The 144,179-nt window shown below is 37.1% G+C and overlaps 1 protein-coding gene and 2 long non-coding RNA genes across 5 annotated transcripts; 2 read left to right on the top strand and 1 right to left on the bottom strand.

Moving 5' to 3' along the window:
* Nucleotides 1-40,975: 40,975 nt before the first annotated feature.
* Nucleotides 40,976-114,256, bottom strand: LOC116280951 (uncharacterized). 3 transcript variants are annotated; one of them, XR_012073537.1, is made up of 5 exons: nucleotides 114,160-114,256; nucleotides 83,122-83,303; nucleotides 74,381-74,495; nucleotides 74,019-74,079; nucleotides 40,976-41,305 (listed from the first exon to the last, which is right to left on the bottom strand). It is a non-coding gene; the product is annotated as an uncharacterized lncRNA (long non-coding RNA). The 3 variants fall into 3 exon arrangements; XR_012073538.1 differs by lacking the exon at nucleotides 40,976-41,305 and adding an exon at nucleotides 58,721-58,838 and having other exon boundaries at nucleotides 82,744-83,303; XR_012073536.1 differs by lacking the exon at nucleotides 40,976-41,305 and adding an exon at nucleotides 58,721-58,838.
* Nucleotides 101,167-102,144, top strand: LOC140696897 (uncharacterized). The gene is made up of 2 exons (XR_012073539.1): nucleotides 101,167-101,230; nucleotides 101,660-102,144. It is a non-coding gene; the product is annotated as an uncharacterized lncRNA (long non-coding RNA).
* Nucleotides 114,257-114,311: 55 nt separating the features above from the next.
* Nucleotides 114,312-143,938, top strand: FBXO33 (F-box protein 33). The gene is made up of 4 exons (XM_006212771.4): nucleotides 114,312-115,260; nucleotides 139,023-139,133; nucleotides 139,617-140,302; nucleotides 141,892-143,938. Exons 1-4 carry the CDS (start codon nucleotides 114,647-114,649, stop codon nucleotides 142,161-142,163), a joined length of 1,683 nt encoding a protein of 560 aa, XP_006212833.2. The 5' UTR covers nucleotides 114,312-114,646; the 3' UTR covers nucleotides 142,164-143,938.
* Nucleotides 143,939-144,179: the final 241 nt, after the last annotated feature.

Raw genomic sequence — 144,179 nt, 5'->3', positions numbered from 1 at the left:
AAAGGGGACTCTATTAATAACTTAATAGGACAAAAGATTTATAACGACTACTGAAGACAAATCAGACCATGATCAAATTATATATATATCTTATCAGATTCCCAGAGAAAAAGAAAGAGGAGACGAAATATTTGAAGATATAATGGTCATGAATTTTCAAAAACTGACTGAAAGACATAAACGTATAGATAACAAGAATCATGAAGAAAAGCTCTTAAAAGGCAACCTGAGACAAGACACCTACAAAGAAACAACAAATAGAATTACGACAGTCTTCCCAACAGCAACAATAAAAACCAGAAGATAGTGCAATGATTTTTACAAAGTGCTGAGAGAAAATAATACAACCAAAGGACACTACTTTCTGAGTATGAGAAATTAAAAATATACATTTTCAGAAAAATTAAAACCAAGAGAGTTTACCCTTCAGACCTTCACTAAAGGAACTCTTAAAGGGAGAGGCTTCAGGAACAACAAAAATTCCTGAATGAGGGTTTGAGATATAAGAAGGGAAGATAAACTGGGAAATATTTGATAATTTATATACACTGTCTGCATAAAATAATTTTTAAAGGTACAAATTTAAATGCTGTACAAAATAGCATGTAATTTTTAAAAGAGTGATCAGAATTCTGTACAAGATTATAGTAATAATTTTCACATTAAAAGGACCAAACTAAAATACAGGACAACAATGGCATTCTTTGGAAGGTTAAAGTGATCAGAAAAATATTCTAAAGCTTTTGTATCATTTGTAAGAAAAGTTTAGATATTAACTCTAGATTAAGTGTGTATGGTAAAATTGCAAAGGTGGCCTTAAAATAATAGAAATGGAATATACAATCTTCACACTAATTGAGGGAGAAAACAAGAATCAAGAAAATAAATTTTAAAAAATTTAAATACATTCAACTCAAGAGAAAAAAGATGAAAGATAAACATTTGAAACTGAAAAAGAGAGGAAAAGTAGAATAAAAGTCACAAGTCCATATATAACAGAGTCACAAGCATGTAAGTAGTAAACTTGCCAACTAAAAAACAAAAAGGGATGGATTGAATTTTTAAAATTTAGCTACATGCCACAAATATTAACCAAAAGAAAAGCTGGAATGATGATTGACTTTCAGACAAAAGGTATTACAATCATTATATGAAGGTGAAGTTTTGATTAACTTATAAAATTTAAGAATTTCAAACTTATATATACCTAATTGCCTCAAAATGTATGAAGCAAAACTAATAGCGCTATAAAAATAAATGAACAAATCTCACATCAAGATGGAAGATTTCAAAATACCTCTCTCAATTATTGATAAGTCAAGCAGACTAAATACAAATAACTTAATTAAAAATGTTGACTATTTAACTCAATAAAATGTACTTATTTCCTCATTCATTCAGGAAAAATCAACTGTGGTATCCTTATGAGGATCACCTCCAGAAAATGATAAAAATTTGGATCTTTTACAGGAAAAATTAAGAGTTCTTTTGTTGCACTGACAAGAAGTGAAAATAATAATGTACTTCACTATTTTAAAACATCTCAACTGCATTGTATAACTCATTTATTTTAAATACAGCAAATACATGGTAGCTCAATAAAAGATACATTTGTTGAGCACTTCAAATGAGCTAGGTAGACATTTAGATGCTGAACAAAGTGATAAAAAATACAATTTCTATAGGAGTTTATAATCTATCAAGGAGAAAACACAGATTACAATGCAATGTGAAAAGTGTAGTAATAAAAGAATGCTCAAACTTTTGTAGAATTAAGAAATGGCATGACTTTGTCTAAATCAGAGATTTCCAATGATAATATCGTTGAGATAAAACCTTTCAAGGGGGGAGGGTATAGCTTAGTGGTAGAGCACATGCTTAGTATGCACAAGGTCCTGGGTTCAATCCCCAGAACTTCCATTAAAATAAACAAACAAACAAACCTAATTACCTCCCCCCAAAACAAACAAAAAACTAAACAAACAATAAATAATGGACTCCTCCTTCTTACAGTCCTATATTATTTTTTAACATTTTTTATTGATTTATAATCATTTTACAATGTTGTGTCAAATTCAAGTATAGAGCACAATTTTTCAGTTATACATGAACATATATATGTATATTCATTGTCACATTTTTTTCTCTGTGAGCTACCATAAGATCTTGTGTATATTTCCCTGTGCTATACAGTATAATCTTGCTCATCTATTCTACATTTTGAAATCAGTCTGTCCCTTCCCACCCCCTGCCCCCTTGGCAACCACAAGTTTATATTCTATGTCTATGAGTCTGTTTCTGTTTTGTATTTATGTTGGTTATTTTATTTTTTAGAGTCCACATATGAGCGATCTCATATGGTATTTTTCTTTTTTTTAACATTTTTTATTGATTTATAATCATTTTACAATGTTGTGTCAAATTCCAGCGTAGAGCACAGTTTTTCAGTTATACATGAACATATATATATTCATTGTCACATTTTTTCTCTGTGAGCTACCATAAGATCTTGTATATATTTCCCTGTGCTATACAGTATAATCTTGTTTATCTATTCTACATTTTGAAATCCCAATCTATCCCTTCCCACCCCCTGCCCCCTTGGCAACCACAAGTTTGTATTCTATGTCTATGAGTCTGTTTCTATTTTGTATTTGTTTTGTTGTTTTGTTTTTTTAGATTCCATAAATGAGCAGTCTCATATGGTATTCTTCTTTCTCTTTCTGGCTTACTTCACTTAGAATGACATTCTCCAGGAGCATCCATGTTGCTGCAAATGGAGTTATGTTGTCAATTTTTATGGCTGAATAGTATTCCATCGTATAAATATACCACCTCTTCTTTATCCAGTCATCTGTTGATGGACATTTAGGCTGTTTCCATGTCTTGGCTATTGTAAATAGAGCTGCTATGAACATTGGGGTGCAGATGTCATCCTGAAGTAGGGTTCCTTCTGGGTATATGCCCAGGAGCAGGATTCCTGGATCATATGGTAAGTCTATTTCTAGTTTTTTGAGGAATCTCTTTACTGTTTTCCACAGTGGCTGCACCAAACTGCATTCCCACCAGCAGTGTAGGAGGGCTCCCTTTTCTCCACAGCCTCTCTAGCATTTGTCATTTGTGGACTTTTGAATGATGGCCATTCTGACTGGTGTGAGGTGATACCTCATTGTAGTTTTGATTTGCATTTCTCTGGTAATTAGTGATATTGAACATTTTTTCATGTGTCTATTGATCATTTGTATTTTTTTCCTTGGAGAATTGCTTGTTTAGGTCTTTTGTCCATTTTTGGGTTGGGTTGTTTGTTTTTTTCTTATTAAGTCGTATGAGCTGCCTATATATTCTGGAGATCATGTTAGTTTTTCCATCAACCTAAATGCTCAAGCATGGGGAAGAGCAAAGGAAACTCTGATCTGGATCAGAAGTTCTCAAACCAGCATCCAACTATTTTTGTAATAATTTTTAAATTTTTGTTTGTATTTGGATGAAAATATCAAAGAATTAATATAAGCATATTTTCAAGTTATCTATGACCAACTTTTAATTTAGTACCCCTGAGTAAACTATTTCTTTCAAGAGAAGGCCAAATTCATTTACTGTGTTAACAAAACATTCACAATAGTTCAAATAAAGAAAAGCTGTAGAATAATTGAATTCTCACACCCCCCACAAGGCTATGATTACGCAGAACTCAAAAATGCACCTTACAGTAAATACCATGTTAATGTTTTAAGAAATGATTTAGATTTCATAAAGCAACATCATTGATTGTTAACATGAATGGTACTCATTTTGCAGTTCTGCTGTATTATAATTGTTGATTTATTCTGGTTTTATTGTTGCCTAGACCCTCTAAAAAAGGAGTGCAAGCCTAGTTTTGATATTAGTATATATTGTAGTCAGATTCTGAATAAAAATACTATTTCAACCATAGGGATGTTGTGAGTTTTTTTATATGTTCATACATTGCTTAAGTTTGAAAACAGAAAATATGTATGTGAGATGGAATATTGTACAACTTTTCTAAAGACAAGTTTGTGATTTATATCAGTTCACAGAAATGCATCTGTGAAATAATGTTAAGTGCAAATCATAGAATGCAAAATATGGTAAGAGATCTCATTACTTCTTTGTCTAAAAGGGCATGCATGACAAAGAGTTACCACTAACAGTAAGAGTTCTTATAAATAAACAAGAAAAAATGAGTATCAAAGAGAAAAAAAGTGCAAATGACATGAACAGACAATATATAAAAGAAATATTGATGATCAAAAACATACCACAAATCTCAACCTCCTTACTAATCAAAGAAATAAAAATTCAAATAACAGTAAGAAAACTAATTTCCGTCAAATACTGTATAAACAATTTTGGGTACTTTTTAATGGCAGTTTTGTTTTGTCAAGGTTTTATGGAAATGGACATTACTCTGAAGGGAAGGAAATGGTAGACTACAACTGCTCAAGCTTTAGGAAGGGTATTTTGACAACATGTGAAAAATCTTAAAGGACATATTCTCTGCCCTGTCGACTGAACTAAAATCACGTGAGAGTTGTGAGTTAAGTTTTATTTCAGGAAAAATGAGGACTGTAGCCCGGGAGACAACATCCCAGATAGCTCTGAGGAACTGCTCCGAAGAGGCAAGGGGGGAAGGTCAGTATTATATATGGATTTCAGTGAAGCGGGGTTACATGCAGTCAAGCACACATTTAGGCAGAGGTTTGCTGCTAGTCACAAACAGCAGATGTCACCGTTAATGATTTTAGTGCTTTTCTAGATATGAGGAGACACAAGATTTGGGCTCATAAAATCTTCTCCTGAAAATATCTATCTGAAGGCCTGTTCTGCCAGTGTTTCCCAGAGCACAGAGCATCTCCCTGAACTCCTTTCAGGGAGTGTTGGAGGTCAGCGGCTGCAGCAGCTCATGATTTAATCCAAGCAGAGTTAGATGGCAAGTGCCAATGTGACTCAGTCCTCGCAGAGGCAGATGGCAAGTGCCAATTTTTAGCTGGCAGCCCCAAGAAGTCTTTGTCTAGAGTCTGCTCTAAGGTGTAGCACAAATACACGAATGTTCATCATAGCACCAGAAACAATCTAATGTCCAATGACAAGGATTTAGTTATATACATTATGGAACAACTATGCAATAGGTGTTAGTTTTAATTTCATCTTTGGAAATCATGTGTAAATTTTGCTAAGTTTAAAAAAAGCAGGTTACAGACGTATGTGATCCTATTTGTAAATTAAGAAATAGGTCACACACATAAATAAATGAACATATATACAAACATACAAAAGAAAAAATGAACAGTGATCCTCTCTGGTTATTGGAATTATAAGCAATTTTTATTCTCTTTTTTAATGTATTTTCTAAATAATAAATTAATAAAAAATGAAGTCATTTTTAATTTAATAAAAATATATCTATAATTTACAAGTGACCCAAAATAAAATTCTGAGAGCCAGAAAAGGTTTTTGGTTTTCACCAGGTTTCATTTTTAAAGTAGGTTAAGTGCATAATAAAATCACACTTGAAGTCTTCCTTTCAAGTTATTTCAGGACTCAGTCTGCTTTGTTGAAATTTGCATTTATTTATGTTGGTATGTAAATGTGCCACTCAGTTGTTCCAAAGCATAATCTAAATCTAAAATTTCTCAAAGCCAACGGCTAGGGGGCAGATCTTTAATGTTTTCCTGCACAGCATTTTGAACACTGCAAGCACTCAGTGAATATACATCACATATACTGTATTGGTAAATCCAATCCCAAGTCACCATTGTCCTATAGTTCACTTAAAGAACGAACATATATTCTGTTGCTTGAGCCTTTTAAGCAACCTCTGTGAAATTCATAGAAATGCACCTGATTGTGTTCTGAGAAAAGCTGGCACATTAAGAATGGTGCTGCATAAATATTTTCCTATAGTGTTTTTGGTAGCACATGGCCCTACTCATCTGCCTTTGTGCATTCCTGAAAAATAAAACTTAATAGTTACCAACTTAAAATGTTGCATTCTTATCGTTTGATCATTAAAATGTTAAAAATGAAGAAATCTTAGAAGTTTTCTGCTTTTTAATATGTAAATTGAAGCTAACAGAAATCTTTTACAGGCAGCTGTTACCTTTAATATTTCAACTTCTTCATGCTGAAGTCTTTAAAACCCATCCCCTTTGCAGAACTGCTTTCTCATTAAAATTATCAACCTTACTATTAAGCAATGATAACTCATCTCCTCTACCTGGGAATTGTGGAGGTGGAGGAGAAACCTCAACTGATTTTCTACAATGAACTATTAAAATATTTTCTTGTCGTGAAATCTTTTTTGTTTAAAAGGACACATAGAAAGGTTAGAATAAATACATTTTCTGTTTTCTGTTGCTCAGCACACGTGTCATTTAGATGTTGTTTCACATCTTGATCCACAACCCACGGCGTCCACTATCTAGTCAGGGGAAGCTCTGTGGTTAGACTAGCTTCACAGGAGACAGAAAACGTTATGACCCTTTGATAAATTAAAGATAAAATACTTCACAATTCAAAAAATGTCATGAAAGAAATGGAAGATGGTAGTGATAAGATAGTTTTCTTTGTTGTGCTACCTTCTTACATTTGAATTAGAGGATAATGATGTTTCGTGACCTTGAGTATTAAATAATCCATATGGATCCTTCATGTTTATTTCTTCTTACCTTGTTGAGGTAATAGTAGCCTTATTTCAACCCTATGTGACTTCTTGCTAGCTATCCCTGGATTTTCATCACATAAAAAGAAAAAGGAGAACATAGCCAGTTTGGCAGCCATAACCTCCCCATCCTCAATATAACATCTTTCATCAATCAGATTCCTCCATCAGCCGAGGAAAAAAAAAAATTGACATCTGTATGTCATATGTTTTCTTTATTTATAAACTTATCATATACTCTGCCTAGCATGGTAACTACTTAGTAGAAGTTTATGGAGTGAAGGAATGACATCTAACATACAACATTGGTAGCTTCCCCTAATGTACCATTTCAGTCTGAGTGTGTAAGGTACATAGGACACTATTCCTGCTTTCTGCAGACTAGGGGGAGGAGCAGAAGTGGAGAGAGACAATTGAGACAAAGTGGGGGCCTAAGTGGATATAATCAACTCTCCTGAAGCTTTCACAGAGGAGATGGCACTTGGGCTATGACTTGAGAGATGAGAGAGAGTTCATCAAGCAAAGGGGTCAGAAGAACCTTCCAAGCAGAGAAAACAGCACATTTAAAAAGCATGGAGCCTGGAGGCACAACCATTTTGGCAAACTATTTGGGAGTTTCTTGTACAGTTAAGCATACACTCTGTCTACAACCCAGCAATTCTACCCATAGCTATTCACTCAAGAAAAATAAAAAGATAGGCCCACAAAAAATTATTGAATAAGAGTGTTTACGGCAGCTCTGTTTATAATAGACAAAAACTGGAAATAACCCAATGTCATCACATAAGAATAAGACAAAATTATTGAGCGATATTCACACAATGGAAACGACCACGCAAGAAAGAAGAATAAACTATTGATTCACTTGACAGCATACGTGAATTTCAAAAAACATTATGTTGAGCTAAAGAAGCCAGACACAAAAGGGCACAAACTGTAAGATTCCTCTTATATGAAGTTCAAGTACAGGCAACACAAATCAATTATGATAGAAATCAAAACAGTAGTTGCAATAAGGGGAGTGGGAAACTGACCAGAAGAGGGCACAAAGGGAACTTCCTGGTGTGATTTTAAATCTTGATTGGGGTGGTGTTGCACAGGTACTTACTTTTACCAAAACTTTTCAAATTGTAAACTTAAGATCAGTGTATTTCACTGTGTGTAAATTTTTCCTCAATAGAAATCATGAGTCGAAAAATTAAGGAGGCAATAATCGAAACAAATAAACAAAGGCCTGAGGGCTGAAAACAGCGTCATATAGAAAACTGGAACCAGTTCAGCAGTCATGGAGCGCGGTGTTTGAGCAAAGCAGCAACAGAGCATGAGCCGAGAAAGGTCAGCAGCGTGAAACTGGAGTGAAAATATTTTCATGTTTCTGACCAAACAAAATTGGAACCTGGGTTAAAAGATAATACTTGGAAGTTAAAGAGTGATTGAATAGCTAGAGAGAAACCCTGAGCCTTGAAGCCAGTCTTTTACATTACAAAAGACTGTAAAAAAAAAAAAAAAGAGAGAGAGAGAGAGAGTAAAGGTTTCTCTCCCTCTCTCCAGAGGTGATGGGGGCAGCATGTAGTCTGCATAAACTCCCAGATTCATCATTTCCAGGGTCCTCTCCCACAGTATAGACTCTCCCATCCCTCAACACACAGGAGGCCATATGGCTCTTATGGCATCACTTGTGAATTATTGGGTATGGGAAAATGAGGGCAGTCATTGCTGTAAGTAATAACTCTTATTTCTGTCCCCCAAAACCTCATGTTTGCTTTCAAGATATATATACATATAAAACTCGTCAAACAGGAACCAGATCATGAGAGCTTCCGATAATATGCAAAAAGTTTATTCTGTTGCCAGAGGGGAGGCAGATGGAAGGCAGATTTAGAAGGGTTTTAAAGACACAGAAAAGGTCAAGTTTGAGTATAGGAAGATCACTCTGGCAGCACTGTGGAGAACAGATCCAAGGTGGTAAAGGTTGAAGGCAGCAAGATGATTCAGAGGGCAAAGGCAACGGCCCTTGGGGAGAAGCGCAGATGAACACCAGTCAGGGGGAAAGAGCAGAGGGAATAGATATGAGCAATGTCATAAAGGCAGGATAGAAAGGATTTTAGACTCCCGTCAAATGTGGAAACAGAGAGGGGATTACCATGATTCTTCCACCGTGGCTGGTGGACGCCCCCAAAGAGATCTGTGCAAAACATCTGAGACCTCAACTTCCTGCATTTCCCTGAACTACACTATACCTCTGTACTTGCTGGTTGGTAATGCCCTTCTGACTCATCCATCTTGTATTAATCTTCCACTTCATCTTCTACTCAGAAGACTCCTGAAGCCCCTGACCCCGCAGAGTAAACTGGTGTCCTGATGTTGGGCACACCCACATCTGAGATTCTACAATATGCATCAGTGTCCCTACTGCAGTCCTCACATCTTTGGATTGTGACTGTGTTTTCATGCCTGGCTTCCTCACTAGGCTATGATCTCATGGACAGACCATATCTTGCTCACCACTGTATCTCCAGCACAGACCAGGGGCTGGCCCAAAGCAGGAACTCAATAAATATTTGTTACTGAATCAATAAACATTGCTCTAAGTCACATTTACACAAGATCAAGAACTAGACTATGTCACCTCACTTCCCAGACTTCCACAGGACTCCAAGGACATTTTGTCTTCCATAAATTCAAACAAATCATTTGCACTTCTCTCTTTCTCATTTTTAGTGTAATAAAATATAAACCTTATAAGACTTTAATAAAAATGAAATAAAGAATGAACCTTAAACATATGAGTTTTTCAAGATACGTGGCTAATCAATCTGTTGCTCTCTCAGAGTGACCTAAAGATACCTAATAGAGAAGTACCATCACCTTGATGCTACCATACAGGTGTTTCATTTTCATAGTGCATTGACTTTGGTGACATGGTGACATTAAATGAGATAATATAGGTAAAAGAACAACAGCACACACATACACAATACACGGATAGTAAGTGCAAGTCTCCATCCACATTCTTTATACTTTGTCTCTCTGCCCTAATTTTTATTTACAGGTGAATCTGTGCAAACTGATGAAATTTTCACAGCCTCACTGAACGTCACAAATGGTCTGTTTCCTCAAATTAATGGGCACAGAAATTCATGACACAATTAAAATGTGCTTATACTGCATAGAAAATAAAACGATGGCAGAAGGGAAAATATGTTTCTTCCTCTTCTCAGGAAAATAGAAACATATGAAATATATATTTGGTGTACATTTAGCCACTCTATCTAATGATTTCAGTAATTGAGGTAAAAAGTAAAAACTGTATGATGAGAATATACAAACTGAATAGTTCATTATTCTAAATAAGGGAATGAGATAGAAAACATGTAGACTTTACCACCTATATCTAATTCCAAAAGTTGAGAACATTTTATTATTTCCCATTGAGCATCTGCTATTAACACTTTAATAGAGATAGAAATACTGACCTTCACTCAGTAATGAAAAGCAGAGGCTAGAATTGGAGCTATTCAGAGAGTGGCACTGCATTCCAATGGTGTCAAGTGTTGTAACTTGAAACAAGCTTCAGGTCTAGAGCATAAATATGAGAGAAGCCGTTGATCGACACTTCTGCTTTCTTCAACTCCACAATAAGAATTTTATCAAAGCTCATATCCAACTAACAATGAGGCCAGCAAACCAGGACTTATAAGGTAAGACTAGACTACATACTGGAACTCCAGTTTCACATCATTCAGGATGGAGACTGTCTGGAGAAAATTTGTCCCTAGAATAGAAAAATGCCTGAGAAAAGGGACTGTGGCAACAGAGGCAAGAACATGCAATGGGAAGGTTAATGTCAAAAGATTGTACCATCTGCATATGATGTCCCGTGAGTTCATAACCTCCAACTCATAGAGGGAGACTCAGGTTGTAGGGCCCGACATTTACTGAGCACATACTCTGTGCCAGGATCTTTATTAGAAGATTCCACTCCTCTTAGTTCATTCAAATTTCTTGCCAAACCAAATATTCCTTATTATCTCCACGTTACAGATAAGGCAACTCAGGCCCAGGGAGTTAAAGGGACCCAAAGTCACATGGTGAGAAATACTAGAGCTAGGATTTCTCTCTAATCTTTCACCTCCGTGAGCAATGTTATATCCATATTAACTGCAGTAGCATCACTCCAAAAAGTCGGGAAATTCAAAGGACTTTGCCCTGGGGATGGGAGAGGAGTGGGGGGCAGTGGGAGAGGAGCAGTACCTGCAGTGACTGGAAAGGGGACTGGGGGGAGGGCAGGTGCTCCTGGGGTGCTAGTTCTATTTTCTGCCCAGACCTGTGTGCTGGTTACATGGGTGTGTTCACTTTGTAAAAATTCATCAGTGTGTCTTCTCATGGTATGCACACTCTTCTGTCTGTACTTTACACTTAAAGAAAAAGTTTTTAAAGGGGGGGAGGAGGAGGGGTGGCCTTACCAAGAGTCCCAGATTTGCTCCCTGCCCCAGACCAGCTCTCAAGTGTCCCTTTCCTCTTTCTCACAGGTGCAGGAGTGGAGCCTGCTTTCCTTTTCTCTTGAAGTCATATATAAAAAAGACTTATTTGCCAAATCCTTACTAACCATTATACAACTAAACTAACTTTTTCCTTGAAAAAAAGGCTTCAACATATTCATATGAAGATTGCACATGATGAAAGAATGATGAAAGCATGGTGGATGAGAATTAGGGGCTCTCACCTCACCTGCCTGGAGCCTCTGGGCCTCAGTTCATTTACGCATAAAGAAAGAGTTTTAATTAGAAAACCTCTAAAGTCCATTTCCCACACTTATGCTTCAGGATATGTGTACAATAATATTCACAGTAACATTGTTTATAACAGAAAAAGAAGGATGGTGAATGGCCAGTTATTTGGTCAAACACTAACTAGGTATTTCTGTGAAGATATTTTATAGATGTGATTAAAGTTCATAAGCAATTGATCTTAAGTATCTTAGAAAATCTGGGTGAGCCTGATTGAATCAGTTGAAAGGTCTTAAAAGTAGAGCTGAGGTCTCTTTTAAGAAGAATAAATTCTACTTATAAACAGCAGTTTCAGCCCCTGCCCTTCTTGACAGTCTGCCCTATGAATTTGAGACTTGGCTAGGTCAGCCCACACACTGCATAAACTAATGCCTTGTGATAAATCTCTTTAATATATATCTCCTACTGGTCTGCTGCTCTGGTTGAACCCTGACTGATACAGATTCATTTAAGATGCATTATCTTCAATTCCCATTGTAAAAGGTCCCGGGTCTAAACATACCCTTGGTTGTATGTTTCGTCAATAAATAAAAAATGGTTTAGAGGTGGGGAGATGGGAGGTCAGTTATATTTATTAAGAGTGTCTTAGGAGCCAGTATTTCCACATGCATTGTCTTTATTCACCCTCACCAAAACCCATGCAAGGTCATTTTGAGTACCTCCACTGTACTTACAAAAGAACTGAAACCCACAGAAATCCTGTAAATTGCTCAAGGTCACCCAATTAATAAGATTCAGAAATTCCCACCCTCTAAATGTCCACTGTTCTTGCTTTGCCAAATCCTATCTCTTATTAAACTCTATTTTTTTTTTCAGTCAAAGCAGGGTTGGTTGGAATGTGGATTCATTTAAGCCCAAAGGCAAAGCTGGCCATACTCCTTCCCCAAGACGATAAACATTTCATAATCTTGTCAGTTTATACTCCAAAGTTTGCAACTGAGATACTACTGTGGTACTGGAGAGTAAAGGGTAAATCAGTAAATAATTCAATTTAGTTAAAGGACTGGGAAATATCTAGAGGATAAACCAATTTTTCCTTAGGCTTTGACAGAAACATATAAAACTCAATTTTTATGACAGACTGTTGAATTTCTCAGAGGGATGCTGAAATAGATGCCTAAGTGACCCAGAGGGTTCATTTAAGTATCTCCATTACAGGATTTGGACTTCAATTTAAAGGGGGAAAAAAGTGATTCACATTAAACCAAACAAATCGGGGTCTGAAATGTAGCTCCCCTATGCCAATGTGCCACTTAATAGCTTCTCCAGAAACACTTGACAGTTACTTTTCTATCCTCAGCGTCTCCTCCTTTAAGAAATTCACCTTGATTATTCTGTGTCTTTAAAGTACTGAAATTGAACAGTCAAAGTCCCAGTTCCATTTAAAACTGCTTCCCTTGGAGCCCAGAGCAACCTGTTACTTAAATATAATGGATGAATTTCACTGTATATCAATGATTTGGGTGACATTTCCTTGACATTCACAATATGTCTATAAATTAGAAGTGCTATAGTTTTAACACAAAATGAATAAAATGATCAAAAGAATCCTCCAGTTACTGCCTATCCTGGAGGAGGGGAAGCCAGTCTGATTGCTATTCTCTGCAGAGAGCAAGCTGTACACCAAGGCATGGGGAAAGCACTAATAAACTGCCTTTTCTCATTATATTTTGGTTTACTATGATGTTTCGTAATTCATGTAATTACTCATTGTCTTCCATCGTAGCATATTATAGAAAGCCTTGATTAATCTATTGAAACCCTCAATTTACCATAATTTAGTAACCAGAAATTGTTTTCTAAATGTTAAGGCTACAGAAAGCAAATGACAACATAACAACCTATATCACCATTCTTTTTTGTTTTTTTCTTTTTCCTTCTCTTATTTATTTTTTTAAGCACACCATCTCTTACAATAGAACATATAAACCCAGTCTAAGAATATTCATACATAAAAGGCCAGACATCACCAAACTCAGGGGAGATGGCTCTTTCCCAGCTCAGGATTGAGGATTATGCTCTCCAGTGGAAATCTCCATCCTCTCTTGCTATGGTATGGACCCAAAATTCATGGTGAAACACTAACCCCCAAAGTGATGGTATTAGGAGATGGGGCCTTTGGGAAGGTAATAAGGTTTAGATGAGGTTATGAAGGTAGACCCCTCATGATGGGATTAGTGTCCTTATAAGAAGAGGAAGAGGCTACAGCCCTCTCTTTCTCCACCATGTGAAATACATCAAGAAGGCAGCAAACCAGGAAGAGAACCCTCACCCCACCCCAACCATGCTGGCACCCTGATCTTGGACTTCCAGCCTCCAGAACTGTGAAAATAAATTTCTATTGTTGAAGCCACCTGGTTTGTGGTACTCTGTTATAGCAGCCCAAACTGAGACATCTCTTGTGGCACAGGAGTTGGCGATGCACTCTGGGGCCTAACCATGAATGAAGACAGGGTGCTAACGACCACAGCTAGCGCATGCATGGAGTGTACTCTGCACTAGGCCCTGATCCAAGTGCTTTAGGGATACCAAGAGCAACCCCATGAGGTAAGTATTAATATTCTCTCTATTTTACAGGGGAGGAGTTTGAGATGCAAATACATTTAGTTCTTACTTGAGGTCACAGAGTTAGCCAGTAGCAGAGCCAGGATTCAATCCCATGCAGTTAGCTTTTCAGCAGTATATGTCTCTTCTCTTCTTGGATTATATACTACTTGCAAATTCCGTATTATTTTAGCAACTTCACTATCCAACCTATATCAAATAGTTGAGGATTAAAAAGATAGATTGAGAATAGAATAACATATAAACAGGCGGTAGATGGAGAATGCCAGAGAAAACACTGAACAGACTAACCCTAAGACCTAGCACAGGGAAAAGCAGCCATCAGCCACATTTACTTGTGCACAGATCCCAAGGGAAATATCAAGAAAACAGCTGCCTCCCCACCTTCAACAGGAATAGAGCCTACAGTCAAACTCAGCTTTTACACCAATAGGAAAATCACTAAAATAATAAAATACGGCAACACATTTCTAAACCTCTGTAGTAACAAAAAGGCAATTAAAAGGGGTGTGGTATTTAGCCATCTAATAGCTAGAGAATTCAGTTACCCAAAACACCTGATTCCATTATCCTTGAAGTGAATCAAGGTTCTGATTAAACCTACTTAGCTCTTGGAGGTTGGGTAGGACAGTAGCAGTGGTTTGCCTTGGGAGCTGACATGCAGGGGCATCTACAGATTCCTCATGCCTTTGTGAGTCAATGTCACCTGTCATTTTCACTTTTGGGTTTTTATCTACTACTTCCAGTTAAAGAGGAAAAGCCTGAAATGTGTGCTTCTAAAATATATCCAGGACAACACTTCTATTTTGGGACTCTTCACTGGGTAAATAAAAAACTCTCCAACAGATGCTAGATAGGAGAGGAATACCAGTCATTTCAGAAGCTGAGAAATATATGACGAGCTACTACTTCAGTTCTTGAAAAATAAGCCCACTGAAAGCTAGCTCGGGCTGTGATACTCTGAATGAAATGCTAAACTTAAGCTGCATTTCTTGCCGTTGGTAAGGACGAATGTGCAGAGTGCTTCAAAGGATGCAATTTTCCTTGAATGTTATGAAGCGCCTTCATTTTTGAGGGAAAGATTTCTTCTTGCTTATGTAATATCTGTAGTCTCATTTTGGTGCGATGCTTTCTCAAGTTCTCTGGAATGATTATAAAGTTATACCTCTACAAGCTCTTTTACACCACGTACATGCCAAAGAAACCAGATACACTGTTAAAATGCATCATGCACAACCTATGAAACAGGGGCTGTGCAATCTTATCTGCACGTGTTACAAGATACGTTTCTATTTTTTTCATGTCCCTCTGAATTTCTTTGACAGAATTTCAGAAGGGAAAATGTGTTTGCCGGAGGGCAGATTGTATTTGCTTCTTGGAATCAGCAAAGATGCTGAGAGCCTTTCAACTTTCTTTGCCATTATTTAAACCTCATCATCTCACACATCTAGCCACACTCTACACACAGTAGCGGTGGGGATTCTTTCCTAAATTGTCCTTTGTCTCAAGTGTTTCTCAAAGCACTTCTAGGCAGGTTTAGACATTTCAAAGACACAGCTAGCTTTAAAACACCCTTAAACCAACATTCAAAAAGGAAGGGAAAAAAAAATCTTTTTAACCTAGCTCAATAACCACCAGACCACATTCTTGAACTCTCCTAAATATCAAGTTTCTTCTATTACTTTTAAAAGCCTAATTTTGAGACTCTTCAACATCCTTGAGCTACAAATGTCTCGTTTCTTGCTTTCAAGGAAAAGTTAAAATCATAATGAGCATTTGATGACTTTATTTCCTTACATCCCATTCAATCCTCAATCCACTGTCATCTTATTCTGCTTTTACCATTCCAATAAACCTGTTGTGGCTCTTCTCCTGATACGTGATGACCTAATTCAGTGACATTTTCAAACTTGGTCAACAACAGCATTTGTTTTTGTCACCTAGTATGTCCTTCCTGGAATTATCCACTCCCCTTTTCCTCTGGGCACCTCTTCCTCCTGACTTTTCTTTTACTTCTCCCATAATTTCTTCTCTGCTCTGTCTACTGACTCCTCTCTTTACCACCTTAATTATTAGGATTGCCCAGGTTGACCTTTGCTCCTTTCCTCTGATTTGACATACACTCCCAGAGCAATCTTATTCACATTCATTGCTCCAAAAGCTTCTATACATTGATAACTCTAAAATTTATTATCTCCAAGCTGGATCTCTTCCTGTTGAACTTCAAACTTATTTTACCAACTGCGTTATGGTCATCTCCACTCAGATGTTCCACAGAAGCTCAAACTCAGGATGTCCAAAACTGGATCCATCTTCCCCTTCCCAAAAGCTGGCTTTTTCATTTTAACTAATGAAACAATGATTTATAAAGTCAGAAAGCTGAGAGGAATCCCACACTGTTCCTCTGTCCAGGCCCCATTCATCTCCCAGCAAAATGACCATGATATGTTTCTAATGGGTCATTCAGAATCTGGTATCACCCACCCCCTCTACGCTCCATTCTCCGTCCTTGTGAAATCAAACCTTCAAAGACTCCCAAAGTCTACAGGTTGAAGTCTAAACCCCAGAGTAGGGTATACAGGTTTTTTCGGGATTTCTGCTCCTACCTATCTTTAAAAATTCTATCTACACACACCCTGGTCTCTTGGCTGCTTCATACCTTTCTGCTTTTCTCATATGTTGTCTCTTCACCTGATAACACTCCTTATTACCCTGAAAACTAATTCATTCTTCAAGAATCTACTCAAATGCTATCCTCTTTGAAAAGCCTTTTCTAGCCTCTCCTAGAAAAGTTAAGTTCTTCCTCTCTTGTGCCATTTCCGCATCTTGTTTATTCCTCTATGATAGCATTAATCACTTTGTTGTAACTGTTCTTACAGTGGAGGGCTGGAATGATGGTTTATATATCTTTATATCTCCAATGCTCAGAACCATGTCTCACGTATAATAAGAGCTTAATAAATGCTTTGCGAATAGAATGATGCAAGGGTCCTATGTAATTCTCTGCTTTTTAGAAAATATGGTCATCTATGAATTTATGTGTGGTTTCCATTGGGAATCCCCATTTTAATCCTAAGTGGAGATAAAGCCTAGTGCTCCTGATTTTAATGATTTTCCTCACACTCATTGTCTGATTATTTCAGGCACATTTTGGAGGAATGAGAACTTCTAGACAATCCAGTATCACCTTCCTTTAGCTAATCAGAAATCATATGCTGGAGGACACTCTCAAAGTTGAATCTGACATATAGCAGGGAGACACTAACATTGAAAGCCTTTTCTTTCCCAGCCTGTTGAACAGATGCTATCATGAGGTTATGTCAGATTCTGTTGCTGTCAGAGCGTCTTCCAAAGAATTTCCCTGACAAAAGTCAAATCTCATGGAAACTCCCTTAGGGTATGGCATTTGTTTTTGAAGGTATGTAGCCCACACAGGGTTAACCTTCAGGAAGATCGCTAATGACTCTTTTTTTGTTTTTTATTGAAGTATAGTCATTTTACAATGTGTGCTAATGAGTCTTTCAATACATCAAATAAATTTCTTATACTCTCTTTACCTAATCAATTATCAAGAGGCTCTAATGGTCTCTCAATGGCATAATCATACCCTAAAGTATCCAGCCCATCACCCAGCGAATCAAACTCACCACTCTACGGAAGGATGAAGCTCCTTATCACCTTGAAGGGTATCATCAATCTGTATTAATACCATAAGAGTAGGAATCTTCACATATTTGCCTTTCCTCTTAAGGGTAGTGTAGTAACTGGCACAAGCAGCTTCTCATTATACATGTGGTTTGAATGGAATGAATCTTGAAGTTCCATTACATAGTATAGTGAGTGCATTTGTACCCATTCCCACCTACCTCCATCTGTAACGCCACCCCAAATTTATATACCCACTTTCTTTCTCACATGTATCCTTTTATATGGTTAGGTTGCTTGCTGTTCGGGGGGTCTAACTATCAGGCACAGTCAAGAGGGAAGACTAGGCTATTTGTTATTCCAGAAAGCAAGTCCAAACCATGTAGTTTAGAGTGGGCTGACCCTAGGGTTAAATCCAGAATTGACCCTGACACCCAACAATATAAAAGCTTTATCCGTCAAACTACTATGACATTTAAGTAAATTAAGTTGCTAGAAATGTCTCCAAAACCAAACAAACTCAGTAATTTTGTTGATGTCCTAAATTTCTGGCTTTTGGTTATGCTTGTTAGCAAAATATAATATTTGTTAATTGGTAGAAACACATTTTAGGTATAAATATTTTATGTTTGAGCTGTTTTTGCTTGATATCTATATATATTCTGTACTCTCTGAGAACTTGTCATACATTTAGAGTATGTTACTTAAGGAATAATTTATACTCTGCCTTGAGATTACACCTATTCAGTGATAATCCAAAAAGAAAAATACCAAAGGCCAGGATGTTAAAAACCTAGAAAAAGATCTGTGGTGCTAAAGCCAGAATTCATTCTAACTGAACAGAGAGAAACTTAATGCCCATTACTGACAGGAAGCAGGGAACAGGCTAATGAATGTGGTTGTACTTACAACAGACTTCACACTCTCTAATGAACAATTATCTCTTACAGCTAGCTAGACAAGATCTCCCTTTGCCTTCCAGTCTAACTCCTCCACAGAAGAGTACATTTGTTTTTCTGCCCTTAACCTTTCAAGCCAAATGAATATTAAAGCATTTTAATGCTTGCTCTGAAATCAGACACATTAATGTTGTAACAAAACATCTGGGCATTCGTCGTTGTCCTCAAAGTTTGTTCCAATTTTCCCTCTTTGCTTTATATCTATTACTCGCTAATGAGTGTGGGAAAGAATTCTCTCTTTAAAATGACATTTGGAGATTATACCTACTGACCAGTTAAACAGATAACAATAATGACTACAAACCTCAAGTCTTCACTAAGGGAGGAAAAAGAAGAGAAATAGGATCAGAGGTGCGGTTTTAGCGGTTTAAAAAAAAAAAGAATATTCAAAGGAAATATGTGAATTTTTAATTCTATTAAGTATAGTTGGGAATAGGTGGTTGCCTATTTATGTTCTGGGGTTTTTTTCTGTATGTTTGGAATAGTTCGTAAATTAAGATTGAAAAAAAATTATCTGTCTCCAGCTAGATAAGCCAAATTGCAATAGAAATAAGATTCAGAAACTCCCACCCTCTAAATGTCCACTGTTCTTGCTTTGCCAAACCCCATCTCTTATTAAACTCTACTTTTTTTTCTAGTCTTACTTCCAATACTGCTGCACAATACCTTGAAACTTTTAATTGGTCCCATTACAAATTTATTCCAACCAATCTAAGTTAGACACTCACTGTTACTTGGTAATTTGTTTCATCCCTCTACTTTAATCAACTATTATCATGTTACCCACTTGGACTATCCCCAACCCTTTCTACTGTGCTCAGCCCTCAATACCCTTATCTCATTTTCTGAAAGATCCTTACAAAATCTGCTGGCCTTTCCTAAGCTTCTTAGCTTCAAGGGAGCTTTTCAAGGTCAATGCCTTCAGTTCATAGTTTCTATTACTGATATTTTTCTAAGAATTTCAGATGTAGTACTATATTTTGATACCTTGCTCACAGAAATAACAAGATTAACATTTGGAAGAGTTCAGTATGTCCTATGGCAAACAGACCCTAACACAATCATTCTCATTTCTCCTCTGGGTCCAAATTCCTGACTGATGTATTATGAGATAATAAATGTGTATTGTTTAAGCTGTGTGTGTAATTTATTTTGCAATGAAAGAAAACTTACACTTAGAAAGAAAGAAAGAAAAAGGAAAGAAAAGGGGGGAAAAGAAAGAAGAAAAGGGAAGGGTAAAAAATGTGGAATTGTATCTTACTGGAGACACAGAAGCAGGAGAAATGTAAGATGCCCTATAAGAGAAATAATAAGTGGCACAAATATTAAACATCAGTAGTTGAGAAGGAATTCCCTCTGAGATGCTGCTCCTGGAAAAGGTGAGATTTAATGGAAGCATCAGGGAATTTTTTTCTACTTGATGGTGGAAAATAAATAACACATCCAGTTTAGGATTCAACCAGTAAACTCTAATGATAAAACCCTTACTATGTGCAGTGCTATGCTGAGCATTCTGCATGTATTATCTCATTTAGTCTTCACAACTACTTATGAGGCAGGTACCATCATGACTCCACTTCAGAGATGAGAAAATTAGGGCATATCAATGCCAAATGATTTGTCTAAGACCATGCAGCAAGTAACAGACAGTGCTAAAACTAAACCCCAGCCTGTCTCATTCCTAAGTCTTAGCTAGTAGCCATCATCACAGTGAGGATGATGCAGATCAGGACAGAGGATGCTGCACCGGAAAGATGAGCAAGGACCACAAGGATAGAGATAAACGGGATAATGCATAGGAAGACAGGGCAACCACAACCAGTCATTTCAGAGATAAGAAAGCAGGTAGCAACATTTTGCAGAACAAAATGAATTGAATATTTTTCACAGTATCAATAGAAATAAGTCATTCTAAAAATGACCTTTAAGTAAAGAAGTTATATCCTTGGGGAGAAGACAGTGTGCAAAAATAATGTGTAACATATAGAAGAGGATCAGAGAAGGATCAGCTAAACTTGGCCAATATAAGAAAATTTAAGCCAGACAAGAATAAAAACTATCTGGTAACGGATTTTTATCAAGAAACTGGAAAGTTATATTCAAAGCTCCTGTATAGTTTTATACATCCGGTCTCCTTCCAGTCTCCTTCCAGACTGGAGAATCAGACATTGTCCGCAAATTGTTTTGTTGCTTAATAAAGTTCTAAATTAGACAGCTCCTCATACTGTCATAGAAAGGCTACAGGACTGATAGAGCCTCAAGATATGTAGTCAACATGCTGGTGATTAGAGTGGGCAAAACCCTTTACTCAAGTCTGTAGTAACCAAGTGTATTTCTGCAAAGATATTTTTTGTAAGACACAGAATGATCCAAGAAGGTGAACTCAAGTCAGCTACCAGTATTTCATGGGAAAACATAATAAGCCTGGGTGGCAGAGGATCCAGGAATATAGCCAAGAGCAAAGCTGAAGATCAGTAACCAGAGAAAGTGGGTGAATAAGCAAGCAAGCAGGTAAGAAGTAGACTCAAATGTGAACCAAGTATGTAGTCAGTCTGCTTGCCTTTGCTCCACAGCTACTTTGACCAGGTTGAGCAAGTGATCAGAGAACAGCCTACCCAGCTAGACATCCACACACAGCAGCCTTGTCTGCTAAATTAGTTACCTCATCAATGCTATTGGATTAGGATCCCTCAAAATGTGGTCCATGACATTCTTGGCATGTCCACCCTGAAAACAAAGCAGGAGCTTCAAGCTTTCTTAGTGCATCCAGTGTGCAAGCATGTTTTTCTTTCACAAGAGACAAACATTGATGAGGCATTTAAGGACTTCCAGTGGCACTGGATCCATCATCCAAAGGATGCTTTCTAGATTATCAAGCACTTATTGATTCCTGGGTCTGTGGAGCATGTAATAAAGGACTCCTCTTCCCACAGACACTTCGCCTTATTATGTTAGAACAGTTCTGGCTATTTAATGCCAGATGAGTAGTTGCAAGCAACTGGTTAGGATTTCTGACTTACAGCCTGGATATGAAGTGGTTGGTCAGTAGAAAACATGTCTCAGAAATGTGGTGTCAGAAGTTGCACAATGGCTCTAAGGCAGCCTAACTAGAGCCATGCCAGCTAAAACCCTTCATATTCCAACAGAATCTTTGTGAGATTCTCATGTTTGTTCCCTCCCTGCTCCTGTCTGGGATCACTTGCTGTTCTTTTTGGCCCCCAGCCCAGTTTTGCCCACAGGACTTTTGATCTGTTCTCACTCTACTATTTCATTTTTTGCTCCTAACTCAGCAATTCCCCTTATAATTGGACATGATTCCATTCCAAACTAAGCTCTGCCTATATTGCTCTACTGACACTGCTCAAGTCAAAGGCCCCTGATTATACCTTTTTGCCAAATACAATAAAATTTTTTTCAGTAGTTCTTCAGTACACCTGTTTGAAGATTTAACACTAATGATAGTTCCTGCTTCTTCAAACTTTTTCTATTCCTGTTACATTGCTCCTCTGGTTTTTCTCCTACCTCTTACTTCTCCTGCTTATCGCTTTCCTTTACGTGTTCCTCTGATTACCAGTTAAATGTCTTCCCAAGGGCTCTGACTCAGCCCTCACCCCATCACCTAGGGGTTTGGCATTCACGTCTATAGCACCAGCTCATAGGGTAACTCTGTGGCCTATGTACCTCTTGCTCAAAATGTACGACTTATATGTGGAATTTAAAAAAACAAAACAAGTGAACGTAACAAAACAGAAGAAAAGTCATGGACACAGAGAACAAACAGTTGGTTGCCAGAGGCAAGGGTGGTGTGGGGAGGAGGGTGAGTGAAATAGGTGAGAGAAATTGAGAGGTACAAACTTCCAGTTACAAAATAAATGAGTCACGGGGTGGAATTTATTGCATGGAGAATATAGTCAATAATAATGTAATATCTTTGTATGGTGACAGATGGTAACTAGACTTATTGTGGTGATCATTTTGTAATGTATAGAAATACAAAATCACTATGTTGTGCACCAGGAACTAACATAGTATAGTAGGTCAATTAAACTTCAACAAACAAACAAACAAACTCATAGAAAAAGAGATCAGATTTGCGACTACCAGAAGGTATCAAAAGGTAGAAACTTCCATTTTAAGATAAATAAGTATGAGAGATGTAATGTACAACATGATTAATGTAATTAACACTGCTGTATATTACATATGAAAGTTGTTAAGAGAGTAAATCCGAACACTTCTCATCACAAAGAAATCCTTTTCTTTTTCTTTTCTTTTGTTTCTGAGATGATGGATCTTCACTAAACTTATTGTAGTAATCATTTCATGATTTATGTAAGCTACCTCCTATTTATCTTCAAAACTCTGCTCAGGTGTCACCACTTCCAGGAATTCATTTCTAACTTACCCCTCTACTTTCAAGTTTGATTTAGTTCCCTTTTTCGCCCTCCCCTAGCAGAGCACTTATGATCCCACCCCACTAGACTATGAGATCCCTAAAAACAGAAACTTTTTCACCAATCCATTCCTAGCATTCAACAGCAGTTAATAAATATGTATTTTAAAAAGAAAGGGGAAAATGAGACAAAGGGAGGAGGAGTGGGTAGATCTGAAAACCTTATCTCAGGAACTAAATTTCCATTTGATTATTGGAAGACAAATGTAGCTGGAGAGTTAATGGCCTACCAGCTGCGCCCCACCCAAATTAAGCAAATTCTGAAGCTTCTGGACATGAACTAACAAAACGAAACCTAACTTCAAAAGATCCATCTGCCCGCTTCAAGCACCAGTTGGTAAAAATAGCCCCAGGGTAGCACAAATCCTGTTCTAGTCACATCCCCTTAAAGGAGAGTGTTAACAATAAGACAAGTAAGCAACCAAAGGGAACTGAGGAAGGGTCTTGGACTTTAAAAAAAGAAGCACTAAAATGGAATTTCCTGGAGTCATTTTATCCAAATCAATATCCTCATTCTTTACTAATACCAGAGATGGCCACTGTAAATTCACTGTGGTAACTATTAGGAGTTACCTGCACAGGATTATTTGTCTGGGTGTATATGTTTCTGTGTCTACATGTCTTTTTATTATTAGAGTGTGTTGATTTATTGGTTAGTCATTTAGGATCTATGATTAATAGATGTGTTGAAAATTTACTAATGTTTCCTTTTGTACTTTGTCCTAAACCTTCCTCACCAAGGCTTTGCATATATGGCTTTTTTATATTATTCCCAATTTCCAACCTAATAATTGCCATGAATTCCATGCTATTAACTCAACACAACCAAAAATAAACTCAACTTTATCCTCTTCCTTAAATAGACTTCACCAACTATGTTCCTCTAGTTCTGTTATGTTCTTAACGTTCTTATAATCCCCAACACTCCAAACTAAAATAATCTTTAAGCTCTCCCTCTCTACCTGCTAATACATACCTATACATTCAATCAATTACCCAGTCTTATCAAATATAATTCTAAAATTCATCTTAAATGTATCTCCAATTCTTTATTTCCATTGATGCGATCATAGTTCAGATCCTTGTTTTGAATCTATGCAATTTTTTCTAATCTACATTATGCTTTTTCCTACTCTATACTATTGTTTAATAGTACAAACTATACCATTTTCTAATCTATACTATTGCAACAGCCTTCAAACGTCTAACCTCCAATCCTTTTCCACTTGATTCAATGCGACACGTTGCTGCCAAACAGTCTTCTCAAATCTGTGCCTACAAAGCACAGTGCTGATTGTGTCACTCCATGATACTTATAAGAGTATCAAATGATGATAAGATGTCACAATTCAAAATATTCTTGAAACTCACAACTGCTTACTGAATAAAACTCAAGTGAATAACTTGTCACAGCATTCAGAGACTTATACGGTCATAAAATTGTTAAATAGGAACATAAATATCATCTTGTACACGGCCCCCAAAGCTCTATTCCCCAGTATCCTTTCCTGTCTTATCTTTTTCATTACCTTTAACATGTCCTATAGTTAGATTAAACTGATTATCCTTTATTTGACATTTATGCCTCCATGACTATTTTCAAACTGTTTCCTCTGCCTGGAGTCCCTTCCCCTGAAATCTATCTGTCAAAATGTACTCATCTTTCTAAGTTCCAGGTCAAATGTCCCCTCTTTCATTAATGATTCCCTAATCCCTACAAATTAAAAATCATCTCTCCTCTAAACTTTGACAACTCTGCTTGAATATTTTCTTAAGGCATTAGAACATTCTACCCTATAGTATAAATACTATGATTATCTCCCATCACTCAGTTGGCTATGAACTCCCCAAAAAGAGAGACCCCAGTGTATTTATTTGCATCTCCTCTAAATATTTCTTCCTACCCTTTAGGGGAAAGAAACCACTATTTGTAAGCTGTTATTTACTCTGTTTTTAAAAAACTGATAAAGGTGAAAATTGTAAATTTTCAACTGAAATTTCACAATTTCACTTCCTAACCACCAGCATTATTTTGGGAAAGAATAGTTTTAAACCCTAGATCCACATCAAACAGTAAACGATGTCAGATTATTAAACAATTTTATTCAATAAATATTTGCAAAGCATCTACTATATGCAAGATGCTCTATACCACGTGCTTGGGAAATACAAAGATACAACCTGTGTATTAAGAAGAACATAGACTAACAAGATAAGACAAAATTCGACACAACTGCAATACCAGTATAAGCGCCATTTGAGGAATAAACTGCCATAGACATTTTAACAAGTGCAAACTCAAGGGGAAATCTCTAGAGGAGTAAGAAGCATATGGACTTGGAATCATTCAGGCAGGTTGGATCCTGGCTGACTTCTTATAAATGGTACAGCCATTGGCAAAACATTTAACTACTCTAGGCCTTAGATTTCTCAGCTATAAAATTAGAATGATACCTACATTTGGCTAATAGTCCTAAAATATAGTAAGTGCTCAAAAAACAATACCTTCCCACCTTCACTTCCTACTGGTCTGAAGGAAAAAGATCAAAGAAATACACTGCAGTTGGGCTTAACTTTAGTCCAAAGTGTCACGTTTAGGGTGATTTGAACCCTCTCACCACACTTCGAAATGACATCCGGAGGAGAAGGTAAAACGATGCCAGCAGTAATTAACCGCCACAGTTCTGGGGCTGCAACAGAGGCAGGGCTGAATCACTGAAAGGACTGAAAATCTCTCTGTAGATGATGATTTCAGTTTGGGGTAGTAAAATCAAGTGCCATTAACCTAGTAAATCAGTCAGTTCCATTCGGTTCCTTATGAAGATTAATAATTGAGGCCATATCTCACAGTTACAAATATGCTTCAGCCCTGAAATGTTCCCAATAAATTTACCATCTTTCTCTTATGAATGTTTTACTGTCAGAACACAGTTTCTTATTCCTGTTACATTGGCATTGAGCAATACAAGTTCAAACAAGCCCAGTAAAAGCACCAAAATGCCATCACTGGGAAAGTCCATTTTTAATAAGAAGTTCAAGTCTTCCTGCTCCCAGATCCCAGTTCTCCTGGATCCCTTTAGCAACACAAACTTCCTCAACTAGAGAACCAGGCATTCCCCTAGACTGCTAACATTCCAAACCCAAGGTGACACCAAACTCAATTATAAACTTCACTACTGTTTCTCAAGTTTGTTTCTCTCAATTCCGTGGCCTTAAGATCTACGGCAACCCTAAACCACACTGGAGTCTGGGTGAGTACCAAAGAGACATCGGAATCCACTGCTCCTCTGAAAGGAGAAATCTGGATTCTAGATCTCATTCAGCTCTCCATCGCCTGATTACCAGCTTTTAAAGGTACCAACTCAATTTGATTCAACCTGCATTTATCAAACTCCTGTATGTGCCAGGAACTCTGCTAAGTATCAACTATAAAAACACAAACAAGAAAAGTATGACTTTTAAGTGCTTATAAAACTAGAATGCTTGTAAAATGGAAGTAAGCAAGTTGTGTTACAGGCACGTATTTTTTTTTTTAAAGTAAACTAAAATAAGTCTTCATAGCAAAGTGAAGAGCAACTTCGGAGGGGTTGTCAAGGAAAAAACCGTGAGAAAGGTGGCCTGTGTTCTCCAGCCCACAGCGTCCAGAGCAGGGGAACCAGCTCACCCACTTGAGCTCATCACTGTCCCTTATTATCTGGGCAGCTCTCTCCTGTGCTTTGCTCTGAACATAATGTAACAACGTGGTTCCTGCCCTTCAGGCTAACAATTCAGGCTGAAGAGACAGCTTGTTCTGACACACTCCTAAATAAGCTTCAATGTACAAGAGAGAAGCCAGATCAAATATAAAAAAGCAGCATCAGAAACACAGTAAATCTATGATGACTAACTGACCTAACTTATGATCTATAAAGCATTTTTCTTCCAAAGACAACCAATGCACTATTGGTCACTACTGTGCCAAAAACAAACAGCTTGATAAATCAATTTATTCTGAACTGATATATGGTCCGAATATAATATGATTTTAAATAACTTTGAAAATATTTCTAGTCTCTGAGGGAATCTGCATATTTTAATGAGACTTGCACTGCATCTTAAAAATACTTCATTAATTCAACAAATAACTATTGAGTTCCTGGTTCACGCATAATACTGTGCAAGGTATTAGCAGGCATAAGTAAGAAAGCTCTGCCCCTGAGGCATTTACTATCAAAAACAAAATTTACAAAGTTACAATCTTATATTTACTACTTGCTTCTGATTGCATGTATTTATCCTAATTACATAATTAGATGCAATCATCCTGAAAACAAAAGGGAGACTGAATTTTATTTTAAGTTCTCAAGGCACAGGATTAAAAAAAAAATTCAGTATGTGAGCCAAATGCCAGAAGCCAAAAATTTAATCGAAATTATCAGTAACAAAAAAACTACAAATCCAGTCATCTGTCAATGGACATTTAGGTTGTTTCCATGTCTTGGCTATTGTAAACAGTGCTGCTGTGAACACACTGGTGTGCATGTATCTTTTCAAATTAAAGTTCCCTCTGGATATATGCTCAGGAGTGGGATTGCTGGATTATATGGTAAGTCTATTTTTAGTCTTTGGGGAGTCTCCATAATGTTTTCCATAATGGCTGCACCAAACTACATTCCCACCAACACTATAGGAGGGTTCCCTTTTCTCCACACCCTCTCCAGCATTTATCGTTTATGGGCTTTTAAATTATGGCCATTATGGAAACAATCTAAATGTCCATCGACAGATGACTGGATGAAGAATTTGTGGTATATTAATACAACGGAATATTACTTGGTCATAAAAAATAATACAATAATGCCATTTGTAGCAACATAGATGGAACTGGGGATTGTCATTCCAAGTCAAATAAGCCAGAAAGAGAAAGAAAAATACCACATGATATCACTTATATGTGGTATCTAAAAAAAAGACAAATGAACTTATTTACAAAACAGAAACAGATTCACAGACATAGAAAACAAACTTACGGTTATCAGGGTGGGGAAAGGGGTGGGAAGGGATAAATTGGGAATTTGAGATTTGTAGATACTAACTACTATATATAAAATAGATAAACAACATTATAGTGTATAGCACAGGGAACTATATTCAATATCTTATAGTAACCTATAATGAAAAAGAATATGAAAACAAATATATCTATGTATGTGTATGACTGAACTACTATACTGTATACCAGAAACTGACACAACATTATAAACTGACTATACTTCAATTAAAAAAAAAAAAAGACTACAAAAGGCAACAATAAAAGGTCTAGAGGTAAAAAGAAGTGGTAATCACAGACTATATAGAAAAAAACCCCGCAGTATGTGAAGTACTCCAAAACTCTAGGAATGGAAGAAACTGGAAGGATTACCTAATACAACTCCACAATTTTATGGATTAAAACAAAAAACAAAAAGATACTTTGCTAATTAGAGTCAAAGGAGACTCTGGTTCCCTGTCACACAACTAAGTATTTGCTCTCTCCACCATATATGCCAAAAATACTCGCCTACATTTTAAAGCCTCAAAGTATTATTGCTTCTTTTTACAGTTTGAATCCTCTTAACTTGAAAACACAGAGAACACAAGGGAAGACAAAGAGACTCTGATTGTCAAGGCACTGGCTGGTGAGATGTCACAACCTCGGCCGTTGCCATAGGGTAACAGGTATAGCTCTAAACTACATCAGTGAAACTGAGGGCTGGGGAGAGTGATCACTGTGCAAAGGCCAGTCCACTGGCTGATTCACTGAAACACTTACACACCCATCCAATTCTCCTCCTGTACTAGGAGATAGAAATGGTGTGAACCTTGGCTTAATGGTCTGTTGGATGAAAGCACTAATTCAAGGCCCTCACAAAGTGCTGCTGTTTTCTCACACACTTGAAGTGGGCCCACTAGCAACGCCAACTACACCCAGTTAGTCTGGGAGGCCAGCCTAAATGCTGCAGATTGATTGATGCCCACTGTTTTTGTGACATGTCCAGTGCCTTCCTATTACATGTTACATGGCAGTCTCCATGACAGCAAGCTCTTCTATTACAGCAGATATCCTTTTCTGGTTCTTTTCTTTTACTTGCATAGCCAAAGTCCTTCTTCAGTTTTCCCTACTTGCTATACCAGGAGGCATCTTCTGCTGCTTTGAGACACTAGGATGGTTCTTTTATCGCAGACAACACTGACTCTAAAGAGGAAGATTTCTGTCTTCCTTTGCCTCTCCTCATATTTCAGCCTCCTCTGCCTGCTCTACCCCCAAAAATACCCCCATCAGCCCAGATTCTTGTTCTTGGAAAAAACTAGTCTTTCCCTCTCACTATTTATGCCAGTCCCCTCACCCAGGCTATTCAACTTCAGTCTTGTCTTTCTCTTCCATTTTTATCAAATATCTATTCACACTTGGCATTATGGAAGACAGGTACATAGCAAAGTAAGCAAAAATATTCCCTACATTTTTGCACAGTTGTTAACACTCCTTGTGGAACTGTATCACAACCATAACCCTCACTCCCGCCCGTGAAAAAGTACTGTCATACGTATCATAGGTATTTTATGTAATAGTAGGAGCTTTTTAATCTCACAATTTCATGACACTCAATGAGGAGATCAGAATCCTCCCAAAGTGTTGCAGAAAAACAGGAGCCATTGTTTTAGGACTTTAGTTAAAAGTAACTAATAGTATGGATTACTCCCAGTGTTTATTATATACATAAGCTGAATTTTTATGTGAGTTACAAACTTGAACAAGAGAGAGAATTTCAGGTTTGACTTGTAGTTTCCTAGTCTTCAATGTCGAGCTTATAATGCTTGATAGTGTCAGTTCATTTTCCAACCAGAGGTTAGATTACAAGAAAAGCATTAATCCAGAATATGGAGTCATACTGGGGCTACTGTATCATACTTACAAGTTGCTCTAAGGTGCTTCCTGATCTGCAAGCCCCATTCACAGCTATGCACTGGGGAAAACTTTTTCTGGTTCTGAAACCCTGGCATGCTCCTGTGGAAGTCATCTTTTCCATCCCACTTTCTTCTAGCAGTTCTAAGTAACAAAACAAACCTTCCCAGAAGACGGGTTGTAGCCCCAGCTCTGTTACTCCCCACTTGTGAGGCCCTGGGCCACAGGCAGGACCAGCTATAGGACTCTTGGTGACTTAATTTTCTCATCCCTGAAATAATAACAGTACCCACCTAGGTTGTCACAAATATGTCGTTGCTATCTTTAAATCACTTAAATCAGTATTCAGCACATTGTAAATGCTCAGTAAATTTGTTGGAAGCATGAATATTGTGGTTGGGAATGATTTGGGGGAATATTCCCATATTTCAGCCATTCCCTATCTCACAAACACACAATACTCGATAACGACTTCACCTCCAGTCCAGGCCTGCTAAAAAAATATTAAAGAGTGTGGATTATTATTCAGGAAGTTATTCATACTAATGAAAACTTAAACAACAATGTATATATATACACACATATGATAATTTCATTTCTAAATTCTGTCTAACATGACAGCAGAGAGTGTATTAGCTAAAACTGTGAAGGAGTTGAGGGGCAGAGACAGTAACCAAAGGTAAATCTTCTGCAGCTTTGTAAAGTATTAGAGGCCCAGAGAACAGAGAAGTTGGGATACCACAGGACCAGGGAGGAGCCTAGCCACTCTAACTGGAGGATCTGACAGCTACGATCCATATTCCAAACTTATGACTATTGACTATATGACTAATTCTACCTTTTTACACAAATAAAAGCTGTAAGCAAGTCATGCTAAGATGCACCAAGTGTACAGTCCACTTTCTACCTTGGTGTTTCATGAGGCGCACCCCAATCAGAATTTCAGTAGAGAGGAAGTTAACTCTGAAATACTGTCATATCTTCCATCATCTGAGTATCAAGGTCTAAAGATGAAAAGTCAATGGCACACAAAACTAGTGGTTCAACTTTACTAGCCTGGTTGGTAAGAGAGTAGGGATAGTCAGGGAGTTGCTATTAAGAGAAAGTTAATAAGGCTTTGAAATTCAAATCTAATATAAAATTTTTTTAATTTAAGATATTAGGTAAATAATTACTGTACCAATTAGTAAGCACATTACTTCAGCATTGCTTCTGAGTGTCAGAACCACAAATCCTACCCTTTTATATTGCCAGGACAGAAAGTCTTGTACTCAACAGGCCATTGAGAAAGATTTGCTATTAGTAATTATGATAACATATATGTATGAATAACTTAGGGTACACCTTACACATTTATTGGTATTTAAGTACTTTAAATGCATCAACTGTGATCTTCACAACCACTATGAAAAATATAGATAGCATTATTCTCTCTTTATAAGAAAGCTGCATTTATGAGAGGCTGAGTTTCTTGACCAAAATGACACAGATTAAAAGTGGCAAGGCCAAGTTTCAAACCAAGGTCTATTTCGAAGATGTAATGTGTTCAAAACATAATATCCTGGAACAGGCGACAGTAATAATGTTTCTCTAAGCGCCCAAGTTTTTACCAGTGAACAAAATGTTCTGCTTCTAAATTCCTCTTCAGAACACTTGCTGAGTTAAATAATACATAAACCAGACACAGAGAATCATATTCCAATTTATCAGTTATGAAAATTATTTATTCCAGTAATTATTTATTCCAGTAATTCCTTATAGTTAGTTTGAGCATGGCGCCAGCTGCAGTGCTAACTCATTAAAATGCAGAACAGTGTTCTGATGGTCTACCTTCTTCCTTTCCCAACCCAGGTCAATATTACCCTTAATCATATTTTCAGTAAAGAATCAAGACAACAAATTCTAAAATATAAACTGCTTTTTATCACTTATTACAACAGCTCCATCATATACACATTTGCAGGCTTATCCTTAAATTTGTAGATTAATGTCACTAAATTCCTTGAACTGTTATCAGTTCTAGCAGATTCTAAGTAAAGAGTGAACCCCATTTCACTACTGCATGGACTACAAAAATCTTAATTTCCCAATAAGTGTTCAAAATATATTTTCACTTTAAATCTAGTAAATAGTAATGTGTGGTGGAACATAAAAATGGAACGAAAATGCTACCAAAATTACCTACTGATTAGATTTTTACAAGAAAAATTAAAAGTAATGCTCTCTAAGTAACTTTCTTCAGTGCTTCCCAGTGAATCATTGAATTTTATCAATGGAAATCACATTAGAAATATTTTATCCAAGTTTCTTATTTTACAGATTAAAAAAAAAAACAGACTCAACATGTATAAGAATATAATAATAAAGCTTCAGCTTTCCCCATGAAAGATAACAAGATTAGATTTTGTAAAAAAATCTCCGTAAGTTTTAATTGCACTATTACTACTTCTTGGTGCATTCCTCTCACACTAAACCAAAGGTTGTGTCATTTCTTTCTCGTCAAATACTGGAATTCCATTACAACTGAAAAGTTATCAAAGTTCCTCATGCAAAAATGTGTGCGTGTCACGTAGTTCAGTTGTGTACTATGAAGTTCAAAGTTTGTGGAAGGAAGGGGGTTGATTTTAGAAATATACAGAAGGTAGAATCAACAAGATCTGGTAACTGATTAGCTGGGGGAGATGAGAAATTGAGGTCTGTACACCTTAGTCAGTAGCTTGAAGAGGACACACTGTAATAGGAAACTAGAGTTGAATTGATGGAGGGGAAAATACGGGATGGAGAAAATGTTAGGATTTTGAAAGGTGATGTGGAACATTTTCCCTGGATATTTTCTGAATGCAACTGGTTGGATGTGTTGACATGGTAAAAAAAACTTCTCTTAAATCATCATCAGACACAGGATTTGATGCCATGTGCTTGAGTGCTTATATGAAGAGAACAAATAATATGATTGGTCATTTAAAGTAAGATCAGGATAAGCTTATCTTCAAGGTGGATAACATGTCACTTTAAGTCACTTTAATAAAAATCTATTCTGAATCACATGATGATTATAAAAAGCATTATTTACCAATTAATAATATTGAATTAATGCACCTAGGCATATAAAATGCAATAAGTATCTTCTCTATAAATTATATATGCTAGATTTATAGTCATAACCTTAATAAATATAAAATTCAAAACAGAAATTTAGCAGAGGTGAACTTGTTTAACCTGTTAGAGGTCTCAAATGAGAGGGAAAACGTCATTAACTAGGAACAAAACTGCCCCCAAAAATAAGGCTAAGGGTAATGGAAAAGCAACAGTGACATCTGCTGTCTATTTTTGTAGTTTCCTGAAAATCATCCTTGCACTTTTCCTTCAATTGTCTTCTGTCATTATCATTGTCACATCTATAGCATAAGAAATGCTTTGATGATTAGGCACATTCTGTCCACTACACTGATCTGTTCACATAGAATAATCTATTTTTGAATATATGATCTGTGTCCTGGGTCTTTAAATAAACACAGATAATACTATTTGCTATATACTAGTACTCTTCTGAAGGTGTTACTTGTAATAACTGACAATCCCTGGTGAGCACGTTAATTGGAAGAGGAAGGAGAATGGTTTTGTTGGGACACTGGCCCAAAACGTAGGCAAGTTATGGGGAAAACAGAGTAATCTGAGAGTCAGGACACTAAGTATTTGGTCCAGGGTAAGAAGGAAGGAAAATACTACAGGAAAGAAAGGTAGAATGGCACCACAGACAGAGCTGAAGTGCATCATAATTTTGCTCATTTTCCAAAAAGCCCATAAAACAATCTTCACGTGAATATTGAGTAAGCAGTAACAAAGAGCTGTAAAACAATAAAAATAAACAAATAAAGCACCAAGAAGATTCCTTAACTCGTGAGCCAGAGATGCAAGACCAGAAAATCACAGGAAAGAACATGTGTCCCAAGTACCTGTGTCTTATTTGGGCAGAGAGGCACTTGCTTTTCTTATTTGGTATAAGAAGGAAGGGGTGTTATTCAGTCTACGGTGTGACAAATGACATCCTTCTACTGACAGCACTCACCACAAAACAGAATCTGTGGAAGCTAATCTCAAAGTTCCATGTAAGAGAAAACAATGCATATGTAAAGGTTACTGGTTTGATAAAAGAAAATTCATTTTTAAGATGACAGTATAAAAAAAATCCTCTATTGGCAAGAAGCAGTTTTCATTCCAGGGAAAAGTGAAATTCAAAAGCTCATATGGGAGAAAGAGATCATTTGCTTTGTTTATTCTTGCTTGAACAGACACATTCTAAATTGATCACCAGTGAAGAAGAGGATGAACATTCACGAGCAAATGAGCCTACACTCTTAAACTTGACATTTGAAGAAAATTTATATATAACCTTTATATAAAAATAAATCTTCTCAGATATTCAATAAAGGCAGTATAGTTCAGAAGTCTAAGGTCATGATGAATGTCCTAAGCTGAGGAAGTAATGTTTTTCAATGAAATCATTATTTGATCATTTAACCTCTAAAAACAGCATCATCAAGCAGATGATCAAAATTGTCGCTGGAGAGTACACTGGATATACAAAGATGAGTAAGTCATGGAGTCTGTGCCACCAAGTTTTGAATAGACAAAGAGGACATAAACATATGCAAAAGAAAAAAAAAACTATTCTTGCCTGTGACTTTCTGGTCCTGCATCACCGGTTTAAGAGTTAAGGAATCTTCTTGGTTCTTTACTTTTCCTTGGTTTATTTTTTTGTCTCTGTTTTCTCAATATTCATGTAAAACTTGTTTTATATGCATTTTGGGTACAGGGCAGGCACCATTTCTATAGGGAAACCAGGAAAGGCTCTATTCAGAAGAGAAGCAGGATGCATCTTTGAAATTGAGAAGGCATTCAAAATGTGGACACAGGGGAGACTGGCATCTTATGCAGAGAAAGAGGTGAGAGGAAGAAAGAGCTATAAAACAACATGGCATATTAGGAAAATCAGTATGGCTGAGCATGGGACATGAGGAAGGGAGGGGTGAGAGATGGGGCTGAAGGGGAGGCTGGAGTCAGATCTTGGAAGGATCAGTGTGACATGGTTCAATTAAGCTCAAAATCAACCTTTATACATTTTGTTTGTTTTGCTTTTAGATGTGAGACTGGAGAAAACTTTTCAATCATGTTTACTCTTAAGTAAAGGGTTGTAGATCCCCTACTGATTTGGGAAAAGAGGATAATAAGTAATTTTTAAAAATGAATCTTCAAGGGGGAGGCAGTTCAAAATGGCAGCATAGGAAGACCCTGAGCTCACCTCCCCTGTCAACACAACCTAATCTACAGCTACGTATGAAACAATTCCCTCTAAAAGAGATCTGAAAACTAGCTAAACGTCTCCTCCATAATAAAGGATAAAAGGGCCACATTGACATGAGTAGGAGAGGCAGAGACGTGGTCTGGCCAAAACTCTACCCCTGGTGTGGGGACCCGTGACGGGGAGGGAATCTCACAAATAAAGATTCTCCCTGAGGAGCAAGTGGTTCATGTCCCACATCGGTTCCCCAGTATTTGGAAACTGTACCAGAAAGACAAGCCCCAGAAATGTTGGACTTTGAAAACTACTGGGCATACACCTAGGGGACCCAAAGGAATGTAGAGAACTGAGACTCTGTTCTTAAAGGGCTGGCACAGAGACTCACTCGTCCTGGGAACCAGCGCAAAACAGCAGTTTGAAAACCACCTAGCCATATGTGAAGGAAATGCATTTGCTAATCTTAAAGCATCTGCAGGAGGGGTGGGTGCCTGTTGAGACTCTCTATGGAAACAGAGATGCTGCTAGGCACCAGTTTTGTGCTTTCCCTCTACCTTGCTGGTGCCAGCAGGTGCACACAGTCACAGCACTCCCCCACTGCCCTGCTAAAGCTCACAAGCATGCCCTGCTCCTGAGCTACCCCCACCCTCTCTCTCTCTTGCTGAAACCATTGGGGCACCACAGCCCAGCGTTCTCCAGTTGCTCTGTTAAAGCCAGTGAGCGTTCCCTGCACATAAGTTCTCCCACTGCGTGGATAAAGCTGGTAGGTGCTTGTAGCCCATACAGGGGACCTCGCCTTGAGCACCTGACTCTAGCGGCCAAGGGGACCTGCACTTCTGGGCCCCACAGGACTAAACACTCAGAGAGACAGTTCTTGGCAGGCTACTACCCCCTGATTACTGCACAGACAGCAAACGGACGCACACCCCAGTCTTCCTGACAAAAAGGCCTATTTACTTGTCCCAGAGCTTCAGTCTGAGGAGTTTGTCACACATCTAGAGGCTACAGAGCTGCTCTCGGAGAAAATGACATTGAGGCCAAGAGACATCACCCTAACTATCTCCCTCAGCCTTGCTAGAGCTTACAGTATCTCCCAGAAAGGAGCGTATACACTCATCTGTAGCCTTGATTTTTGTTGTCAATGGGACACCTCCAGATCACCTAGACTGAAGGCACCAAGTTTTAGGTTTGCAGTTCCACAGGACTGTATATATTTGCATAGTTTAAAAGCAGCTGCCTGAGGGTCTGGCTTCCAATCAGCCTGAAACTAGGTGCTGACTGAAACTCCTCCCTTTGGAACACTGACAGCTCTTGACATACCCTCAATAACTGAGACCTATCTAGAATGAATCAGGCTGCTTAGGCAGTCACAACACTTGAGGGACAACCAGGAGCTGAGGCAAAGTTGAACAATAAGGTGCATCTTCTACCCAAGGCCAGTCATCAAGACTGGGAGAAGTAGCTCTTTTGCCTAACATACAGAAACAAACACAGAGACCCAATAAAAATGAGAAAACAGAGGAATATGTTCCAACCCCTTCCCCCCCAAAAAAACTTTAATGAAACAAAGATAAGCAATTTATCTGATAGAGAGTTCAAAATAATGGTCATAATGATGCTAATCAAACTTGGGAGAAGAATGAAGGAACACAGTGAGAACTTCAACAAAGAAATAGAAAAAAATTTTTAAATCCATTTAGAACTGAAGAATACAATAACTGAAATGAAAAATTCATTAGAAGAAATTAACAGCAGATTAGAGGATGCAGAAGAATGGATCAGTGATTTGAAAGACAGGGCAGTGGAACTCACCAGAGTAGCAAAATGAAAAAAAAAAAAATTTAAGTGAAGATAGCTTAAGGGACCTTTAGGATAACATCAAGTAGAATAACACTCACATTACAGGGGCCCCAGAAGGAGAAGAGAGAGAGAAAGGAGCAGAAAGTAAATTTGAATAAATAATAGCTGAAAACTTCCTTAACATGGGGAAGAAACAGACCTCTGGATCCAGAAAGCCCAGAGAGTTCCAAATAAGAATCCAAAGATCCACACCAGGACATATTATAATTAAAACGTCAAAAGTTAAAGATAAAGAGAGAATCTTAAAAGCAGTAAAAAAAACAAAACAAAACAAAACAAAACAAAAAAACAATTTGTTGTGTACAAGGGAATCAGCAGATATTTCAGTAAAAACTTTGCAGGCCAGAAGGAAGTTCATGATATATTCAAACTGCAGATAGGAAAAAACTTCCAACCAAGAATACTCTATCTCAGAAAGTTGTCATTCAGAATTAAAGGCAGGTAAAGAGTTTTCCAGACAAGCAAAAGCTAAAGGAATTCGTCACCACCAAACTGACCATATAAGAAAAGTTAAAGGGATTTCTTTAAGCTGAAAACAAAGAGCAGTAATTAGCAACAATAAACAGACAAAAGTAAAAATTTCACTGACAAAGGTAAATGTAGTAAAGGTAGTGAAGGATTAATCACTTATAAAGCTAGTATAAAGGTTAAAAGACAAAAGTAGTAAAAGTAACTATAACTACAATAATTAGCTATGGAATATACAATTAAAAGATGTAAAATGGAACATCAAAAATAAAGTGTGATGGGGAAGTAAAAATGCAGACTTTTAGAATACATTTAAACTTAACTTGCTGTCATCTTAAAATAGACTATTATATATATATATATATATATATATATATATATATATATATATATATACATATATATATATATATACAGGCTGTTATATGTGAGTTTCATGGTAACCAGAAAGGAAAAACCTACAGTAGTTATACAAAAGATAATGAGAAAGAAATCTAAGCATAACACTAAAGTTATCAAAATCAACGGAAGAAACATATAATCTTCTAAGACTAAATTATGAAGAAATAGAAAATCTAAATAGATGGATTACTAATAAGGAGATTGAAGCAGTAATCAAAAAACTCCCAGCAAATAAAAGTCCAGGATCAGGCAGCTTCACAGGTGAATTCTACCAAACATTCAAAAATTATTTAATACCTATCCTTAAACTCTTCCAAAAAATTAAAGAGGAAAGAATGTTTCCAGACTCATTTTAACAGGCCAGCATTACCCTGGTACCAAAACCAGACAAGAATACCACAAATAAAGAAAATCACTGGCTAATATCCTTGACTAACACACATGCAAAAATCCTCAACAGAATATTAGCAAACTGAATTCAACAATATATTAAGAGGGTCATACACCATGAACAGGTGGGACTTATTCCAGGGAATGCAAGAATGATTCGATATCCACAAATCAATCAACATGATACATCCCATTAACAAAATGAAGGGTGAAAATCATATGATCATCTCAACAGATAGAGAGAAAGCATTTGAGAAATTCCAAAATCTATTTAAAATAAAAACTCTCAACAATGTGGGGCTAGAGGGAATGTATCTCAACATAACAAAGGCCATATATGACAAGCTCACAGCTACCATCATACTCAATGGTGAAAAGCTAAGATCAGGAACAAGAAAAAGATGCCCACTCTCACCAGTTTTACTCAACATTGTATTGGAAGCCCTATCAGAGCAGTTAGGCAAAAAAAAAGAAAGAAAAAGAAAAAGAAATAAAAGGCATCCAAATTTAAAAGGAAGAAGTAAAACCATCACTATTTGTGGATGACATGAATATATATAGAGAGAGAGAAAGCCATAAAGATTCCATCAATAAAACCTTTTAGAATGGGAAGAATTAACATTGTGAAAAATGTCCATACAATTGTCCAAAGCAATCAATAGACTCAAAATGCAATTCCTATCAAAATTCCAATGCATTTTTCACAAAAACAGAACAAACAATTCCAAAATTTGTAGGAACCTCAAAGACCCCAAACAGCCCCAGCAATCTTGAGAAAGAAAAACAAACCTGGAGGCATCATGCTTCCTCGCTTCAAACTATATTACAAAGCTATACTAATCAAAACAGTACAGCATTGGCACAGAAACATAGATCAATAGAACAGAATAGAAAGCCCAGAAATAAACCCATGAGCTTATGTTGAATTAATTTATGACAAAAGAGCCAAGAATATACAATGGCAAAAGGATAGTCTCTTCAATAACTTTGTTGGGAAAACTGTACAGTCATATGCAAAAGAATGAAATTAGACTACCATCTTATGCTATACACAAAAATTAACTCAAAATGGATTAAAGATTTGAATGTAAGACCTGAAACCATAAATCTCCTAGAAAAAAAAAAATGTAGGCAGTAAGCTCCTTGACATCAGTCTTGGCAATGTTTTTGTTGGTTGGTTGGTTGGTTGGTTTTTTTGCATCTGAATCCAAAAGCAAAGGTAACAAAAGCAAAAATAAATAAATGGGACTATACCAAACTAAAAAGCTTTTTTACACAGTGAAGGAAACTATCAATAAAATGAAAAGGCAACCTTCTGAATGGGAGAAAATATTTGCCAATCATGTATTTGATAAGGGGATAACATCCAAAATATATAAAGAACTGATACAACTCAATTTAAAAAATCTAATTTTAAAAATGGGCAGAGGATCTCAATAGACATTTTTCCAAAGAAGACATACAGATGGCCAACAGACACATGAAAAGATGTTCAACATCACTAATCATCAGGGAAATGCAAAATAAACCACAATGAGATATCACCTCACACCTGTCAAAATGGCTGTTTTCAAAAGGACAACAAATAACAAGTGTTGGTGAGGATGCGGAGAAAGGGAGTCCTTGTTTACTGTTGGTGGGAATGTCATTTGGTGCAGCCACTATGGAAAACAGTAGGGAGATTCCCCAAAAAATTAAAACTAGGACTACCATATGATACAGCAATTACATTTCTGGGCATATATCCAAAGAAAATGAAAACACAAATGGAAAAAGATATATGCACCCTTATGTTCATTGCAGCATTATATGCAATGCCATGGTATGAAAACAACCGAAGTGTCCATCAATGGATGAGTGGAAAAAGAAGACGTGGTGTATATGTACACAATGGAATATACTCAGCAATGAAAAAGAATGAAATTTGCCATTTCAGAGAACATGGATGGACCTAGAGGGTATTCTGCTAAGGAAAATGAGTCAGAAAAAGACAAATAACTGTATGATTTCATTTATATGTGCAACTTAAAAAAAAAACAAAACATAAATACAGAGAACAGACTGGTGATTGCCAGAAGGGAGGGGTTAAGGGGCTGGGAGAAATGATGAAGGGGGTCAAGAAGTACAAACTTCCAGTTATAAAGCAAATAAGTTAGGGGGATGTAATGTACAGAATGGTGTCTGCACTTAATAATATTGTATTGCATATTTGAAAACTGCCAAGAAAGTAAATCTTACAAGTTCTCATCACAGTAAAAAAACTTTCGTAACTTTGCATAATGATGGATTATAACTAGGTTTATTGTGGTGATCATTTCACAGTATATACAAATATCAAATCAGTATGTTGTAAACCTGAAACTAATATGTTATATGCTAATTATCTCTTAATTTTAAAAATAAAAATTAAAAGATTTTTAAATTTAAAAAATGAATCTTGATAAACTATTCCAAAAATTTTAAGAGGAAAATAAGTGAGAACATAAAAATTAGGACAATGTCCCAATAAATGGTAAAGTTCTATCATTTTAAATGCCTTCTTTGCATACTTAGTGTCTCAGAAGTGTTTATCAGTAAGTTACAGCCTTAAGAACGATTAGAAAAATAAATCATTCAGAGATAGCAGTTGTCTTCATTAAACATTCTTTCTGGGCACTCAGCTGGAAACTTTCCATTCATTCAGCATTTGTTCATGAGTGAGACAGTCTTAGTTCTTTCCGAAGAGCATGTGTATCAGGACTTAGTGGGTCTGGACAGACATCTGGTTAGGGCTCTGAGAGCCACCTGAACTGCAGAAAGCTTTCTGGTTCCAGCACAGAAAACTCATGGGGTTTTTCTTCTTGACTGCATCTGTGACAGGTAGGTGCCTCCTGAAATGAGAATTTCAGTAAACTTTGCAAGGGAAGCCCACATCTGGAGTCATGACAAAGAAGCACAAAAAAGATAAGATATTTGTCCAAGTCGGTGATTGCTATGATTGAATTATCTCTTTGGTACAATGTGACTTGCAAACTCTATAGTACTACTTGGAATACCAAAACATGGAACAATAAAGGAAGAGCACAGTAAATACGAAAGAGAGCATGAGGAAACTGGAGCTTGTTAATTCGGTCCTTGGTATTTATTAGTTTCTTTCACTTATATAGGTATACATGTACGATTCTTTATAATGCAATTAAAAGGAGAGAACAGAAGGAAATATATTAGCAAACCTTAATTAAATATCTCTTCTACATTTGACTCTTGCCTAGACACACACAAGAGCCACTCCTATACAATAACATGCAAGACTTCACATAGAAAGTGTCTCAATTTCCTTCATTTGCTTTTCCTATTTCATTCTTTCATAAACAAAGCCATTTCTGATAAGCTCACAAGTGATGCCAATGCTGCTGGTCCATGGAGCATACTTGGAGTATCAAGGCTTTCAAGCATAATGTGTGTGAGTCATCTGTCTAAGGAAGATTTTCCTAATTCCTGTACAGAAAAGACCCACCCAGGAGACTCATTAGCTTCTAGCCTGTGACTCCCCTATTGTAGTAGAGAATAACCTTTGTTTTGTTGGAGGTTTCCAGGGACACCATGACCTAGCCCACAGGGATGGCTGCAAGAACAAAGAATGCCTGCAGCAAGAAGATTACAACAATCAACCACACCCCCTCCCTTATTTCTTGTATAAAAGGAGCCTGTATTCTGACTAGAGCAGGATGGTTCTCCAAGACATTAGTCTGCCATCCTCTCGGTCTGCCGGCTTTCCAAATAAAGTTGCTATTCCTTGCCCCAACACCTTGTCTCCCGATTTATTGGCCTGTCGTGTGGCAAGCAGAACAAGGTTGGACTTGGCAACGCTATGGAGCACTCATGTTGTTTCTCTGGATTTCTTTGGTAAATATGCATCCTCTGACTTAAGTTCCTCATCAAATTCTATGCAATTCTGAGCAGAGCAATTAAATCTACACTCAGTGGTAAGAGGCAGTGTTACTTAACAGCACAAATGAAGAATCTACAGCCAGATTGCTCTAAATCCAAATCCTACTCCTGCCTACCTAGCTAAGTGACCTTGGGAAAGTAGTCTAACCAGTCTAAACCTCACTTTCCTCATCTGTAAAATAGAGATGCCAGTAGTAAATACTTTAAAAGTTTATTCTGAAGACTATATAAGATAATGCATGCAGCATTACCTGGCGAGCACTCAACAACTACTAGTTATTAAAATTATCATAATGCCACAGCATCTACAATGCTAATTTGTGTTTACATATCTACTGATGATAAGGTGCCTCATTAGCGCAGTAGGTAGCGCTGTCAGTCTCATATCTACTGATGATAGCATTTGAGACTTGAAACTCACAAGTTGATTTAGCCTAGTAGGATATTTTACTCTCACAACCACCAGCTGTGCCCATCCTGTAGGTATATTACTCAATTTTTTTCTTACAAATACTGAGTGAAGATCAACACCTGCAATCTTTACATGTATATTCCAGTATATGGAGTATTTATAATAATTCTTTTGTACTTATCATTGCAACTTTCAAATATGGCAATATTATTAACCTACCACCTGAAATTATATTAGGGCTTTTTATCTGAAAACAATACAATTGAATAAGCTAGTTTTAGCCAAAAGGGATTTATAGCAGAATGTCAGCTAACTCACAGAATCCCTGAAAGGGCCAAAGAACAAGGCTTGGAGGTTCACAGAGTCTGTGAGCCAAGAACAACGCAGTGAGAGAAAAGACACAGCTACCCTGTGGGTCTGTCCTAAGAAACTCATTGACATCCCCACTCATAAGTTAGTATGCTTGGTTTTGAATGCCCAAAGTTCTCACAGCCACTCTGAAAACATTCATCACTTTCACAACCATGCTTGTAGGGGGTCCAGCTTCCCTGTACATAGCCAACATCTCACATGAGTTGGCATTATATTGCCATCTTGTACATGTGCTTTACAGCAGCAATGGAGCCTGGGAATGTAATCTGTCACTTTTCAAACAAAGATTATCCAGAGGAGGGTTGGGATGGGTGCTGAGTGAACTGACCTATAGTATTTGCTACAACCTCATGAACTGTAAGGATTCCCCACCTTACGAGTACTGGTGGGTGGCAGAGTCTGCCATGCACTATAGAAAAGACAATGCCAGATACTCACCTTCTTAGTGGCCCTCACAGCTGGAACATGGGCCCATGACCTAAGTTCTACCAGTCTTAGATGCATCCACTCTAGATTTTTAATTGTGAACCAGTGATACAAAGAAGAGGAGAATGTGAGCAATTTACTCTTGCGGTGACCAGGGATGAAGCATGATCATATTCCTGGTGTGGCAGTTGCAGCAGTGCTAAGTCCCACTCCAAAGATGACTATTACTGCTGCCAGCATTGCCAAGTACAGCACCCATTCTCAACCACAGCAGCAATGGTATCCTTAGAGAGCAAGATTTGGAGCACTACTCCTAGCTCTGTAGCCCTTGAGATTCTGGGCAATTAAATGTCCTAAGAACTAACCAGTTCATTTTCTGCTTACATTCTATAGAGTTGCTTTAACTAAGAACACTAACATATAAATTGGTACCAGGTGCAGCCGCAGGCAATAATTCCTCAAAACAAATGGAATAAGATATTTGGCCTGGTTGAAAATAAAAACAATGAAAATCCAGCCCGTATTAGAAGATGGAAATCTGGAAGCCCACAGCAAAAGTTATCAAATTATCACCTTAAAGAAGTCCTCACTGAACAAGGACCACATAACCCACTGCCACAGAAGCATATGACAGGTGTGAGGAACTGTGGGGCGTGGAGATTGCTTCTAACAGCGCTACACTGCTTAAAGGAAAAGAATGACAAGCTGAAATCACAAATTCCTGTCTAGAGGCATGAAGTGAAGTCCCAAGTTTCTCTGACTGCTTAAAGAATCTCTTACCGCGTTCAGCAGCAGGGCTGAGATAACTGAAAATCAATCTCTAACTTTGATCTTGCAGGTTTCTATATTATAGTGTCAGCTGAATTCACAACCCACTGAGATCACTTAAATGAAAGTAAAAGCATTGATGAGGGTAGAACAAAACTGAGATATGGAGTGGGGGGAAATGGATGGATTTGGATGTCATAAATACTCCAGACCCACCTAATCCCGTGACAAGTCCTTGCTGGCCAAGGCAGTCTGGCTTTCCTTATCAGGTAAGGCACAGGAGGAATAAATTATCTACGGTAATAGAGGCGGCTGTCACAAAAATCAAGTTCTTTAAGCAGCAGGGATAGCAGAGCTGACGGCAGCTTCCGGAGTCCACTGCTGGACTGTCAGCAGGGCAGGCTGCAGTTCTTAGCAGCAGTGATAGCAATGTCCCCACTGAGCTAGTTCTCCGGCATGATTTGGACTGTTGTTCCCATGTGCATAGTCCCAAGACTGGTTCTCTAGCTCAATGTCCTTTGAACAAATAATTTTCTTCTCAAATCAGCCAAAACTGGTTTCCATTGCTTACAACTAAGAACTATTATGCTTAAATTTTTCAGTAATGGCTTTTTATTTTGCCCTTGCCCTTGCCCTCCCCACAGAAGAAAATGTGGTCAAGATGTAAAACATTTCAACTCCGTTTGACTGCTTTGGAACAATAAGTTCTTAACTGGTTTAAATTTTCCTTACAATAAGAATTCAAGCTTAGCAGGACAGGTTCCTTGCCTGGAAAATTTAATAAGAGATTCATGGCTCTTTGCTACTTACAGAGAAAATTTATTCCCTTACACTTTTATCCATCCTTGTCTCTTTTATATGCAATGTTATTATTCACAGTTTTCCAGTGGATTATCAAAGAAAAGGCAAACACAAACTGCTCCCTATGTAGCCGCAGTCATCTGATTTATCAAATCATAACCTACAAATTCCAACATGAGCAACTGCCTGGTCAATCTAACACCATGACAAACTTAATGCCTGATAAACAGTCACAATCCCTTAGAAAATTTATGGCAAAGGCTTTCAAAACCTCCAGCAAAGGGCATAACTGCTGTGATATGAGAACCATAGATCAAGTACAGCCCTTACACTGCTGGTAAGGCTATTCAAGTCCTCAAAAATTGGATTATTACTATTTGTGTGTGTGTGTTGTAATGAAACTTGTTTTGCTGTGTGAGACCCATAATTTGTCGCTAGTCTCATGGTTACTCTTTTGGGCTGCTTATGCACCTTCCAGATTTGCTCCAGCCCATCTCTCCTGGGCCTTGGGTGCTTATTCAAGGAGAACCCAGCCACCTCACCAGCCTCCAGTTTCCTAATCTCCTAACACCACTGCCTGCCTCACACAGGCAAGCTCCAGCATGACCTTCACCAGAGATTGCACAGCAGTGGCCACAGTGGCTCCTCCCACGACTTCTAGGTTCAGAAGAAACTAGACTGGCTCCTTCTTGTCATTCAAGTGTCAAAGCATTCATATTCATTCTCTCTGTCTCTCTCTCTCTCTCTTTCCCATTTTCATCATAACACTTATCACTATTTGATTATTCTTGTTTATGTGAGCTCCAAGACATCAGCAATTTTATCATCTGTCTTGTTCAACACTGTATCCCAGCACCAAGAACAGTGCTCAGAACACAATAGGAGTTTTACTAATGTCTTGTGAATAAATGAAGAGTAAGATTTTCCTGCTGGGTCTAGTGGCAAACAAACGGTAAGTGACCTTTACTATTTCAATAGGGTTCTGATGGAGAAGCCTAATTGGAGAGGATGGGAAGTGAGAAAACAGACACAGAGAACGTAGTTTTTTAGAGAAGTACAATTGTGGGTGGGGAATTGCTAGAAGGGTGAAGTAGATATAGGGAGGCTTTTTAAAAATAAGTAGATGAGGATATTTAAATGCTGATGAGAGAGGAAGAATTTTGGATTCACTACTGTTGTCTCATCCATTCACCCACTCATTCTCTAGGGTTTAGGAAATCAACAGAAACTAATAAAATGACTAGCATGCACTCTTCAGAAGAAGCACTTGCTGTGGGAAATAGTTTCAATAACCAACATATTTGTGTGACAGCGCCATTTATGAATGCAGTGAAGTGAATAAACAAGCTGAACTTTTTGTCATTAGCCTTCAATAGGATAGCAGTTTTCCAGACAAATTCAATCTTTTCTGACTCACAAAGAAGAATTTTATGTTGAAAGGACTCTATGCTAAAGGAAGAGACTTTTAATATTAAACCTCAGAGCTGAGAAGACTACAATAGCTAATGTGATGAATAAAAAATAGAAATAATCATTGTTTCCTCTTGTAAAATACCTACTTTAGGTAGTAGAGCTAAAGATAGCTAAAGGTGAAGATTTTTCAGTGTTGATTATTTTCAAATCTTTCATCAACTCCATAAAATATGATCATTTTTAGGTGATCAACTTTTGCCCTTTTATTCTTACAAAGGAACTCAAATTATTCCAATAAAATTTCTTAATTGAGATAAAATTTTAATAGTGTAACACAGTCATCTTAAGTGAACATAACAGGTGGTCATCCCAGAGGAAACAGTAGAAATAGGTGATACTGAGACAGGAAGGAAGGGGGCTGGACACAGCCATTAAAGGAATGACACAGTAGTTAGCACCAAGATGGCGGAAAAGTCAACTCCTAATAGAACTGGAGGCCCAAGATGGCGGAAGATTTGACCTCCACTGGACCTTGAGCTTCACTGTACATATTGTAATGTACTAGTGTGGTGAGTGACACACTCACAGGCGCCATTCTGTTCCAAAGCTAACCATGAAAGCTCAAAGAGAGGGCAGTGGCCCAATCTCAGGGAATCCCTGCTCCTTCCCCAAAGTAGTTGGAATAATCCTCTCACTTGTTAGTATATAAAAATTAGCAACACTGTACTTTGTAGTTGCCTGCTCTCTCAGAAGGCAAGATGGCCTACACTCTGATTATGGAGTGTATATCTACTTTTACTTTAAACTAAAAACCCAACCCCACACTCAAGAGTGAGCCATAGTTGAATCAAAGTAGATTTGAATTCTTTCCTGCTCAAAGCCAAGGACCCTCACTTGGTGGGGCACATCCCAGGGACTTGACCAAGACCTGGGGCATAGCCAACCTCTTGTGCCCCATTTTCCTGTATCAATATAATAGTGAAAGTGCTTTGGTCCTATACTTATGATTCTGTTTATAAAAGTAATACAGATTAGAAGGCAAACTAAGAATATGCCCCCTGAATCCTATTCCTGCCTAAAATTTACCTAGAATCAATTTTTTAAAATTTTTTTTATTGAAGTATAGTCAGTTTACACTGTTGTATCAATTTCTGGAGTACAACATAACGTTTCAGTCATACATATACATACATATATTCATTTTCATATTCTTTTCTATTATAAGCTACTACAAGATATTGAATAAAGTTCCCTGTGCTATACAATATAAACTTTTTGTTCATCTATTTTATATAAAGTGGTTAGTATCTGCAAATCTTGAATTCCAATTTATCCCTTCCTTTCCCCCCTGGTAACCATAAGTTTGTTTTCTGTGTCTGTGAGTCTGTTTCTGATTTGTAAGTAAGTTCTTTTGTGTTGTTCTTTTAGATTCCACATATAAGTGATATCATACGGCATTTTTCTTTCTCTTTCTGGCTTATTTCACTTAGAATGACATCTCCAGATCCATCCATGTTGCTACAAATGGCGTTATTTCATTCTTTTTTATGGCTGAGTAGTATTCCATTGTATGTATGTATATGTGTGTGTGTGTGTGTATATATATCTCCATTATCTGTTGATGGACATTTAGGTTGCTTCCTTGTCTTTCCTATTGTAAATAGTGCTGCTCTGAACATTGGGGTGCATATATTTTTCAAATTAGAGTTTCTTCTGGATATGTGCCCAGGAGTGGAATCAATGGATCATATGGTAACTCTTATTTTCAGTTTTTTAAGGAATCTCTATACTGTTTTCCGTAGTGGCTGCACCAAATTACATTTCCATCAACAGTGTAGGAGGGCTCCCTTTTCTCCATGCCTTCTCCAGCATTTATTGTTTGTGGACTTTTTAATGATGGTCATTTTGACTGGTGTGAGGTGATACCTCATTGAAGTTTGATTTGCATTTCTCTGATAATTAGCAATATTGAGCATCTTTTCATGAGCCTATTGGCCATCTGTACATCTATTGGAGTAATACTTGTTTAGGTCTTCTGCCCATTTTTGGATTGAGTTGTTTGTTTTTTTGTTATTAAGTTGTATGAGCTATTTGCATATTCTGGAAATTAAGCTCTTGTCAGTCATATCATTTGCAAATATTTTCTCCCACTCTGTAGGTTGTCTTTTTGTTTTGTTTATAGTTTCCTTGCTGTGCAAATGCTTATAAATTTAATTAGGTCACATTTGTTTATTTTTGTTTTTATTTCAATTGTCTGGGTATTGTTTCTATTGTCACAGGAGAACATTGCTAAAATTTATGTCAGAGAATGTTTTGTCTGTTTTCTTCTAGGAGGTTTATAGTGTCTTGTCTTATGTTTAAGTCTCAGCCATTTTTAGTTCATTTTTGTGTATGGGGTGACAGTGTGTTCTAACTTCATTGATTTACATCCTAGAATTAATTTTTAATGTTTTAGTTTTTAAAAAGAAAAGAATCTATATGAACTGTAGAGAATAAGAACAAATTCCCTCAGCATATTAGAAATAACCAAAAAAAAAAAAACTCTAAGAAACAGAAATCAGATGGAGTTAGAAATATGAAGAAAAGCACAGCCCAAAGACAGAAAAGATGAAAAGTATAAGGAGATAGAAAGATGACAGGAGCACTCCAAGAGCTAAAGTGACAAACACTGGCAAGAGAAGAGGGCCTGGGAAACTGCTCAGGTTATTGTTAGGGGAACTACATTTAGTGCATCCAGTTGGGTCCGCAACTCTGGTGCAGATCATTAAGGTGGTCACAAATCTTTCCCTTCCCTGTATTCACACCCTTGCCATGTAATACTGCAGCTCCTACCATTAAGAAGTGGAATCTATTTTCCCACTCTGAATTTGGGTTGGCTACTGACTTGCTTCAGCCAATGGACATTACCAAATATGATACAAGCAAATTTGATTGAAAATCCTGTTTTCTTGTACTTAGAACCCTGAACAACCCCAGTTGGCCTTCTAAAGGATAAGAGGCCTGATGGAGCAGAACCAAGGTGTTCAGCCAACTGACAGATATATGAGTGAGACCATCTGAGACCACTCCCACACTCAATCTACCAAGTGACAGCAGAACAGTGAAACCATAGAACCACATGCTGGTCACAGAGGCATGAACAAGATCAGCACACAAAAGCAGAACAGCCTAGACCAGATGAAGCACCCAACAGACCACAAAGTTGTCAGCTAAATAACTGTGCTGTTGTATTAAGCCACTAAGTTTTGGAGAGGTTTTTGTTATTGATGTTGTTACAACCATAGGTAATTGATACAACCTCCCTTTCTACTACTGTACCAATCAGTGCACAACAATGTCATCTGTCTCTGGCAAGAGCAGTCAGTGCAAATGCATACATTGCCAAGGAAAGTCAAGGTATCTGGTGGCTGGCAACATCTAGGAGAAATAGAAAATATCCTGAAACAGAATACTGGCTACTGGCTCACCCTTCCTCACAATAACTGAAGCAAACTGATAAACAGAAATAATATTCACTGACTGATCACCAGGACTCTCAAATACAAAGATGAACACACTACCAAAAATCACCAAAACGTTTAAGGAAAACAACACAGTAAAATGGAAGAATTAAACAACAGAAGGAATGAGAACACATGAACTAAGTAAAAATAAAAATATTAGAGGAAACAAAGTAAATTTAAATGAAATTTAGTTAATAACCTTAATAAAATTAGAACAAACCATGATGAAACAAGATTAGTCTATGAAAAAGAGCCAGTTAGAGGTCTTGCAAATGAAAAATGCAACTGATAAAATAAAAACTCAATAGATGGGCTAGTAAAAACAAGAATGAACACAGCTAAATATCAAAGATACCCAGACTATGCTAAAAGATGAAATACATTAAAACATTTTAAGTTAAATAGTACTAGTGTATCTATGTTAAATTTTCCTGCTTTTAATTAATTGCAACATTGTTATAAAAGAGAATGCTCTTGTGCTCTTAGGAATTACACATTAAAGTGTTTAGGGGTAACAGGAAACCAACTCTGTGACTTATTTCAAGTGGTTCTGGAAAAAAAAATTATATACATAGAAAGCGAATGATAAAACAAATGGGGCAAGAGGTTAACAGTTTCTAAATCTGGTTGGAGGTTATGTAGAAGTTCTCTGTTCTTTTCCTGCAATGTTCCTATAAACTTGAAATTATTTCCAAATAAATGGTATAAAAATTGCAAACTACATGGAGGATACTTCCAGAAGATCGAGCCTTCATCTATCAAAGTTCCACAAGAAATGACCAGAAAAGAAAAAAATGGAGCAGGGAAAACAAGTAAGAAAAATAATGGTACACTTCCACAGCTGAAGAAAGACTCTGGTCTTGAAATGGAAGAAGTGAAGAGGAAGAACATAAAAAGACTCACACCTGGACACATTTTTATATAAAGTCAAAATGGTAAAAGCTTTGAGAGGAAAATGGGAAGGGGGGTTATTTACCAAAAAAAAAAAAAAAAAAAAAGAATCAGACTGCTATCACACATCACATCAACTCTAGTTTCAAGAAGATATGCGAGAAATATCTTCAATGTTCCGAATGAATATTATTTTGAATCTGAATTTTTCTATCTTCAATCAAAATATTTGAATATGAAGGGAAAGTAAAAATATTTTCAGTTCCCCAAGGATAAAAGGAATGTTATATCTCCTATACACCCTCTGTAAACAATACGTAGCATATCAAAACTTCACATTGTACATCTTAAATATATACAACTTTCATCAATTATATCTCCGTAAAGCTGGGGCTGGGGCAAGGGAATCAATATGTGAATGCCAGGAAAGCAAGGAAATAAACAAAAAGAATCTAAGAAGTGAAGAAGAAACAATAATCACCAATGAAGCCAATAAAACATTAGCTAAGTAAATTTTAATATTAAATAATAATGATCTGTAGCTATTATCTCAAATGATCTCAACATGGGAGGCAGAGGCTGAGAAAAGGTAAAATAAAGTAAGAATTTTTGAAGTTCCTGCCTTGCTCAGCAAGGATATATTTACTGATTTGCTTTGGATACTAATAGAATATGTTTTTAAAAAGTAAAGATTGGCCTCTAGAGTCTAGAGGAATAGGATGTACAATTTCCTAATCATCAGAAGGGAAAAACAACACCAAATTTTGATCAAAACAAGAACAGAAAATTGAGAAGATAAGGGAATAAATAATTTGGAAATATATAAAACAGATATTACAAATTAACATGTCAAAAATAATTGCAGACATCAACAATGGCAACAAATGGCAAATTAGGTAAATGCCTTTATTAAAGGTGGAAAATCATATCGCATAATTAAACTCAGCTATAAACTATCCATCCAGGACATATCTAAAACAGAATGACACAGAATAAAAATATAGAGATACTAAATAATTTTTTAAAAGTATAGTAAGTATAGTAAATCAGTCAAAGTATAATTAAAGGTCAAAATATAGAGTGGATATTTGTATGTATAAGCAGGATGCTTCATATTATAAAACTTACAGTCAAAAATCATGACATTCTAAGCATAGTCTTAAAATATATAAAATCTTATATAAATGCAAAAGTAAACCCACAGTCATGGTAGAAGACTATAATATTTTCTCAGTTCATGATAAATCAGGTACACAAATATAAACAGGGATATTGAAGTTTTAAACAAAACAACTAGGGTTTGATCTAATTGACATGCAGAAAAGGAATACAGCATAATCTGCTAAAATGATCTTAGAGTTCATATAATACTTCTCCAACTTTATTTCTGACATTGAAGTTTGCTCCAAACCAATCGCTCGTATCAGTATTGGCCAAATACTATAAAACAACTCCACAGTGTGAGGTCTTAGTGACAGCACTTTCTGAAAGTTAACAAACACATCAGAAGGGAGGAAAGGCCTGGGTTTGAAGGAATGCTATAAAACAGTGGCAGATGGTAAGGCCATTCTTTGACATGGAAAATTGGGAAACCAATGAATTTAGAGTAGGAAGTACAGCACATATCCTGTATTTATTACTGAGTTTAAAAGGTGTAACTATAAAAGGGTATGACCCTCTACACTGGAATTTGACACAACATTGTAAAATGACTGTAACTCAACAAAAAAAATGTTTAAAAAAATAATAAAATAAAATTTAAAAAGGGTATGACCTTTTAAAGTCATGAGTTCATTGAAAACTTTGGCATTTGTAAGCACAGCATCTGTTACAAACCACTCATTCCTCTTTCACTTACTATTGTGCACACAAATAACTGTATTATCTTGCTCAACAAATTTGATTTAGCTCAAAGTTCAGTAAGTTAAAGTGATAGTGATTCATACTGCAAAATAATATCTGAAGAAAAAGTCTGGCTTGACCAGTGAAATCCTTTTAAGAGAGAAAAAAATTTCAGTGAAACTAGGTATGTTGAAATTACTAGTCTTTCTTATTTGACCACAATCATTCACCTTCTAAAACTGTCCTTCACACAATTATGAGGTTGAATCCTACCCAAACATCTCTTAAGGCAAAAGCAGAGGTGATGGCGAACCAAAAAGATTTCACACAAAGTTATCAATTCATTTTACCAAGTACTGTCCCCACCAAATCACAAGAGAGCCTTGCATATCTGTATGCCAACACAATAAATATTAAAACATTTGAATGAGGTAGTAGAGAAATTCTAGATTGAAAGGATGACTCTCAAGCATTGTGTTGGAAGACAGAGACATTTGAATAATATCCTCCAAACTGAGAAGAAACTTTAAGACTGAAAAAAACGAAGCAGGCAACTCTATAAAGGGCAACTGTGACGTTTGTTGTGGGTAACTTACACACAGGCAGGACTGGGCAGATGATGATCTGGAGGCATGTGCAGCTACACTCTGTGCCACCAAACGGGGCACAGGGAGATTTAAAGGTGCCAAGGCTAAAAGTGGAATCCGACTACAAAGTGAGAAGCACCTCTGCACCTATGGGAACTGGGGTTTTTTCCTCCCTCCAGGGGCCTCATAACCATGAACCACCTGCGTCAGCAAAAGGAATTCTTCCATTTTTCATATCAGATTAAGACAAGGGTAAAAGCTGATAGAGAACTTATGATGCATTCAGTCACACAGAGAAAAGGGAGGAAGTAGGACTGCAGGCCTAAGATGGAGCTGACAAAATGGAGTAAGTGTGGTTTAGCCACACACGTTGACAGGCAATAACATAAACCTATGCCCTAGGATGTTTACAGTAATGGATATTGTACATCTTTGATAATAGTTTATAAAGATTTTAGAAAAAAATCTGCAACATAATATAAGAGGTTACTGTGTTAGTTTCCTGAGGCTGCTTTAACAAAATATCACAAAAATGAACAGAAATTTATTGTCTCACAGTTCTGGAGGCTAGAAGTCTAAGATCAGGTGTTGGCAGAGTCAGTTCCCCCTGAAAGCTTTGAAGGAGAATCAGTTTCATGCCTCTCCTAGTTTCTGGTGGTTTGCTGACAATCTTTAGTGTTCCTTTGCTTGTAGGGCTATCACCCCAATCCCTGCCTTCACGTTCACATGGCATTCTTCCTGTGTACAAGTTTCCGTGTCCAAATTTCCCCTTTATATAAGAATACCAGTCACATTGGATTAGGGCCAACCTTAATGACCTCGTTTTAACTTGATTATCTCTGTAAAGACCTTATCTCCAAATAAGGTCACAGTCAGAGGTACTAGGGGTTAGGACTCCAACATATTTTTTTAAGGGTGACAAAATTCAACCAATAATTGTTACCACAAGGTAAGTAGTGGATACAAATTTATTAGCATAATCCACAATTACCTGTGACAGTGGGAAAAAGTAGCAATCAATAACATTTTGTAGTTTACTGATTCCATTGGATCATTCCCTATAAATTTACCTCTTTCCTGACTTCCATACATCCATAAATGAATTCCAGCTAACCCAGACATCCTATTCTCCACTATTTTCAAAGGCAGGCATCCTACTTCTGATAAGTCTAAAAGAAAGACCCCAGCTCTTTCCATGGTTTTCTTGATACACACATATACACACAAACACAGATACACACACACACAGCATAAACCTAGTCACTAGCCTGTTAGCCTTAACAAAAATAATCTCTTTTTAAAAAAAAGAATTAAGCATGAAAAAATACGAGGTTGGGACTTTGTAAGCCAATATTAACTTGAACTTAAGAAACCGCAAAATGAGCCTGTCTTCCCCTAGGATAAATTGATACAGCAACAGTGCATGTCAGGATTAACTAAACATAAAAATACATGAGTTTCAAAATGCTTCATTTCATAATACAATAGCATAAGAGACCATTATTTACTTGACAATAGATACCATGCCCTAAAAATGCTTTGGCTTTAAAATATTACTTCTAGAAAGATGGTGGACTATGAAGCTAGAGACTCTTTCTTTCACAGAGACACTGAATTAACAACAATATATGAACCAGAATACCTTGTGAGAATTCTAGAGATTAGTTGAAAAGCTACAGCACCCAAGCCATTGTAAAGCCAAGAAGAGATTCCAGTGAAAAGAGTAGAAAAATTTGCAGCATTTGGCACACTTGTTCATGTCCCTCACCCTATGCAGCATAGTATAGAGTATGCAGGAGGAAACTCCATACCAGGGCTCTTCCCTAAGCATGGAAATAAAAAGTGGACTTGGCATCCAATGTTCTGGCTTGTATAGAGGCTGCCCAAGGGACTGGTTTCTTTCTTGCCTGACTCGGCCTTGCTTGACTCTTGCATTAAGTGCTGCCAGTACTAGTGCCAGACTTTGGAAACCACCGAAAAGAGGCAAGCAGCACATTAGAGCTGCAGTTCCATAGAGAGACATCAGGGAGATCAAGAGATCAGAAAAAGTTTGAGGGGTCCTAGCACCACTAGCCAGGCTGATTGGCAAAGATCTTGCCCTGCACAAAGCCAGTACACAAAGACTGGGAGAGGTGGTTGGTTCTTCACATGCCTAAATCCAACAAGAAATTACAAAGCATACAAAGAAACAAGACGAACATGGCACAATCTACGGTAGGAAATTACACAACAGAAACCAACCCTAAGAAATGCAGAGCTGCCTGACAAGGAATTTAAAATAACTAAAATAACTGGAATTTGACACAACATTGTAAAATGATTATAAATCAATAAAAAATGTTAAAATAAAATAACTATTGAAAAGATATTCAATCAACTGAAAGAGAACACAGACACACTACTAAATGAAATCAGGAAAATAATGCGTTAACAACATGAGAATACAAAGAGACAGAAACTTTCTTGAAAAAAAAAAAAGAACCAAACACAAATTCTAGAGCTGAAAAATAAAAAAACTAAACTGAAAAATTTAAAAGAGGGATTCAAGAGTAAATTTGATCAAGTAAAAGAAAAGAATCAGAGAACTTAAACCAGTTATTTGAAATCAGGGATTCAGAGGAACAAAAAAGAATGACAAAAATAAAAGAGAGCCTAACAGACTTAAGAGTACTACCAAGCTGACAAAATACATGCATTATGGGAATCTTTGAAGAAGAAAGAAAAGGGCAGAGAGCTTATCTGAAAAAATAATGACCAAAAATGTCCCAAGTCTGAGGAAAGAAAGGGACACACAGATTTTAAAAGCTCAAAGAATTCTTACTAGGATAAATCCATAGAGAATTACACAAAGACATGTAACCAAAGAAAGCAGGAGAATCTATACTCATTTCAGTCACGGTTATCCCCAAAAGAGATAATGCAAGTCTGAACTTTGGCAGTGGGAAAATAGAGAAAAGGATGGATTCTAGAGATATTTATGACAAAGGAGTTGATCGCTGTGGAAGACGAGGCAAAAAGGGAAATCAAGGATGATCTTCAGGTCTCTCTAGGGAAAAGAAAATAATTGGCTTAGAAGAAGAAAGGCAAAATTTTGAGAGAAACCTACTAAAGAAGGAATGGATCCTCTGGTCTTAGCCTTAAAAGAACTTTTTATTCTCCTTACTTAAATCATTGAAACAATTTCTACAAAGGCGCCTTAAATTGAATTATAAAGTAAAAAAAAACTAGAATGTTAATATTTAATCAGATGTAACTTTACTAAGCTTTTATTTATTTTAAAATGAGCACAGTGAGATGAAACCACTGAGTCTTCATCTCTAGGCTTACATGTGCCTAAAGGAATCAAACAGGCTTTATTTTTCTTGTGCAATTGGAAGATGTTTCAATTTTTAAGTGGGAAGAAAAATCTGACAATATTTTTTTCTCAAATTGCAGTTGACTACATAATTAACTTTTAAAGTGATGATAGAAAAGTCAATGACATTATCCTCATGATAAACATTTTTTCAGGTCTCTTAGAACACAACTACATCCTGACAAGATGTTCCAATCTCTGAAAAGAGGGTGCCCTCTTCAGCATCTACCTTCCTTCAAAAGAGCCTTATGTGAAAGATCTAACTGGTTAAGTGAAGAGAAGAACAAATACAGCTATTCAAATTATAGCCAAGTAGTCCACTTTCAAGTAATTGAGGCAAGAGGGTTTTCCTTTTGAAGTATCAAGATAATTACCAATTCTCAGCCTTAGTTGTCCCAGAGAAGAAATAGTCTGAAAAAAACAGGCTCTTAGAAATTCAGAAAGTAGTTTCCTGAACATTTTGTAACTTGAAGAAAAGGACTTTGCAATCCAAGTAGCACTTTCTGAAAACCCCATAACAGAGAGGTATAAGAAAGTTAGGAGGAATAGCACAATGTAAATAATGAGGGCAGTTTGCCCTCTCTCTGCATGGTTTCTGGTCAGAGAGCAATCAGGAATATAGCAGAATGCACCCCGTTCTTTATTTGACTGGGGATAGAAAAGAACATAGAAAAGATTATGTAGGCACAAGTTAAGAGAAATCATATTTTAGTAATATTCTAGACAATGAATCTGAAATTAATCAGACAAGTTGGAGATAACTTTGCAGTAAGCAAAAATACTTTGAAACCTCCTCCCATCTCCCTTTCATACTTGGAATATTTTAAAGCAGAAAGGTCTAAATTTCCAGATTTATAGGTTATTTTTTGTTTTTGATCCGGCTTAGTGTATGGAGATATTGCTTTTTTCAATCTAGCTTCATGTTTAATGACATCCTTGCTTTTCCCCCAGATCTCTTTTCAGTTTAGCCCTTTGTAGCCCTGGAAAGGACATAGGTTCCCCTCAGGTTGTAAATACTACACAGCCTGCCTGTGATCCTCAACACTCTTTTCTCACTGACTTTCATCCAGGCATCCTTTCTAACACTCCATTTGACTCTTTGTCTTTTGTAGGGTACAGTCTTGGTGCAACTGCAATCTAGGTGCCCTGCCCTCAACCCTTGATGAAAGCCAAACAGGTCCCCAAAGAGTCCCTCTGAGAGTTCAGATTCTTACTCTACGGCCCCTGGCCTGGGGGTGGGACCTATCAGATTCCCTATCCTAGGATTTAAATCTACCATACATTTACTTTAGTGATAGCACCATGTTTCTTAGCTTGGTTCTCTATCCTTTCTATCAATTCCAGGCACTTCCTAAGATCCTCCCACCAAAAAAAATCTCTTTTGCTTAAGTTAATTGAAGTTGGTTTCTTCTACTTGCAACTCAAAAACAGTGACACTTTCATGTCACTGTAAATACAGTTTATGGTTTTTCAACGTTTAGAATCAACCTAAACCAAACCCAGAACACAACTTTGGTTACAGAAGAGGCTTTTCGTGGTCATGACTTTGAAAGCATAGCAGGTGGTGTTGCAGGATACTATGACCACATTTGAAAGATCTCTGTAAAATGTGGCTTTCTTAATGGCAAAGGATCCAAGCAGATTGAAGAGGATCAGAAAATCCAGTGATGCCAGGAGTTCTCAATTAAGTGGAGCTGTTGCTTATCTTCCCAGCATTAAATTACACTTCACTAAGTCTCTCATCATCAGATAAATTTAAATTATTCCTTAGCCTCTAAGGCAGAGTTCCTACATTTAATTTCCCTTACCTTTTCCTGGCAGGTTTTACTTGTCTTCCCTGAGCATCTCAGGGGGTGGTTTCATAGATAGAGCAGAGCATCCCTGAAAGATCCAGCTGAGTTTTACCAACTAGCAAATGCATACAACCCTATCTCAATTAACTCACATTGCTTATGGACTTTTATCTAATAATAATTCACCCTGAGTAGGTCCACTGTTTTTATTACTATATTTTCATCATTGCATAGCTGGCCCAGACTGAAGACAGATTTCTCTTCCCACCAGCAGGCCTCATTGTGTCTCACTCCAGGTGAAAGGTATAAACTGGTAGAAAAAAAGAGCAGAATTTTTAATATCCTCCTTCCACATTAATAGGAATCAAGATACTAACTCAAGTTTAAAAGGACAAGAAATAGGAGCAAAAGGAATTAAACAAACAAAATTAAGCACTTGAAAAACTAAAATTAATATAACATTTAAATAATGAGAAGTAGAAATAAAGTAAATAAACTATATACTTTTTGTTTGCAGTTAAATGTTGGATTAGTTTTCTGATTCTGCATGGCAAATTATTATAAGTTTATCAACTTAAAAGACAACAAATTCATTATTTTTCAGTTTCTGTGGGTCAGTGTCTAGGTTGGCTGTATCCTCTGCTCAGGGTCCAAGCTGAAATCAAGGTGTCAGCAGGGCTTGTCGTTTTCGTCCAAACTCTTTCATTGTTGGCATAATTCATCACCTTGCAGTTGTATGACTGAAGCCCCTGATTTCTTGCTACTGTCAGCAAGGGATCACTTCCTCTCCTAGAGGCCACCCTCAGGTTCCAGCCATACAGCTCTCTTCTTTCAAAGCATGGCAGTTTTCTTCTTCAAGTAGACTCTTTTTTTTTTTTTTTTTTGGAGAGGCCCAGTCCCCCTGTTAAGGGATCATCTGAACAGGTCAAGTCCACGCAGGATAATCTCCATCGCATTAACTAAAAGATTAATAACCTAATCAGAGTTATAGCCCATAATATTCACAAACCTCACCAACCCTCAAGGGAAGAGGATTAAATAGGGCATGCACACCACAATGAGGGAAACTTGGTGGCCATCTTTGATTTCTGCCTAGCACACAGTCTGATCTGCAGATATTAACTTCTATATATAAAATAGATAAACAAGTTTCTACTGTATAGCATAGGGAACTATATTCAATATCTTATAATAACCTATAATGAAAAAATATGAAAAGGAATGTATGTATGTACATGTACAACTGAAACACTATGCTGTACACCAGAAATTGACACAACATTGTAAACCGACTATACTTCAATTTTTTTAAAAAGTAGGCAAATCAAAAAACAGAAGAACAAGCATACTATTCAAATATATTTAGACTTTTAACAGTAAAAAGAGATAGTTAAACATACATCGGTTTTGAGGAATAGATGTGGGCAGGGAGAAAGACTTGCTTTTCTTCATGTTTTTATGTACTATTTCATGTGCTTCTATGTATTATTATTTTATATTACACAAGAAATAATGTTACTGTAGAAAATTAGAAGCCACAGACAGGAATGGTGAGCAAATGTCATCTTCACAGGCTCATTTTCCTATCCTTCTTTTAAGTGTTCAAGTTACTTTGGACTGATTCTTTGAACTTACTCTCTTCTTTCTCTACCTACCCTCCCTGGATGATTTCACCCACTCCTGTGGCTTCAACTATCTTCTACATGCTGATGATTTTCAAATACATATTTATAGCCCTGACCTCTCTTTTGAGTTCCATGTTTTTAATTTCTCTTACATATCTCTAACTATTTAACCCACCAGCATCTCAAATCTACTAAGTCGAAAATGTAATTTCTAATTTGCTACCACCAAACCTTCTCCTTCTTGCATTTCCTATATCAGTTGATAGCATAAATATTCACTCAGTCTCCCAAACTACAAATTTTGAAGTCATCTGTCATGCCTGCCTATCCTCCACTATTCATGGTCACCAAGTCCTCCTGACTATACATCAGGCTAGGTCCACATCTGACACTGTCTCACCATCACCACTGCCACACCTTTGCCATGCCTCATTTCTTTTAACTGATTTCCATCATCAATCTTCCACTTAATAATCTATCCCCCAGACTCCTAGGGGTCATCTTCCTAAAATCCAAATTTGATTATGTCACTCCCTGCTTGAAAACTCTGCTTCTCCCCAGTTTCCTTAAGGATAAAGCCCAACCCAAATCTCATCCTCATCTCCATTTCCTCCTCATCCCTCCTCTGTTCCTCCTTCTCATCTCCCTCCCATGCATACACAATTGATATTCTAGATATACTGAATTAATCACTATTTGATAGATATGACATGTTCCTTTATAATCACTGAATTTTACACGTGCAGTCCTTTCTGCCTAAAATGTTCTAGCCTCATGTCCATCTACTCTTGTCTCCTCCCTGGTCCTTCTCTATCTCAGCTTCTTGCACACTGCTCCTTTCTGTAGCAAACCTCTCATAGTTTTATGAATACACCTGCCCTTTGACCATCCTGTCTTTTCACATATCACATTTTTCTCTCTCTAGAATGCATTCATCAAACTCATACTCACTTTTGAAGACCCAGATTAAATGTTGCCTCCTCTAACAGAGACTTCCTCAGCTCCTCACAAAGAGATCATTCCTTTGCCTCACAACATATAGTTCTTAATATGATTACTGCATTTTTCATTATCATCTCACTTATTATCTTCCCCACTCAAGGACATTTTCAGGAGAGAGAATCTCTATTATTTGCATCTACATCATTAGTACCAAACACAATTCCTGGCACATATCAGGTGCTCAATAAATGTTGTATAAATCAAAATTAACCTGCACATAATGGCCACTTAATTTATTTAAAAGGTAAAATTATAATGCATATGTATATGTAAAAGTGAACCTTGTCCTCATTTCACACCATATGCAAAAAATTTATTCCAGATAGATTATAAAGCTAAACGTGATTTTAAAATGAAACTTCTAGAAGATAAATTTGGAAAACACCTTTATGACTTATGACCTGGAGCAGGCAAAGATATCTTAAACAGGACACAAAATATGCTAATCAGAAAAGAAAAGATTGATAAATTACACTACATTGAGATTAAGAACTTCTGGTCATCAAAAGACACAACTAAAAAACCAAAAAGACAAGTCACAGAATGGAAAAGATACTGGCAACACATCCAGCCAACAAAGAATTTGCACCAATTACAAATAAATTTTTCTAAAAATAAAAAACAGACAGCCCCGTAGAAAAAAACTATCGGCAAAAATATGAGCAAATGACTCACAAAAGAATATATTCAAATAATATGGAAATTAAAAGTACTCAATTTCATTAGTCATCAGAGAAATGCAAATGAAACTCACAAATGAGATATCAAAAACATACTCATCAGATTGGCTAAAATTAAAAAGACTGAAATATCAAATGTTGGTGAGATTGTGGAACAAAAGGAATCTCATGCATTACTGGTGACGGTTTAAAATGGTACAACCTCTATGCAACTGTTTGACAGTCTCTATTAAAATCATATACACCATACCCTTTGACCCAGTATTTCCACTTCTAGGTATATACCCACAGATACCTTTACATATGTATACCAAAGAGAATTAACAAGAATGTTCACTGAAGCATTCTTTGTAACAGCCCCAAAATGGAAATAATATAAATGTTCACCAATAAAAATTAATAAATTGTGGTATATTTATAAAATAGGAATTATACACTAACAATAATGCAAAAACATTGATAAATTAACAAAATGTTGAACAAAAGAAGCTAGACACAAAAGAGTACATACGACATGAGTCTACTGACTTAAGCTTCAAGAAACAGGCAAAACTTTGCTGTGGCAATAGAAATCAGGTGTGTGTAACGGTTTGGGGGCCGCACAGGCAGACCTCTTGCAGTGCTAGTAATGTATTCCTATGTGGTGCTGTTTACATAAGTTCATCAGGTTGCACATTTATGATTTTTTTCACTTTCCTGTATGTACACTTCAATTTACAGTTTACTTAAAAATTTAACTTGCATTGCTCTTACATTCTCCAGTATTAATGACCTATTTGTTGGATTGTAGTTTGTACAATCAATAAGAAAGTGAATAGTATGTTACCCTGTTGCTATTTCCTGGAATCAGTTTCTGAACTAAGATTATTACCCTAGCACGTTAAATCATTTGAAGGCATTATAAGAGCCAATTACACTGAATGTCCCCTTAACCTGTTAATTTTTCAAAGGACAAAAGTTTGAAAAGCATGATTTCACAGTGTGTTTACAGTTAACTGGCAAGATTTCAAATGAAAATTCTGATTGTTATTGTTAAAAAATCAAGCTACTCTTTATCTTCCTTTAGAAAGCTGCATTTACCATATGTTACTAGACTAGGCTGATAATGTCCCCCCAAATATATCAGGTCCTAATCTCAGGAACCTGTAAATGTTACCTTGTAAGAAAAAAGGTCTTTTCAGATGTGATAAAGTTAAGGATCTTGAGATGGAGAGAGCATCCCTGATTATCCAGGTGGGCCCGAAATGTAATTATATGTATCCTTATAAGAAGGAGACTACATACAGAAGAAAAAGTGATATAAAGACAGAGCAGAGAGAGATTTAAAGATACTGGCCTTAAAGACTGGAATGATGTGACCAGAGGCCAAGGAATGCTGGCAACCACCAGAAGCTGGAAGAGGGAAGAAATGCATTGTCCCCTAGAGCCTTCAGAGTGACTGCCACCCTCCAAACACCTTGATTTCAGCCCAGTGATAAGAGTCTGTACTTCTGGCCTCCAGAATTGTAAGATAACAAATTTCTGATGTTTCAAGTCACCAAGCTTGTGGTAATTTGCTACAGCAGTTACAGGAAAATAATACAGGTGGTAAATATCATCCTCATCTCCATTTAAGAACAGAACTTGTCAAACACTGTAAATTGTGTAATATCTCTAAAAATAATACCCGTTTTCAAACGTGATTAGTAGGTGCATTTTCCCAGTTGATATTAGAGACTGTGGCATCTTATAGAACACAGAGGTATTCACAGCAAGCAGCAAAATATGACAAATACTAGAACCTTTAAAAATACAAGTTTTTTGTGATGTTTCTACTCTCAAGTTATCTTTTGTCTGCTACGAGCTGGGCTTTAATACTTGCTAGTACTTAGAACTTCAAGTGGTGTTAAAGACAAAATGCAAGCATTCTAAGTCAAAAACTCAAGAGTGTGAAAAGCAATTCATTCATTAAGGATTGTTTAAAATGCAAATATATAGGGATATACTGAGATTTCAGAGAGTCAAATAAAACCTAAGTGCCTATGATAATTCATTAATCCACTTATCCTCAGTGAATGCTTAAGCTAATTTCAGCAATTGTATTCTCAATGAATGTCCCAATTCACCCAAAAGATTACTATTTTATTCAATCCATACTTATCAGGTACTAATAGATAAGGGAGTGTGCTAGTTGCTGATGCTGAGAGGTGGAAGAGTGAGCCACAGCAAACAGAAACTTTTCAGTGCTAAGTATTAGACATACAAGCAATAAGATACAGACCTGCACAAAGATAAAATGAACATAGATAACTGTATTACAAGGTTGTTTCCCTAAGTGTTATAAGAGAGTTAGAAGTAAAAGGTTAGAGTTCAGTAAAAGGAGAAATTTCTGTACAGCTAGGATGGGAAAAGGGTAAAAGCGATGAAAATGGTTCACGGAGAAAGTGGGCCTTGAATGATCAAATGTGCCAGGATGAACAGTCCTGGCAAGAAAAGCGTAAAGAACATAAACTTGTACATAAACCAGTACAGAGGTGATAAACTGTCATGTGTCCAAATTACTGTACAGAGATGATTTTGGCTGGGGCTTAAAATATGAAACATAACCTTCTAGGAAAAAAGAAGATTGATTAGAAACAAACAGTAGAACCTTTTAAAAAATCTATTAATAACCTTTAATGAAAAAAATATGAAAAGAAACAAAAGAGAAAGAAATAGTAAAAGCCTTAAATGCGAGCGAGGCTAAGGAGGTTGGACTTTGTCTATAAGCCATGAAAATCCACAAGAAGTTCTAAATCAAAAGAGTGATGAGATAAGAGAAATTAATCATGCAAGGCATAACAGGACAAGGCGCTAGGGAGAGGTTCTAACTCTGCCACTAATACACTAATCTTGGGCAAACTACTTGCCTTCTAGAGCTCAGCCTTTATTTCTGTTAATGGAGATCACTGAAATAATGACTTTATAAGATTGTTGTAAGGGTCAAAAATAAGAAGAAACATAACATTACTGTATAAACTTTAAAACAGGATAAGTAAAAGATACAAAGTACAGAGTATGTGTTTACATTCATAGTCCAGGCAAGAGTTCATGAGGGCCTGAAGTATCAGTTGGGAATCTGAATGAAAGAACAGAGACCAGAGATATTTCAGCAGTAGACTAGACAGACTGGGCAACTGTGATAATGGGAATGGAAATGCAGGGAACAAGGGCCAGAGACCTTAAACTTAGATGACAACAAGAATGGGAGCATAAAAAGAAGAGTAGGCTTATGGTTCACTGGTCCTGTCCCTGATTCAACAAATAATCACCATGTGCAGGTACCATTCTAACTTCTGGGGCTGCTGCAGAGAATAAAGTAGACAAAGAGTTGCTTCATGGAGCTTGTGTTCTGTAGAGGTAATTAAAGATAAATGAACACATGGTATGTCAGTATATTAACCACTTTTTATGATCTGTATTTTATGATATTTTGACATCTCCTTTTATGAGGCTCCCGCAGTCCGGTACACTATCTCACAGGGCCTAAATCACCCCAGGGCCAGGTACCACACAATTAGGGACCACCCCTGCATCTCAGAGCCTGCAGAAATTAATCAAACTATCCAATCCTAAATTTGCTCAGCTACTTACCCTATTTTTCCCATTCCTTCCCCCAAAAAACACAATGAAGGCTCTGGCCCAAGCTCTCCTGTCACTCCTTCTGCATCCTGACCTAGCCCTGTGCCCTCCATGGCATGACATGCCTCCTCCTGCATACTATAACAAACTATCTTTTTAATGGCAAAAATCTGATCTACAGGCCCCACTATTTCTGAATTTTAAAATTCTGGGTACACTTTTAAACAGGGAAGTTTTACAGAAAAATACAATCAGGAAAGGGGTTTAGGGAATGCTGGGTGGTCAGGATGATCAAGGAAGATCTTTTTGATAAGGAGGTATTTGCTCAGAAACCTGAACAGGCCTGGTGATACTGGGGCAAGCACATTTCAGGTAAAAGAAACAAATGCAAAGAAAGGACCAGGGAAGAATAAGGAAGTCAGCGGGGTGAAGTGCTACGAGGAAGGAGAAGACAGTACCACACAGGTAATGGCAAGAGGAAGCAGATCCTGTCGGGCTTTACCTGCATTAGGGAGGATTGTGTCTTTTACTCTGAACAAGAGGAGAAGATACTAGAGTGACATGATGGGATTATGTTTAAAAGCATCACTCTGGCTGATGTGTGAAGAATAGATAACAGGATGGGTGAAGGAGGAAGCAGGGTGTCTACCGGGATGCTTCCACAGTAACCCGGAAAGAGGGTGATGGTGACTTGGACCAAAGACTCCAAGTTGCCTCCAGGTAAGGGAACTGGTGGTTGGAGCAAAGGACTCAAGAAAGGATTTTTACTCTGGACTTTTTTTTAATGTAAACTATGAGAATAGAGTGCCTACACACACACCCCAAAAGAAGTTAAAGTTTGTGTAAATTCCATACATACTCCATGACATTGGTTTTCTATTTCTTCAGCTTCAGATCATCAAAGCAAAAAGAGTCATGATGTTTAAGTTATAAGCTTTCATAGACAAGTGAAAAATTCTATTAACCAAAAGAATACCCTATCATGGCAGTTAACTGAGATTTTACTTCAGGTAAGTCAAATTTTTAGAGTACTAAATGGTTTTTGTCATGTCTTCCAACATAAAAAAAAATGGTATACTTGGAAGCAATTCTCTGATATAAGTTTCACTATAGTTATTTTTTCCACTATAGTTATTTTAATGACAATTAAATGTACTGAAATGTATATGAATAATTGAATCCTTTACAATTTGCAATAATCTTCTTCCCCAAAGTATCCTCTTTTCTCTCCTCCATACTCCCTATCTAAAAAGATGATTCATATACTATTTCATATTTTTCAAGCAGATAATCTAGTTAAACATTGTTATTAATATTTTATAATCAAAATAAACTTCTACATGAATTTCCACACCAATACAATTATGTCAAATTTCCATTTAACATAAACAGTACTATTATTCAAAAATATGTTGGTATAAATATTAGAAATTTAAAAAAATTTTTAACTTTGAGACTATACATATTAAAGAGGTTTTGCATGTTGTTATTTTTGTTACCTAAACTTAACTAAAATTACCTTCACCAGCATGTTTTGAAGAATCTTACTCAATGTTGAAGATTCCTTAAGTGAGGTAAATGTAACTCTTTTTAATCCCCACCCCCTAAATATAACTACTAATTTGAAAAGATAGGCAATGTATAGATACAAAGTATCATAATCCAAATAAACCAAGATAAATGTCCTCAGAAAAGATATGTGATAACTTCAACACTTGAAAGCTTATTTATCAATCATTTAGAATGTTTATAGTTATTTGTTAAGGTACACTTGAATCCTCAATGAAGAATCCATAATTATTTACACCCTCAAGCTGGCATGTAAGTTATCCCACAATGAATGGCAAGTGATACCAATTGTAAATGTGCATTACAAGGATCACTTCCCATTTCAGTAGAAACACTGGATAAAAACCTTGAACAGCATCTTATTACCATGCTAAAGCAGCCCTCGTTTGTGACAACTGTAGAGGATACAAAAAATAAAGTCTAAATACCCAAGAAACACATTTAGAATATAATTTTATGGACACTAATGCCTTGAAACAACTGTTTATATTACACTAAACCAGCAATCAAGCTTCTTAGTCCCAGGATTCCTTTCTCCTTAAAGATTATGGAGGACCCCAAGAGTTTTTGTTTATGTGGGTTCTCAATTATTACCATGTTAGAAATTAAAACTGAGAAAATATTTAAATATGTATTTACTCATTTAGGTAAAAACCAAAAAAACAAAATAAACTCATCACATGTTAACATCAGAGCAGCTATTTTATCACATCATGTAGCCTCGCAGGTGAAAGGGCGAAAGAAAAGTCTGAGCACTATTTTGGAATAGTTTTGACCTTGCAGACTCCCTGAAGAAGAGAACTGCTTTGAGAACTGCTGCTCTTAAATCTTTTGTTTACTAGAAGAAAAAGCTGAATTTGTCTACTACATCAAGAAAATGCAGTTTTCAGAAGGGAGAACTAACAGTAACCAAGCCAGTTCTTAGAGTTTTAACAAACAACCCAGGCCCAATGACTAAGGTAAGTGCTTCAACTTCCAACTTTATACAGAGCTCAAATTCAAAGCCTGAGCCAACAACAGCATAGCATGGGTATACTTATAGACAGGAGTAATGTTTGTGAAATGCAAATAGTCATCAGCAATTAGTTAGCTGTCACAATGCTCTTAGTTTTAAAAATTAACGTTAACGATTTTTTTATGACTGTTGAATTTATTAGAGTTAACTGCATACCAATACTGTAATTAACTTACAAAAGTGATAAACTGCTTCTGTTCATCTTATATTGTCTAAAACATCTTCTGTGTGCTAAAATTCCTAAGGATAGATAAATAAGCTCTTGAGCTGGATCTGGCAAAACAGCTAATGAAGAACATTTGGACAGTATAGTGCATGTGTGTGCAGCAAATGTTTATATTTATTTATATATAATTTCTGAATAAATATATTTATTTATATATTTATATATTTATTATATTTATTCAGAAATTTCCTAGTCTCAATTTGCTATATTAATTTCCTTTTTTAAGCAAAATCAAAATATGAACATTGTTCCACAACTCAATGAACTCCAAGACAAAATTACAAAGATTTTAGATAATTTTTGCTGTCTATATAGTAGACATTTTGTCTGTCTATTGTACCCCAACACACTAATAGTACCCTAAATGGTCCTGATTGATACAATCTGAGTGGGCTTCAAACTGATTAAAAGCCAACAGAAAGACATCTGAATTATCAAGTATAAAAGGCAAACTCATTCTAAAACTAGAAAGTAAGCATCTCAAGAGCACAGATCTTTGTCTGTTTCTTAACTGATGATTCACAGGCACTAGCACAAAGCCTAAAACATAACAGGCATGTAATAGATAGATAGTTGTAGAATGAATAAATCTATGAATAAAGGTAAGTAACTATTTTAGTGACATATACAGCCAAAATTTACCAACTGATTTCTTTTCCCACATTTTTCTAATGGAGACAATAGTGCTCAGGTTTAACAGCTTGCTTGGAAAGCTAGGTGTTACGTGGGTCAAGCATAACTGTTTCCTATAAGTAAGAGCCATTTCCCTAAATCTAGATTGATACTACTCTGAAATATAGGAAGTTACTAAAGTTATTCCTCCCTTCTCTGGGAGAACGTAAAGTTGTTTATTTATAATATAATTGCCAAATAAAATATGTTTCTATTACTTTTCAACAGTTCTAATAATCATGAATTGGCCTAAGAGACATTTTTTAGGTTAACTGTATGCTGTCATTACAGGAATGAGCTATTTAAATCAAAGTAGAATAGCATTTACTATTTACAAAAGAGTTTGTTAAAGGCAATATTTAAAGACTAAACTCTCTGAAAACTTAACAACCTAAGATTTTATTCTCAACCTAGTTTTAATCAGTATATTTCTACTTCCCAATTTCTAGTAATTTTAAACATCTCTTCTTCATTCAAATATTCTCCCCATTTTTCTTCTGGGTTATTTTTGTTGTGAGACACGAGTCAATTCTGGTTAGGCTAAGACAGAAAGATAAACTTAGTAATAGAATACCTGAACTCACAGAATTCAAGAATTTGAAAACATATACCCAGAAAGGGCAGGAGCAGGGGCAACTGGAAATCTCAAACATAGGAGTTCACATCCTGTTTAAGAAGATTGCCATTGATCTGACTCAGCTCCTAGAACTTCTAGTCTCTTTGTGTCTCAATTCAAATTTTAAAGTCTTGAGAGAAAGAATCTGATTGACTAAGATTGGATCAGGTAAACCCTCCTGGATAAGTCAGTGACAGACAAGAAGTCAAGGACACTAAACAGATGTGGTCACTGGTTACTCACTGTACATGTTGGAGATTATTCCAGGTAATGGGCAACTCTTCTGAGTTAGACATTGGAGTTATCACATGAGGTGTCTACTATAGGTATCATCAGAGACTTAACCACCTTTGCTCATTTATTCACTGTAAATTGACAGTGAGAATGTGTCTCAGCCTTTCCTACCCCATTTTGTATTTCTCATCTGCCTGATACGTAGGAACTGCTTAGCTAGTTGAGTTTTTTCCAGAGGGAATTTCTTAGAATGTGGCTATACAGTTGGTGCCTCCATGGGAGGAAGAATGTTCAGAGGAGCCTTCTTGGTAAACTCTCCAAATATTACATATTTCCAGTCGACATTGAAATGGCTCATTCAGTACATGTCCTTCACTCCTTCTAATATGCTGAATATAAAAAACCTAAAAACTATGTCCCAATCCTTTGTACCTAGGGTACTAGGTTTTATTTACATTCCTATGATCAGATGTTAAACTTGACTTTGGCATCCACTTTTGTTGGTGTGGCCTGGAACAACAGTGGCACAGTCTGTAACAGCAGCTTCCTAACTTGGCAGACTATAGTCTGCTCATCGCAGGGCTCTGGAGCTGATAGTTTTGGTGGTGTCTTTCTGATACTACAGCATCCTGCTTGGGGTAAAAGCAACAGCAGTGTGGGGCTGGGAACCATTCCTGGAAATCCAACCTACAATCTGTGAGCCATATAATACTCTATGATGAATTTCTTTCTGTTTAAACTAGTTAGAGTGAGTTTTAGTCTCCAAAACTGAACACTGACCAAAATACTACTGTTATTTCTTCTGGAGAAAATTTCCATCTGGGAAGAAAAAGATTTGGACCCAGACAGCAATCTAGAGAGATTTCATTCTGCATATTTACTTTAAGTCAGTGAAGCAGGAATCAACTCAAAAACAAAGAATGGCAAGCAATGGTTTGTAATGTGTCTTGTGGGCATTAGGGGTGTTGACATTTGGGTGTAGTATTTAACAGATACCTGAATTCCTTGACTATAACTTTAATTTAATAAAATAATATGCCACTGTTTTGCTATATATTCCTTCCTATAAGCATGTATCAGGATTTTTACATATAAGCACCTTCAAGGAGCAGTGACTACTCACCTGCAAGCACCTGAAGGCCTTGTGAAGGTCAAGCACTGGGTCTTAACTCTAACAGGAAGCATAAGAAAACTCAGAATCCAGGTCTCTACTCCTGGAACCTCAGTGGTGTTCTGTCTGAATTTAGCTGCCCTTCTTTTTTCCTTTACCTCTGGGCCCTTGAGAAGCTCAGTATCATATCCTATGCTTTTAACCTTACTTCAAGTACTGACGAACAGCTGAGAAAGATGCGCGACCCTCTCCACGGCTTTGACTTCTATGGTCCCGTGATTATTTTCTAGGTGCACGAGCAATAGGTGTAAAATAGACCCTGTAAATTTTTATAGCAGATAGTGTGGCAACAACAAATATTTATTGAATGCCAAAGGTATAAAGCATCTCAGGTAGTTGAGATACATCTCAAAAAACAGACCTAGTTTCTGCTCTTAACTCACAAGCACTGACCATTTCACCTCTGAGTGTTTCTGCTTATTTGTAAAGTCACTGAGATCAAACTGAAATAACAAAAAGCACAGATGCAGACCTTAATCTGAGAGGTGTTTCTGCACCTATAAAGTAGCACTCACTTAAAATCCCCTATACTGGGCGGGTTGGGGGGTACAGCTCAATGGGAGAGTGCATGCTTAGCATGCGTTAGGTCCTGGGTTCAATCCCCAGTGCCTCTATTAAAACAAACAAACTTAACTATCCTCCCCCCTCAAAATTTTTAAGTCCCTTATAATAAGTAATTTCTCACCGATAGTGTACTCAGACCTGGAAAAGTCTAGAATTAAACTATTTTACAATCCTTGTGTCTGGAAAAGCTAACCAATAAATCCTTTATGGAAATTTTCTATACCTTGACAGAGGTTTAGGTAACCCAGGCTTTTGCATTAATCAGAACTTATCTAATGGTATATTTAAGGTTTGAATATCACTGTTACATAAATTTTACCTCAAAAAAGAAAAAGAAATGAAAACAAATATTAAACTCGAATTACATGCATGCTAGAATGTCGAGGAGTGAAGTGAACTTATGCCTGCAACTTACTTTGAACTGCATCAAACAATAAGATAGATGGACAAGAGGTAAATATAACAGAATGTTAACAATCATAGCATCTAGGTGATAGTCAACAATTCTTTTAAATATTATTTATATTGAATATTTTTATAATAAAAGTTTAGGGAGAAAAATGTGGTCCCCTATAGCAGACCAATCACAGTTTCCTAACTGGCCCTAATCCTGGGATCACGTTGAGTTGCACAGATGAAGAGACCTATGAGAAAAACCCCATCAGTGGCAAACAATGCAAATATGACAGATCATGGAAAAAACTGAGGTTTATTTTCTAGGCACACGGAAGATGGAGGGAGGAGCAGAGAACCCTAACAAGCTCGCTTAACATCACCCTGCTTTAGGAAAAAAAAAACAACCTGCAATCACCAACTGAAAACCATGATCACAGTTTAAAAAAATATATCTGCAGGGCATGTTTTTAAAAATATTTTTATTATACTGAAAACAGAAAAATTGAGACAGAAATTTACTTTCTGTTTCAAAGTAAGAAACTGCTACTACTGTCTTCAAGGAAGGGGGGATCACACAGAGTGAAGGGCCCTCTACCATAAACACCTTGGTGGGTATTGGGGCGGGAGACCAGGAGAGAGAAAAGGGAAGGAGAGGAAGAGGCAAGGAAAGGAGACAAAGAAATGGGAAAGAAATGAAGAGGGAGAGGGGACAGGGAGAGAGGGAGAAAAATTTGAAGTTGCAAGGCCAAGAAGGGAAAAAAGAGAAGCCAACCAGATAACGAAGAGCTGAAACTCCATGATGGTGGGTGGCCAGAGGACATTTTGAGACCTGGGAGGCTGCCTGATTCATTTGAGCTTATTTGCATTGTTGCTGTGTAAACTCTGCTGTTATCCTTTCCCTAAATCTTCACTAAAGGCTCTTAAACTCATGAATATTTTATATGAATGGGCTTTAAATGGATTTCAGGCAGGGAGTTCAGTTTTGTTTCTGGGTCAGTGCAGTGCAGAAATCTTGAGAAGGGCTTCAGACTCCCACAGGCCTTGGAATAAGAAATGTCCACGTCAAATGTGACAATGAGTGTGTATATGTCCATGAATGACTGAAAAATTGTGCTGAACACTGGAATTTGACACAACATTGTAAAATGATTATAAATCAATAAAAAATGTTAAAAAAACAAAAACAAAAGAAATGTCCACGTCAATTTTATGGTGATCTCTGGGCTCAGGATGAATGGGAAGCAGCGGGGTTGGTGGGGGTCGGGGGACCAGACATTGGCTTATTCAAGGAAAAGCTGACCTGCTGAGAAAAAAAAATTTCAAACTCGCTTTTTCTCATCCATTTTTAGCCCAGAACACCTTCACTACCAGATTTGGAAATTCAGTAGTCATTTTCAGCTTTTGGTGATCAGTCCTTTTTCATGGGATTATATTGCCACCTACTGGTATTTGAAAAAAATATATCTTTATTATAGTTCAAACCTGGAATTGTTTGGAAGCCTTAAGAGTTTTTCATTTACTGGCAAATTCTTCCATTGTGCCAGAACACAAACTTGTATGAGATGAGGTTCTTTGTCCTCCAAGACTTCATATTATCTAACGGCAAACTTAACAAAAAAACTTTTCTTATCTTTCAAGATTCAGGCACCATTTCATCAGTAAAAACCTTCCCTGACAGCAGGTTCCCACCGTTCTGAGGCAGAAATTGACCACTCCCTACTCCATCCTGTACATATTTTTTTCTTAGCACATACAAAGTACTATTGTACTTATTTTATTACAATATCTGTCTCCTATAACCAGACCATAAACTCCTTAAAATTCAGAGACTGTATCTTTTGTGCATTTATATTGCCAGCACCTGAAACAGAACTTACACACTGTAGCCAGTAAGTCTATGGTAAATACATAAATTAATGACAATCTAAAAGCATAGGCAAAACAAGTATCACTCCACATGAACTTTAACTCGTTCAAAATAATTTTAATTGTTTTAACTCTAGATATGCGCATTATGTACTTCCTTGTATATGTGTTTTTACATTGTCTAAAAAAACCCTCACATTTTACAAAATTCATACATATGAAATCAGCAGAATAAAGAACAAATATTCAGTTACCTCAGTGGGTATCCTTCCCATCAGTATATAATCCATAAACTCTTCATTTTCATAGGAAACTCTAAAACAAGATAGCGATGGACTCTCATCAGTTATGAGGACCAACTAAGAGGAAACATTCAGAGTAAATAAATTTTATTCGATAATGAGTCAGCACTGCTGAGGTATAAAGGAATCTGAAACTTGTATTATTTGAACTATCCATATTAGTTAAATAACCCAGGATCACAAACAGAATTGAGTTTGAAATCTATTGAGATCCTCATGTCACCCACTCTCCTATCTGAGTATGAACAAGAACTAAAGAGCTCTCTCCTTCAGAACTCTTAGGAGTGGCACTTCAAGGGAGCATAGTCACTTACCTTCAGTCAAAATAGAGTCAAAGAATGTGCAAAAGAAGTGTAGGATGTAGGGAGCCAATTCTCACAGGGTTCTGTACACACGCATTCTCAGCAGATGATCCGGACACCTATTTCACTAAGCAAAATTTGATGTAAATTCTTTTGTGTTCTTCCCATTTCCCTCAGACTATTTTCCATCCATTCCTCTTTCCTCGTTGCTTTCTATTCTAAGGTTGATCTCATCCTTTCCCAGTTAAGTTCTGAGACTTCAACTCACAAACCATCTCTTTCTTCACTTTTCCTCCTCTTACCTTCCACCAGTTTCTACCTACAGATCAAAACATCAAGTTTCTTCTTTCTTGGAGTGAAAACAGCCCTATTTGAGTCCTATTTCTGAAGAGCCCAGTGACATCCTAATTTCTTCTTACCTTCACCATCAATTTTCATTAAAGACTTCACAATTCTCTTCTCCCTTCTATGGCACAATTCCTTGAGATCTGAGTTCTCCCAGACTCTTCTCTTAATACTGCTTTCCCTCAAATTACCAATAATCAATAGACTTGTCAAATTCAGTTACTCCCAGTTAAATTCTAGAGACTCAGGCAGTCACAGGAAAGTGATTACTGCACTGAACATGCTTCTCCCAATCTTCTGCACTCTATCCTCTTCATACTTCTCTTAATCAGCTCTTCTCAGCTTCCTTCCCTGGAACCTCTTCTGCTTTCTACCTCTGAGATAGAAGGTAGAAGATGTACTAAACAGTTTAGTCCTTATCTTGTCCTCAGCTGACATACTCCTCCTTCGGGATTTCATCTATTATTTCCATCCTTCTTCACTGACTTAACAAAAAATCTATTAAGGGCCGGCCGTGTGACAGGTACTTACCTTGGAGTTTGTGATTCAGCAGTGAACAAAACTAACAAGGTCCCCATTATCATGAGTTGATATTCTAGTGTATATTAGAAGGGAAGGGTGGGCAGTGACAAATACTCGACAAATTAAAAGGCAAGTAAACAAGAAAGTATTAAAATACAGTGGTAAAAACTTTGCAGTTGAGCCCTGTCACATAAGGGCTCTGAGCTTAGCCTCCCCAAGGCTGGCACAGGTGAGCCCCAGAGGACCTAGACAGGGAGTTGGCTAGCTGACAGTGAGAGCAGCCAAGCCGAACTGACTCCAACTCACAGCCAGACTTCAAGGGGGATCTCTAACACCATGAGCCTTGTCAGCCGGGAGCCTTCACTAGGCGATGACCAAACTGCAGGAGAGGAGTCTGAATGCTGGCAGGGTGAGCAGCAGCCAACAGGACATAACCATGGTGACCAGAGGAACCTTGAGACAACATGTGAATCGGAGAATCCCTCCTTCGTCAAGCATACCATCACAGAGGCTACCCCTCCCCTACACACTCAGGTGCCATCTTAGAGAAGCTGAGACTCTGGGCAGTTACACTAAGACATTAAACACTGCTGAAAGGAAATGTTTACATTCTCACATAAGCCTAAATTTTAAACCTGACTGAATTAATTTCCCTGTAGCCTTTGCTGCTGTTGTTTGTTCTCTCATACTCCCGATCCCCCGATAACCAAGCTGAGCATTGTGAAGGGTGAATTAGAGCAAATAAACTCTTCCCTGAAGGTCTTAGTTGTGAAGTGGGTAGCTTTACGACATGGCTATGTGTTTGTCTCTAATTCTGACCTCTTTCTTGAGTTCCAGACCAGGATTTCTAAAACAAAATGTGTCTGTCCCATCTACAGACCAACTTTTTCCTAAATTTGCCTCAATTAAAGTGAATTTCTGATCCATCTAATCAGATTGAAAAACTCAGAGTCTCCAAAATGCCACAAACCTGAGATATTGCTCAGATAAAAATTTTATTTATATTCTCACTGCCACTATGGTAGCTCAGAGCCTCTTTAACTTCATCTAAATGATTATTAAGTCTCTTAACTGGTTTTCCTTGGAACAGGGCATGAAGATAGGCCTGTGGGAGTAGATACAAAGTGTGAGGATCTTTGCATCACATATTAATACCCATCAGAGAATATCCCACCATGGAAGAGGCACTAAAGGACCAAGTATATAGAATACTAACCAGCTGACATCCTCCAGCTTCTGTCATTGATCACCTTAGTGCTGGCACAATGGACAACGTAGCCATGGTAGCAGGGACAGAGGCTATGCGTGGGCCCAACAGTACGCTCCCTCTCACCAAGTTTGATCGAGCTAACTGCCACAGAAGATTATCCAACTTGCCAGCAATAGAAACCAAAGCTGAGCCCCCAGTATGGCACATTCCCTCAAAAAGATCAACCAGACACTGTAAACTAATTACACTGGACACTTTCCACTCTGGAAGGGGAAGTGATTCACTTTGACCAGAAACAACACATATTACAGGAACAAATTTTTCTTTCCTGACCAATAGGCAGTAACCAGCACCTATCTGAGACCTAACAATGTTTCTAGTTCACTTTATACCCTACATAACATTGCTTCAGACCAAGGGACCCTCTTTATAGCAAAGGAGATATAAGCACAGACCAAGTCCATTGGTCCTACTGCATGCTGCAGCATTCAGAAGCTGCCAGTCTGAGGGAGCAGTGGAAGGGCATTCTGAAGGCATGGCTGAGGCACCCCTTGCAGACGATACCAGGTGAGCACAGGACACCCTCCTCCAGGATGCAGTTATACTCTAAATCAAACACCATTATAGTGCTGCATCTGTAATAAGTAACACACATGCAGGCAGGAAACAAAGGGGAGGAAGCAGGAATGGCCTCAACTGCCAACATTTCCAGTGACCCATTTAGAAATTCACACTCCCCTTCCCTGCAATGCTAGGTTCTATGAACCTAGAGGTCTTGTTCTCACCAAGGAATACAGCCCATTAAACCTTAAGTTACAACTGCCAGCTGGTCACTTCAAGCACCTTGGGCCAAGAAACCAGAGGGCAAGGAAAGGAGTCACCAATCTGGCAGGAGTAACTGACCTTGGTCATCAGGAAGAAGTAGAACTTCTGTCACACAACACGGGGACACCCAGATGACAAACATGTGTTTGTCATATGAAGGATACATATGAAAGGTATCTGTCCTTTCATATTCCTTTGCCTATTTTGACAACAAATGGACAAATAGCCATAGCTTAGAGACTATGGTAAGCATAAGGATTGGGCTTCAGAACTCTCAGTTATGAGGGACTCAGTGACCTCAGGTAATTTGCCCAAATCAGCAGAGGCATCGGCCAAGAGTAAGAGGAAATCTAGAATTGGCTGCAGGAGGACACAATGAGTATTAGTTGTGATCCCAGGACCAGCGGCAGAGAGGAAAACTGGGGTAAGTCCTACTTCTCTTCCTCTTGTATTTCTAGAAGACCAACCATAATCTTGGAGGAGCTATGCCCAGATAGGGTGAACTTATTACATGAAACAAACAGATGATAGTAGGGATTGTGAGAATGCACCTCTCAGGACTTTATTCAGGACTCAGGCACTCTTTCCCAGGTACAAGAAAGTTGCATGAGGCAACTCACAACTGCTATCTCACCAGAAATTTCCCTCAGTTGAAGGGAGCTTCCTCAACTGAGGGTATGTCCCCTTTCCAGGAAAGTCCAAATCAAATGACTGGACCATGAAGGGCACAAGAGCCAGCCCCCTTCAGAACAATTCAGAACAATTCTGAACAGCCATCTCAGGTCCAGAGCTCATAATGCAGAAGATGAACTGCATCACAGTTCAACTTCCCCCTCTTCCAATCCTGCTTTGTTCACTCCCTTACAGGTGCTTTTCAAAAAGGCACCCCCCAATAAATCTTCTGTATGCACTCTCTGTCCTTTTGACATGTCCCCATTCATCTTAAAGCACTTCCTTGCTTTCTGTCATGTTAAAACAATGCAAGCTCACCTTCTACTCTTCTTGCCCTAGCATCAGTCATTTATAAAGTAGTATTTTTGAATTAGAAGAGATATACTGCAAGAGAAATTGGTGAATCTAGATAAAAGTCTTTCAAATTCTTATTTTGAAAATTTTCAAGATGAAAGGTGGAAAAAAATACTTCTTTAGAACTTACAATAAGCATTTTTCAACAGTCAGTCATTACCCAGTGAGACTGGACCATGTGTATACTGCCAACTTCATTGCTTACCACTACTTCCTCTCTTTTTTATCTTCCTATATCCTACAGTCACTGTTCAAACCCTTTTATTGGTTAGTAGAGAATACTAAGACTTCTTTAATCTCTGACTCCTCAAACATCTGCAAATCTCTCTTTCCCTGGCAGGTGACTGACAGCTTGGTCTTGTATAGGATTCATGGCGTATAATTCTCTCACTAGTCCATAGACATTATCCTACCATCTTCTAGCCTCCAAAATTGAATGCAGGAAATTCAATCTCAGTCTTTTTTCTTTTTTTCCTTCGCAAGTAACTTGTTTTTTCTATCTGGAACCCAGTATGATTTTATTGTTACCCCTGGACTTTGAAAATCTTGTAGGGATATGCCTATTATATACAGTTATTTTTCTCATCAATGCTAGCAAACTTCAGTTGCAGTGAGGCAGTGGGGTACCCTTCAAGATGCAGACTTAGGTGTTTCTTCTAGTGAGTTCTTACTATTTTCTCTCTCTCCTTTCTTTTTTTTAAACCCTATAGAACTCGTCCTTATATCTCCTGGATCTATCAAGTCTCTGTCTTCTCTCAATATTTCCTTTTATTTTTAATTTAGGTTTTGGGGGGCTTTATTTTTAGCAAAATTACACATGGGCATCATTTAAAACTTTATAAGACTTATTATGAAAAACATAAGGCCGCACACATTTCAAATTACTCACCCTTGAAGGCAATTGCTTTCAACTCTTCCTGCTGGTTTTTTGGTATTTACTCCTAATCTATAAATAACACTCTTACAGTCTTACATTCTCACTGACTTTCAGTTATAGGTATTACTATCTCCTGATAATATTTATTACAAAAGGTGAGATTTTAGCGCTCTTTCACATATAACCATCATTCTCAACACACACACACACACACACACACACACACACACACACTTGGGTTCCCTTGTTCTTCCAAAATCTTATAATGTTATGATAGGCCAATATCCATTTTTTTCCTATTCTTTCTCCTCATGCTACCCCTCTAGCCAGCCCTTCTCGAGGCCTGTGGTATTGATACCACAGGATCATACTACAGGATACATAACCATTGTTTAGATTAATATCCATTATTTATATTGACCTTGAAAATACTATGATAGCTGAATCATGTGTACTATGATTATTTTCCCTAGTTAAAAATTATTTTTTCCCTTTTTTACTTTTCTGTGCTAATAACATTAATTTTTCCCCATATTCTCCAGAGCTTGTGTAAATCTCTTCTCAAGACACTCAACCCATTAGGCATTTTATTAATTTCATCTCCTTGAGCCTCCTGACCTGTTTGAATCTAGACTGATTCAATTCCATGCCTGCTGCACAGCTGTCATTTGGTGGGTCTCCTCACCAGCACTCAGTAAATTTCTTTGTCTCTCTTTTGTTTTGGATCCTGTTCTCTCAATTTTGTTTTCTTCTTCCTTGACGTACACCATTATTTTGATTATGCACAGGCTCCAGTAATGTCCACAGAAATGGTATGTGGAAAATGAACCTTTAACTGAATGTCTTTGTTATAATTTATTTCTCTGTATGTATTTGTTCTTAGTTTTAAGATAGTTCTTCCTCTTGATTTTTCCAATGGACTAATTCAAGCAGATCTCCAGAGTGACTCTTCTTAAATTCATCTTCTAAAGTTTTATTTCAAAGACTTTTTTCTATGTTTATAAGTATGCTGGTTAATTTTATGTGTAAATTTCACTGGCCATGGGGTACCCACATTAAACTTTATTTCTGGGTGTGTCTAGGAGGGTGTTTCTGGATGAGAGTAGCATTTGACTTGCTGGACTCACTGGACTGCCTTCCCCAGTGTGGATGGACATATTCCAATTTATTAACAGAGGGACTAAACAGAATAAAAAAGTGGAGAAGGAAGGGATTTGCTCCTTTTTTCCTACTTCCCTGTTTGAGCTGACATCTCATCTCATCCTCTCCTGCCCTAGAAGTAGGATTTACACCACTGGTTCCTCTGGTTCTCCACCCTTCAGACTCAGACTGGATTACACCACTGGCTTTCTTAGATCTCCGGCTTGCAGACAGGAGGGGACTTCTCAGCCTCCAGAGGTTCTGTTTCTCTGGAGAATCTTGACTGCTACAGATTTTAGTATTGAGAGTGGGATGCTGCCATAATAAATACCTAAAAAAGTGGAAATGACTTTGCTACTGGTTAATCGGTAGTGGCTAGAAGAGTTCAGAGGGGCATTCTAGAAATATGAACATTAAGGATAATTACAGTGAGGGTTCAGAAAGAAAAGAAGAGACCTGGAGAGAAAACCTCAATCTTCTTAGAGAATATTTAAGTAATCCTGAGCAGAATGTTGGCAGAAATATGGACCACAGAGGCCATTATGATGAGCTCTCAGCTGGAAATGAGGAACATGTTATTGGAAACTAGAGAAAAGGTGATCCTTACTATAAAGTGGCAACCTGGTTGACTTGAGTTCATGTTCTAGTGTTCCATAGAAGATAGAACTTGCAAGCAGTGAAACTGGATATTTAGCTGAGGAGATTTCTATGCAAGTATTGAATGAGTCATCTTTAGTATTCTCTTCCAAGAATGCTTTCTCGTTTTGTAATATAAATAGGCTGGGAATTTCTCAAATCTTTAAGTTCTAGTTCCTTTTTGCTTAACAATTCCATCTTCAAATCATTTCTCTCTTTTATCATAAGCAGCCAGGAGTTCCAAAGTTCCAAATACAATGGTGGGACAGGCAAAGGATAGACATTCTCATTCCAAAAGGGAGAAGGAGGGAAAAAGAAAGGACGACAGTCTCCAAGTAAATGCAAAACCTAATGCAGCAAATTCCATTAACCTTTAAGAGTTGAGAATAATCTTCTTCGCCTGATGCTCTGAACTTTGCAATGAAGATGCAATGAAGACTCTGAACTTCAGATTTTAGAGACAATGCTGAAAATGAGTTAAAACTTTGGGAGCTGTTGGAATGGATGGATGTGTTCTGCATGTGAGAAGAATATGAGTTTTGGAAGGTCAGGGGCAGAATATTATGGAGTGAATGTTTGTGTCCCTCCAAAATTGTTGAAATCCTAAATCCCTGTGTGACGGTATTAGGAGGTGGGGGCCTTTGTGGTGATTACATCATGAGAGTGGAGCCCTAAGGAATGGGATTATTGCCCTTATAAAATAAATCTCAGAGAGCTCTCTTGCCCCAGCCTCCAAACTATGAGAAATAAATTTTTGTTGTCTAAGAAACCCATGCAGTCTATGACATTTTTGTTTTCGCAGCCTGAACTAAGACAGTATGGAATCTTCACTCAATGAGAAAATTGACATTTTAATTTGCTCCAAGATTTATAAAAATTTCCACAAAGCAAACCATAAGAAGTATTTAAAAGTAAACATATTACAGGCCACAGTCACTAGTCATAATTCAGTCATATAAGAACTAATTTTTAAATGGTTTGAAACATCTTAATGACTTAAAAATTAATTCCTAATCAAAGAGAAAAATCACAAACTCTAGAAATTAATGAAAAGGTAAATGTATAAAAATTTACATAGCACAGCCAAAGCCATAATTAGGCTAAAATTATATCCCTAAATATTTTCATTATGAAGACAAATGACTTAAAGTGCAGAAACATTATATTTAAGTTTTTTTTTAAAGCACGGAATTAACCAAAAGAAAATATGAGGAATAAATGGATAACAGACATAATCTATGATATAGGAAAAGAGTAGAAGAATTAATATATAATTCCAAAAGACATTATTTTAAAGATTAACAAAATACTCATACACACATACACACACAAACACATACCCTTTATAGATCCTGCTTAAGAACGTAAGACAAAAAATTAGCAAGACTAAGAATAGAAGAAATGTATGATTTCCTAGAAAATACAGATAACCCAAAGTAAACCAAGTAGAAAATCCAAATTGACTAATTAGCAAAGAGGAGACTGGAAAGGTGACTCTTATTTTAGATAATAATCTACACAAAGGACCTTTAAATCTGAGTTCTACCTAACTTTAAAGAAACAAATAATTATAATATTATTTTTAATTATTCCATACCAAATAAAAAGATGATTATGTTTCCCAAATCGTTTCATGAAGCCCACATAACTTTATTACCAAAACTTAGTTTAAAAATAAACTCAAAACTGTAAACCTTTCTAATTTTTTCAGTTACTAAGACTGTATTTTATAAATTATCCTAATATTTATTAACCTAAATCAAGATTGGACAGGCCTTGGAGAGGACAGCTCACCTCTGTTCCAGTCAGCATCAGCTGGTGTGGCTCAAAGACTAAGATAGTAACATGTCTGGTGGTTGAGGCTGTCAGATAAGATCTTGGCTGGTGCCAGAATGCCTATACATGGCTTCTGTATGCAACCTAGGCTTCACACCATGGTGGCTAAGTTTTAAAAGTAAGCATCTTGAGAGAGGCAGGCAGAAGCAGTGCCTTCTTTTATAACCTAGCCTTGGTAGTATCATTTTCTCCAATTCTACTAATCAGTGCAAAGCCCAGACCAGGTTCAAGGAGAAGGGAATTAAACCCAGTGTCTTGCTGGGAAGTGACAAGGCTCTAAAAGAGTAGGCAGGATCATAAAGATTGTTGGAATCAGTTTTCAAAATTATAGCATACCACAATCCACCTTCTGGCCACAGCAATTCACATCCCTCCTACATGCAAAATAGACTCATTCCATCACTCCAATACTCGTAATATCAATCAGGCTGAGGTTTGAGGTCCAGGTATGGATGAACTTCTTGAGTATAGTTCCTTAAACACAGCCCACTGAGTATAGTTCTTCTTGATTTGAAGAGCTGTAAACGAAAAAGATAAGTTATCTGCCTCCACAAACACAAATACACAGTAATAGAGCAGGCATTGTTAACTCCTATGGACACTCCCATTCAGAAAGGAGGGAAGGAGAAAGCAGTTACTGGTCCATTAAAAGCCTGAAATCCAGCTGGGTACATGCTGCTAGTTTCTCTATTACAACTCAGTTGTACTGCTTAGGAATGATTCTCTGTGGCTCACGGCTCCCTACCCTGGGCTGTCGGTTCATGTTAAGTAGACAAGTACTTAGCACACTCCCTGCCGATAGACGTTTGGGATCCAAAAGTCTCTTTTCATTTTGTACTCTCTGTGCCTTTCAGTCCAAGCTGATATAATCCTTTGTGGATCAAGAGAATAAGAAGATAAACTACAGACTGGGAGAAAATATTAGTAAAAAAAAAAACATATCTGATAAAAGACTGTTACCTAAAATATACAAGGAATTTTTTCTTTTTAAAATTTTATTGGAAAAGCACTCCTTCTGAAAAGATTTTTTTAAAATAGCAGTATTATTTTTCTTCTCAATAGTATTGTAACTAAGTTATTTACTCTCCCTGCTCCTAACCCTTGGAGGCAAACCTTGGAGCAGAGGCTTTGACAGCAGCAGGTGGGCTTCCAATCGTGTTAGGAGGAGTTCAATTAAAATATACCAAAAAATCTGAAAATTCAACAGTAAGCAAATGAACAACCCAAGTCAAAAACAGGCAAAAGAGCTAAACAGATGCCTACCAAAGAAGATACACAGACAGCAAATAAGCATATGAAAAGACGCTCAACATCATACATTATTAGGGAAATTCAAGTTAAAACGATATACACGACATATCTATTAGAACAGCCAAAATCCAGAAAACTGACACCACCAAATGCTGCTGTGGATGTGGAGTAACAGGAACTCTCATTCACGGATGGTGGGAATGCAAAATGGTACAGCCACTTTGGAAGACAACTGACAGCTTCTTTCAAAATTATATATACACTTATAATATGATCCAGCCATCATCCTCACTGGTATTAACCCAAAGGAGTTAAAAACTTATGCTCACACAAAAACTTGCACACAGGTGTTTTCAGTAGCTTTATTCATAATTGCCAAACCTTAGAAACAACCGAGATGTCCTTCAGTAGGTGAATGGATAAATAAACCATCCAGACAATGGACTATTATTCTGCACTGAAAAGATAAGAGCTATCAAGCCATGAAAAGACATGGAGGAAGCTTAAATGCATATTACTAAGTGAAAGAAGCCAACCTGAAAAGGTTACATACTGTATGACTCCAACTATATGACACTCTGGGAAAGGCAAAACCATGGAGGCAATAAAAAGATTAATGGTTGTCAGACGCTGGGGGAGGCATGGAATAGGCACAGCATAGAGGATTTTAAAGGCCTGTAATAGCGGATATATGTCATTACACATTTGTCCAAACCTATAGGGTTCACATCAAGAGTGAATCCTAGTGTGAACTATAAACCAGGAGATAATGATGTGCCAATGTAGGTTCATCAACTTTCACCAAAAGTACTACTATGGTACATGAGAGGTACAAGGAGGTATGTGGGAACTCTCAGTGCTTTCTGATGAATTTTGTTGTGAACCTCAAGCTGCTCTAAAAAATAAAGCCTTTCTCTTAACTATGTAGATTTCTTGTGAATCAACTTAAACTTAAAATCCATTCCATTAGACTAAAATCACACCTATAAATTTCAGTATAAATCCTTGAGCTTCCTCTAAGGGTCCTGGGGGACAAATCTCTTAAAATTCTTAGAGGACCTTTTCATTTAATAAAGGAGGTCTGTGAGGCATGACGTGTCCTCAAGACCCTTAGAGGGACTGTTTGCCTTTGTGAGGCATGACATTAAGTTTCCTGATCCCTTTATTAAGAGTTTTACAATCACTCCCTTGGTTTCATGGTTAAACCATGTTGTCTCACAATATTCTAGATTGATCTCTTTCCATAACACTTTTCTTAATGTGAAAATTGTCTGAAACTTGGAAAAACTGAAAAAAATTTCATTTCCAAACTCAGTGAGTTCTGGTTCCTTTATATTTAACAATTCTTTTATTAGCTTCTCTCTCTTAGTCTGATCAGACTACTATTAGCAAAATGCCAGACACTTGGTGGCTTATAAACCACAAAATTTATTCTACATAGTCCTGGAGGCTGGAAGTCCAAGATCAGTATGCCAGCTGGTTAGGTTCGGTTCTGGTAACCTCTTCTGGGTTGCAGACTGCCAACTTCTCACTGTGTTCTTTCATGGTAGAAAGGGCTAGGGAGCTCTGTTGGAGGTCCCTTTTATAAGAACACTAGTCCTATTCATGAGGGCTCCACCCTTATGACCTAAGCACCTCCCAGTGGCTCCATCTCCTAATACCATCACACTGGGCACTAAGATTTAACACGTGAATTTTGGAAGACACAAGCCTTGACACTACTGCACTTTCTCCTATCAATTTTACTATAAGTAGCAAGAAATAGCCAGACAACACCTTCAAATATCCCTGGAAATATCTTTATCATACAATTCATTATAACTATTTTGTATCTGCCACATCACTGTAAGTGACAACATTGCTAAGCTTTCTGCTATTACATAACAAAAATCTTTCCTCCAGCTCCCTATGATATTTTTTTCACTTCCCTTTGAACTTTCCCTGATATCTCCTTGAGAGGCATCAAGCTTCCAATAACAAATTCTTCAAGGTCATCCCACCTTCTGCTCACTGTCTAGTCCTGCCTAGTTTAGCCTCAGTCACTGCTACATTTTTAGGTTTCTGTTACATGGCACCCCACTTCCATGTACCAAGATCTAATTCAGTTTCTATGATTGCATAACAAATTACCCCAAAATTTGGTGGCTTAAAAGAACAGCTATTTATTTTGCTTAAGAACCTGCAATTTGTACAGGGCTTGGTGGATATGACTCATTTCTGCTCCACTTAAGGGAGACATAAACAACAGCAAAGAATTACAGATGCTATAATACCAAGTTTAGAGTATAGATGAGGGTACAAAGGAGGCAGTGGTTAATTCCACCTGAGAAATCGCAGAAAACCAATCCTGCAGTCAAAGTTGGGGCTGACATGGAGAGGAGCAGGTAATCAAACAGTGAGTTCTATTTGGAAAATCACAAGTACATTGGTATGAATAAGTCCAGAGATGGGAGAGCAGAAAGGAAGTAACTGGTGAGAGATGAGGTTAAAAGCAAGGCCGGGAACAGACAATATTTCTACGGGAGGAAGCAAGAGGCCTGGGGTCATCAGCTGCAACACTACCAGAAGCTAGCCATGGGGAGCACCCGCAACTGGGAATCATAAGGGACTGTGAAGAACTACAACTGTTAAAGGTGCCTATGATGGAAATCTGACATAAGAAGGAAAAGCAAGAGGTGCTGACACAGAGGTTGTCAAAAGGTGCCACTTTGGTGGTACCTGACAGAAAAGCTACCAGGAAAAAAGGCAAGAAAAGCTCTCAACTGGAGCAGCCAGGTCGGGCTGGGGTTCCCTGCACATTCTGTATTTCTGAATGACACATCCCAACTTTTACCTTAGAGAGAGAGAAGGTTTTCCCCAGTACCTACTTGAGAATTTGTCCATTTCTCCTAGGTTGTCCATTTTATTGGTGTATAATTGCTCATGGTAGTCTCTTACAATCCTTTGTATTTCTGTGGTGTCAGTTTAATTTCTCCTTTTTTATTTCTGATTTTATTGATTTGAGGCCTCTTTTTTTCCTGACGAGTCTGGCTAAAGGTTATCAATTTTGTTTGTCTTTTCAAAGACCTAGCTTTTAGTTTCACTGATTTTTTCTATTGTTTTTTAGCCTGTATTTCATTTATTTCTGTTCTGATCTTTATGGTTTCTTTCCTTCTATTAACTTTGGGTTTTATTTGCTCTTCTTTATTTAGTCACTTTAGGTGTAAAGCTAGGTTGTTTATTTAAGATTTTTCTTGTTTCCTGAGGGAAGCTTGCATCACTATTAACTTTCCTCTTAGAACTGCTTTTGCTGTGTCCCATAGGTTTTAGATCACCATGTTTTCGTTTTTATTTGTCTCTATGTATTTTTGTATTTCCTCTTTGATTTCTTCAGAAATCCTTTGGTTGTTCAGTAGTATACTGTTTAGCTTCCACATGTTTGTGTTTTTTACAGTTTTTTCCCTGAGGTTTCTAGCCTCATAGCATTGTGGACAGAAAAGATGCTTCATTTGATTTCAATTTTCCTAAATTTACAGAAGCTTGCATTGTGGCCAAGCATGTGATCTATTCTGGAGAACGTTGAATGTGCACTTGAAAAGAATGTGTGTTCTGCAGCCATGTCTAGGGGATGTTTATAGGTAGCTGTGGGCTCAGAAAGTCTTTAGTCAGCTTGTCTGCTGATGAGTGGGGCTGTGTCCCTGCCTAAAGAGATGTTTGGCCTGAGGCATCCTAACTCCAGTATCTACTTAACAGGCAGAGGTAGTGGTGATCATGAGAACTCCAGTAAATTTCTTTCCAAGAAATATACAGAAATTTAGTGAGACCTGCAGTTATTTATATAGGCTAGATTACTCACTCAGATTCATGGTGGAGAAATCATAAACTAGAAAAGAGGGCTGTATTCTCTCATGTTCTCAACATCTCTCTCCTCTCTTCCTCTCTCTCATTCTCATTCTCTCTCTACTTCAACCTACTACATTTCTATATAACCACACTTTAATCTCCTATTTCACCCAAGAAGCCAATAACATGAATTCAGTATGAAATCCTGACTGTCTATTACATGTTTTCTCCTTAGAAATAAAGATTTTTATTTGGCAATGACAATTTTTGGAAAAGAACTGAGAACAACATTTAGAGAAAAGATTATTACTCTATAAAATAAACATTATCTTACTAAGTCTTTTTTTCCTGACAGATACAAAATCTAACTGTACTCCCTGTGCCTAAGGAGTCATGATGGCAACTCAAGATTCTGTCAGTTCTTAAACTCAAGTGGACAAGAATTATAGGGGAAATTTCAAATAGAATTACTAGTGCAACAACTGCAGCCACTCAGATAAGAAGATATGTATAAAGAATGGAAGTGGAAAAAAATGTCTCTCATAAACTGACAAACCATGAGCACTATTTCCAGTAGGATAAATCTCACTTATACTTGAAAACAAGCTTATATGAAACTTAAATAGAACCTGATCAGATGAAAACCAAATTTAAGATTTGGATTCAGGCAGCTCTAGCAGGTGGATCTCTTATTTTATTGTTTCAACACTGATATAACTCAGTTATTAACTTATGTTTTTTGATTCTTGCTCCTGGAATCAACTGCCTATATCACTGTAACTTCTGTTTAAAAATAACAATAACAACAACTTAAAGAAAGAATGAATCTCACTGACCAGCAAATGGCCATTTCCCCTATGTGGGGGGTGCCTTCATGGCAGTATCCTGTATGCCCCTGGCCTGGCTACAGCTGGTGGGATGGAGTACTGAGTTCAGCAATCACCAATCAGCTGTAGATGAGTTGGTGGAGTCATGTGGCAGTGCAAAGAGCCATCATGTGCAAGAAACTGCCTAGAAGCTCTTCCTAGGAAGGGACTGTGGCCATAACAAGTTCTACACAGATTGGGTAGTACCTATGTATTTAGAATCTCCAGGCTCTGTTCTCAACTGTGAGACAGCCCAAAATCAGAAGGGAGAGGAAAAGTCCCATTTATCAACATGGTACATTAATCTACTTTGAAATTTATATTATCTTTTAATTATTTATTTTAGAGGCTCTATTTAACAGCCTTTTTAAAATGGAAACCTTTAGGTAAAATCTTATAGGCATTTAGGTAGCAGAATCCTTATGTGCTTATAACGTATGTACTAGTTTCTTTATCTCAAAATTGCCCACAGAGAAATCCCAACACATCCAAAAAGACTCCACAAAAAATAAATTAAAAGTTCTCCATTCTATCCAAAAGAAAACAAGTCAAGATCATTTTCCTTTGTTCAGAAACGTCTGAAGGTCTTCTAGTTACAACACTTACCACTTGGACAGATAGATTAGTATCTTGTGTAATCTATTCTCAGGAGCAAGCAAATATATTTTTGGATATTGACAAAAGGACAGACATGCAGAAAAAATAAAGGCAATTGTGCTTGGATAGTGATCTGGGTAGGAGGAGGATGGGGGAAAGGAAGAGAATATTGCAAACTATGACACTGGCCACCTGCTACAAAGCCTATTCTACATCATACAGTTTAAAGATTCTCCAAAACTAATCTATTTTCTACAAAACCTCCCTAAAACACCTCACAGAACTGCAACACTCATTTTGGAGGCAAGTGGTTTAATGACAAAAAAAGAATGTTAAACTAAAACCTGAAACTGTACAATTTTTAGAAGAAAACATAGAGGAAAAGCCCCTTGACATTGATCTTGGTAATGATTCTATGGATATGACATCAAAAGCACAAGCAACAAAAGCAAAAATAAATAAATGAGATTACATCAATCTTCTGCACAGCAAAAGAAAAATCAACAAAAAGAAAAGGCAATATATGGAATGTGAGACAATATTTGCAAACCACATATCCAATAAATGGTTAATATCCAAAATATACAAGGACACATACAACTCAACAGCAAAAAACCAAACCATCCAATTTAAAAATGGGCAGAGGAACTGAATAGATATTTTTCAAAAAAAAATACATAAAAAAATGGCTAACAGGTACATGAAGATGCTCAACATCAGGGAAATGCAAATTACAGCAAAAATGAGCTATCACCTCACATCTGAATGGGCTATTATCAAAAAGACAAGTGTTGGCAAGCATATGGAGAAAAGGGAACCCTTGTGCACTATTGGTGGGAATGTAGACTGGTACAGAGAGCCACTTTGGAAAACAGTAGGTCAGTTTCTAAAAAAATTAAAAATAGAACTACCATACAGGCCAGCAATCACACTCCTGAGTATATATCCAAGAGAAATGAAATCAGGAACCCAAAGAGAAACCTGTACCCACCACGTTCATCGCAGCACTATGCACAATAGCCAAGATATGGAAACAACCTAGGCATCCATCAATGGATGAATAAAGAAAATGTTACACACACACACACACACACACACACACACGGATACTACTCAGCCATGAGATAGAAGGAAATCCTGCCATTTTCAACAAAATGGACAGTCCTTGATGGCATTATGTTAAGTGACATAAGTCAGACAGAGAAAGACAGATAATTTATGACCTCACATATATGTGGAATTTAAAAAAAAAAAAAGCAACAAATAGAAACAGAGTAGAACAGTGGTTGCCAGGAGCTTCGAGGTGGGGGAAACGGGAAGATGTTGGTAAAAAAAAGTACAAACTTCCAGTTATAAGACGAATAAGTTCTGGGGATCTAACATATAGCATGATGACTACAGCTAACAATGCTGTATTATATATTAGAACATCACTAAAAGAGTAGATCTTACTACGTTCTCACCAAACACAAAAAAATAAAAATCATGTAAGGTGATAAAGGTGTTTAGTAGCCCTACTGTGGTAGTCATTTTGCAATATATATGTGTATTGAACTTCACACTGTATACTTTAAACTTACGCAACGTTATATGTCAAGTATATCTCAATAAAGCTAGGGGGGAAAAAGGAGGAACATAGAAAAACAGGTATTTGCAATACACAAATAATGAGCAATTTAAAATGTCTACTAATTTTACAAATCTATCAGTCTGTGTTAAACCTGTTTGCCTCACTGACTAATCATCAATCCATGTGAACATCATCTCAACTATAGGTCCTTAAATGTATAAATTCAAAAATATGCCATATTAGAAACTGCCTGGCTATTCCACACATTAATACATTTCTCAAGTCTCAACATTAACAGCATTTCCTTGTAGGCCATGGTAAGAATTGTGATCTCCATCTTAAGAGCCAGAAAAAGTCACAGATACTTTTCACATAGAAGAGGATGTGACCAGATTTGCATATAAAATGAAGTTGTAGCATGAAGAATGAACTTCTGATGTGTTGGAGATGGGAGGAGTTGAAAGGGTGGAGGTATGAAGTTATTGCAAAATACTATTGCAGTGGTACATATGAATAGAATCTTGGATAGTAATCTATGCCCAGATTATGGACTAGCGTGGTAGCAGCAGAAAGAAAAAAGGATGACTTGCAGAGATAGTTAGAAAGTAAAACTGACAGAACTTGGCTCCGCCTAGCATATGGGGAGTGAGGGTGAGGGAGCTCTCAAAGACAGGCAGTTGGTTTCCGATTAAAGAAACAGAATGGATGGTGATTCCACTTATTAAGAAAGGGGACACTGGAACAGAACCAGGTTTTAAGAGAACAGCTAAGTCTGATTAGAGGCATACCGAGTTTCAGAGTGAGCTGAAAGAAGTGTTTGGCACATACCAAAGGAGCAGATATTATTGTTATTATGACTATCCTCAACCTCCCTTTGTCACATGTAGGGTCATATCCAGGTACTCTTCCACTTGAGACAGATACGGCTGATGGGCATTGTATTCTCATAAATTATGGGTCAGATACGAAGATCCCTGAATTTCTTGCCCTGGGGTGAGCTGAAGGAGTATGGGTAGATCTCAGAGCACATCTACACATATTGGATGTAACAGCATCCAACACCCCTAGATGAGGGCTTGGACATTTTATAACAGTGCTCCCCAAGCCCCAGCTCAGACTTCAGAGAAAAGCCTGCTTTTCACCGGACTGTCCTTCCCAAGGTTGTTGCATCAAAAGGAGAGGATTATCTCTTATTTGCCAGCTTCGTCCCAAAATGTGGCCAGATAAGTAGAGTCTACTTACTATTCAAATGTTCTATCTTACTAAGAGAGAATAAATGTTGGCCAAAAAAAAAAAAGTTGAGAAATCAAAATGTTCTTCTAAGTAGGCCTCACTGACCATTTTTCATGTATCTGAAATAAAAACACACTGTCTAAATTCTATATATAGAATTTTTTCCAAAGGGAGAAAATCATAATAGTCTGTAGGAAATTTTCCAACATACAAGCTGCATAGAATTCTTCATTTCCTCAAGTTAAAATCTTCACAAACAGAATCTTAAGAAACATTTTAAATATTGAGAAATTCACAGAGTTTTTGATATCTATATATATATAGAAAGACACTCTCCTTGACCAAACAGCTTAATCAAGCTCCTCTGAACCCTCTTCTCCACTAAGCTTCAACCTCTGGCCTTCCATGTTCATCTCTGTACCACACAGTTTTAACAAAAATCCTAAGTCAGCTTTGCATCAATCACCTATCCTCAGTATCTAATCACCCAGCCTGCTTTCAGCAAGAATTCTGTCAAGTTGGTTTTTCACCAGAATCCCTCCTACCCCTGATGTTTCTTCTTAGTAATTTTCCATCCACTCTCCCCCAGCCTGCTCCTTGGCCATAAATCCCCACTTATTCCTGCTTTATTCAGAATTGAGCACATTTCTATACTGAGGTATCTTCTCTGCTACAGAAATGCTCCTGAATAAAATCTGTTTTTACCACGTTAACACATCCAGTTCTGGTTTCTTTGACAATATGAAACTATATACACAGTTTCTACAGATATACACATAGATATACATATAAAGGAGATTATAAAACTTTTTTTCTAAAAGTGAAATAATACTTAAGAGGACAGTGTATCATATCAATTCCCTAGACAGGATAGCGAAACATAATTCCCTACCCCTCTTTGAATTAATATCCTTTGCAATATGACTTTGTAGCTCTTCCCATCAAAAGGTGTAGTCAATTCCCCTATTCTTTGAATCTGGGCTGGCTTTAAGACTTGTTTTGGCCAAAAGCGTCCAACAGAAGTGACACTGTTAAGTTCTAAACCAGTTCTAAGTCTGTACCTCAAAAGTCCTTCCAGTTCTGCTTACCTTGCTTACATCCCCACAACTGTCTTATGAACAAGTCTAGGTTAGCCTGGGGCAGGATAAGAGAGACACAAGGCTCTTTTGCCCCCATTGCCTCAGCCAAGAGCTCATCAACTTCATAAACAAGCTGAAAACATTTCAGTAGGAGGACTGGAAAATAAAGACAGGGCATTTCTTAGAATATACAGCCAAATGAAAAGAAAACATAGGAGAACAAAAGATATAAGAAATGGAAAACAAATCTAAAAGATTCAACATCAGACTAACAGAAGTTCCAGACAGGGAAAATTAAGCAGATATAGGGGAGGAAATAATCAAATAATAGAAGAAAATTTCAGAAAGGTGAAGAAAAATACAAGTCTTTATATTGAAAAGCCCTATATCAGGCACTAATCAGATGAACAAAAATCAGATCCATATCTGGATACATTCTCAAGATTTTTTGACATGAAGTTTATGTGAAAAATATTTTAAAAGCTTCCAGGAAAGTAAGAAATAAGCAGGTATCAGGCTTCTCAGTAGAAACACAAAATGCTAGAAGGCAATGTCCCTTGCCTTCAAAGTTCTGAGGGAAAAATGTTTAGAATTTTGAACTTAAAATTCTATATCCATAGGTCCATCAACTGTAAAGACCAAACAAACATTTTCAGACACATAAGAAACCGAAAATTTGTTACTAAGCAATGTTCTGAAGACATCAAGGATGCTGTTCAGTGAAATGAAGTGAGGGACAAATAAAACATAGGATCTAGGAAATGGAAGATCTAGCCCAGTAACACAGGGAAGAAAACATCCAGAATAACAATCACACAGCAGATCTAGAGAGCAACAAATCCCACACTAAAATAAAAGGCTCTAAAAGGACTGTCTCCAAGAAGAGAGTGCATTCTTAAAACTGAGTGCGACAGAGAAACCACATCATTTTGAGAACCCAATGAAGGTATCTTATTGTCAATCAAAAGAAAAAAAAACAGTACTTCTAAACTCTAGAGGGAAAAAAAAGCCACATATGAAAGTCAAGATTCAATTATAAAGAAAAGTAAAGTATTAGATAATTTTGAGAAATTTATGTAGTAGAAGAAAAATTAAATCTATTTGGCCTTGATCCTAAAAACATTCTCCTTAGGATCATGACTTTGGACACAGAGACAAAGAAATATAATCACAGTATAAACTATTTGGTTCTGTATTACACAATCATAATAAGTTTGACAGTTAAATGTGGTTTACTGGTTTGTTTTTTTTTTTTACTTAAACTTTTTTAGAATAGTTTGATTTATAGAAAAATCACCACAGAGAGTTTCTGTGTACCAGTTTTCCCTATTATTAACATCTTACATTATACGGCACAGTTGTCACAACTAGAGAATGAACACTGGTACTTTAATACTAAATAAACTACACACTTAACTTGGATTTCACCAGTTTATCCCTAATATCCTTTTTCTGTTGCAGACCCCATTCGGGATACCATACCATACTTAGTGATCATGTTTTCTTATCTTTTTCTGGTGACAGTTTCTCAGACCTTATTTTTGATGACCTTAACAGTTTTGAGGAGTATTGGTCAGTTATTTTGTTCATTCTAGCCTCCTCTCCCCCAACCCCCGCCCCGTGCTTCTGTCCAATCTCCCTTTCCAACAGTGAGAAGCCTGGCTCCTATCAGCCACCATACATTCAGGTCTTGGTTCATTCCCAGTATACATGTGTAGCAGTTTCAGAATTGTTAACCTGTACCCCTACAAGAAACAACTTTACCAACCAGAGTACAGTGTTTATGTGTACTTTTATATTCAGTTTTACCACGTCCAGTCAAAGCATTCTTCTCCAAAGTTATTCAAATCAAGCATCTGTTTCCCCATTTCTTCAGTGAGGTTATGTCATACACATTTCTAATACATTTGTTGGATTCTTTTATCAATCTGCATTATATTCTGGGATCCCTCAAATTCCTGACTGATGTTTTAAAATTTGCACACATTAACCTTTTTATGCTGTAAAGTTCTATGGATTTAAAAAAATGCATAGCATCATACATTCACTACAACAGTTTAGTTCATCACCCTAACAACTCCCATGTGCTTGCCCAAGTCAAACACTCCCCCTTCCTCAAGTCCCTGACAACCACTAATCTGCTTTCCATTCCTATAGTTTCACGCTTTCCAGAAGGCCATGTGAATGGAATCATTTAGTATGTAGCCTTTTCAGTCTGGCTTCTTTAACTTAGCAAAATCCACTTAAGACACATCCATGTTGCAGCACTAGTTAATAGTTCATTCCTGCTTTTCATTAATTAATACCCAACAGTATGGCTGTACCATCATTTTTGTTTATCCATTCATCTATAGAAGAAATTGGTTGCTTCCAGTTTGTGATGATTATGAATATAGGTAGCAATTGTGAATAAGGCATATCTAGGCTTTTATGTGAACACACATTTTCAAATCAATTTGGTAAACAACTAGGAGTGCAATTCCTGGGTCATGTGGTAAGTCTATGTTTATTTAACTTTATAAGAAATTGCTAAACTGTTTCCCAAAGTGGCTACACCAATTTGCATTCCCACCAGCAAGCATGAGATCACCAGCATTTGGTCTTACCAGTTTTTTTTTTTTATCTTAACCATTCTAACAAATATACAAATATTGTTGAGTATCTTTTGTTATGGTCATTTGCCATCCATGAATCCTGTTTGAAGTGTCTATTCAGATATTTTGTCCTTTTTTTAAATACTTGGCTGTTTTCTTATTGTTGAAATTTAAAATTTTGTTATACATTCAGGATATACATTCTTTATAAGATACATGATTTGCAAACATTTTCTCCCAGGTATAACCTGCCTTTTCATTGTCTAAAAGTATCTTCTGTACAGCAAAAATATTTAATTTTGAAACATTCCAATTTATCCTTTTTATCTTTCCATAGATCATGAAAGGACTATGTCCAAGAAACAAGTGAGTTCTTATAACCAAGCATAACAGAGAAGCCAAATAATTTTGAGAATATCTTTTTTTTTCTCAATAAGGAAAAAAGTAATTACAAACTCTAGTGGGGTGGGGGAGGGCTCTATAAGAATGTAGTTATCCAATTATGAATAAAATTAAAGTATTATATAATGTGTAAAATATACGGAACAAAAGAAAAGATAACCCATTTGACTTTGATCCTAAAAACCTTGTTGCTTGTGACTTTGGACCCTAAGACAAAGAAATGTAATCAGAGTATACTACTTGGTTCTGCATTGTAATCATAATAAGTTAAATAGTTAAATGTTGTTTATTGATTTTAACTTAAACTGAAAGCATGGAAGAGTTAATTATGATTACAGAATAATTATGATAACACTCATAGCAATTATTCACATAGTATTCAATATGTAGCAGGCCCTGTTTTAAATTCTTTACATATATTAAGTCACTTAATCATCATAATAGTCCTGTGAAATAAGTAACATTATTATCCCCATTTTACAGTTGAGGAAAGTGAGGCACAGAGAGACTAAATAACTTGCCAACTTCATACAGTTAGTATGTGGTAGAGCTTGGATTGAAACCCAGGCGGCCTGGCTCCAACGACTACATTCTTAACTACAATGTTATATTACCTTCTTTAAATCGAATACAAATATCATGAACTTTGATAATTTTAAAGCCAATAGATATTTGACAGGAGTTTAAAAGGCAGAGAAAAAGGTGAAAGAGTTGAAGTAAAGGATTTAAGTGATAATACCCTTATTTTATTAAAAAGGAAACAAGAGGTACTGCTAAAAGTTAATGGAAAATGAAAGAAAGGCTTAGGTATACTGGAGTAGCAAAGACAGAGGAAATAACATCAATAACACATAACCATACAAAATTTGAAGGAGAGTAGAGTAGCACAAGAGTAGCATAAATAAACTAAATCCTCAGTTTTCATGGCAGGTCATCAATAGTTATTGCCTTAGTTGATGAATCAAGAAATAGCGGTGTATTATTTTAAATTACAGAGGCACCTATTAGAAGACAAAAAGAAATAGTTAAAATTTGCGCGCAGTATTTCAGATAGGCTAGTATAGTACAGCAGTTAAAAATAAAAGCTCTGGATCAAAACCTCCTGGGATCAAACCCCCATCCTCCACTTAGTATTAATTGTGCTATTAAAGAAACTTATGTGGTCTTCTTTTCCTCAATTTCCTTATCTAAAAATGGCTATATGCTGAAATGGATAATTCACATGATGTCATGAGGATTAAGAGAGTTAACACATGTAGAGCATTAGAACTGTGACTGGCCCACAGAGGGTAAGCCCTAAATCAACGTTAGCCATCAGCTATGAATTAGAGGGAAGAAAACATACACACACACAAGTTTACATTTAGTTCCCGACTTACTTGGCCAAGGATCCAAAATCTTATCAGCAGTGAGGCTGCCAACAAGAGCAAGGATAGATGTAGCATATCACATCATAGCTTCCATTAGCCTCTAGAGTCATGCACTACCAGTGAGAAGACAAGGTAGGGCCCTGTGATATTTGGCAAGCTCGATTGCTATGGTTCCACTTCTCTTTTATGCTTAGGGCTTACATCACCATTTTGGGAAGAACAGGCTCTAACTAGCTATGCCCTTTAATGGGAAGAAATTACAAACAGCTGGGTTCCTGCTGGTTCTTGAGCCAAACCGACTACCAAAAAGGCCACAACTTTATCTAATGGGAGAAAGCAGAATCAATGCCCAGATGTTCCTGAACAGCCTTGCTTCCTTCAAGTTTCCAGTGTTTGGAAAGACTTGTTTTTCCAAAGATATCCCCTGAGGAGCAGAACTGGGGTTCTGATCACTATAGAAGACATTAAAAATCATGGTCCCACAGAAAATAAAATTATGGTTACTACAGGGGAAGGGGGGGTTAAATTGGGAGTTTGGGACTGGCAGATGCAAACTACTATGTACAGAACATATAAACAAGGTCCTGTTGTGTGTGGCACAGGGAACTAGATTCAATGGCTTGCACTAATTTATAATGAAAAAGAACATGTATATGTATATATGCATATATAACTGAATCACTATACTGTACACCAGAAACTAATACAACATTGTAAATCAACTATACTTCAGTTTTTTAAAATAGGGAGAAAAAAATCATGGTCCCTGTCATAAATCTCATTAGCTCACTGGGGAAAAAAAAAGGACACAAAAATATGATGAACTGCACAATACAGACAAGATAAGGGGGATGGGTAGAATAAAGATGCAGACTTTCACAAAAGGATATAGAATAATTGGTGTTGGAAAAAGAAATAGATCATTCTGTGGTAATAAGGTAAAGCTGCTTGGAAAAAGATGGATTTAAGTTGGGGAAAAAGAAGAAAACATTCTAAGGGAAATGATGAGCAAAAATAGGAAGGCAGCAATACAAAAGGAGATCTTATGCAACATATGTACTCCAGTGTGACTGACATGAGATTTTTATGAGACTGTGAAACTTGGAGCCTTTGAGAGTATGTACTAAGCAGAAATGTGGGGCAAAGTATTTTAACAAGTTTTATCTCTTCTTTCTATATTCATTTACCAGATGACTCAGTCTCATAGTTTTAAATATTACCTCAATACTGATGACTCTCGGACCTCCTTCCTGAACTTCAGTCTAATACACCCACGTGAACCTAGACAGTCTTGCTCTGCTTGGATGTCAAGCAGGGATCACAAATTCAGCACATCCAAAGCTTAACTCCTGAAAACCCACTACCACACCTGCTCCTCTCAGAGGTACCTGTATCTCAGTTAATGGCAACTCTATTCTTTAGCTGCTCAGGCCAAAGACCTTCAAATAATCCCTGACTTTTCTTTCTCCCTCATGCTGCACATCCAATCCACCAGAAAATTCTGTTGGCTCTACTTCAACTATATCACAAAACTCTCACGACTCCCACTGCTGTCACTGAGGTCTGAGCCACTATTACCTCTGACCAGGATTTGTGTCAAAGCTGCTAACTAATCTCCCCACTTCCTCTCTCGCCTCATTTAGAGTTGCCACAGTGATTCTGTTAGCATGTAAGCCAGATCATGCCACTTGTAAGTTCAAAATCCTCCCAAGGCTAGACATTTCATTCAGAGAAAAAAACCACACTCCTAATTGTGTCCTACAAGGCCCTGCTCAGTCTGTATTCTTCCACTCCATACCTCTCCTACTACCCACCTTCCAGCTCACTCTATTCCTCCCCAATATTCAAACATGCCAGGCACATTTGCACCTGAGGTCCTTTGCATTGGCTGTTCCCTTTGGCTGGACCCTCTTTTCCCAGCTATTCACTGCCCTCTCCACTCACTTCCTTCAAGTCTTTACTCAAATGCCACCTTTACAGGAGGGCCTTCCTGGCCACATTATACAAAATGTCAACCTTTCACCCTTAATACTCCCTATCTCCCCTCTTCATTTATTTTTTTCTCCTTTGCAGTTATCACCATCTAACACATTATGTATTTTGCTACTCTGCCATTGCTCTACTCACTAGAACAGAAGCTACCAGAAGCATTGTTTTTACATGATTGTTGATTACTAGACCCTTAGCAGCTTAGAGTCCTTATCACATAAAAAATACTAAATTAGTATTTGTTAAATGAAAGAACTTGGTAATGCTGTCGAAATACATTAGAAGGAGAAGAAATTATAGTTAGAATACCATATTTTCAAAAGCATTTGTTGAGTACCAACTATGATGCAAGGCTTCTGGGGATACAAAGATGAAAAAGACAAAAGTGAGACATAATTAACTAATCCGAAATAGATATTCACAACTTTCATGTGAGAGTTACAAAAAGCAGTGGTATAAGGACTTAAGAGAAAATTCTGTTGATAGGGGACCACTGCAGTAACCTAGGCACCAGCTATCAGGCCCCTGGAGAGGGTGTAATAAAAATGGAAACGATCACGTGATTATGATCATTATAACCGATAGAAATAGCTGGTAGGAGTTGGTGACTAGTTAAATTGGGACATGAAGAGCAGACTACCGCTAAGTGTCACACTTAGATAGTGACAAGAATAGTAGTGCCACTTTAAACAAAGAGAAAAGAGGACGGGTTTAAAGTGGATGGAAAAATGTTAAGTCCAACATTAGACAGTTTGTTTGAGGTAATACCAGACCATGTAAGAGACATTTTCAGAAAAGTCCTAGATTAAGAACTGTGACTGAAGTTAATATAGTTGACCCTTGAACAACACGGGGGTTGGGGTGCAAACCCGCCACCCAGTCACAGACTTGTGTATAATTTCATAGTTGGCCCTCTTCTATCTGTGGTTCTGCACCTGCAGATTTAAACAACCACAGATTGTGTAGTACTGTAGTATTTCCTATTGAAAAAAATCCACATATATGTGGATCCACGCAGTTCAAACATATGTTGTTCAAGGGTAAACTGGATAGACTTAGGGGTTATTTTCTTACAGAGATAACTGAACTGAAAAAGGTGAGATTTCTAAGCAAAAGTCTAAAAGCAAAAGCTATGAGAATTAGGTAACCTTACAGGGCAGGGGAAAGAAAAGGTGCAAGTGAACATAACAAAGAAAAGGAAAAAGAGAGAAAGAAAGAAAATCAGGACATCTCAAATATAGATATAGATATAGGTATTTTATATATACATAAAATTTCTCCCAGCTTTAAAAAAAGCCAAGCTACCATCCACTTTCACATTTAACAATTTTGCAAATATGTTCATTTAGGTACTAAAAATCTCAGGTGAAATCAAAGCAGTATTTCAGCTCAATCTTAACTTAGAATTATCACACTTGTATAAATATAAGGAATTTTCCTGGAATCTCTGAAGCTAAAAAACAGCTTGTGTACTTTTGCACATTTAATGGATTGGAGCATGGATGTAAAATAAAGAATATGATGCAACAAGGCTCTGTCACCCAGGAAACCACCTAATGGCAAACTGCTCAGTCTTCTTTATACACGTAATTCAACACTGCTCAGCAACTGGCCCAGTTCCAACTCATTTATAACAACAGCAAACAAGACAAGTAAGAAAACACAAAAATAGGTAAATTTAAAATAATTAGTTCAGGGTAGAGAAGGGACATGAGGAATGACTGTTTAATGGGTATAGAGTTTTAGTTTAGAAAAATGAAGACATTCTAGAGATGGATGGTGGTAACAGTGACACACAATGTGGATGTACTTAATGCCATTGAACTGTATGCTTAAAATGGTAACTTTTATGTTATATATATTTTACCACAATAAAAAAATAACTAGTTCAGCTCATATTTTGTGCTATAAACTAAATGTTAATTCTCCAGGAGCAATGTTTACATCAATATTCTTTTTAATCCTAAGTCTCTGAATTTATTTAACTACAATTCAGTAACGAGGAAGCAAAGCTTTGGTCCAAGATGAAACTGACAAAGAAAACAGAGAACAAGGTGAAAACAAGTTTGGTTTCTTTTAAGTTTAAAATCATTTTTATCAGATTGGATCTAAATCAAGATGGCTGACAGAGTAGGAAGACCCTGAGCTCACCTCCTCCCATGGACACACCCAAACTACAACCACATGTAGAACAACTGTCTCTGAAAACAACTTGAAGACCAGCAGAACAGATTTTCTACAATTAAGGATACAAAGAAAAGGCCACATCAAGGTGGGCCGGAGGGGCAGAGAACCCACACCCCAACCCACAACTAGGAGGGATATCACAACTGCAGAGGTCCCCACTGAGTGAGGGATCTGAGCCCCACATCAGGTTCCCCAGCCAGGAGGATCAGCACCGGGAAGACAAGCCCCCATGAGACGGATGGACGTAGAGTATTACGCTAAGTGAAATAAGTCAGAGAAACACAAATACCATGATTTCACTTATACATATCAGGACATAATGTTCCCCACAGGGAATACAGTTGATAATACTGTAATAAATTCATATGGTATATCTAGTTAATAAACTTATAGTGTTGATCAATTTGTAATGTATATAAATGTCAAATCAGTATGTTGTACACCTAAAACAACAATAATAATTGTACATCAATTACACTTCAATTTAAAAAATAATAAATAGATAATTTAAAAGAACCAACCCAAATTACAAAAGTAGGAAAATACAAAATGAAAAAAGTCCTTGCTGAAATTAGGGAAGAAAGTCAAACACATAACTGCAAACTTGGAGGAAATCCTGAAATTCCTGACAAAGGAACTGTGTGGTAAAGTACAGAAGAATCCCTCCAGATCCCACAAGAGCTGAAGGCAAAGTGAAGGCAGAACAGAAAAAAAAAAAAAAAGATGATTTTAACTAAGACTGTTTTTAACAGTATGGCAAAACAAAGCTACAGACAACTATGTGTGGATGGTATCTGCTAGGCCAGAACACGTAGGGAAACAGACACATAGTACGGAGAGTAGAATTTTTTCATTGATATTTTTAATTGACATTTTCATCATTGTGTTTACTGTGTTCATTCAAAATCAGAGCTGGTAAGCAACTTCCATGGCTGGAAGATCACCAACTGAATGGGATATTGCACTCCTCCAGTGGGGTAGCATTTTCAATATATCTTCATGGTAGTCCTGAAATATAATTAGACCAGAGTCAAGTAAGATGCTAAAGCTTCTCTTCAGATGCAGCAATTTCTACCAAGAGAACAAGTACAAATTCCCCTACTGAAGCTGTGAGTTCCAAAGCCACCATCTTAGGATTCTGAGTGATTTAAACTATAAAATAAACTAGCCTCAAACACCCCAGGTTCATGTGCAGAATTATTCCCACAAATTTCATATATTGAAATCCTAACTCTCAGAACCTCAGAATGTGACTATATGTAGCTAAATATAGGGTACATTAAATACGTGATTATGGTTAAATGAGGTCATTAAGGTGGCCCAAATCCAGTATCACTGATGTCCATATAAGGAGATTAGGACGCAGACACACAGAAGAAAGACCATATGAAAAAAGAAAGAGAAGAAGGACATCAATTCAAGGAGAGGTGCCTCAAAGGAAATCACTTTGAAGATACCTTAATCTCAGACTTCTGGCTTCCAGAACTGTGAGAAAATTAATTTATGTTGTTTAGGCTTAAAAAAATTAAAAAACTAAATAATTTTTATCAATTCTCAATTATTCTTCTTTGATTCATTATATTTTACTTATTTAGCTTCATATTAAAGCTAGAATAAAGTAAGCAACAACACATCAATAAGTCAACAATCTAACCTTTTAAAGGCTGACTTAGAAAGAAATGTTTCAAACAGGCAAAATTTAAAATCTACTCAGTTATAAAAGAGATGGTAACTCCGAAAGTAGAGAGGCAGTACAAAGGCACAGAGGAGAGAAATGACATGGCATGTTGATGACACAATAAACTGAATAGCTCTCACTTGAGGGGCAAGTACTGATAGGCAGGGAACTGAAAGCCAGGCAGGGTTTACAGAGGGAAAGAGGAGCAAGGAAAAAGCATCAAAAATTTCTAAAGAAATACCATAATAGAATCAGTGTTCTAAAAAGGTAGGCCTGTGATGGAATCAAAGTTGGAACAGAGTGGGTGGGGATTCTACACTTGCAGGGATTACATATTATACCTTTTTGCATGTCCTTCAGAGCCTGGAGAAGTGCTCAGCACATGGTGGACAGTAAATGTATCTTTATTTAAGCAGCAGGGATTAAAAAAATAATTGAAATTCTATTAGAGGTACTAATTGAAGATATTCTATATTTACTACACTTGACTCCTAAAACTTAAAAAAAAAACAACGTACAGATACCTAGGCCTGTATAACAGTGAAGAAAATTCAGCCTGGAAAGAGCTGATCACTGGCCAGCAAGAGATTCAACAAATTTCTGAAAGACAAAATGGAACGGAGTATCCTGACAACTTAAACAGAGGAGAATACACGAGGAGGAGCTGCAATTGAGATGGAAGCTGACCTGCCCACTGGAACCCTAGAGACTTGAGGTCTCTGTCCACCAGAATCTTAGAGGGATTCTAGGCTCAGGGATAGCTGAGGTACTGTCTCAAAAGGACGTTAGGAAAGAGGTGAAAAGAGTGGCTAAGAACAGAGATTAAAGATTTGAATACAGAAAAATCATACCAAATAAATAATCCACCTCGGCCTTCCTCTTCCACTTCTGCCCACAAAGCATACAAGGAGCCTAATATTTACCTCTAGCCAAAAATAAAAAGGATAACTCTGCTTTGTGGCAAAAATGGGCAACTGTTGCCAAATTCGTACACCTCCTTCCATAATATAGAGTTATCCCTAAGTAACTGCTTAGCCAAAAACATCATTTTTCAGAACTTCCTTGTACCTAGGCATGACCATCTGAGCTAGTTTCAGCCAATGGAATGTAAGTAGTAATGCATCATTTCCCTGACAAGGCAGTTAAGTGCTTTCTCCATTCTCTCTTCCCCTTCCGCTAGGAGAAGACAGAGAATCACAAGAATTTAAGACAGAAGGAATTCAGGGTACTATATCACATGAAGGAAAGCTTCCTGCTGAGAGGAAAAACCTCACTCGACTACTAAAGAAATGAAAAAATTAAATGCTATTTTGTTAAGCCACTGAAACTTTCAGGTTTATTGGTTTCGGCAACTAGCATCCTTATTAATTAGAGCCCTTTTCCTAAAAGGAGAGAAAGGGAGGGAGGGAAAAACATCACCAGAAAAAATGAACTTTAAGCTATGGTTTTAGTGACAGAGCCAGGCCTTCCCTTTTGTGGAATCTGGAAGACCAGCAGCCTGACAGCTTTCTATCCCCCACACTACAGGAAAGCCTCACAGCGGGCATGTTCCATCACACATATATACTAACATGAAGAACCAGGTAGTTGGAATGGGAGGGACATAAACGAGTGTCACCAAGAGGTCAGATGTGATAGATTGAATTATTTTTGCAGTACCTTATCCTGTACAGCTAGCAGCAATCAGCTCATGCTTTCAACATTCTGCCTTGAAACGTTCCCGCCCACTGAGCAGTATTACTGCAGCTTCAGTAGTTAAACTGTCTTCCCTAACACAGCAGACAGTTTTTTCAAATGTTTTGCTACTTTATAACACAGTTCACCATTTTTCCAGCCCCCAAAATAGTTTTCCTGCTAACTATGACCCAGTCCCAAAGCCAATGACATGTATGTATGTTAAGTTACAGCAGCACCCCACTTTTAGATACTCATTTTTTAATTAATCAACTTTTTCCTGCAAAAGCAAACACAAAATCTCAGTAACATACAAAAAAATAAGCATATACTTCTCACTTAGAAGTAAATTCTTTAGATCAATTGGGGCAGCTCTGCTTCAGGCTGTAGGTCAAGTTGACAACTTCTCCATGTTTCTCCATGGTGGCCAAGAGATGCCTGGGGCGTGTTTTACCATGCAAAGACTAGAAATTCCCCAAGTGGCAAGTAGAAATATTCAATGCCTCTTATGACATAGGCTCAAAACTGGTACACTGTCACTTTTGCCCAAGTTCTTTTGCCCAAAGTAAGGTACAAGATCAAGAAGTATCAGTTGAACAGTTACCTAATCTGCCATAATCCACACTCTTGTACACAAAAGATTGTGAGTGCTATGCAACAAAAGCTGATAATATAAGAACTAAGAAATTTTAAAAGATTAAATTTTGCCATCTGCAACAACACAGATGGACCTTGAGAGTATTATGCCAAGTGAATAGGTCAGAGGGAGAAAGATAAACACTATGATTTCACTCATACGTGAAATATTTTTAAAAAATAAACAAACAAAATAAAATAAAAACACACATGTAGATACAGAGAACAGACTGGTAACTACCAGAAGGGAAGGGGAATGAGGGCAAGGCATAATGGATAAAGAGAGTCAACTGTATGGTGACAGATGGAAACTAGACTTTTGGTGATGAGCAGCACGCTATAGACATAAAGTCGTCAAATTATGTTGTACACATGACATTTATATAATGTTTTAAATCAGTGTTACCTCAAGTGTGTATATATATATATATTTATATTTATATTTATATAAATATATAAAGTATATACTTACATATATAAAAGAACCAAGAGAAAAACTAAAAAATTATAATTAACTATCAAATATTAGTAGAAAGATGGAGAAGGGAAAGGGGAGTAGCTGAACTAAGTCTTCATCTTTTATAACAGGGAATAAACAAATGATGTTCAATCAGCCAACAAGATGGGGTAAAAGCATTGAATTAAAAGTTACCTAAAGAGCAAACACCAAAAAAGTTCAAATGTTTGTTTCTAGGGGTAGGCAAGGAATGAAAAATTGTTGCTTTTCATCAGAAGTACTCTTGTACTACATTTTTTGTTACCATGTTCATGTATAACTCTAATTAAGAAAAAAAAGTAATGAATTTCTGTTAGAAACTTATTGCCTAAAGGCTAGATTATAGAGTTGAGAGAATCTTCCTGTATATAAACTGAATACCATGGAAGAAACCCTGTATCCTTCAAGTGGATGGAAAATTTGTTGTATCTTCCTCATGGTGCAAAAGTATGACTTTCCCGTTAATATTCAATCTAAGTGAAGAAGTTCACATTCCTAGAGAATGTAGCTAAGAGCTGATGAATTTTTATATTTAGAAATTTACTTCATATTATTGTGGCTTTTAAAAATTCTTAATATGAAAAAACTTACTTATAAAATTTATTACTTAAGTGATCTGCTGTTAATCACAACATAAGGAATTACCAAGACTACTACCCACTGAAGAGTGTATAGGTACAAAAAAAGGAAAGTAGAAAATGAACACATATATTATATCATTTAAAAAGTAATTAACCCAGACTACAGAGAGAAAAATCCAGGTCACTCAGGTCAACAATTCATTCCAACCATGGCAGACATCATAAATCAAACATGACACTCTTCCCAGTAGAACAAGAGAACAATCTCAAAATCCAAAATCCATCTGAACACAATACTCCATCTCCAAAACTGATTAGAGTTGGCACATTAAGTGAAATTTTTTGCCCTAAAGTGTTAGCAGATTGAAGACTCCCCCTTAAAATGGGGATCCCACAAAAGATGGGTTCTTGCCTTCAGGATGGAAAGAATTTGCAGCTAAGGCAGAAAGACAGAGTGAAAGGCTGCTTATTGCTCAAGGGGAAGGAAAAACAGGTGCTCAAGCAGGGATGCCCTAAGCCCAGGCGGTTTGACCTACGAACTCCCACCCTTGGGTCTCAGCTGGGTTTTTCTCTCTGTTCTTTGTGGCTTCTTGTCTTCTTCTCATTGGCTGTCCTTTTTGCACTCGTTCCTCTGCTCATACTTCCCGCTGTTCTGCTCGGTGGTGGAGGGAGCACTTTGCAGAAACAAAATTAAGCAGGCAGGACCCTCAAACAATGTGGCCCAACAAAATTAAGCAGTACGGTCAAATTTAGATCAGGTCTGGGACTTCTGTTCCCTTAGGATAACTTCCCATTACTCAAGCGAAAGTATCTCCTCAGGCCTAGGTAAAATTTAAACTTTTAAAGAATTCTCTAGATAATAAGTCCAAATTTTGGTTCCCTAGTTCCCTACCTCTGTCAAAAGCAACACTCCAATTGATGTTTATTGTATGAAAATAACCATTTCACTTTACCTTTTCAGCACTTACAGGCTTAAGAGATTTTTCTAAAGGATTAAATATTAAATTTGGCAATGAAAATATTGCAGTAATTGAAATTTTAAAATATATCTCTTCATGACAGAGTCTCATGGCTATTCAGCTAGTATGAACTGGAAGTCTGGTGGGTATTCCAAGAGGAAGGGAAGCCAAAGAGACTAAACACTACTCAACAACTATTTAAAAGATCAGTTGTCAGCTTAGGCCATTTTTGTTCAACACAGAGTTGTAGGCCTCTCTGGATAAAAAGTCACTGAGCCATGGTATCTACTCTACTACATAGATTTCAGAGTGATTCCTGTTCTAAACAAAGTTCCTTCCTCTCTTCACCCAAATCCCCACATCCATCTGTCCAAAGCATTCAGCACATTACTCCATCCTCCTAAATTTAGCTAATTGGACTAGGGCAGTACACTTTACCTTAAAGCAGCCAATCTAATAGGAATGCCATCAACTTTTTTGTGTCTTATCTTCCAAAAATAACCCAGTCAGATTGTCACAAGAATTTCAACTAGAGACAGAACAAATTTGCAAATGAAAGTGGATGCTTGAATTAGAAGATCATGTAGACTACTAAGCGCCAGTAGTTGGTCCCTATGCAAAATGAAAACTCAAAGGAAGTCTAGTGAGAAGGAGAGAGAGAGATGGAACTCTTAGTTCCTGTTTTGAGTTCCCCATCTAGTGCCTGTGAGACTTAGGTGTGCTCTAAAGCATGTCTATGGATGTCCTCCAAACTCCCTAAAGTATCTATTAAAAAAAAAATAGAAAGAAAAAAAAATCCCCTCATTACCTAAGCTAGTTAAGCAACTAAAGAAACCCAATTAAAACGATTGCTTAGAGACAGTGCCCTTGGAGTAACAGTCCTGTGAGCCCCACTGTGGGAGACTGCTTATATGTAATATAAGTGGTACAACTCCAACCAAGATAATAAAAGTCAGCCCGTTATTGATGTTGACTACAAATCAAGGAACCTTACTGGTTGAATCAATGGCATTAAGATAGCAATATTCAGTTTTTAATTTTTACTTTAAGACAGTACCTCTAAAAACATCCATCCTCTTAAATAAAAGGCAAGAAAACAGTAATGCTATAAAACATTTAAGTTAAATCTCTTTTTCTTTTTTTCTTTAAACTCTGAAAGGGAGGAATGAAAAATATACCTCTGTGAGTGGACTTAAAACACAGGAATTAGCTAGCAGGCTTAGCTCTTGGAACACAAAGTGGCCCCAGACTACATGTATAAGAGCTCCTTGGTTAAGAAGTTGTGACCTGATGACCTGCACACTAATCTGGTTTTGTTTGGCCCACAGAATATTTTTAATGTGAAAGCTGACAATCAGGACATTTCATGCTTAAAAAAAATTAGTATTTCAGGTTCTCTTGAGAACCTAGGAAATCTGGAAACACAGAGCCCAGTTTCCCATTAGAAGTATCCTCTGGTAAGCCACAGTCCTCCCCACTACCTGCCATATTATTAGGACTCAATTCTTCTCTTGTTGCTCCCTTAGGATATAAGCTATCAATAGCATCTTTATTGCTATAGATATTCCAGTTCACAAACCTGCACAATCAACTTGTGAGTGGCTTGGTTAAGATCATTTCTTACATTAGCAACATGGTGCAACTAGGAAAGAAAAAACAAGGCCATGATACTCTGTCCTATACCCAGCTCACCAGTGCAGACTTTCCCTAAAGACAAGTTCCCTTCATTTCTTTTTCCTGCAACATGACCTCTAGGAACCATTCCAATTCGGCAGACAAGGGTGGAGAGAAAGAATCAAGTTCCCAGTTCTATTCTCCCAAAAGGCTCCTGTGCCTCTAAGTAAATTTCTGAATGCAGCTAATAGATAATTGGAAGGAAGTTATGTCATCTCTACATGCCAACAGTGTCTGAAACTCAGATCCTGCTCAGAAAAAAAATATTCTTCCAAAAAATGTTTGAATATAGGCAATTTGAATGTTTACTGAACTGCATCACAGGTTTATTTCTGTTGTAAAATTTCAAGTGATTTAGCATAATAAAAGTTATGTTTTTATAAATATTGTTTGTCAACTTGCCAAACAATAATGGAGAGAAAGCTACAGTAAAAATGTATTTAATATGCTAATAACCAAACTAGAAAAAGCACTAAGCTTAGCATGTTAGAAAAGGAAGAACATAAGAATACTGAATGTTTCTCTCCAGAAAAATATATTAACAAGAATTAAGATATCTCTATTATCAATCATAATAAACATAACAAGAAAAATGGAACAAATCCTTGACCATCAGCAGGCACACACATCAACCCACCAGGGTACATATTCATCTTGATGTTATACTCTTATCCATCATTCGTTGCCTGGGTTTCAAATCCAAATAAGTATGGGTAGTTGCTATAGTGACAATATGCCACTTTTGGAACCAGGAGCTTAGTACTACTGAGTACTTATGTGCTTCATAGCGTCAGTACTTCCTCCCACACTTTGACTCATAGCTCAGACATTATAATATCACAAAATGTGATTTTATTCTGTCCTTTAAAGAAGGCAGTTTTGTAACCTTATCAAAAATAATTTACCAAAATCTATAGTTTATCTAGTATAATAAATGCCAAGAGAAATAATCTAACTCCTTCAACATGCTTAGAATATATACATTCAATATTTAATGGATTAATATTAACAACGTTGGCTTAATAAAATAAGCAAACTGTCTGCCACCGTTGAAATTTACTGTTTTTAATTGTAACTGATCAAGACCATATCTTATTAACTCACGTCTTAGCTCATTATCATTAACAATAGTATTTCTACAATCCTTCATTTAATGTGAAAATTAAATGAAATTTTAAAAATCCCAAAACAACACAAAGAAGCTGAATTTTATTTTACAGCTGATTGACATAGAGGTCTTTCTTGACTTATAATAAGGTTACATCCCAATAAATCCTTCATAAGTTGAAAACATCATAAGTCAAAAATGCATTTAATATATCTAACCTACCAAACTTCATCACTTACCCTAGCCTATCTTAAACATGCTCATGCTAAACTTACATTAGCCTACAGCTGGCTAATCACCTAATACAAAACCTATATTATAATAAAATGTTGAATTATCGCTTGTAATTTATTGCATACTGCACTGACAGTGAAAAACAGAATGGATTTAAGTGTATTGGTTGTTTACTCTCAAGATCGTGGGGCCAACTGGGAGCTGTGGCTCACAGCCACTGTCCAGCATCACGAGAGAGTATCAGACTACAAATCACTAGCCTGGGAAAAGATCAAATTTCAAAATTCTCAGTATGGTTTCTACTGAATGTATATCACTTTCACACCACTGTAAAGTTGAAAAATCATAAGTGAAACCACTTATGAGTTGGAGACCATCTTTATTTTTATTTCCTTTATGAACTATTCCTAGTAATTAAAGATTAATTATTAATGATACCCAAGGAGAAGGCAGTTTGTTGCTAGTAAAACACTAAGATAAAGGAAAATATCAATCTAAAATCAATCATAGAATATCTCCAGATCATTAAAGAGAAGACTGGGAACCTTTGTACATTGCTGGTGGGACTGTAAAATGACAGTCACTTTGGAAAACAGTTTGGAAGTCTCTACAAAAGTTATATATAGAACTATCATACAACCCATCAATTTTACTTCTGGGCACTAACCCAAGAGAAGTGAAAATATGTGTCCACAAAAGACTTGCACATGAATATTTATAGAAGTGGTATTCATAATCGCCAAAAATTAGAAACCTAAATGTTAATCAACTAGTAAATGGGTAGATCAAAAATAAAGAAATAAAGAAAATGGAATATTATTCGGCAATATAAAGGAATAGATTAATGACATGCTGCATTATGGATGAACCTCAAAAACATTACACTAAGTGAAAGAAGCCAGACACAAGAGATCACATATTGTATGATTCTATTTATATCAAATTCAGAAAAGGCAAATTTATAAAGAGAGAGAGTGCCTTAGCGGTTGCCTGGAAGTAGGAGTGGGGATTCACTGTAAATGGTCATGTTGAACCTTATTAAAGGGATGAAAATGTTCTAGAACTGATTTACAGTGATGGTTGTACCACTTAATAAAATTATTAGATTGAGGATGTGTATACTTGAAATGAATGAATTATATATGAAAAATATACCTAATCTTTTTTCTTTAAAGAGAACACCAGAGCTGCAGAGAACCTTGCCAAAAGTCTCTACTTGTATAGATGAAGAAAGGGAAGCCCCAAAGAGTTAAGCAACTTGTTTAAATGTCATCAGGTAGATTACAACGAAAGCAAAAAAGAATGAAGATCAAAATTCAGCCTCACCTTCCCACCCAGTTCAGCATCACCTCTACTAAAAATGCTCAAGAAATTGTTTTAATTATAATAATAATTACACAGAATTCTTTGAGAGGTGTTTTACAAGTATCAAAATTTGAGAATCAAAAAGATTTGATTTACTAAAACATAACAAAAATCCATGACAATATGACGATCAGAAAAGAGCTAGAAAAACTCTTTCATTACTCTTTGAGGCCATATAATTTACTTTCAACATTGGTAATAAAAAGAACTAAGCATTTTTTTTTCTGCTTTTCAAATAGAAGCTGTATTTCAGGGTAACAGTTTGTGAAAGAAAGCCTCTCTTATCCAGAGAATGCAAATTAATAAATGTAGATGGAATGAAAGACTTAGTAATTATCATTTTGCAACCCATAATAAAATTATGATTCAGGTAAGAATTATCAATTACTGTTAAGGCCATTAAGTGAATGGTTGATGGGGGAGTTGGACATTTGTGGAAAACAACATCCCATAGATTACTTTGTTTTAAAAGAAAAACAAAACACAGAACTCTATACGGAGAGAAATCAAAATATTATGAACCTAATTAAGCCTTTAGCATTAATTCCAGGTCTATTAGAAATTCAGGGACTAGAGGAGTAAGCTAAACACCAAGAAAATGTAGTAGTCAAACAATTACAGAAAGGGAGATATCCTAAGGGACAATAAGCCCCCTCTCTTTAGCTTATCAGAGAGACCAAAAGAAAAAAAAAAGTGTGTGTTGGGGTGACTATTCTCGATTAAAAGACTTGAAATACAACAAAAACAAGTGTGGTCCTTAATTGGATCCTGGCTTGGACAAAACGGCTATAAAGAACATTCGGGACATAACTAGATAAATTTGAAGATGGGTGACTGGATAACAATAAATTATTTATCTTAAGTGTGATAATATTTTTGTTCTACAGAGATGCGTACAGAAGTGGGAGATCAAGATGTCCATGGTTCAGTTCAAAATATTTCAATGAGTTTAAAAAATAAAAAACTTAAATCCAAATCTCATCTTCTTAATTCACTGCTGTCTCCATTAGTGCTCATTAATTCATTCATAAGATATAATAATAACTACATAGAAAAAGCTCTTGCAGACAAGAGGTTCAGAAAAGTGACCTACCAAGAATGAGGTTTTTTTTTTAACAGGTACTAAAATGAAGATAACTCAGAAGTAACAACACAAATTATTGGCAACGTGGTATGAGCAAGGCACCAAGAGGCATCTAAACATCATGAATGCAGAGTTTTATCTTCAAAGAACTAAAAATATACAGTAGAATAGCTTCTTGGAGTTAACCACAGAAAACAAGGCTGTTCCAAGATCATAATTCAGGCTTTGAGGCGGCACCCTCACTCAAGCGATCCTCAATTATTACATAAAATCACTTTTTTCCTTTCTGACTTCACTGCCCCTTACAATCAGTTAACTACTTCCCAAGTTGTGACGAAGTTAAGGGACACTGTTTGGAAAATCCCTCTCTGAAGTCAGGGCGCCAAGCTAAAGAAAACCTTTACCATAACCGCCAGCTTCTGTACAACTAGGGCCTTTAATAAATCTTAGAACCGGGAACTGAGAGGCTCCCTCAAACCCTGAAGAGGCTGATAACCAACCAGCAGATCTAACTCATTCGCCTTTTTTTCTTCTCTCGCTCTAAATCCAAAGGGTGGCGCTGTCCTCACTCCTTCCCCACACACCAGGTGTGCGCGGAGGTCGACCTGCGCGGTCCCCCCGAGGGGGAAGGTCCGCTTGCGGCCCGAGTGCGGCCTCTCCGCCGTCCGGCGAAGCGCTCCCGCTCTCCCGACCCAGCGCTGCGGTTCCGCTCGCGAGTGCGCCCGCTCCCCTTCCTGGGCGACTCTCTCAGCTCTCTCAACAGTACTCTGGGCAGGTGGGAGGCTCAGAAGACCCAAGCGAGCACTTCGGCTCTGAGTCCTCAGCCCAGCAACAGAGAAATGTAGAATGAGAAGCGTCAAGACCCCTCGCAATGACTCGAGTTCCACCACTTCTACCGCCTGAGAGCCCGGGTTAACCCACTTACAGACTTGACGGAACTCAGTGGTCTGCGTGAAACGGGAGGGGGCGCCCATCGCGGGAATCACCAGCGCCTCCCGCCCCGCCCCGCCGGCCTGCGTGAGTCAGGGGTCACGTGCCGCGCCTACCTTTCCTACCGGCAACCAGGCGCTTCCTTCTTCCGGAAGTCGCGCCGGGTCGCGCCGGGCTCCTCCCACCACCGGTGACGTCAAACTCAGGTCCTACCACCGCTCTGCCTCCGCCTCCAGGTGCGGGGAGGGCTGCCGTTTCCTTACAATAAGTCCTGCCGCTTCCGGGCCCCGAACCAGTACCAGCAAGGGTTTTGGCGTTATTGAATTTGTAGGCCTCGGACGCCCGTGAGTCGAGTCTGAGAGGCCAGAGACTGACTATCTGGAGGCCACCTTCGCAGAGGCCTTTCCCCCTCTCCTCAACTTGTGCTGCACTTGGTTCCGTCGAGACCCACGACGGTTCCGCCCCCTTCTTCCTTGTCATTGATGTTGTTGTTCTTGTCAGTGCCGCAGCCCCGACCGCCCGGAGCCCGAACCCGAGCCGGGGCCGCCCGGGTGGCGCGGTGGCGGCGGCAGCGGCAGCGGCTGCAGCAGCTGCGACGGCTGCGGGGGCTGCTCCGGGGACTGCGGGGGCGACCGGGGGCCGGCAGCCGTCGGCGGGGCCGGATGGCTCTGTGCGGGCAGGCGGCGGGCGCCGCGTCGCTGCCCAGCGAGCTGATCGTGCACATCTTCTCCTTCCTGTCCGCGCCCGACCGGCTGCGGGCCTCGGCCTCCTGCTCGCACTGGCGCGAGTGCCTCTTCTATCCGGCTCTCTGGCCCCAGCTCCGCATCTGCCTCCGCGTCTCGCCCGCGGAGCAACCACGGCTCGAATTCCTCATGCGCAAGTGCGGCTGGTTCGTGCGAGAGCTGCGCGTTGAGTTCGCCGCCGAGAATTACCTGAGCGGCGGCGGCGGCGGCGGCCCGGGCGATGGAGGCAGCGCGGACAACGGGACGGGCGGGGAAGAAGTCGAGGCCCTGCAGCTCTCTACCCGTTGGCTGGAAGTGCTGCGCACCTACTTAGAGCTGGTGCTCTGCGTGCTGGTCAGCATCAGAAACAACAGGTAGGCTCTTCTTGGACCCTCCGTCCAACCTCCTCTTCCCCCTCCTCCTTTCCCGGGGCGCAAGGTCGTCTCCTTCCTCTCACCTCGAAATAGATTCAGTGCGGATACGCCCGGCATTGCTTTTTTCGGTGAGTGGGGATGTCAGTTCTAAATCTGGAGATTTCCTTGAGGCGGGAGGGCATAACGGAACTCATGACAATACTTTTTAAACAAGGGTGGACTTGGTGTTTATCATATAGCACTCCTGGAGCCTTCCAGGCACTGTCTCATTCATCCTTTAGGTGGCGGTGGGATGGAGTTGACAGCGCCGTCATTCTTCATTTACAGATGTGGAAAAGCTGAAGCTTGAAGTGTGAGGCCTGTGAATGAGTCTTAGGAGAAACAAAACATAACCCGTATTTTGTTTTTTGGGGTTTTTTGTTTGTTTGTTTGTTTTGACTCTGAATCTGTTCATTCAAAGTAGTTCGTGGTAGGGGAAGGAGTAAGTGTGCTACTGGTTTCTCATAGTTACAAGACTCTCCCCCCACAAAAAAAAAATCTTTAACAGCCATTTTCTTACCGCGAATATTTTTGATTAACTAGGCCAGGCACAAAGAGTAGGAGGAGTGTTTGTTAAAGGGATTGGGGAACAGCTGATCCTCAGGATTGGAAGCCCCTCCCCTTTGCACCTCAAGACTCAGCTTGTCCCCAGTGATTCACCTAAAAGTATCAAAGTACAACATGAGTGTTGGGGGAGCTGGCCAGTGTCTGCTAAGAGTGAGCCCCAGCTGTCCTGGTTTTGCATTAGGACTTTACTGTAATTCGGGGACTAACTCGCTCTGTTTTGGGCCATTGTCCTAATCAGTATTTTCCATTACTTGTCTGTTGTCCTCTCCAAAATCCTATTAATTTAGATTTTCTGAATCTGGTTATTCTAACTAACCTTACAGTTAAACTACGAATTAGAAGAAAATTAAAAAGTTTTTTAAAAAAAGGAGCAACTTACATAGGAATAATAGTTTAGCAGTTTAGGAGCACTTTCACTTTCACTATCTTATTTAATCCTTTCAATGACCCTGAATTAGTCAGGATTTTATAGAAAAGAAACTGATACTTAACAGGGTGAAGTGATGTGAACGTCATACAGCATTGTTTTTCTCTAAAAGCAGTGTCCTTCCTTTTGCAATTAATATGTTGTACAGGGAGGAGTGAAGGTCCTGGTTTATTGCTAGGTGAGATATATATTCTTAATTCTGTGTCTGAATCAAAAGGAGCATATAGCTCCGAGTTGTATCTGGAGCATGACTCCATCATTCCAGTGGGCTATATATTTCCCCACCTTTTCACACCAAGCCATTTCATTTCCTTACTTTGATTTTTTATGTGGAAAGAGAGGCTGTTTGAAGCTTTAAATTGGTCTTGATCAAGTTGGAGACTTTTGTCAGAGGTGAATGTATGGCTAGAGGCCCAACTGACCCAGAAACCCAGAAGTTAAAGAGATTCAGAGTCAGTGAGCACTAACTACGGATGAGACCATGAGTGGGGCCCAGAAGAAGGGAGGAGAGTGATTTCAGCAAGTATCGATTATATTTTTCTGAGATCAGATAGCAGTTCTGAGCAGTCATTAAAAAATGCATGCCTTTTGTCCAAATAAGAACACTTCTTGCAAAGTGCCTAGTTCCTTTTAAGTGTTTTAACAACTAGTTGATTGTTTGAATGGATAAGATTATATAGGCAAAATAGTGTGATACCATCTTTGCTTTGTTGTTTGATTCTTCTCTCTCTCCCTTCTTGACCCCTACCACTTTTTTTTCAGCTGTATTGAGGTGTAATTGATATATACAAGTGTACCTACCACTTTTATTAGCATCTCAATCTACTTGTCTGTGAGGCCACCCTATAAATAGTCTTTGTATGTTTGGAAAGAAGTAAATGCTTTCAACCAAGTTTATTTGGTAACTCTGATAGTCTATTCTTATTTCCTTTCATAATTACTGAAACGTCAGACCCAAGTTCTATGAAGACTCAACTTCATTTAGTGTTTTTTGGCTTTCTTAAACTATAAAATTTAATAACCAATGAGAAGAATCAACATTTGACGCTGTTCTTTGCATTTCCAAGTTAAATACAGTGGGTTTTTTGCATAATGATTTCTACCATTTTATAAGTAGAAAATGGGGGTTATGAAACCTATGAGATCACAAGCTTTATGCTTCCAGGCTTTGTACTGAATCCTTTGTATAATTCATACAATTCAAACTGTTATTTTGTTGTGTTCCAGTTATTTTCATGTTTCTAAGGAAAAGAACTAAAACCATAACCTTGAATTGTGGGAACTTTTCAGGGGTACTGTTCTGAGAGGATAATTGGCATTTTGTTTTTCTTGATTCCTGGGTTTCATATGCACGAGTACTCTCAGAGTGACTATACCCACTTTACGGATATATTAGGTGTTAAGAACAACTGATGAGGATCAAAGAGGTGCAAAAATGCCTCTCAGAAGGTAAAATACAGTCCTTTAGCTTCAGAGCTCCGTTCTCTACAGAGGACTAGGATACTTACCTTCTTGATCAACAGTAAGAACAGAAATACAGTGAGTACTCATTCAACTGTATTAGAGGTTAAATTGGCTGAATTACTTGTATAATTGTGCTGCAAGAAATTGTACTTAAAAATTTAAAACAACAAATTTAAATATGCATTTTTAGGATTTAACCTGGTTGTCAAGTTGAGTACTGCCTATTAAAATGCTGTATTTCAGACTCCTTAGGAAAAATAAGAGTTTGTAGACGAAAAGATTTATGATAATGGCCAATAGACTCAGTCATTAAAAATACTTGTTTGTAAACAGTAGGCATAGGTGCATTGTCATCATCTGGCTTATGCTTTTCTGGACCATACAAATATCTTGCATAAGCCTTTTTTGAATGAAATGCTAAATTGGGGGCAGTACTTTTTTAAAAGATGAATAAAAAGATTTTGGATGAGGATGATTTTCTTGTTAAAATTCTGGGTTACAACTATTAACTACATGTATGTAGATTGACCGATTTCATGCTATGTCTGCTTATATACCCTCTTAGTAGTAGAAGATCTATTAATAATTCTCAGATTTGCTCTGCTGATTTGGCACGTGCAGTGAAAAAAAGTCTTACCTTTGTATTGTTTTCTCAACATCAGTCTACCAAGACCCAACAGCTGATAATGCAGTTTAAAAATATATCTTAAAATAGATTTAAAATTCTTTGGACATTTTATATTACTATCTAAGATGGTAGGAAGTGTCTTGAAAGTATTATGTCCAACAACCTTAACCTTATTTGTCTTGAAACAAGGTAGTACCATTACTGTGTCATACTTTTGTATGACAGGGTAGTAAATACATGTAATAGTAGCATTGCACTTTTGAAAGCTTACTTTTATTATTTGCTTAAAGAAGCCCACTTACAGAATACATGTATTAAAATATATTTGAGACTGACCAGTCCTCACTGCCCAAGAAATAGTTGCCTTTAGAGAAAAGATACCATACCCAACAGACTCCTCTGATAACTGACAAATGAAAGTGGTTCCCTAGAGATAGCTTCAAGGTCATTGAGAAGGGAGGAGACTAACAACTGGAGACTGAGAACTGATAGATAGAGGATAAGAGATAAAACCCAACAAAAGATTGTCAAAGTGGAATATTTCTTCTGTGTTAATTGAAGCTGTTAAGCAGCTTTTGAGTCAAGTAATTAAATTATTTCCATTTTAACATGTTAGTTTCTGAGGCAGACATGTAAGACTTCACCCAATTTGTTCAGTGTATATGCCACCTAAAAGATAGTTATAAAAAATCTGTTTTTTTCCTCCAAATATTGAGAGCATACTATGTGCCAAGCAGTGAAGACAAGCTCTCCCTTCCCATGGATTCAACATTCTAGACAGGAAAGACAGAAACAAGTAAACAAATAAAAGAAAGATTGTTTCAGTTGTGAAAATAAAAGAAAATCTGAAAATAAAAGAGGGCTATATAATAGTGACTAGGTGGCAACATGAGATAGAGTGATGAGGAAAATCCTCTTCTGAAAAGGACATTTGAGCTGCAGCATGAATGACAAGTCACTCATCTATCTGAGCAAATGGCATTCCAGGCAGAAAAAACAGTAAGCACCATGGCCTTAGACCAGACAAATTGCTGGCCTGTTGCAGCAGTAGGAAAGAAAGTATGGCAGGACCATGCAACTGAGGTTGAGAGCGGTGTCACAATGAGCTCTGAGATATAGAGGAAGGAAGGAATGGGGTTGGCTGTGTGGGCTTGTGGAAAGAAGTTTGGACTATATTCTGAGAATAGAAGTCATTTAAAAAATTTTAAGGACAAGAGTAATGTGATCTAAATTTACATTTTAAGACAATCTCATTGGTGCTGTGTGATGAATGAATTTTAAGAGTGAACAGGAGAGGCAGCAGGGAGACTGAAGGGAAGCTGTTGGAATAATCTAGGCTGGTAGCTTGGAGTATGATGGAGAAAAAGATGAAAAAAAGTGGATGGATTTGAAATATATTTTGGAAGTAGAGCCAAGAAGACTTGCTGCTTGGATGCAGATAGAGAACTAAGGAAGAATCAAATATCTATCATCATTTCTAAGACTCAGTTTTCTTGTCCTTAGTACTGTTAAAATTATCTTTTAATAATATGTTTAATAACAATTTTAAATGTCAGTCATATTTAAATAAACCTTTTTTGTGTAACTTCTGGAATTTGAGGATGATGGTAATTCTTAGATGGTAATTGATTAAGTAAATGTAAAGCAAATTCTGGGAAATCACTTTCAGTTAATGGATCCTAATAAAGCTAATAAGGAATACTATTATAGGCCCATGACTGACTTCTAGAATCTCTAAAGCTGTGCCACTAGCCACATACAGCTATTTAAATTTTAATTACTTAAATAAAATTAAAGATTTAGTTATTTGCACTAGCCACATTTCAAATTTCTACCATATTGGATAGCATAGAACAGGGCATTTCCATCATGGCAGCAAGTTCTATTGGACAGCATTTTTCTAAAGTTTGTTTTGTTTGTTTGATTTGGCTGTGGTTATTAGCATTTGTGAGGGGAGGAAATGTATTATCAAAAAGAATTATGTGAATGTAAACACATTTGATGTTGAACATGGACTAAGAAGATTAGAATAGACCTGAAAGAATTTCATGCAGTGATGTAGAATGTTCTAGCTTTTATTAGTTTAGAAAAGAAAAAAATTGCATTTTATGAGCTCCTTTACAGCATTGGGAAAGACTTAACCATTTCAAGTGCATCTTTTTAAAGTACCAAGTTCTTATGTATTCTCCTTTCCTATATTTAATTAAACTTTGCTGTATTAATTCTATTTAAGGTGGCAGTGTTTTGCATTTTTCCACTGCTGCTACTTATTACTTTAAATAATTTTGGATCTTCTGAAATGAAACATACTACAGTTACGGCCACAGATAAAGTTTGCCAATTCTGAAACACAGAAGAGAGAAAAAGTCATTATGTCCAAGATATCAGAAGCCTTTGGGCCTCAGTTATACTAAACACTTCAACAGACATTCCCAAGAAAGATGAAGAGTTTTCAGCCCTCTGAAGTTAGACCTTGACGAATATTTCTTAAGCTTATAAGTAGTTAATATTGTTTTTAAAGAGTTGTTCATACTAACACACTGAATCTATATGTATAGGTTTTTATAAAAGACTATAAAAAATTGTGATGGTTGCTTGAGTCATAGGGAAATTCTTATACTGAAAAAAAATTAGGTGTCTCTTTTTGGTAAAATTTTTATATACATATTTGGTTGTGTGTGTTTTTTTAATTTATTTTTTATTGCAGTATAGTTTATTTACTGTGATATTGTGATAGTTTCAGGTGTACAGCAATGATCCAGTTATATTTTTTTAGATTATTTTCCATTGTACGTTATTAAAAAATACTGGATATAAGTTCCCTGTACTGTACAATAACTTAATGCTTACCTATTTTATGTATAGTAGTTTGTATCCATTAACCCCATACTTCCCCAATTTATCCCTACCCCCTTGTCTTTCCCCTTTGGTAACCATAAGTTTGTTTTCTATGTCTGTGAGTCTGTTTCTATTTTGTATATAGATTCATTTGAATTATTTTTTTAGATTCCACATATAAGTGATATCATATAATATTTGCCTTTCTCTGCCTGACTTCACTTAGTGTATTGTCTAGGTCAGTCCATGTTGCTGCAAGTGGCAATATTTCATTCTGTTTTATGGCTGAGTAATATCCCATTATATGTATATATATGCCACATCTTAAACCAGTTGGCTGTTATTGGCACTTGGGTTGTTTCCATGTCTTGGCTGTTGTAAATACCACTGCTAGGAACATTGAAGTGCATGTACTGTTTCGAATTAGAGTCTTCATCTTTTCCGGATACATACCCAAGAGTGAGATTGCTGGATCATATATGGTAGCTCTATTTTTAGTTTTTTAAGGAACCTCCATACTGTTTTCCATAGTGGCTGCACCAATTTACTTTCCTACCAGCAGTATAGGAGGGTTCCCATTTCTCCACAGCCTTTCCAGCATTTATTATTTGTAGACTGATGGTAGCCATTCTGACTAGTGTGAGGTGATACCACATTGTGGTTTTATTTGTATTTCTATAATAATTAGCGATGTCAATCATCTTTTCTTGTACCTGTTGCCTGTCTGTATGTTTTCTTTGGAGAAATATCTATTTCTATCTTCTGCCTGTTTTTTTATTGTGGTTTTTTTGATATTGATTTGTATGAGCTGTTTGTATATTTTGGAAATTAATCCCTTGTCTGTCATATCATTCGCAAATAATTTCCTCCCATTCTATAGGTTATCTTTTTATTTTGTTATTGGTTTTCTTTGCTGTGGAAAAGCTTTCAAGTTTGATTAGGTCCCACTTGTCTATTTTTGCTTTTATTTCTTTTGCCTTGGGAGACTGATCTAAGAAAATATTACTATGATTTATGTCAAAGAATGTTTTGATTGTGTTCTCTTCTAGGGGATTTTTGCTGTCATGTCTTATATTTAGGTCTTTAAACCATTTTATGTTTACTTTTGTATATGGTGTGAGGGAATGTGTTAATTCCATTGATTTATGTGTAGCTGTCCAGCTTTCCCAACACCACTTATTGAAGAGACTGTCTTTTTTTTTTTATTTGAAATATTGTTGACTTACAGTATTGTGCTAGTTTCAGGTATACAGCAAAGTTGATTCAGTTTTTTATATGTGTATATATATATATATATATGTGTGTGTATATATGTGTGTGTATATATATATGTATATACATACATATACATATTTCAGATTTTTTCCATTATAGGTTATTACAAGATGTTGAATAGAGTTCCCTGCGTTTATCTATTTTTATATTTATAGTGTATCTGTTAATCTCAAACTCATAATTTATCCTTCCCCTCCCCCTTTCCCCTTTAGTAACATAAGTTTGTTTTCTATGTCTGTAAGAAACAGACTATCTTTTCTTCATTATATATTCCTGCCTCTTTTGTTGTAGATTAATTGACTGTAAGTGCGTGGGTTTATTTCTGGGCTCTCTAATCTGTTCCATTGACTTATATGTCTGTTTTTATGCCTTTACTATGCTGTTTTGATTACTGTAACTTTGTAGTATTGTCTGAAGTCTGAAAGGGTTATGCCTCCAGCTTTGCTCTTTTTCCTCAGAATTGCTTTGACAGTTCTGGGTCTTTTGTGATTTAATATAAATTTAAGAATTCTCTGTTCTAGTTCTGTGAAAAATGTCTTGGGTGTTTTTAATAGGAATCACATTAAATCTGTGGATTGCTTTGGGTAGTATGGCCATTTTAACAATATTAATTCTTCCAATCCAAGAGAATGGGATATCGTTCCATTTCTTTGAATCATCTTCAGTTTCCTTTATCGATGTTTTATATATTTCAGCAAATAGGTCTTTCACCTCCTTTGTTAAGTTTATTCCTAGTTTTTTTTTTGATGAAACTTTTAAATAGGATTTTTTTTAACTTTCTGATATTTCATCGTTAGCATAAAGAAATGCAACAGATTTCTGTATATTGATCTTGTATCCTAATGCCTTGCCGAATTCATTTATTCTAAAAGTTTTTGTGTAGAGACTTATGGGTTCTCTATGTAGAGTATCCTGTCCTCTGCAAATAGTGACAGTTTTAACTCTTCCCTTCCAATTTGGTTACCTTTTACTTCCTTCCCTTGATTGCCATGGCTAAGACTTCCAATCCTATGTTGATTACAAGTAGTAAGAATGGACATCTTGTCTTGTTCCTGAATTTAGCAAGGCTTTCAGCTTTTCACTCTTGAGTACTATGTTGGCTGTGGATTCGTCATAAATGGCTTTTATTATGTTGAGATATGTTTGCTCTATACCCAGTTCAGTGATAGTTTTTATCATGAATGGATGTTGAATTTTGTCAAATGCTTTTTCTGCATTTACTGAGATGATCGTGTGGTTTTTGTATTCCTTTTGTTAATGTAGTCTATCATTAGGGGGATGTAGCAGTAATCAAAAAGCCATGCCATCATACAGCTTATTCTAGTGGGAAAATTAAATAAATAAGTATAATATATGGTATCATAGTTGGTAATACATGCTGTAAAGCAAAATGAAGCAGTGAAGGGAGATGGTGGAGGTGGGAAGGAGTGTTGCCGTGTAAAATAGGGTATTTAAGGAAGGTCTTAACTCCTATAAGTAGTATTTGAAGGAAGGTAGGGAGTAAGCCATATGTCTTTCTCTGGAAAGTGATTCCTGGGAGAAGTAAGTCCAGGAGTGGCTCTGCTGTGGGACTGTGGCTGGCATGGCTAAGTAAGACAGCTCCTGAAGCAATGAGATGTAGAAGAGGTCAGCCACGTAAGGGGGAAAAGTGATACAGAAATCAGTAGGCCTTTATTAGGCTCTTATGAGGACTTTGACTTTAAGTGACTTGAGGAGCCATGAAAGGGTTTTGAGAAAAGGAGTGACATGACCTAATAGTTCAAAAGGAACATTCTAGGGGGAGAGGGGTATAGCTCAGTGGTAGAGTTCATGCCTAGCATGCAGGAGGTCCTGGGTTCAATCCCCAATACCTCCACTAAAAAAATAAGTAAATAAACCTAATTACCCACCCCCCCAAAAAAGAAAATAAAGTTAAAGAAACACTCTATATATTTAAAGATTAATAAATAAACAAAAGGAACATTCTAGGTGCTTTGTCAGGAATAGTTTATAGCAGGACAAGAGTAGAAGTAATGATCTGGGTTACAAGGAAGTTGTAGTAACCCAGGTGAGACATGATGGTTGCATGGACCAGGTGGGAGCAGTGGAAGTAATAAGTGGTCTGATTCTGTACTTACTTTTATCTAGAAACCTTCTAGAAGTAGAATGTGAGTATAAAAAATTGGAAACACTCGTTCAGCTAACATTACAATGCCCTAATTTTAATTGTTCCTCCCTAAATATATTCAAAAAGATTTTTCCTTTGGCTATTTTTATTCATTTTGTTTTTGCCCTGTGTTAAAAAAAAGAGATATGTAGGGTTTGGACGCAGTTTATTTTCTGAAAACATGGCTTACCTTTGATATCTAGCTCCTTTACCACCGAGTACTTTCAAGCAGTGCCCTGTTCATATAGGCTGTACATAAATTTGAGTCAGTTTGTTGAATTGCCCCAGAGACTTGCTGCCATTCCTTACTGCAGTCACTTGGACTTTTTTTTCTCCTCTTCTGCCTCACTTTCCTGCTTCATGTTAAACCCATTATTCTTTGGAATTTGCCTAAGTCTGACCCACAAATGAGCTGTGGGTACAAGATAGTAGGACTAAGTGGAGAAGAAGACCCAGGTAATACTCTGCACAAAGATTCTTCGTTCCCTTTGCCCCAACTCAGTCATCTCATCACTGTTAACACTAGGCCCAGGTAAATCTAATTTTCTATCCAGAAACTCATCATGTGTATTCTTCTGTTACATCTCTTAAGTGGACAAGGAAAAGGGAGGAAACAGGAGCCAAACTTGAGCTACCTTTTAAGCTGGTTTTTTATTCAGATGTTGCTGGTTACTTCGAAAAAGAATCTCATTCTTAGAAACCTAAAAAAAAAATTTTTTTGGTTTAAGGCAAAGAAGAAGGGCAGTCACCTGAGGCAAGAGAGTTTGATCTTCTGTAGCTTAGAGCCACCTTCTCAAGCCACACACCCTCCACATACCAAAGTCCTAGTAGAGTCACCACCTTGGCCACAGGGCTGGGTCAGGCCCTGTTGTATTGCCAGTACTGCAGAGAGCTGAGTGGATGTGTTCTTGACAGTCCTTAAAATCCTAAACCAGTTTTCCCAGAGAAACAGAGGTATTCAACAACCGTGTGAGGTAGGCAGCACTATTATCCCTGTTTCATGGATGGTGAAACTGAGATGCAGAGTAGTTAAGTGAACTTGCCAGTTATACAATTAAAGAAATGACTGCCTTTTTTTCTAATTTTTAAGTGAAATTTTTGAACACATACAAAAACTAGATACAGTGAACCTATTACCCAGATTCAGTAATTTAGATTTTTGCCATATTTGTTTTCTTTTATCTTTACTGAGGTATTTTAAAACAAATCCAAGGCACAGATGCTATTTTACACTACACACTTAAATATAAAACTCTGAAAATTATGTACTCTGTACATAAAAAACTGTAAATTTTTACATATAACCACAGTGGCATTAATACACTTAATTCCTTAGTCTCACCTGATTTTTTTTTAAATGAGTCTTTTTAAACCCTTTATTTCTACTCCAAGAGTCTAAACTCATGGACACTTGGAACTTAATTACCATAACTTTTCACGTAATTGGCACACAATACGTATTTTAATTTAATGAGCAGAGTATAGGAGAGCAGTCTGTAGGCTAAGTTTCTAAGTTGTAAGTACTTAACAATCTGACTTAGCTCTGGATGTGGAACTGATGACTTTTTAAAGTAGGATTTAAGAAGAATGCGATTAGGTTAAAGAAATTCATTCTCTTTTGGCAACAGTATTAGGAAGATTGATTATCAAACATTGTTTATAATTTTGTGCTCTTTCACAACACATCTTAGGATTTGCAAAAGGACTATTAAGTAGGTTGTATCCTATTAATATTACCATAGGAACAGTGCAAAGTTAATTTGAAGAATTAAGATGAGAGAAAATATTTCTAACCAACTGTAATGTTTTCCTGATATGTTTTAGTTACATGCCTTTTGAGCAAGTGCATGTTTTGAAGATCTTAGGGGAATGAAACTAGTTTTCTTCTTTAGTTCATGTGCTGATTCAGCAATAAATAAATAAATGAATAAATTAAGTAAATAAAACTCAGGTCACCGATTTCATCTTTAAGTAAAGAATTACGTGGCACAATTCTTATGTTACTGGTATGTTCTCCTGGCTGAAAAGTAAGGCATCTGTTTATTGCCATGGTTCAATAGGTTCTGTTCTGTTGAACCTATTCTAGTGATGTTGCCTAGATGTTCTTTTCAGTCCCTTTTTTACCATCTGAAACAAGTTAGCCAACTGGAGGCTATATGCCATTTTTCTTGGCTTCACCGTATTATTCATAATGTAATTTCAACATAATGTATTTGAAAGCTGCCCTTAAGTTACCAGTGGTTTTTTTTTCTCTGTGTTTCTGAGTTTTAAAGTAAGTTACTGTTTTCTACCTCACTTAAAAAATGTTAATTTCTAAAGGGAAAGTAAGTACCTAAAAACTCTTTCTCCACAAATGTCTGTCATATACTGCTCTAAAATATGCCGCCTTTAATTTTTCCAGTAATTATCAGTAAGACCATTGAATACAATTGTGGACACAGTTTAATTACAAGAAATAACATGAAATGGGAGTCAGAACCCAGGTCGTCTATCTAGCTGTGCCGTAACTAGTATGGCAGTCTTAGGCAAGTCACTTCAATTTTCTAATAAAGAAATATGATTGAATTGGAAAATCCTACACATCATTGCAGCTTCAAAAGTATGTCAGTGGTTACATCTGTAAGGAAAATTTGGGAATGTGTTATTGGTTCTACTGTAACAAGAAAGATTATTACCATTTCATTGCTGCAAATAGAAAAAAATGTTTACATTGCCCATGAGTAGCTTGTTACTGACATATCTGATACACTTAAAAGTATTGTATACCCAGAACTAAAACAAATCTTCCAGGGAGTCTCCTTATATTAACTTGTTAAATTTTGCTAATATGCAGGTTATTAATTTTTTTTAATGATTTTGATGTAAGTTAAGTTCTTATTAAGGTGAAGGCTACGTAAAACTAATTTAAGTTTCTCTTCCAAATTCCCAAATAATATGTGTTTACAGAAATAGAATATTTGAAAAATGTAGAAAAAATAAAGTAAAAAATTAAGAAAATTGCTGGTAAAATGTGATACATCCTTTTGCAAAATTGGAATAATAATATATATGTGGTTTTGAATAAACTTTTAGCCAGATTCATCAAGACAAATCTCAAACAACCTAACTTTACACCCAACAGAACTAGAAAAAGAAGAGCAAATAAAACCTAAAGTTGGTAAAAGGGAAGAAATAATAAAAATCAGAGCAGAAATAAATGAAACGGAGGCCAAAAAAATGGAAAAGATCAATGAAACTAAGCTGGTTCTTTGAAAAGATAAACAAGATGGATAAACCTTTAGCCAAACTCATCAAGAAAAAAACACAGAGGGCCCGAATCAATAAGAAATGAAAAAGAAGAAGTTACAACCAACACCACAGAAGGATCATAAGAAATTACTATAAACAACTATACAACAATAAAATGGACAACATAGAAGAAATGGATAAATTCTTAGAAATGTGCAGTCTCCCAATACTGAATCAGGAAGAAATGGAAAATGTGAACAGACCAATTACCAGTAATGATACTGAATCAGTAATGTAAACAAACAAACAAACAAACAAACAAAAGTCCAGGACCAGGTGGCTTCACAGGTGAATTCTACCAAACATTTAGAGAAGAATTTAACACTTACGCTTCTCAAACCATTCCAGAAAATTGCAGAGGAAGGAACACTTCTGAACTCATTCTGTGAGGCTAGCAGCAACCTGATACCAAAATCAGAAAATGACACCACAAAAAAAGAAAATTAAAAGTCAATGTTGTTGATAAACATATATGCAAAAATCCTCAACAAAATATTAGCAAACCAAATTCAACAGTACATTAAAGGATCATATGCCATGATCAAGTGGGATTTATCCCAGGGGTGCAGGGATAGTTCAGTATCCACATGTCAATCAGTGTGATACAGCACATTAACAAACTGAATAAAAATCATGTGACTATCTGAAAAGGTACAGAAAAAGCTTTTTGACAGGATTTAGCATCCAGTTATGATAAAACTCTCCACAAAATGGGTATAGAGGAACATACCTCAAAATAATAAAGGCCATGTGTGACAAGCCCACAGTTAAAATCTTACTCAATAGTGAAAAGCTGAAAGCATTTCCTCTAAGATCAGGAACAAGACAAGGATGCCCACTCTTGCCTCTTTTGTTCAGCATAGGGTTGGAAGTCCTAACCGCAGCAGTCAGAGCGGAAAAAGAAAGAAAAGGAATCCAAATTGGAAATGGAAGAAGTAAAACTGTCTCTGTTTGCAGATGACATGATAACTATGTATAGAAAATCGTAAAGACACCACGGAAAAAACTATTAGAACTCATCAATGAATTTGGTTAAGTTGCAGGATACAAAACTAATGTATAGAAATCTGTTTTTTTTAATAAACTGACAATGAACTATCAGAAAGAAATTAAGAGAACAATCCCATTTACAATCACATCAAAAAAAATAAAATACCTAGGAATAAATCTAACTAAGGAGATAAAAGACCAGTACTCCAAAAACAACTGTAAGACAGTGATGAAAGAAATTGAAAATAACACAAATAAATAAATATATATACCATGCTCATAGATTGGAAGAATCAGTATTGTTAAAATGTTCATGCTACCCAAAGCAATCTACAGATGCAATGCAATTCCTGTCAAAATACCAATGTGTCATAGGCTAATGGCTGCTTGTTCTTTCTTAACTTACAGATAGAAGTAGCTCTTAAAGAAGTTGGCAGTTGTGAGAAGGGGTATACGTGGTAAATGTGGTTAATATTACATTTTAAATATGGACAGATCATGTATGTAGGTCTAGAGTTTTTGTTGTTTTGTTTTATTGCTGTATTTTGTTTTTTAACATCCCTCCTAGGAATCTAGGCTTAGGTCAATTACTCCTAATCTTTTTTGGTTAATCTCTAAAGAGCTGATGAAGGCTAGTGATCCTTCTCCCAGAAAGTGAACATAAACATAGTATTTTGCCAATAGATTCTAGGATGGACCTCAGGTTAAAAGCCTGTAAATCTTTATTTTTGTCATTTGGATGTATTTATTTATGTAATATTGGCTTTAATTTTTTTAACTATAAACTAGTTTTCTTCATTATATATTACCTTTTTTCATTTTGCCAGTTCGTGATAATATTTTTATATAATATCTTACACATACTGAAATTTTAAAAATTGGTAAGTAGATAATGTTCATCAGAAACTGTCATGGTATATATTTGACCCTCAATACCTAAGCTACTTTTCATTCATTCCTTTTCAGTCCTAATCCCAACTTTAATGTAAATCAGCCGGTAGATAAAATAACTCAGTTTAAATTTATATAGATGAATAAAGCTCTGAAATCTATAGATGAGGGACTCCTTTTCATCATTTCAAGAACAATTAATTTGAGTAGCTTTATAATTGCAAATGGTATTCTGATTAGTAGCAGTAATGCTGAACTATCTTAGAAACTCTAAAAATGGGGTGAGCTAATATTGCAGGCATATGCTGTAGCTATTTCAAGAATAGCCTAAAAGAGGATGATAATTTCAGCCAAAATGACAAAAGGTTTTCTAATTTATGGGAGAGTACATTGAGTACTCAGTTACTTTGTTTTTATTTCTGACTGAACATTTTCACTTAGTGCTTTTAAATGAAAGTTTAATGACCATGAATTTATAGAATCAGAGGATTTTCAAGTTAAAAATAAGTTAGACAAGAGGTTTTGTGACTTGAGAACTTAGAGCAAAATTTTAAGTACATGACTGAATACTGTCACATTTATAAGAAGAAATTAGATGTTGCTAATAAGATAGTTTTTTGGTCTTTTTAAGTAACTTAGAAATTATTTTATTTCACAGATAAGAAGACTGCAATTTAGAGAATTTTTGCATTCAGGACACTCAGTTTTCCATTCAGTGCCTTTTCAACATTACCTGTATTTCTCCTAGGCAACCCTTTAAAAGTGTGGATAACATTATTCTTGCTGATTGTAATGAGGTTTATGTTGATTGTCTCAATAAGCGACACTAAGTACTTCATTCAGACCAGTGTAATCAGTGTATGTAAAACAAAATAGTTACAAATACCTAATTAATTTTTGCCAAGCAAATGTAACATTTGGAATTTTTCATTATCATTACTGATTGTCAAAAGAAGTTAACCTGTATGAGTTTAGCAATCAGTATTATTTGGTAAATGGATTCCAGTTAGTGAAATCCATTGGGTTGGAGAGGGATGAATAAGTTTGATATGGGAATTTAAATGAATGAACAAAATCGTTCATATACAATTTTGTAGCGCTAGGAGTTGTGAAGTTCATTTTTAGGTAATACTATCCAGATTATTTGCGTACATACAGCAACACTGTGTCATGATTTGAATAATAAGGAATTTTAGAATGCTGAGAAGCTGAGGAAATTCATTGCTATTTGTCAGTAAAATCTAAGTGCTTAGGAAAATGACATTGCAAGAAAATTTTAGTTAAAATTGAAAAAGGAAGTCAAAATAGAAAAAACCTTTTATGTTTTAAATTCAGTAAATCCAAATAACAGCTCTGAGAAAAATAAATTGGGGAAACGTAAAACCCTACCTTTAATTGTAAGTACTGGTAACTATAACAAGTAGTCACCATTATGCCAATAATTGCCAAAAATATTAACACTTTCTTTTAGTAATCTTGGCTGTTAGCCATGTTAGTGAAAGATGATTTTTCTGCTCTTATTTTTTTTATTTATAAATAAGGTCTTTTTTATTTATCACTAGAAGATATTTATCTTGACCATATTTAGTACAGAAAATAGTGCACATTCATATATAAATGAAGTGGAATACATGAAATGAGCTTTTGATTCCACTTATGGGATCTTCATAAGGAGGAATCTCTGATTTATAATTAGGGAAATTTTTGGACTTGATGTATTGAAGTAGTAGAGAAGGGGGAGATTAGAGAAGGGCAGAAGAGAGGATAGATGTCTTCCGTAATGTCAGTGATCTCTATCTAGAGTGTAGGGTGAATAGCCCAATGACAGGGGAGTCAAAAAGAAGGAATATTCAGACCTTGATGCCAGTGATGTAGATTAAAATGATTGGGAAAACTGAAAAAGTAAATATCAACATAGTATGTTAAATTCTGTGGACCTAATTATAGAAAGTAAGTGGAGAAAACTTGCTAAATTATTTAGAGGAACTGTATAATCCATGATTGTTTTTATTTCCTTTGCCTGTATATTTTTCCATTCCTGTTTCTCCAAAAGAATGAGAAAATGAGAATTTGGAGAGGACTTCCCTTTTGCATTGCCATAGCCAGCAGGCTACATTTTTTCAGTCTGAGATTGAGACAACTGTGGAGATTAGATATGAGGTCTTCAAGATAAATGAGTTACAGTCAATGAAAGTAAAAAATGACATCACAGGTGAAGAAATGTGACCCTTTTTCTCCATTTACACAGGACAGTTGTCCTCTTGAGCTTTTGTACTTTCTTAAAAAAATAATGGATTTGAGTCGTATTTGAGTTAATTGGACAATGGAGGAAAGACCATGTGTTTTTCTACATGTACTTTCTCATATCTGTAACATCTGTTGGCAGTATAGCCAAGATGTATTTGGGGTTGTAGGATTTTTTTTTTTAACTTTTTGATGATGGACCTAGAAACTGTGCTGTCCACGAAGGGACCAGACCAGATACATGCCTGCCCAAGTGTCTGGTAACATGCCACAAACCATGGACCCCTGTGCCACCACCCAGCAGCAGCCACTTGCCCTGGCTCTACCCCAGCACACCCATGGTCCTAGAAGCAATCTAATCAATCTGGGGACATGGCAGGAGATCTTTACCTGATGAAACCAGTCTGTAAAGCCTAGAAGAGGTGTTTGCTGCTTTAAATGCAGTTACTAATGCAGGGTTACAAAGATAAAAAATCAGGCAAACATGGACATACCAAAGGAAACTAATAAAGCTCCAGTAACCAACCCCAAGGAAATGGAGGTCTATGAATTGCCTGACCAAAAACTCAAAATAATCATCTTAAAGAAGCACAGTTAGATGCAGGAGAACATAGACAACTAAGTGAAATCAGAGAAACAATGTATGAACAGAATGAGAAGTATAATAATAATATATTGTTATTATATATTATTATATGATAATAATTCATGTGGCTGCATGAATTGAGGTGGCCATGCTGCTGCCAGTGATCTGGGCTGCCTGTGTGGCAGTCTTCTCCCAGCATTTGTCTGTCCCAGATCCAGCACCAAGTCTCCTGGTGGCAACACCTGAGCGAGTGGAGACAGTGGCCACCACTGTCCCATTCAGACCACACCCCAGGCCCTCAGGCCGTCTGTGCATCCCCAGATCGAGTCTTCTGCCAGGGCCTCTCCGCCCCAGACCCTGCACCCTACTGTGGCACAGAGTTGGCTGGGCCAGAGTGCTTTCTCAGCTGGAAGACAGACCATGGCATCAGGTCACAATGTCTTTTGTGGCACTACTCAAGCAAGTGCTTACATTGGTCACTGCTGCCACACCCAGACCACACCCTAGACTCCCCTAGGTTGTGCCTGTGTACTAGACTGAGTCTTTTTCCCAGGCCTGGCTGGTCCAGATATCAAGCCAAGTTGTGATGTGGAGTGAGCAGGACCAGTGTGTTCACTTCGTTTGGACTGGGGAGAGTGGCAAGGCAGCAGCCAGCCACCAGTGCAAAGCTCTCTCCATCCTGAATATTGGTAAGCCAGTACTCTTGCACTCTTCACTAGTAGCATTTAAGCTTCTCCAGCCCTTCTGTCTGACCCAGCGGTTCTCCCAGAAGCCAAAGGGCTTGTCTCCTTCTTGTAGGACCCCGGGACTGGGAGGCCCAGTCTATGGCTTGACCCACTTACTCCCCAGGGCAAGGATCCACCCTTGCGGACCTTCTCTTCCTTTCAGATTCCTCCCAGGGAAAGAGGTCCCAACTTTATGACTCTTCGCCATCCTATTCAGTTATTTGAAAATCTTTCTTGCAGCTTTGGTTGTATAGGAGTTTGGCAGTTTCCAGTCAGTTTTCTGTGTGAATCGTTCCACACATAGGTGAATTTTTTATGTGTTTGTGGAAGGGGTGAGCTCCACGTCCTTCTACTCCGCCACCTTGATCTGACCCCCTTCATTGATGTTTTGCATTTCCCTAATGAATAATCAGGATGAACATTTTTTCATGTGTAATTTGTCTTTCTTATATCTTCCGTAGTACAGTGTCCATATCTTTTGTGCACATTTCCACTGGGTGCTCTGTCTTAAGCTGTAAGAGTTTATTATATATTTTGAATACAGGTTTTTTTTAATTAAATGTATGTCTTACAAATATTTTCTCTAGTCTTTTGCTTGCATTTCATTTTCTTAGCTATCTTTTGAAAAGCAAAAGATTTTAATTTTTATGAAAAAGTTTATCAATTTTTTTCCTTAATGGTGATTCATTTTTCCTTTTCCTCCATGTCAGAGATTGGATGCCAGACATTATTATTTTTACATTGTTGAGTCCTCTTTTTTTGAAGAGTATTGAACTTCGATCTTACACGTAGTTAATTTATGTGAAATGAGTTTGATCCTTTTGAACTTTGCTTTTACGCTTTGTTAGTGTAGATCCGAAACACCTCTTAGCTAGAGCTAATTCATCTCCACTACTAACACATGGCTTTTCTGAGATGTCTACCTGTGTTATAAGATCTCTTAACTCTGGCTTGTGGGAACTTAAACTCTTCCCACCACCACGTGTGCTGTACTTTTCAGTAGTACTTTCTCCACTCTCGTGCGGTTTTACCCCACGCATGTTCCGATCATTATTACTCAGCCAAAGACCTCGGTATTATCTTTGCAAATCCCTCTGCAAATCATTAGAACTCTTTGTCTCTGGTACTCTACCCTGCAAAGTCTAGCCACTTTGGGCTCTCTCAAATCTGTTTCTTCAACTTGGGGAGACTGCTGGGTTCTTTTTGGGTTCGCCGACCATGCGTTGCAGCTTGGAAACTCTCTCCAGGCCATTATCTGAGGCGGTCATAGTGGTCATCTCATTTTATTTCATCTCTCAGGGATCAGGGTCGTATACTGCTTATCATCCAGTGTGTGAAAATAGTTGCCTCACGTTATTTTGTCCAGTTTCCTAGTTGTTCACAGTGAAAAGGTAGTTCTTGTAGCTGTTTAATCCTTAGTGGAAGAAGTAATAATTTCTCTTTAATATCACAAGGACAATGTTACAGATATACAGTGGTAGTTAAATCAGGTTGGAGGGAGAAAAATTCTAAGATTGTGTGAGCTCTGAATCTTGTTAGAAATTGAATGTGGTGTCTTTTTTCTACTTTATATGAAAACTTGTTCTCCAAAAATAAATATTCTTTTAGAGGTCTTTAAATTTATTTTTCTTTCTAGAAGAGGTAGTGAGAAGCAAATCAACCTCTTTATAATTGATGGATGTGGAAACTTCAGAATAAAGGAAGGGTAAAAGGGAAATTACTTTTACTTTGATTTGACTTTTAGTATGTAATAGTATCTCTGCAGATTATTTTGGTCTGTTGAGTCAGAATTTGCTCCAATTTGATTTTTCTCTGAAACTGCTAATCACATATCAAATATGCCTTTCCCTTCCCTATTGATTTATAATAACTTCTTTATCATTTATTAAACTCTTTCATGTACAAGGGTCTGTTTCTGGGTATTTGTTCTATTCTGCTGACTTGTCTTTTTGTTTTCTACTGATTTTGACACTGTGGTTTCACTATCTGGTATGAAAGTGTTACCCCAAAAGGAAAAGACCCTGGTTCTCGTCATACTCGAAAGATAAGTTCATAGTCGGGAGACAGTGTGTTGTGTAGTGAAAGATTTTTTAAAATCTAGAAAAGGAAAACTACACCTCCAAGAACAGGAGGTGGGCTGATCCAAGAACAAAAAGTGGCCATTTTGTCTCCCCTTTTTCTTATACGCTCGCTTAGAGGTGGTCTCTTGATTGATTGATAGCCCTTGTCTCTAGAACGCTTAGTCATGATTGGCCCCTTTGCACATGTGCTTACCCATGGTACATATGGAAAAACCCACGGGTGGAGCCTAAATCCCGATGTTAATCATAATACAATGAACATTGGGTCACGTCCAGTTAAGTTCTTTCTGCTACACGCAGTCGTGGCTGTCAGGTTCTGACTGGGTTCTCGCTGGCACTCATTTAGAAGAAGTCAAGTCCCTTTATGCTGGAAGTGGGCATGACATCATCTTCAGGACCATCCTCCCTCTCCTCCACCTGTCTGCCCGGTGCCCCCACATATTTAACTGCCTAACAGAAGTTCTTTCATCCGTCCCTATTTTCCTAACTAGGAGCCACATCCATTCTCTTACTTGTTTGCCTATTATCTGGAGGCTTTTATGTATTCTCTAGTGCCTTCTGTTGTTCCTTTTCACAGCATATTCTTAAAAATATTTGTACCCACTGTCAGCATTTCTTCACATCCAATCTGACCTCTTCTCATCACACCATACAGAATGACTTACATTCTGATCACCATGTTGCTAAGCCAAATGGACATGGTTAGTTCTCATCTTATTAAGACCTCATGACTCTGCTGTTGATCACTTTATTCTTTGTAAAACACTTGCCCCTTGGTTTCTATGATTTCCGTATTTCTGGCTTTTCTCTAACTTCTGGTCACTCCTTTGCAGCCTCATCCTTCTCTAATTTAATTATTGGAGTTCCTCACAACTTTTTGCCTGCTTTTCTTCTCATTTATGCTCTTATTCTAAGCCCCATTGCTCCCATCCATGACTTCAGTTATTGTCTGGATAACAGCTCAGCCCCAGACCTGGAAAAGCCTACTTGACATCTTGACTATCTTAAAGGCACTTGAGGCTCAACATGTGCAAAATAGAGCTCACAATCTAACGATTCTACCTCCTCACCAAACCCCCTGAAACCTCCAAAACCCTAATTTCTGATTCATTTCTGTGGATCCTGTCTTAATGAAAATCTACCATCTATTCAGTTCCACAGCCCAGAAAATTTAGGAGTTACTCTTGACTACTGTCTCCCTCACCCCTTTATAGCTAATCCAAGACCCTTTCCTGTCCATTTTAGCTCCTGAGTACAGCTTTGAGACTGTCCATTTTCTTCATCTCTACCACCAAAAATCTAATTCAAGCTACCATTATCTCTTATCATTATTACTAAAATACTCTCTTAACCAGTCTGCTCCCCACTTTGCCTCCTTCCAGGCTGTTCCAGTGCTACAGAAATATTTTCCAGATGTTACTGAACCAAACTTGGGTCTGCTTGCCACGAGAAATATACTAACGCCAGGTTGTGGTGAAGGAAAATGCAGCATTTATTGTAGGGCACTATACAAGGAGGCCAGGATAGCTAGTGCTCAGAAAGCCTGAACTCGGGCATTTTTAAAGGTCAGGTGATGGAGGAGAGTCGCAGGATATGTGATCGGCTCCCGCACAATTCTCATATTGTTGATGGTGAGGTAACAGGGCCTTGTCACAGGGGTTAACATTATCAGTCCTTAGGCTCCGGTAGGCCAGAGGGCTCTGTGGTCTCAGACATCAAGTAGTTAATCATCAAGTAGTCTTCCACTTGATGGAGGTTTTAGCACCAGTGAAACAGCTCAGGAATGCGCATCAGATACTATTACCTGGCTACTTCAGAGAGGAGCTACAGCAGATGATAAAGGGGAGGGGTCTGTCCCTGGAAGGCCCCATAATGTCCAACTCCTTTACACAAACACAAATTTAATCATGATATTCCCTGATTACAATCATGTGGGGACATCTCATTATTTTTGAAGGCAAAAACCAAACATTTTTATTTAACATAGAACTCTGACTACTTCTACAGCTTCATTTCATTTTGTGTTCACTCTCTATATTCCAGATTACTTTCAGTGTCTCAAGGTCACTTTGTTCCTTTCAACTTCAGGGGCTTTGCATAAGCTTTTCCTTATCCCTGTAACACCCTCCCCTCACACTCATTCTCCTGGTCAGGTCCCACATGTCCTTAAGGTCCCATTTTAATCACTTTATTTAGGGGAGCCTTCTCTGACGTACAGTGTCACACAAGCTTGTCCTTCACAGCACTTGATGACTGTCCTGTCTCTGATAGAGTACACAGTGCCTGATGCTTAGTAGGCCCTCAGAGTATTAGGTTGAATGAATTAATGATTATTTCAAGTTGTTTTAGAAACATCAGGCTTTTTAGTGAAACTAAGGTTATTAATTTGGGAAAACGTGACATACTTTGAAGCACTTCTTAAATCTTATTTTATCACTCTTGTAGATTATACATTTCTGTATTAAAAGTTATCCCTGACTTTTGTGTTACACGTGCAATCTCTATTGGTTATATTTAAAAGGAGACAGTGGACCCCAAATGGAGTCAGTTGTGCTCAACCCCAGGTCACCAAACCAAGACTTAACATTTAACCTAACTGCAGTTTCAGTCTCCCCCAGGAAAGTAACCTTTAATCAGTCAGCCTGGAATTATCCGGTCAGCAGTAGTGAGGAAGTCCACCCATAGGCCTTTCAGTTCCCTTTAGGAGGGTGACTGTTGCTTGAAACAGTGCAGTCTTTGCTAATAACTTCCTTTTTCCCACCTCCTATCTACCGCTAAAAACCCTTTACTTTTCTACACCTCTGCAGAGCCCGTTTGCTAGATAGGATGCTGCCTGATTAATGGATCATATACTAAAGCCAAGTTGATCTTTAAATTTACTTAGTTGAATTTTTGTGTTTATTATTGGAATTTAGGAGTTTTTATCTTTATCTTGTTACTTTTCTCTTACTTTATTTAGAATTTTACTATTAGAAAAGTATGTTTTATAGCTAAAGTTTTCCAAAATTGAAAGATTTTTATGGAGTTTTTTTCTTTAACCTCTCTTGATAAGCTATACATTTGATCAGAAAACTGGGAAAGTTTCTCTGGATTTTAGTCCAAGAATATTTCTTACTAAAAAGGTATCTTCAGGGCAATGCCCCACCCTTGAGCATTTAACACATTAAGTTAACTGGTTTGGGTAATTTTTATATTATAATTAACATCTATATAAAACTTAGAGCTTTAAATAGTTTTCATATGTCATTTTGTTACTCATTCACCCTAAGCACTTTAAAGTAGGTGTTTATTACTGACGAGGAATTGAGTCCCAAGACCTTAAGAAGACTTTTCCATGGTCATTAAAATACTGAGTTCCTGAACTAACATTATGCACCAGTCCTCATTCTTTAACACTTAGGCTGTTTCTCCTGTATCACATTGTATGTAAAAAGCAATCTGAAAGAACTTAATTGACGTCTTAGTGGGTTATAAGATAAAAACATTTCTAGAATATCCCTTCTGCATATTTTTATTTTTAAGTATTCATATTTTAATTATTTAGACAATCATTTTAAATTACTTTTCTTTTAGGAACCTCCAGAAGTTCAGCCTTTTTGGAGACATAAGTGTTCTGCAACAGCAAGGAAGTTTGTCAAATACATACCTCAGCAAGGTGGACCCCGATGGCAAAAAAATTAAACAGTAAGTTATATAGATAGTGGAAAGGGACTCATATTAATAATAATTTTAGTTTTTATGAGAAATTGTAAGATACAATCAGAAGAGTAATATTTTTTTCTAAAACCGTGTATCCTGGAAATGTCTTAATTATGAAATACAGTAATCAGTACATGCCATTCCATGACCATTATTGCTGTTTAAAACATTTCTCTACTTGTCTTTGCTATAACATAAATTATATATCATCAGTCTTTTCTACCATACTGGTGTAAAATGCTCCTTTACTTGGATGAAGATCATATTTCTATATGTTTAATATTTCATAGTCCTTGTTTTAAGGTGAATTTTAATGGTATTTATGATATTACTTGTTGGTTGGATAGAAATTAATGAAAGAAAATGAATCTCAACATCATATGCTATTTCATTGCCTGTTTTCAAAAGTCAGTGTTAAAAGATTAGAGGTAAATGTTAATAGGATCATGTGGCATGTTTTCCTTACAGAATTCAGCAGCTGTTTGAAGAAATACTGAGTAATAGTAGGCAATTGAAATGGCTGTCCTGTGGGTTTATGCTGGAAATAGTAACCCCAACATCACTGTCATCTCTCTCAAACTCTGTTGCCAACACCATGGAGCACCTGAGTTTACTGGACAATAATATTCCCGGTAACAGCACCCTTATCACCGCAGTCGAACTGGAGCGATTCGTGAATCTGTGCTCACTTGCCCTGGATTTCTGCGACTTCACGGCTGAGATGGCAAGAGTCTTAACCGATAGCAACCATGTGCCTTTGCAGCGACTTTCTCTCCTGGTCCACAATGTTTCCGTGATGCACAAGTCTCTGGACAACATGCCAAATGATGAGCATTGGAAAGCCTTGTCACGAAAGAGCACCAACCTTCGGGTCTATATGATGGCTTTTGATATCAAGAGTGAAGATATGTTAAAGATTCTGAAACCCAGTATACCGCTCGAGAGGATTCACTTTGACAGCTACATCACCTGTGTTTCAGGAGCTATTGTTGATCTTATATCCAGGCAGTATGACAAGTTCCTCACTCACTTTATACTAATGAATGATGTGATTGACACATCTGGTTTTCCAGATATTAGTGACAACCGAAATGAAGACCCCTTGGTTTTATTAGCATGGAGGTGCACAAAGCTCTCTCTTCTGGCAATTCATGGTAGGTGATTTCTGTTCACTATAATTTGATACTGATATTGATATCACGCCTAAAACCTTTTATAACAATAAAAAGACAGCAGTGACATTTATGTAGTGTCAGGAACTCTTATAACAAGTTGATATGCAGGTTTTTATATTTTTTAACATTTATAAGATACAGCACTTAGAAATGGAAAGTCATATTTCTACCCCAAGTGTTCTGCTCCAGCTTGTGTTTTTTTCTTCTACCATGTGATCGATGGTATTTCACAAAAATGACAGTTGAATTTAATTTTTTTCTAAGAAAACATATAGTGGGGAGGGTAATAGCTCAGTGGTAGAGCACATTCTTAGTATGTACAAGGTCCTGGGTTCAGTCCCAAGAACCTCCATTTTTAAAAATTTAAAAATTTTTTTTAAAACGTAATGTATCTACCTGCAGTAGGTATATTTCTTCCTCTAATCATAAGAGCTCTTAAAAACATAACACAGAAGGAAGAGTAAATATGATTTCTTTTGTACTCCCTGCCTTATCTTCTAGAGTCTGTGTATCAACATGTTAATTTATACAACATTACAGGTTTTTAAATGATGGTTCTGTTGGTTGAGATGTGCTCTTTTCTTATTTGAGTGCTTTTCATCTTAATGTGAACTATTCTCATTTGGAGAGAGTTCCTCTTCTGACAAGTGAGAAAAACATATTACTTCCATTTCTGGAACTTAAAGACATTTACAGAATATAAAATAAAGTCTGTTTAAACATCTTAAATTAACTTTATTAGCTCTGTTTCATTATTTCTGAAATTTTTTTAGTCTGCATTTTAGTATAGGAATGTGTGTATCTTGATTTTCAAGTTTTGCTTTATAAATTGGACAAGTCATCAGAAGTAATAGCAAAGAACAGATTGATACTGAAGGTATTAATTAAAATGGGGATTTTTGTATAGGATGAAGAAATGTCAGGTTATTTAAAGTTAGTTTAAGCCAGTCTTTTTAAAGTTTTATTAATAAATAAAATGTTAGCTGCAGTTAAAGCCCTTCCATCTATTCACCTTTATTCCTTCCCAGAGGTAACCACTATTCTAAAGTTAGCACATATCATTCCCACAACTGTTTCATGCTTTACATATTTGCTACTGACAGTTAAAAATTTATCTTTATAGTTCAAAGTGTCACTTTGTAACTTTGGACTGTGAAGCACCATAGGAGATGATTTTTTACTAATGGGAAATACCAATTTACTATGTATTGTTAATGGCTACATATATATGCAATAAAATTTTTGTTCTTTATGATACATCACTATCCAAAGCTATAAAATTATACTTTAACTTTAAATGTCTTCAGTTTTACTAAATACCATGATATCAGAATACAGTTACCTACCTGTTCACCACCTACAGTGATATTCTTGGAGACAACATCAAACTTCCTAGTCTTTTTTTCATGGGCTAAACAATCATACTACCTTTTTCAATTCAGTCAATTTTTAAAGGAAAAGGACAAAAGGAGTAAGTGAGATACAGAGTTGTGGGAAAGACTAGCCCATCAAATAGACAAAATCAGACGCAAGGGAGTGACCGTGCTTGTCTTTTGCTTACTCCGAAGGTTACACAGTGTGGGCGCACAACCTCATTGCCATAGCTCGTCTTCGTGGCTCTGATCTAAAAGTACTGGAAGTCACTGAAGAAAGCATTGATTTTGACCAAGGTGAACTGGCTGACCAGGATGTGGATCCAGTACACAACCTTATTGAGCAGGTATCCCTGGGCCTTGGTCAACCTTGGCACGCGGTTATGGACATCGAATCACTCAGTGTCTTCACTGAACCAAATCGTCATTTTTACAGAGAGATGCAAAGCTTCAGCGAAGACATTTAGCTTTTTTTAAATGTACAATTCCTGTGGTTACATATGCAAGTAGGGTCCTATTATGTTTTTTTCAGTAGTGTGAATTAATCCCTTTGTGCTGTGTTTAATCAGTATTAGCTTTATAGAATTATATATGTATATTCTACTTCTTGATCAAAGAACGTAGTCGGGTATTGGTTTAGAAGTTCAAAGTGACAATGTGTAGGGCTTTCACGGTTAATGGACTTGCTACCAAACCTTAAGGATACACAACCGAAGGTTGTCTGAGGTTGCTGGCTAACTTTATTTTTCAGTGAGTTACTCTGCCTTTTGATGTTTTTATTCTTTGTGTGTCAGAGTTCAGAGCTCAGGAGCCAAAATATTTTTATACATATATAGATATATATCCGTAACCTGGTGGATTTGTATGCAATGCACTGCATTCATGCACTCTGATAGCATTTCATTAATTTTTATTTGAAATAGAATAAGAAGGGAGGATAATATGATCCCAAATGAGTTATCTTTAACAGAAAAGCCAAGACTTTAACTTGCATTACATATATGAGTTGGTATCACCAGTTACCATTCTGAATTTTGTATAGTACTAGGTTCGAACACTGCTTAATCTTTTTTTTAATGCATTTACATAAATACTGAAATTGTTTGGATTTTTTTAAACTATTATCTGACATAATTTTATTCATCAATTACATTATACATTCAAGTTAGCTTTTTAGCCCAGATTTCAAGTAGTGGAGGAAGAAAAAAACATTATTCCAGGGTAAAAACCTCCCTAAAAAATATCAAAACACAGAGTTGTAAACACACATGCTTGCAAACAAACATTAGTCGTGAAATCCCTAGCATCAAGTCACTGGATTTTTCTCTGTCAGCGCGCGTGTCAGCTGCCAAAGAATAGACTTAACTGAAGAAGTGCCCACATGCTGGCAGGGGCCGGCCCACTCTGGCCAGCCAGATACTGCTAGATTGTAATATTTAAGGTCGAATTTCGACCTGTGGTACACAGCTGTGCTGTGGCTCAGTCAGCAACCTCAGAACTCTGAAAAAAAAAAACAAAACAAAACAAAAAAAAAGAAAAAAAAAACCATGCACCTGTTTCACTGTGAATAGTGAATGTAAAGGAAAGGAAAACTGAAAGCTTGTTCTATCACAGGTATGAGCTGCTATGATACATGAAGAACATTCCATGAAGTATGTTTTAAAACCTTGTTATATCTGAGAGGCTTTAAAAGCCTATTTAACTGTTTCAGGGCAACCGCGGTACAGACGTGGTCTCTGTGAGACTTCCACCTGACCCCAGTTTTAAGTGGTACGAATGTTGTGCATTTAATGTTAAAGGACAGTCTGCAATAATAAAGTAAGTAGCCAACGTGGGTGCCCAGCAGTGCTGAGACCTGGCTGCTCTATTGTAAGCTTTGGAAACACAATTTATGCAACAGATGTCCAGATATGATTCTATTTATGGAAAAAGTTTATATGTATTTTACAAATGGTTTTACCATCTTATATTAAAATGACCTTTTGACAGGTGTGCACTGTTTTGTCTCCAGTGAGCACATACCATGCGGATTTTATATGTACATCAGTAGTGTGAATCCACTGGCACAGTGTGTGTAAATGCCAGATGTGGTGAGATTTTATCTTATAAATGTGATCAGATAAAATAACTCCTGACAGAAACTGTAAGGAAACCAGCTGAATGTTTGACCTGATGACTGATGTTGTATGGTCTATGTTAAATGTATATTCTTTTAATCAATGAATAAAGCATTTAAAAGTGATCATTGTAGCGTATTCTATTATACATGAAGCATGAAAACCTTTGGTGTTAAATAAACTGCAGTAATCCTTGCACTGTGCATAATCATGTTAGCACATACTGTAGTCTGGTGCAGCAAAGCTGAAATTTGAGAAAATATCATAAAAAGTCTTAGGCAGAAATAGTTTGGAAGGTTTTAAAGTTTTTAACTCCCTATGGCAAATTATTAAGCTTAAAAGCGATAAACTGATTAGCACAAAACC

Source organism: Vicugna pacos, chromosome 6, assembly GCF_048564905.1.
Source record: "Vicugna pacos chromosome 6, VicPac4, whole genome shotgun sequence".
NCBI lineage: Eukaryota > Metazoa > Chordata > Mammalia > Artiodactyla > Camelidae > Vicugna > Vicugna pacos.
Note: the sequence above shows the minus strand (reverse complement) of the source record. Positions and strands in the feature narration are given on the sequence as shown.

Coding starts and splice junctions, on each gene's coding strand:
- FBXO33 (XM_006212771.4), top strand. CDS start 114,647: ATGTTGTTGTTCTTGTCAGTGCCGCAGCCCCGACCGCCCGGAGCCCGA. Junction 115,261..139,022: donor GTCAGCATCAGAAACAACAG/GTAGGCTCTTCT, acceptor CTTTTCTTTTAG/GAACCTCCAGAAGTTCAGCC. Junction 140,303..141,891: donor CTCTCTTCTGGCAATTCATG/GTAGGTGATTTC, acceptor CTTACTCCGAAG/GTTACACAGTGTGGGCGCAC.